The 144,179-nt window shown below is 47.4% G+C and overlaps 1 protein-coding gene and 1 long non-coding RNA gene across 2 annotated transcripts; one reads left to right on the top strand and one right to left on the bottom strand.

Moving 5' to 3' along the window:
• Positions 1-70,815: 70,815 nt before the first annotated feature.
• On the bottom strand, positions 70,816-130,940 carry LHX5 (LIM homeobox 5). The gene is made up of 5 exons (XM_069619228.1): positions 129,976-130,940; positions 125,175-125,401; positions 115,576-115,853; positions 97,438-97,603; positions 70,816-73,128 (listed from the first exon to the last, which is right to left on the bottom strand). Exons 1-5 carry the CDS (start codon positions 130,146-130,148, stop codon positions 72,758-72,760), a joined length of 1,215 nt encoding a protein of 404 aa, XP_069475329.1. The 5' UTR covers positions 130,149-130,940; the 3' UTR covers positions 70,816-72,757.
• Positions 130,941-131,095: 155 nt separating this feature from the next.
• On the top strand, positions 131,096-140,789 carry LOC138492208 (uncharacterized). The gene is made up of 2 exons (XR_011276166.1): positions 131,096-131,180; positions 140,113-140,789. It is a non-coding gene; the product is annotated as an uncharacterized lncRNA (long non-coding RNA).
• The last annotated feature ends 3,390 nt before the right edge of the window (positions 140,790-144,179 follow it).

The raw sequence follows: 144,179 nt of genomic DNA, 5'->3' as shown, positions 1-144,179 counted from the left end.
TGAAAGCAGATTTGATGGCCAGTAACTCTTTATCGGTAATTGCGTAGTTGATTTCAGGAGGAGAAAATGTTCTGGACCAAAAGGCCACTGGGTGTAGTTGGTTAGTTTTTGGGTCTCTTTGCGACAGGACAGCTCCCATGGCCGAACTGGATGCATCGGTTTCCACTATGTACGGGAGATCTGGGTGCGGGTGTTTCAGTACAGGTGCAGAGGTGAATTTGGTTTTCAGGTCCTGGAAGGCTTGTTCGGCTTCAAGAGTCCATTCGAAGCGTTTGTTTTTCTTTAGGAGAGCGGTGATGGGTTGGACTGTTTGGGAAAATTCCGGGATGAATCTTCGATAGAAATTGGCAAAGCCGAGCATGCTCTGAACTCCCTTCAACGAGCTAGGAGATGGCCATTTGAGGATGGCGTCCACTTTTCGCGAGTCCATTCGGACTCCTTGAGGTGTCAGGATGAATCCGAGAAACTCAACTTCTGTGGTATGAAAAACGCATTTTTCGAGTTTTGCAAATAGTCTGTGCTGGCGCAATTTCTCAAGAACTGCCCTAACATGTTTTCTGTGATCAGATTCTGAAGAAGAGTACGCCAGGATGTCGTCAATGTAAACAATGACACAGACATCGATAAGTTCCCGAAGAACATCATTCATAAAGTACTGAAAGGCGGCAGGTGCATTGCACAACCCGAAGGGCATCACTTGATACTCGAAGAGCCCAAATTTGGTGCGGAATGCAGTCTTCCATTCGTCGCCTTCTTTTATGCGCACCAGGTGATAAGCTCCTCAGAGATCTAACTTGGTGTACACACAAGCGTCTTTCACCTGGTCGATAAGCTCAGGGATCAAGGGCAGAGGATAACGATTCTTAATCATTATTTGATTTAGGGCGCGATAGTCTATACACGTTCTAAGGTCGCCTTCTTTTTTCGGCACGAAGAACAGAGCTGAAGAGACAGGAGACTTGGACGGGCGAATAAAACCATTGGCTAGGTACTGATCTAAATACTGACGCAAATGCAGGTTCTCAGGTTCCGTAAGAGCATAAATCCTACTACAAGGTAGTTGAGCATTGGGTACCAGATCGATTTGGCAATCATAAGACCGATGGGGAGGTAACGTGTTAGCCTGTTCTTTCTGAAAAACGTCTTGGAATTCTTGGTATTCTGACGGTAGCTGTACAGGGGTGGAAGTTGCTGAGGCTAGACCCATAGCTGGATTTCTTGAATAACAAGTTGGTTCACAATCAGGAAAACTTATCTTCTTTGCTCGCCAGTCAATTCTAGGATTATGTGTTTCTAACCAAGGAATTCAAGAATTACTTGAAATTGTGGGGCCTTGATCACATCAAACGCGATTGCTTCCCGATGTCCATCCTGACCCACCAGAGTCACTTCAACAGTGGAATGCGTTACTGGCCCTGAGGCTATTTCGGTTCCATCTACTGTAGTAATGACAACTTGGGTTACTTTCGGGCGGAGAGGAAGCTTGATCCTGGAAGCCAATTTACGGTCTATGTAATTTCCAATAGCTCCACTGTCGTTGTATGCTTTTATAGCATGCAACCTCTGAGGCTGTTTTGGGTTCACGAGCACCATTGGCATGACAAAATGCGAGGTCAAAGAGTTAGTTTTCAAGCTCGGCAAGCGGACCCCTACGCTTGTCGGGCTAGGCCGTTTCCCGAATCAGGTGTCAATAATTCGTTATCAGTAGCACCTTCTTAAGTGGTTTAACTGGACAATTTCGAAGAAAGTGACCGGAAGTCCCGCAATACAGACAAAGTTGCATTTGCCGCCTTCTCTCTCGTTCTTTCTGCGTTAATGGTCCTTTAACGCCACCGATTTGCATAGGTTCAGATACGTCGGTACTCTTGGAGTTAGCGTGGGTTTTGATCGGTACTCGGTTTTCATACTTGAACCGATCTGCTTTTCTATTTTGAAGTCTGTGATCAAGTTGAACCACCAAGTCTATGTAGTCTGCGCAGACCTGGGGTGGGTTTACTATCTTAGCTAGAACATCCTTTAGCTCTCCGCGCAGGCCTCGATGAAACAATGTGATCCTTTTGTTTTCTGGCCATCCAGTTTCCACAACCAGTCTGTTAAAAGTGGCAATGTAGGACAGAAGATCCTGATTACCTTGTCGTAAGGATAGCAGTTCGTTATCAAGGGCCTGTCCTTGAGAGTGTCGAGCGAACAATCTTTCCATGCTGGCCTGGAAGCCCTGAAAATCCTGAAGAATGGGATCATCCTGATTTACCAATGGAATAGACCAATCGGCAGCACTGCCACTGAGGTAAAATAGTATAAAGGCTACCTTGGTCTGATCGTTAGGGAAGGCTCCGGGTCTGCACAGAAAGTGTAAATGACATTGGTTTAAGACGGCATATTTCTTGGGATCCCCCACAAAACGTTCAGGCGGGGCCAAAGGCATGTGTCCAGGTAGATTAATTTGTACCGGGTTACTCAAACCCATTGATGTGGAAATGTCTCCGGAATTAGGTAAAGGAGTGTGCCCTGCCTGGGCCTGTAATAACCTTTTGGCTAGGTCATCTCTTCTTTCCTTGGATAAGATCAGTTCTCTTTTGAGAGCGTTAGTCTCCTGGCGGGCTGAGTGCACCTCCGCCCGTAATTCCCCCAAAAGCTGGGCCAGCTGGTCAGTCTCGGAAGTCTCCATAGCGCCCGGGTGGGAAATTGTGGGTTGGCTTCGCGTTCTGTAACGCTCACCTGATTCCCACGGAGGCGCAGGTCTGGCTTCGAGTGCTTATGCTTCTTCAATGGTGAAGCGCAGGACTCTGAAGATGGACAGGAAGGGCCCCTCTACTCTGGCTTCTCCGGCTCGCAGGAATATTCCCCTGTGCGTGAAAAGGGAGTATTACCTACTGACTGAGTTATGCTCAAGCCTCCCACTCTCTTCCAACCCTCCACGATACCCTTCCACGATTCCCCGTGAAGTCTGAGCTCTCCATCCTGCTTCTGATGCAGGGGCGCGTTGAAACCCAGTTACTTCACTGGATTGAGGATTATGGGAGTTCAGGTAAGCTTGACTATTCAGGTAAGGCTCTGTAAAAGTTCTGTTGCAAGTTCAAAAGTCCAAGCTTAATAATAATGTTCATTATCTTTTTCCCCTTAGGGGCCGGGGTTCGGAATGCCAGAGATATGGCGCCGACCCGAAGTGATACGTGCAGTTCCAGTAAATGACAGGTAAGTTCTGGATGAGCGCTCGGGTAATGTCTTTGCATTCGCTCATTCAATGTCTTTGTCTTTTTTCCCCATAGGGGTCGGGGTCCGGATGCCTGGAAGCGGCAAGACCCGAAATAAAATGGGAATGACCCAACAGGTAAGACTTAGAAGGAAACTGAGCTTTTCCTATTCCGTTCCTTCTCTCACCTTGTTCTTGTCTTTCTCTCTAGGTTCTGGGAAGTGGCTGTGGATCCGGATGATCGCTGCTGAAGATGGTGGCGTCCAGGAAAGGTAAGTGAAATGCAACGCTGCAGCGATCGTAGCGAAATGCTTTTAAAATGATGTCTTCCTTTTCAGGATCGTCGGTGTGATGCCTCTGTGGTGCTGATTTAGCAGGTAAGGTCTTTTGTCCCCCTTTGCAGGTGACCCAGGATACTGACAGGCGTGGCTGAGGTCCAGATGCAGGAGCTGACACGGTGAGCGTCCAGCTGCGAGGAGCAGAACAACGCGAAGCGTGAGTTGCTGATTGGGTGTGGTTTAAATAGCTTTGGAAGAAGTTCCAAGTGTGTATCCTTCCTCCAATCAGGTATGTATCCTTCCCCGACCACACCCGGGTGGAAAGTAATCCCACAGGTAAAGTAGTTCCATTCAGGCCTCAAGAGGGCCTGGATGTGGCAGCATGGTCTACATCAGGTAAGTGCACATTAAAACACTTGAACACATGTCTAGCTTTATGAGCCTGGCGCCTAAGGCGCCAGTACAGGGGTCCAACATGAGCCTGGCGCCTAAGGCGCCAGGACTGCGTCCAAAGGGCCCCAGCTTGGGCCCGCTGGCACTCCCCGGGGGGAAATGATGCCTGCCTCTGGGGTTGCTGGGTCGGACCTGGCTCCTTGGAGGTAGGCATCATGACAGAGAAGCACTAAGAAACTCAATGCGGATACCTCGCCCATACCTTAATATCCCTGAACTAGCCCCTCCCTTCTCCAATGATCCTAATACTCTAGCAGACATTTACAAGGATACTCTCACCAAAGCCATTAATGCAATAGCACCACTTGAATGCAAAAAAGAAAAAAAAAATCCTTACACTCCAATTCCTGGTTCACTCAAGAACTACAGGCCCTGCGCGCCTGCAAAAGAGATGCACAGAAAAACTGGCAAACAAACCTAAGTGACAGTGCCAAAAACATCTTTAACTTAATCTCCTGCCAATACAAAGCAGCCATCACCAAAGCCAAGGCCAACGCATTTAATGCATGCATTTCTAATGCCAAATCGCACCCAAAGGTGTAAAGCATTACCTCTTCATCTTGGGCCTAAGCAAACCTATCCTACGCCTGTTCCAACTAACTCCACGAAACCCGTCTTCACCTTCAATGACATCACTGAATTAGACGTAATGAACCTCCTCAAAAACCTCAAACCCTCTATGTGTAAAGGGGAAATATGTCCTCCCAGGCTCATCAAGGACTGCGCAGACAGTCTTGCACCGCTCCTGACGGCCTTCATTAATGCTTCCTTCGGAACAGGCACTATCCCTGACAGCCTCAAGGAGGCCTGGGTCCGACCCCTTCTAAAAAAGCATACTCTGGACCCTCTACAACCAAATAACTACTGACCCATAACCACTGTGCCCTTCCTCCTTAAGATATTGGACAAAGCCGCCCATAGCCAGATCCAACACTTCCTTGAAACCCACTCTATCCTCGGGACTAGGCAATCTGGTTTCCGAAAAGGCACAGCACGAAACAACCCTGGTTGACTTAAAGAATCAGATTACCGAAATCATGGACAGAGGCAAGCCAGCCCTATTGTTATTCTTAGACCTCTCAGCCGCTTTCGATCTGGTGGACCACAAGACCCTCACATCACACCTTGCACACTCAGCTAACTTCTCTAAAGAAGCAGCTCTTTGGGTCACCTCCTTCCTTGAAGTCAGAGCAATGAAGGTATTCTCTAACATAGCTAAAGCTACCCCCACCACCATCCACTGCGGAGTCCCACATGGCTCTTGCACAGCACCCACACTATACAACTTGTTCACAAAGCCTCTCTTCGACAAGCTCGATGCTCTTGGTATCGCATACACGAACTACGCTGACAATACTCAGGGACTCTTACCTTTCTCTGGGTCATACCTTAAAGACACTGAGGCACTTCACACAATATACACCACCATCCAGTCCTGTATGGCGGTCAACGGCCTTTGCCTCAATGGGGATAAGACCGAAATAATTATACTAGGTCAGAAAAATACTCTAGCCAAACTTGATAAATTGTACTCCAACTTCACCATTGATAATACTCTCATCCCGGTGTCAACATTTGTTAAGACCGTAGGGATCTACATAAACTCCACACTCTCCATGACTAGACAGATCAGCGCTATCACATCCTCATTCGCACACACCACCAAGCTCATAAACGCCATGAAACCTTACCTATCCAAATCTAATTGTCTATCAATAGCCAGAGCAACTATTGGTGCTAAACTAGACTATTGCAATGCCCTACTAGCAGGTACATCCAAAAAAAATCTAAACAGATTACAAGTCACGCAAAACAATGCTCTTTGTGCAGCTTTAAGCATCCCGAAAAGGGAGCATATTTCCCAGGCCAGACAATCAGCTCAATGGCTCACGGTCAAAGAGCGAATCACTTTCAAAATCCTCACCCTCATGCATAAATGCCTCTCCCTCTCTGCACCATCATACCTATCAGAGACACTTACCAAAACCTCCTCTACACGACCCACCAGGACACAATACACCAACTTCCTCCACATCCCACGAATCAATGGGGCCAAAGCTGGCGGGCTAGGCTTCCCGTACATTGCCGCCAAATCCTGGAACGCACTACCCACAGATATAAGAGCAGAAAATGTGCTCCTTGCCTTCCGAAGAAAACTCAAAATCTCACTCTCTGTACTTTAAATTGCAACTGTTCATTTTTAACTGCAACTATAAATTGTAATAACAGCCACCATACTGTAAATTGCAAATGTTCACTTTTATGTAACTAAAAATTGTCTGTAACAAGCACCACGATGCCCCCGGGCTCTTGCGCGCTCTACAAATCTGAATAAATAAATAAATAATAAATAAAGCCCAGAAAGAGTGTCCCACTCTGGCGGGCCTGCAGAAGCAGGCAGAGGAGCTCGCTAAGGGCGAAGCCACTGGACTGTTCAATGTGTACTGGGAGGTTGGACTCCTGTACAGTGAGCCACCACGCTCTGAGTGTGAGGCTACCAGAAGGTTGGTTTTACCCCAATGCCACTGAAATTTCCTTCTGGATTTGGCTCAGCACATTCCTTTAGCGGTTCACTTGGGAGTGACTAAGACATCTGACCGGTTTTCTGCAAACTTTTACTGGCTGCAGTTTGATGTAAAAGTTAAGGAATTGGTCCAGTCCTGTCAAACTTGTCAGGCTTCTGGCAAGTCAGGTGGTGCCACAAAGGCCCCAATAATTCCACTACCCATGGTTGGGCAGCTTTTCGAGAGAATAGGCATGGACATTATGGGTTCTTTGGATCCGCAAACCAGCCCAGGGAACACATGTTATGCTATGTTAACACATTTATATCGCGCCCAAGCCCGAGATCATCCAGGCGCCCTTGACAGAACCGTGAGCAGCAGCTTCTATTGTTACTCAAACAGGGCAGTCTTCCGCTGTTTTCTGAAGATCAAATGGTTTTCTTCTTTCCGCAATAGTTCTGGTAACGCATTCCAGCCCCGAGCTGCTTGCACATGAAAGGCATGACCATTTCCTCATGCTCTCTTAGATACATCTTGGTGGTGGTAGACTATGCCACAAGGTACCCTGAGGCTGTCCCTCTGAGGAGAATCAAAGCCCCTGTGGTTGTGAAGGCTCTGATTGGGATATTCTCCCGTGTTGGATTCCCCAAGGAAGTTGATTCTGACAGGGGATCACACTTCACATCCGTGCAAATGAAGGCTATGTGGAAAGAGTGTGGAGTCACCTACCAGTTCTCTACATCCTTCCATCCACAAACAAATGTGCTTGTTGAGCGGTTCAATAAGACCCTGAAAGGCATGATAGGTGGCTTGGAAGAGCATGTGAGGAGTAAATTGGATATTCTCCTGCCATGCTTTCTGGTTGCCTACAGGGAGGTGCCAGAGAACGGAGTAGGGTTTAGCCCCTTCGAGCTTCTGTTTGGACACCCTGTATGAGGTACCCTCAGTCTAGTGAAAGAGGGATGCGAGGGTCACCACTCATCCCATCTGCGAGATGTGGTGGACTATGTACCTGGCCTTCGGTCTAGAATGGCAAAGTACATGGAACAGTCGACGAAAAATCTAAAGGCCAGTCAGGAGCTGAGGAAGCACTGGAACAACCAGAAGGCCACAGTGACAGTCTATTCTCCAGGCCAGTGGGTATGGATTATGGAGCCTGCCAAACCCAGTGCCCTGCAAGACAAGTGGACTGGGCCTTACCGTGCGCTGGAAAAAGTCAGTGAGGTGAATTATCTCAGTGATGTGAAAGGACTTTAACTGATGAGCAGGGTCTTTCACTTCAACCTGCTAAAACACGATTATAGCCCGGATGACTTGGTCATGGCATTAGTGACTCACAGAGAGACTGAGGAGGAGACCGATCCCCTCCCATACCTTCGGCACACTGAAGCCACAGATGGGTCAGTTACTGTGTCAACCTTGGAACAGACCTGTCAGATCAGCCACTGACAGACTGTTGCTGATTACTGGGAAAGTTTGCCGATCTGTTTTCAATGAATCCATGTCACGCAGATTGGTGCACCCATGATGTGGACAATGGAGACAGTAAGCTGGTGAAGAGTAGGATTCACTGGATGTCAGGGACACAATCGGGGAGGAAGTTTCCAAGATTTTGTCCCTAGGAGTAATGGAGCCATCCCACAGCCCCTGGGTTATCCCAGTGGCACGGGTCCCTAAAAAGACCAGCAGTGGAAAGGCTGAAGGCTGCTTTGTGTGGACTACATGGGGCTAAATTATGTCACAAAGACAGACGCTCAACCCATTCCTCGAGCAGATGAGCTCATTGACAAGCTTGGCGCTGCCAATTACATGAATATCTTTGACCCCACGGCTTGACAGATGGAGCGAGAGAGAGGTGAGCATTCTCAAACCCAGAAGGACATTATCAGTTCATTGTGATGCCCTTCAGATTGAAGAATGCCCCTGCCACTTTTCCGCGGATGGTTAACCAGGTTTTGTCTGGGCTGGGAAACGTCAGTGTCACCTATTTAGACGACATTGCTGTGTTCAGCCACACCTGGGAGGATCACTTATCACCCCTGAAACAAGTGATTCTGGGGATGCAGACTGCAGGTCTGACTATCAAGGTCACAAAGTGCCAGATAGCACAGGACACAGTGACCTACCTAGGCCACCTGGTCAGTGGAGGTAAGAAACCACACCTCGAAGCAAAGGTACAGGTTGTGAAGAATTGGGACATCCCCCCACACAGAAACAGGCTCAAGCCTTTCTAGGTCTCGCTGGGTACTACCGCTCATTCATCAAAGGGTATGAGACCATTGCCATGCTCCTAAATGATAAAACCTCCAAGAAAATAGTGAACAAGGTAACTTGGACCCCCACCTGTCAAATCTCCTTTCAGGATTTAAAGGCTGGATTGTACAGGGCCCAAGTTCTGAAAGTGCCAGACTATAGTAAGGAGTTCATTATCCAGACAGAGGCCTATGATTTTGGGTTTGGAGCAGTGTTAACGCAGCTGAACTCTCAAGGGGTAGAGCATCCTGTCGCCTACATCAGCAGGCACTTGATAAAAAGGGAAAGGAACTGGGGCGTCTATATCCTCTCTCTACATTTTTTCCTTCTTGTGAGCTTTCCCAGCCTTGCCTTATTCCATATCTTTGCTCCATGCAAAGGGCTTTCCGTCGCCTGGAGCGTCGCTGGCATATATCTCGATCTGTGTCTGATGGTGTGTCTTTTTCCTCATATCATACTTTATATGATGAGGCACTTCTTTCTGCTAAACGTGTCTATTACACTGATCTCTTGCACTCTCAATCATCCCATACCTGCTGTCTCTTCCAATCCCTCTCTTGTCTATTTTCTCCCTCTCTGCCTGATCACTTCCTTCTCTCCACACTTACTGCATCTGACTTTGCTAACTTCTTCACTTCTAAAGTGAATTCTCTCCATTCTGCTATTCCCCTTATGTCCATGTCTTCTTCTTGTTCTGTTTCTCCTTCCCCTTCTACTGCGCTTCTCTCTTCTTTCTCACAGATTTCTAATTCTGACACATCTTTACTCATCTATCGGGTGCATCCTACTGCTTCTCCTAAAGACCCGGTTCCTTCTGCTCTTATTTCTAAAATCTATCCTTCTCTCAATTCTTATATTACTAGTCTTCTTAATATCTCTCTTACTACTACTACTTTCCCTCTTTTATTCAAACATGCGATTATTTTTCCTGTCCTGAAATAAACTTCTTTGGATCCTGCCATTCCTTCTAATTTCCATCCTATGCCCTTTCTTCCTTGTCTTTCTAAGTAATTGGAATGTCTTGTTTACTCCCAGGTTTTGTGGGGTGCATTCAAAGGTCCCTTTCACATGAAAAGCAGGATTTGTCAATACTGACACAAAAATGGCTTTGCATGTGTGATTGCAAATGAAAACTGAAGGGCCATGTGTAAAAGGCCTACCTGTCATTACCAAAGGAAAAGCAGCATTTTAATTTGCGAAGCAAGAAGAAAAAATGAAAAGAAGGATTTTTCAATACTGACACAAAAATGGCTAGGCATGGGGATTTGCAGTTTAAATGTGAAAATTCTACCACTGCTAACAGGAAAAATGTCTGGGAAAAAGACATGGTGCGTGTTGACAAAAGTAATTAATATATTATGTTTTGCATACAAAATACCAGTGACATTTGAAAAGCCACTTTGGTTTCCATGGGAAACGTTCTGTAGGCCAGAGGCAAACCCTTCTGCTGGCTGTTGCACATATGTCACAAGGAACTTCAAATCTGGAAGGCTGCCATCCTAGTGTTTACAACTACAATAAAATGTGGTTTGCTCTGGAAATGTGGGAAGCTTAGTGCTCTTTTGACTGGCCGCCTCTGAGGGACCATTTAGACTGGTTGATGCGTGACCACAATGTAGACAGTAGGTGTGAAGAGGGGAGATGTGAAGACAATTCAATTGAGGGGGCCTGAAACTCCAACTTCAAACAGGTATCCCACTTCAAAGAGACTGATAAAGAAGAAAAACCTCTGACTACAGGCAAGCCCAGTGAGACCATATGGCCTGAAGGCAGGAGCATTGCCATTTGTGCCACATGAAGATTTGCTATTAATTTTAAAGGACTATTATCATTTAGGCCTTTTCCTCATCAACCATAAGTCATATTGACTTAATTTATGTACATTTTTTTAGGTCATTTTTGCAAGCAATTTTGGAGATACAAAATTCATGCACCTACTAGTTAGGGAACTGTAATGGCCAGTTAAACTAGGTTCCTGGCTGATCTGAAAATGTCCTGAATGTAAGAGTTGGCGAACTGGTGAAGAGTAAAATTAGGAATATGGGGAGGAAATTACATGTTTATAACCGTTATGCTTTTTATGGCGAAGCGGCAGAAAATTGCCACATGGCCGTGCAAAATGGTTCGGACCTGGCGGTCGTCTTATTTAATTCCCCATGATTAACTGGACTCTGATAAACCACACTCTGGACTGTTTGTCAACCAGAAGATTGATGCGCGTTATAGGCTCCATTCTTCGGAAGAGGTGGCTTTAGCATCGTGTCCGCCCCCCTCCTCCATGGTAGTGGCTGCTGCCACTTTACAATCCAGACCTGCTGCATCGTCTTCCGCAACGTCTACACAGGTTCTGGCTAAAGAGGAGAAGCTTCTTGACTCTTTGGGAAGGAGGATTTTTGCTAATTCAGCTCTGCAGTTACGTCAAGCGAACGCAGAACTGGTGTTAGCGGGGCCGAATATGAAAATGTGGAAAGGTCTGTCAGAATTTGAGGAATTTATTCCCGCTGAAAAGCTACAGGATTTCAGAGTGGGTTTGTCAGATGCTAGGGTCCTGGCGCAGGACATGCTGGAGGCCGCGGCGCATCATGTCGACACCTCGGCCCGGGGCCTCATGCTTGGCGTGGACACCTCTCGTCAGGCTTGGCTGCACACCACCAAGTTCTCTAAAGAGGTGCAGGATAAGGTTTTGGACCTGCTCTTTGATGGCAAGGAGCTTTTTCATTCCACAATGGACATTGAACTGACCAAAACTAAGGATAGCACTCAGACTGCCAAGTCTTTGTCGGTCCTGGTGAAGCCGCCTTTCAGGGCACAGAGAACGTCCTCACAGCCTCGGTCTTCCTCTGGTTTCATGGGTATTCTGGACCGAAAGTACCGCAGGGTTGATACCCCATTGGGAAATTCCTGCCGAAGGCAGCAACGAAGACGGTTTTTCTCCCGTTCCTCAGCCTCCTCTTCAGGTTCAGGTGGCGCTGCCACCGAAAAACCAGCTAAATGAAGTTTCTCTGCGCTCGCACGAGACCCCGGTGAGAGGACGCATTGCATCTCATTGGGAGGCATGGCAGACCATCACCGAGGACTGGTGGGTCTTGTCAGTCGCTCGGGCGGGCTTCCGCTTCCCCCTTCCCCCTACCCCACCCATCAATCCTACCTTCCAGCAGTCGGGGTCACCCTCCTTCAGAGCCAAGATTCAGAAGTTGCTGGATCCCAGGGCCGTGGAACCTGTTCCCCTAGGGGAGCGAGGGGAGGGCTTCTATTCCCAGCTGTTTACAGTGCCCAAACCCAACCAGACTGGCCTGTGCATCATACTAGACCTTTCCCAGTTCAATCTCTCTGTACCCCAAGAGAAATTCAAGATGATCACGCCCTGTCAGATAAAGTCCTCTTTGCAGAAGGGCGATCGGCTCAACGTGGTGGACCAGCAGGATGCATATATGGATATTCTGATCTGGAATCCCAATCGGAGATACCTACGGTTTTCCGTGGGGGAGGAGCACTTCCAGTTCCGAGTGCTCCCTTTTGGCCTCAGCTCGGCACTGCATGTCTTTACGAAGATGATGTCGGTTATCGCAACTTATCTTCAGCTTCAGGGTATCCACGTGTATCCGTATTTGGACGATTGGCTGCTGCACAGTCCTTGTCCTTTGAAAGCCTCAAGCAACCTTCAGTCTCTCCTCCAGCTCCTGTTCCACCTTGGGCTGTCGGTGAACTGGCGGAAATCATCCATGGCGGTCTCTCATGATCTGATTTTCCTGGGTTTTCGTTGGAACATGATCGACTGCAAAGTATATCTGACTGGGGACAGAATGGCAGATCTGGTGGCCACGTGTCAGGTCTTTGCGCCGTCGGGGAGCATGTCGTCCTGGTGGTTCCAGAGACTTCTGGGCCTCATGGCCTCGTATGTATTGACCCTTCCTCTTGCTCGGCTCAAGATGAACTGGACGCAGATGGCTCTTTGGAGTTCTTGGCGTCAAGCTGTGGATCCGGACTCTAAGATGATATCGATTCCAGCTTTCATGAGAGCGGAACTTTTGTGTTGGTCGTCTCTTGGCAATCTATCGGTGGGTGCGGCTTTTCAGGACCCCGCTCCGCTGGTGACAATCACGATGGACTCTTCCCTTCTGGGGTGGGGTGCGACATTGGACCTTCTTCAAGTTCCTGATCTCTGATGGCCCCAAGACAAGCTCCTTCATATAAATCACCTGGAGCTCCTGCCGATCTTCCTGGCGCTCAAGGCGTTCAGGCCGATCATTGTCAACCAAGTGGTCCGTGTCCGCACGGACAATGTGGTGCCCATGTTTTACATCAACAAGCAGGGGGCACCAAGTCCCCTCCTCTTGTGGATCTTGCCATTCAGATTTGGGAATGGGTGGTATAGCATGGCATCTGGCTGGTGGCAGTACACATCCTTCTAGGAACCCAACACGGCCAAAACCTCGGTTATACTCAAACCCAGCACTGACATCTGTGCTCTTTATTTTTAACTAGGCACTATTTTTTACCAATGCGAAAGGGCCAGGTACAACATCCCTCAAGTGGATTCACCCTCCGGTCAATTTAGAGGTAACAATTCCCGCTTCTCTTCACACAATGAGAAAGCAGTTTGCTGTGACAAAGCTTTAACATCAGTTTCTTACAAATTTAGATCCGTACAAGTGCCTATTCTACTGAGATGGCATTTCCGGATTAATTATCACTGAAAGCAACCCTATGTGGTTACACCACATAAGCATCCAGCTTTTTGAACACAGGTGAGATTAGCCTTCCCCATGAAAATTCTAATGTAAGCACATGAATGCAACCACTTGTGCTAAGCACATATTTTTATGTTCTAGGTGTTCCTTGTTGATAGACCTCTATTGATTCTTGCGCTAATCAAGAGATTTGGCTCGCGCCGAAATCTCGTGAAGCTAACTGCAATTGTTCTGCTCTTAATTCATATATAGGTGAGTTCCGCCACCTTAAATATCTAAACATGTCTTCACAGACATGGGTTGACTATAACAGGTTTAGCAACCCATCATTTGGAAGGTTCAAACAACAGGCCTCCTTATTCATTGATAATTTAATACCGCATGCCTTTGGTTTTTTTCCTTGGCCGCAATCAGTGATGTTAGAAATTATGTGTACTGTCAGTGGGGACTTTTCCTCGATTACACTGTTAGTGTTTTAACTTCATAATCTTACTCAACCACTTGAACAAATTTTGTTTTAATTAGTTTATTTTTGACCTGATTCTCACCAATATGTTTATGTCTGTTTTATTCTGTAGTGGGTTTCGTGTTTAAAAAAGTACGGTGATTAAGACGTACTCAGCACTATCAAAATCTGTCACACTGTTCTTCACCTCTTGTCCTGAAGACGGCTACAGTTGCATCAACAGACAACGTTCTTGTGCTTTGCCTGATTTTTTCTGATGCCATTAGCCGAAACATATGTCGACTCTCACAAAATCATACCTAAGACATCTGATAGGTTTTTCTTTCATGTGATAGAGCTGGCTTAATTATATGATACTCTACCTTTAAGTGTTGGATGTTGTACATTGAGTGCTCACACAACATCTTTTGTTCTTCACGTACTAACCCCACCCAACCTCTTGTGCTTTTTAAAAATAAATTCTAGCCTTGAGAATGAAAAAACTAATTTTGATGCAGTCATATTATATAATGTGTTTCCTTCCTAAAGAAACATTTTTTAGATTGATTTTAGCTTGACAAATCAAAACTAATTTTGTTATGATCTAGTGGTTGCTCTTTAATATATATTTTGACAAATGTTTTTTTGGTGAAATTTTTCATAAGCCTAAATAAGTGTTCTTGGGGTGTTTTTCCCCAACGATAGGCACATCATTCACCTGACTGGGGTTCCAAGAACATAGGGTCAACACCTCCCCCTGTTGTTTCTCTTTTTAGTACACATCTCGGGCCAGCTGAATGTTACTGAAGATGCCCTCAGCCGACGAACGATGGTCAGCTACGAGCGGGAGTTGGAAGTGGAGGTCCTCTTACGAATCTTCCAGTGTTGGGGCGCTCCAGTAGTTGACCTTTTTGCAACGTCGGCCAATAGGAAACTTCCTCTGGTTGCCTCTGGAAACGGACTGGGAGCCTCCTCTCTGGGGGATGCTCTCGAGATTCCCTGACACAATATGAGGGCCTAGCTTTTCCACCTCTGCCTCTGATTCGTCAGACAATTTGCAAACTGAGGAACATGGTGAACTGTTCTCTTCTGCTCATAGCTCCGTGGTGGCTGGCCAGGTTCTGGTTTTCAGAGCTTCAACATCTGACGCTGTGTGCACCAATCAGGCTTTCGTTGCTTCCCGACCTGCTTGACCAGAGAGATCCACAGCTGTGGCACCCCTCCCCACAATTGTTCAGGTTGGCGGCATGGTTGGTGCCTGAGTTCAGATCTTTAGAACATCTCAACCTGTCTGCTGATAACATGCACATTATTCAGGCAGCCAGGAAGTCCTCAACGAGATCTCACTACAGGAGCAAATGGCTTCGGTTCTGCCACTGGTGCTTAGCCAAACAATTGGACCCCAGGGTGGCTACGATCAACACAGTGCTGTCCTTTGTCTCTCACCTAGCAAAGTCAGGCATTCATGTCCTCTCATGCAGGACTTATCTTTCGGCTTTTGCCGCCTGCTAGTCCACGTATCAGTCCTCTTTTTCACTATCAAATCCAATGGATAAAAGGCACTTTGCGGGCCTAATGCGTCTTTACCCTCCTGTTCGCAAACCTCATCCGACGTGGGATCTGAACGTGGTCCTTATGGTATTGTGCCATAAGCCCTTTGAACCAATGGCTACGGTAGATCTTAAGCACCTTTCGTGGAAAGTGTCCTTCTTGGTCGCCGTGACTTCGGCAAGAGTGAGGTCCGGGCTTTGTCGGTGGAGCATCCCTTCTTGGTTTTCCACAAGGATAAGGTTGCATGAGGACGAATCCTTCTTTCTTGCCAAAAGTGGTCTCTGATTTTCATCTAAATCAGTCAATCTCATTGCCCGTCTTCTTCCCAAACACGGCTTCAGAAGCCGAAAGGGTTTTGCATTGCCTGGATGTTAGAAGAGCTCTTAAGTTCTATCTGGACAGAACATCTAAATTTAGGAGTTCATCTGAACTATTTGTGACTTTTGGTAATCTGCAGGGTAAACAGGCTTCCAAAGCGACTATCTCCAGATGCGTTGCTGCCTGTATTATGGAGTCTTACACTGTCCAGGGCCTCCAACCTCGTAAAGGGATTTACGCACACCTGGTATTGGGCAAGGCAGCTGCTATTGCCTTTCAAAAGTATGTCCGCTGGGAGACCATCGCGAAAGCGGCTACATGGGCCTCTCCATTGGCTTTTTGTAAACACTACTGTTTGGACCTGAGCTCCGGATCTGATGCTCAGTTTGGCTAGGCCGTGCTAAAAAACCTTTTTCAGTAGGGGGTTTTCCATCCACCCGTAGTTCCTGTGAGGAGTGGTTGAGAATCTCCCATAAGTATGGAAGAAAGGGGACGGGACGTAGGAGTATAATAAGGTTACTCACCGTAAAGACCACCTTACTCCTAGTCCATAGTCCCCTTTCCTCCATACGCCCGCCCGCCATCCCCTCTAATAAGGTTCCTCTATTATTGCTGAAAGGTTTCTGACATGGTGATAGAAAAGGACTGATGGGCGATGCGCTGGGCGGAGCTAAGGAGGGTGTGGTTACGGCCGCATGCGGTACCCCGCCTAAAAAGAGAGGAATGACACATTTTTTAAAAATTGGATGCTTTTTACAAAGTGCTCCGGTCCCGTCCCACAGGAAGCTTTTGAATAGACCTCTGATGTCTTCCTTGGTTTGTTCTTGCCTCCTGAACAGGAGTTCTGTTCTTTCACACGATTTGTATCCAATGTCAGTTTGCTCCAGTCTGATAAGATCTTGGCTTCTTGGCTCATTCAACTTCGCCTTCTGAGATTCATTTTGTAATTCAAGCTGCTTTTTAACTGCAACATTTCTTAAAACGAGGCCTTCGTGCTAATGTCCAGCACTGCTCTAATACATAGTGGAAACATCCATCCTTTACTTCATCATTCTCATATATGTATATATTCATGCTTGCCGCAATCTTATTTACTATAAAGCTAGCCTCAAGATTACTTCATCTGCTTGTGTTCTTTTGCATCTGTACACGTGTAAAATAGCTTGATGTCTTCATCCATTTCTGTGGCATAAGCTTATTCACCTCACTTATCCTTGATACTTTCTTGATGCCTTATAGAATATCTTCATTCTCTTGTGTCTGCATCTTCTATATACATCAGCTCAGCTCTATGTGACGTTTTTACTGGTGATAATGACATCACCACTCATTCTGGTCATTTATTTGCTCTGCTTCTTCAGGAATCGCATTTAAACGACTATCATATTCCCTTGTGTGCAGGTATGGTTTACTCAATGGGAATCTTGCCTCTAGGATTCCTTTAGGCCTTTGTCATGTTAACTGTTCAGTACATGTCACATACTCTGGTTTCCAACATACAGGTAATATGGGCAGGACGGTTGAGGCGGGGGTACTTGGCTCCTCCTCTACACTGCCCCCTCTGGGCGATTAATTGACCACTCTCTCATCATCCTTCACATTAAGGCATCCTATTCTGATAAAGAGCTTTTTAGGGACCCATATATTTATGACTCCCTTCAAGCATCCTGCTATTTTAGCATGTTTGTCTTTGTTCCATGTCATAAGACTGCATTGTCCACTTGGATTGCAATAGATCCATCTTCCCACATACATTTTATGGTTCCCTGAATACAGGAACCTCGTTCCCTCAGGTGCATTAATACTGGTCTTCACAAAATCACTGATTTCTTCATCTGTCAAGTCTTTGGTTTTCAAACCAGATTCAACATCGAACATGGTCTTCATCCCTATGGCTTTCTTTGCTGTTTTCTTGCATTGTGAGATTATCAACTTGATTACACAGAATCCAAGCAATATCATTACTATCAGGGCTCCAAGAAACTTGAAAATGTCTGCCATCCATTGTGGGATCCACGAAATAGTAATCCGAACCAGATGTCATCAATAATGTCTTCCACTTCGTCTATCATCTTGCCATGTAGCTTCGTCAGAATGCCTATGACTTCTGTCAAGGTTCCATTCTCGTCGTCATGAGAAGGTATAAATATGCAACATGATTCTCCAATTTTTGCAGAAACACCTCCATCCGTAGCTGTGATCATATCCAAGACATATCTGTTCTGGAGAGTCATCAGTCTTATGGCTCTCATTTCTTCTCTGATTGCATTGAATCCCTTTATAGCCATGTTGATCGTTTGTAGCAATTCCCATCTGGCAATTTGAAGCCATTTGGTATTTTCTCCAACCTGGATACTCGGCATAAAGATTAAGGTGAACACTGAAGCTGTCTGGCTGAACAATCTGTCTTCATATGGAATGGCATCAAAGGCGTCTATTGACTTTGCTGAGAACTAGTTCTCTCTCTTCATCAACTTCACAGATCTCTTCTTCCTCAGGTGAGCATCTGCTTTTAGGAAACTGTCAAAATTTAAATCACTCTTTGGAATCACCAAAGCTGGAACATGAACACTCACTAATCCCCAATTTTCTAGCAGCCTTATTTATGCTCTGGATCCGCAGGCTCAGTAGTGCTCCATTATCACTGCTGTCCCAATCTTCATTCCTGGTACATCAAAGATTCGACCACAATTCTGATTTTCTCCCATTTTTCTTGTGCCATTATTTCTGAAGCAAAATGTTGCACCCTCCAACAGAACAATCTACAAGGGTCCTCCTCCATCATTGACCCAAGTCAGTAATTTGGCAAGTCTCGGCATAAGGGCTTGCATCCATTTTGAACTATGTCCACTGTCTCTTTGTAGAATCCGATTATTACACAGGCTCTGCAAATTACCACTACATTTTTCCATCCGTCTGGACATAACACTGATCCTCTGTTCTTCCATCTTCGAACGTCTTCTACAGGTTTTCCTGGATTTTCAAGCCTTCTTTTTACTTCCCATCTAATTCCAGTTCCTTTTCTTCCCAGGCTTTTCATATCTGATCATGTGATTCTTCGTATGAGCTCTGTCTCTTGTCTTTGTGTCTTGCACATAATCATCTTCATCTGGATCTGTCCATTCAGTTTCCTATTTGAGATATGCATCTCTGCCCATGAACTGGCCTCTTGTGCGGCAAAGTGCTACGCACGACAGGCAATGTGCTGCCTTAACATCTATTTCAATGGCTATGAAAATCTTGGACTTCCCCATACTGTAAGGCAGGAGTGCACACCCAAAGCATCCCTCCTTTGAGGTTCTTATTCCCACTTCCTTCATATGTTGATACCATATGTTGTTTCCCAAATGTGCTGTGCTGTCCAGGTAATCATTTAATTCACGGTCTTCTTCCTTAACACCTCTATTGGATCTCATTCTTCTTCTGTGTCTCTCCATGCTTATCTCATTTAGTGTGTCAGTATAACTCCCTTGCTCTGGATCAATCATAGGGACATCTATCAGTGGACTGGGCATATGTACCTGTGTCATCTGTGTGGTTTAATTCTTGGACAATTTCTTCTTGTGTGTCTCATGTTCAGTTTTCTTCTGGTGTCTAAAAATACTTTTACTACAGCAACATCATGTACTGCTTCTGAAAGCTGCTGACTCGGCTCGGCAGCTCCTTGATCAGCTATCTGTTTTATCCAGATTTTTTCTCCAAAGGTTTCATACAGATTGTTTCATAAGCTACTTTAATTGTTTAAATCTACTTGATAACATATACCAGTTGCCAGTCTACGCCTCGAATCTGCTTTAGACCAGAAGACATGATGAATTTCTTTCAGCATGAAACAAGTGTTCTTTTCAGTTTTCTTTTTCAAAAACCTCAGATCTGTCCCTTGAAGGAAGGTTTCATTCTGACCTAAGAGTTCGCTCGGAATACGCGTTCACTTGAACGATTATGTTTCTCACGATTTCATTCAATGCTGCACTATTTCTGGGATCCCTTAGAAAGGTGCGCACATCTGTGTGTCTATGAACAAGCTGTGGTCATTCTTCAATCAGGTAATAGAAGACCAAACTGACCAGTTTGTATGCGCTATCAGCTGATAGGGGCATTTGTACTTTCCCCACAGAAAGCTGGAGCACTTGCCCAATGATCGCTGTGAGCAGTCTCCTTACAATCAGGCCATTCTTATGATTTTGCAAGAAAATGTCAATGGTAGTAGTTCTCCCCACGAGTGCAGGATGTGTGCAGAATATAAAGAGAAAAACTTCAAATATGATCCGTGAAACATTGTCATTGGGTACCACCATGGACGCCTCCAAACAGGAACCCAGTAAGAAATGAATCAGGGTCTTGTACCCTCTTCCAATTGTCAAAAATGAACTCGGAATTTGGCATATTTCTCTTCTTATCAAGGCTTAAGCATGCCTCAGTCCAAAGATTAACAAGCTCATGTGGCTTAAGAACAAACCAATCTTCCCTAAACCCTGAAATGACTGCACAATGTGTCCAAATATCTCCCCTTAACTCTTAAATGACTGTAAAGTGTGTCCGGAACAAGCCACAGTACAATGACATCTTTTCTTTTACTCGACAGTCTCTGTGTCCTTCTTCCTCGTCATAGACCTTGTCTGCACGTGCAGAGGTTCTTCCCGGATGCTTGCTTCTGAAGGGTGCAGGAGTGAAGGGGTGTCTTCAATAAAAACCTTTACGTCACCTAGAAAAGTCCAAGCATGCTTGCCTTACACCTTGACTGCAGTGTAAGTGATTTCAATCCGGCGCACACTCAAGTCACACCCAGCGTGTACTGCACAACTGAAACCATTATTTATATTTATCTATAAGTTCAATATTCTGAACGATATACCACGATATACCACTCATATCACACCCTTCTCCTGGAACCCCCTCGGTCACACTGAACCAGGAATCAGGCTAGTTTGCAAAGGTAAATATTTATTTATGTATTTAGAATTTAATCACAATGGGCCTCATTACGACCCAGGCGGTAAGTTACCGCCTGGGTCGTACCTTTACCACCATGGCGTAAACTACGTTTACGCCATGGTGGTTGGCGGACTTACCGCCCCATTCCGAGGTTGGCGGGGCGGTAAGTCCCCAATCCCCATTTACCCTTCCCCATTCCCATTTTTGCCCCATAGGGCATAATGGGAGTGGGGAAGGCGTTAATTACGCCAACGTAAATTACGGTGGCGTAATTAACAACATCGTCCCTTAGCGCAACGGATTTTAACACCTGATAAATGCAGGTGTTAAATCCGCCATGGCGCTAAGGGACCTCGGAATCAGGCGTTAAGGGTCGGTGCTGTTTACGCCGCCGTAAACCCCTTACCGCCTGGGTCCTAATGAGGCCCAATATATTTTAATAGGTAAACAACAATCACCAATGTGGTGACAGAACACTGAATAATATCTTTAATACACTAGGAATCAAATAATGAGCACAAAAGCAAATGCAGCACAGAAAAGAATACTTTTGGTTTGGTTTGAAACGGCTGCCACTATGGTTAGGGGTTCCCCTGCAACACCCCTCAACCCCCCAATAGGCAATTAAAGATATGTGAGGAGAGAGCAGGTATTCAGGAATAGCACCAATCAAACAGAGTATCACTCCCACCTTCCCCCTTCAAACACAAGAGAAAAATGGAATTGACTTTTCAGCTGTCATAATGGCTTTGGAATTGTCTTTAGAATTGACTGGGCAAAAACACCAAATATGGTCAAAATACTTAAATTATTATACATTCCTATGGGAGCCACTTTGAACAGTTGCACACAATCACAAACAATGATTTAGTCAAAAGAAAACGTTTGAAATCTCAAAGTCCAAGTTGGAAGCAGTTTAGAGCTGATTCACACGTGTAAAAATCCTTCAGAATTTCAATTTGCGGCAAACTATTCCTAACGCGATATTCGCTATAAAGGGTGAATCGCACTGAACCAGGAATCAGGCCAGTTTGCAAAGGTAAATATTTATTTATGTATTTAGAATTTAATCACAATATATTTTAATAGGTAAACAACAATCACCAATGGGGTGACAGAACACTGAATAATATCTTTAATACACCAGGAATCAAATAATGAGCACAAAAGCAAATGCAGCACAGAAAAGAATACTTTTGGTTTGGTTGGAAACGGCTGGCACTATGGTTAGGGGTTCCCCCTGCAACACCCTCAACCCCCCAATAGGCAGTTAAAGAGATGTGAGGAGAGAGCGGGTATTCAGGAATAGCACCAATCAAACAGAGTATCACTCCCACCTTCCCCCTTCAAACACAAGAGAAAAATGGAATTGACTTTTCAGCTGTCATAATGGCTTTGAAATTGTCTTTAGAATTGACTGGACAAAAAAAACAAATATGGTCAAAATACTTAAATTATTATAAATTCCTATGGGAGCTCCTTTGAACAGTTGCACACAATCACAAACAATGATTTAGTCAAAAGAAAACGTTTAATATATCAATGTCCAAGTTGGAAGCAGTTTAGAGCTGATTCACACGTGTAAAAACCCTTCAGAATTTCAATTTGCGGCAAACTATTCCTAACGCGATATTCGCTATAAAGGGTGAATCGCACTGAACCAGGAATCAGGCCAGTTTGCAAAGGTAAATATTTATTTATGTATTTAGAATTTAATCACAATATATTTTAATAGGTAAATAACAATTACCAATGGGGTGACAGAACACTGAATAATATCTTTAATACACCAGGAATCAAATAATGAGCACAAAAGCAAATGCAGCACAGAAAAGAATACTTTTGGTTTGGTTGGAAACGGCTGGCACTATGGTTAGGGGTTCCCCCTGCAACACCCTCAACCCCCCAATAGGCAGTTAAAGAGATGTGAGGAGAGAGCGGGTATTCAGGAATAGCACCAATCAAACAGAGTATCACTCCCACCTTCCCCCTTCAAACACAAGAGAAAAATGGAATTGACTTTTCAGCTGTCATAATGGCTTTGAAATTGTCTTTAGAATTGACTGGACAAAAAAAACAAATATGGTCAAAATACTTAAATTATTATAAATTCCTATGGGAGCTCCTTTGAACAGTTGCACACAATCACAAACAATGATTTAGTCAAAAGAAAACGTTTGATATATCAAAGTCCAAGTTGGAAGCAGTTTAGAGCTAATTCACACGTGTAAAAACCTTTCAGAATTTCAATTTGCGGCAAACTTTTCCTAACGCAATATTCGCTATAACTGGTGAATCGCTTTGGGTTCTATGGATAGCTAAGGATGTTAGGTACAAGTAGGAGTTGAAATTTCGCTTCTATCATAAAAACGGAGGGAGTTACAGAGGTTTTCGTAAAAGACGTTTTGTACATAGGCACAAGAATGGAAAACAGAAATTCGGGTTAGTAATGACAGGTAGGGTTTCTGATGCTATATTAACGACTACAAAAAGGAGAATGCCACACAGGAAGGTCATTCGCGGCCGCTCATAACAGTTCATGTGTGGTACTCTAGTTTCCGTTTGGTTTGGGAATTACTTTTCTTAAACAATCAATAAGAAGTTAGGATTTAGGAACAGAGATGAGAAAAGAGTTAGCGCAAAAATAGTTCTAGCAATACTATCGTTCTGAATTAAAAATGGGATGGGTTTGAGATTGGGATCATACAATGCAGATATATTAGGGTCACTTTTCTTCCTATTAATAGTCACAAAAGAAGTTATTAATTTGGGCCGTCAGTTCTGGTCATGGATTGGATCTGTCAAGGAGGAACTGCACATCAAGAACGGTACTGGATCAGCTATGCCGGTCACCGGATTTGCACAGAATCTGCCCTCCTTGTTTGTGGATATTTCAATCAGCTAGATAGGGAGTTCCTCAGGCAAGCCTTGTGGTAGCAAACAGAAAATTTCAGGATACTAGTTAAAAAGGCCTTCTCACACCACAGCGATTCATGGGTTGCAAGAATAAGTTTGAGGATTAGGCCTTGCAGAAAGTCAATAGTTCTCTACTGCTTGCAAGAGTCTTGGCATCTGGATCTGGAAGGATGTTAAAGCTGGATGTAGAATGAGGGATCAGAGTGCTTCGCCGGAATCAAGAAAGTGAGTGAATCAGTGAGTCCCTATGTGTTGTCAGCTGTCTCTATTTATCCTTTAAAATGACATCACAAAATGGGTGTATGGGCTGGCTTAACTAAGCTTGCCCCGGTGAGCTGGGATTGGATCAATATCTCATCTCCGCCTTGCCACTGAGTGATTGGATAAAGGCCAGATGATGTCACATTTTATGGTTGGCTGTACAGTTCTTAGAACCCTCCCTTTACCTACTAGTACTAAAATTGTATTTCATCCTAGATACATATTTCTACATTGGTCACTTTTACACAAATCACACACAAAGATGCCATATTTTATGTAGTATCTGCTCATCAAAATCCTGCAGCTGTGGTATCTTGTTTCACCTTTCTACAGAATTTTGTCCTTTTCGCCATGAACATATTTTCCAAATTTTCTGCAAATTAACACAAATGTGCGCATTCAACTTGGGGATGTGTGTGTACATTTTTACAATTCTAATATTAATACATTTCACATAAAACCACATATATTGCCATTCCTATCCAGAACATGTTACACGTTTATGCCGCCTCTTAAAACGTGCAGCCAAAAATTAGACTAACAGATACGTCCTTGGTATATTTTTCACCACTTTGAATCACAAGTTATGAGTCTTTAAAAATTGTTCTATGTTCATGCTTAACAGCAAATGGTCTGCCAATTTGTGTCTCCCTGCAGTCCAGGACAGACACTTTCTTTGGGAGTCCCTTCCAGGAGCAGTTTGCAGCCCCTTTCACACCTCAATTTCCTGAGCTGAAGCTCTGCCATTGTTCCTTCTCTGTCTGTAGACAAAGGTCTGGGCTAACCCGCAATTAGAATCTCCCAGTGAGTTTCTGCTGAGAGGATTTTCCCTCACCCTGGGAGAAACCTGCTTTTCCAGTTCTTGCAGTTCAGCCAGGCTAATTTATTCTTAATTAAAATCCAGCAAAACAAACTTATTGTATCAAATCACATAAATACATTACTTTCTTAGCTTTCAATCTGTGGGATCAAAAACACAACTAAGATCTGTATTCCTTTTAGCCACAATCCTTTTTATGTTTTCTAATCCAGCAGACTTTGAGTTTAATACTTTGAAGTTTCATCAGGGGCTCCTCTGGCAGCTGTCATCCACAGGTAGGCCAAGGTACTGCACACAGATTTTGACATGGGCTGTCAGCTTACAAACAATCTGATTTTTCTGAAGAAATGTTTTGCTCTTCACATTTAGGACTTTGTATGTTCGCAATGCTTCATAAGATTACATGGTTATAGCGCCAAGCAAGATTTTGGATGTTGAGAAGTGTTGTGTTATAGGCATTTTGGAGTTTTTAGCACCCATGCAAATGTCATTTGTAGGCAATTTTTTGAGTTTCAATTGCAAAGTGCTGCTTCTCCCTCTGCACTCTGTTTGCTGGTCATGGAGCCCACTGGCACATTCTCTGCAGTGTGTGCTCTGTCATGCACCATGGGTGGCAGGTTATGCATCCATTCTTTTGTGTGTTCAACATGCGGTTTTTGGTGCATACAAGGGTTTCGCCGCCATTGTTGCAGTTTCTTTCACCATAACTAGCAGGGTGATGCCGCATAGCATATCGAAGTGGGTCAATACATCCCACAGCAGACGGCGTGACGTCTTCCAGGATGAAAGGGCCGTTAAAGCGGGGTTCGTGCCACTTTCTCGTGAAGTTGCAGATTTGGTTTTGACCTCCCATCAAGGGGAAGTCGGGAGATTGGGATGTTCTTTTCTGTCTATGTGGAGAAATTCAGTTGCTTCTCCCGTCAGTGATTTAGGCGACACGCTCTCCTCGCCGGTTCTGGTTGGGAGTATGGAGCGGCACTCCGGGCTCCTTGGGTCTTTCCTCCCAGTCCCCGAGTGGTCCTCCTTTGTTATTCTTGGGATGATTCTTAGTCCAATGCTAGAAAATAGAATATAGCATGGTTATGCAAATTGTCCCACCACTGTGTCCACACATTTTCGGGGGATGTCAGCAGTGGGAAAGACGCTTGCGTTCTTTAACAGTTGGCAATATTCCCCATCTAGTCTTACTAATGGTATTAACAGGTGGATTCTGTAGGTGAGGCCTGGGATGGTCACCTCTCCTCCATTTCTGTAATTCCATTTCCTACGGTAGTACTAATGCTGACTGGAAGGCTTCCTTTAGGTTTGCCAGGACCCTGAGATTTACTCTCCAGTTGGGACCGGGCTTGGCAATAACTAGGGTCCAAATGAATCTCAAGTTGGTTGAGGAGGTCACGGCTCATATAAAAGGCGGAAGGAACACCTTGCCCCAACCCAACAAGTATGTATTATGCTTTTGTCATCCCTAGAAATTTTGATCATACAACTGCTAATCAGAGGATGTTTGGAGCGGGGCGTTTCCAGGTCCCGTACCCATTGCTGCACCGACTCTACGGCGGGAAGGGTCTGGTCTTTTGGGAGTTTTTTGAATAATGCTTTGCTGATGAAGCTTTCTTTGCTATTAAAGTCAACTCGGGCGAGGATAGACTCCTTCCCGTCATTTAACTGAATCGGGATGAAGAGCTGTTCACCCTTTTTCAGAATGCCAGTTATGTTTTGTGCTGGTTTGATATGAATTTTGGCTATAGACTTTGAATTTTCGGATTGTACATTAGTAGAAAATGTCAATGTATCTCCCTCCATGGTGGAATGCCACTTGAGAATGGAAGGGAGGCTGATTTGTAGAAATTGAGAGGAGGTCTCATCACCGTTTGGTGGTCCCCCAGCTACGGCTGTGACGTTGGGTGTGTCATTGTTTTGAAAGTTGAACCTAATTTGGTCTGGTTTTTGTTCATTCATGTGGCATGTGCAATTAAGACTAACATGGTTGACGCTTTTAATTTAATGGGCCTGTGAGTCTGGGTCCAGAGGACCTTGTTTACACAATCTATGTGGGGAGACAGCCTGGGAAGTATATCATTACCTAATAGACAGGGGGTTCCCTCTGGCACCACAACTAGGACCAGGTGTTTCATTTTGTGTCGGCCAATTTTAATTTCCAGCTCTGCAGACCCTTCAACAGGAATTTCCTTCCCGTCAATGTTCTGGAGCTGTCCAGGGAGAGAGGTGAGAGGGATTTGGTATCTCTCCCCCCTTCCTGAATTTAGCTGCTCAAAGATCCTCTTTGACAGCAAAGTTGCTTGGGATCCAGTGTCCATCAGTGCTGGAATTGCACAATGCCCTTGCACTTGGATGGAGGCGTAGAATCTACCTCCATTCTCCTCCAAGGGGCAAAGGTAATGGGTGCTCTTAGTAAGCTTGATGGTTAATTTGCTCATTTCTGACTCTGACGCCGGGATAGTTGGGTCAATGGATGGTGTTGGAGTTGAAGACTCTAGCACAGAATTTTGACACCGCTATTTGGGGAGTCTCTGGCTCCCCTTATTCTGTTTCTGGGCTGCCCCCCCCTTTCTGGAGGCAGTCAACAGAAGTGGTTGGTGAGGTTTGGGATTCCTCTTGTGCTTGTCAAGACTACTGAGGGATTGGGGTATCAATCCCCTCTCTCAAACCACAGAAGCCGAAATGATCGACCCTCCCACTGTGGTTGGCACAGGCACCTGAATTGTATCTACACAGGTAACCACGTGGCAGCCAATGGGGGAAAGACTGAGTTAGGGAAAGGGGATGGAAAGACAAAGGAAAGGAAAGGAAGAAAACATACATATATCTACCTACACAACGTTACCACATGAGCAACATAACAGTTGCCCTGCTCTCCTATACACAAGGCTACGCCTTATTTTCCTGACCTCCTGTAGACCTAAATGCCCTAGTATGCTGTATTAGTTCACATAAAGAACACATGCCACATGTAGATTAATTTCTGGCACATTACATATACAAAACATTAGCATTGGACTGTAACATGACTTGCAAGCGTGATGGCACAAAACAAAAAGGATATTCCCTTAGATGAGAAAACAAACCCACATGGCCTCCTGGGCAAGCATAAGCAACACATAACAAAACATAAAGTTGGTATAAGCCAACTTTCCTTGACTGATTGTGCACCTTCTTTTCATAATGAAAATATGGCCCAGGTCAATAACTCAGAAGACTCCAACACAGGAAGGGAAAAAATGAAGGCAAGAGAGTCTGTGTGCTTCCATGTCTCCCATGCACTTAATATCAAACATTGTAAAACATAAAATAATGCCACTTATCTCAGTGTCCGGAGGCCTCAGGGGACACTCCGGACTTGTGAAAATGATGCAGGAGATCAACCAGTCTGACGGTCTCACCGCCTTGGTCCGGGGAATCAGGAGCTGCGACGCACGCCAGCCAAATGCAACGAGGCGCCCAGCAACATCACCCTGCTAAAGCAGCTGCCCAGCGGCTCGGGAAAATCCTGCAAACACACGGGTTTAGTAGAATGAGCTCCGCTGCAATACTCCCGTCAGCATCCCATCGGCTCCCACCTAATGCTGCAAATGCCGCCACCGCCCATGCCATCCATACATTAATTATCTGCATCAGGTGCCGGGCGGTTGGCAGTTAAGAAGGCTCTTGATGGTGCACCTGATTAGATGCGCAAACACTTCCTCAAACTACATGATGACCCACTGCCTGCTCGGAAGTGTAGTTCACGCCCTGATTCTCCCTTTCCGTGTGCCTAAACCTAGAATCCTGACAGTACCTCCTCTCCTAGGGCTCCTCCCAGGACCTGCTTTCACAGGATGTTGTACATGGAACTGTCTTACCAAGCGAGAGGCATGCACTGCGCTAGCCGGTTCCCAAGAACAGTCTTCCAATCCATATCCGGCCCACTGGATTAAATACCACAATTCTTGATGCCTTCGCCTTGAGTCCAGAATCTTCTTCACCTCGTATATCGTTTGACCTTCCTTGGTGATGGCGGGGGGTCTCTGCACCCATGTCCCAGGAGCTGCAGGTTTAAGCAAATACACATGGAATACTGGGTGTATCTTTAACGTGTGAGGCAATCTTAATTTCACTGCCATCTCTGATACACATTGCACAATCTCATATGGTCCAATAAATTTTGGAGCAAACTTACGAGGTCCAACTAACAACAGATTTCGCACGGATAACCATACCTTGTCTCCCACCTTGTACTGTGGAGCCACCTGCCTTTTCTGATCAGCATATTTTTTATACTGCCTTTTAGCCTGCTCCAAATTGGCTCGAGCCTTCTGTCGGAGATTAAGAAGCAACTGTTTTCTCTCTTGCAAGACAGGCATATCCTCCAATTCGGGCAAATGCTCTGGGAGCATATTTTGCACCTCTCCGTATAAACATTCATTTGGTGCCATTCCCAGTGATGCATGTTCGGTATTGTTATATGTGAATTCTGCTAACCATAATGCTTGCACCCATGACTCCATACCCTCACTTAAATAACAGCGCAAATACTGTTCCAAAGTCTGGTTAACTCTCTCGGTTTGACCGTCTGTCTGAGGGTGATACCCGGTAGAGAGAGCACAGTCGATTCCCAATAACCGACAAAAGGCTCGCCAAAACTTAGAGGCAAATTGAGGGCCCCTATCAGATACAATACTTTGAGGCAGTCCATGTAACCGCACAACATGTTGCAAAAATAATTCTGCCAATTTCCCTGCTCCCGGAATACCTTTACAAGGCACAAAATGAGCCTGTTTAGATAAGTAGTCTACCACAACCCAAATAGTATCATATTGTTCATCCGGGGGTAGGTCTGTGATAAAATCCATCGAGATATGAGTCCACACCTTCTCTGGAGTGGGAAATGGTTTCAGCAACCCTGCTTTCTTAGTGTGGTCGCTTTTGTTACGTACACTTATTTCACAGTTCTGCACATAATTATTGACCTCTTGCCTCAAATTTGGCCACCAAACATATCTTTCCAACATCTTCTGTGTCTTTTGACTTCCCGAATGACCTGCTAGTGGTGAATTATGACACCAATGCATTGCTTTATTTTGTAACTCAATGGTTGGCAAGTATAACCTTCATGCATAATATGGAAGCTGACCTCTGACAGTTTCCAAAGGATCTTTCGACCCTCAGTCCCAATTCTTATGTTTTCTCATTTCCTGTTTTACTTGTTTCAACAAGGTGGTTACCACAGCTCCCACCACCTTTTCTGCTGGAATTATTGTCTTGACCTCAGTCACAATGTTCTCCCAATTCTCCTGCCTGGACAAAGCATCTGCCTTTCCATTTCTTTTTCCTGGTCGAAATGTTACCAGGAAATCAAACTCATGAAATACTGTGACCAACGTAACTGCCTGGGACTTAATGCTGTCTTAAAGTACTACACATTTTTATAATCAGTAACCACCATTACTTGATGTCTGGCTCCCAATAAATAATGCCTCCATTCCAAAAAGGCTGCCCGAATGGCCAACAGCTCTTTGTCTGTAATTGAATAATTCTGCTCACAACTGGTGAGTTTGCGAGAGAAAAAAGCTACTGGATGCCACACTCCTTCTTCATCCGGTTGCGACAATACAGCCCCTACTGTCATATTGAACGCATCCTTTGAAACCTTTTCTGCGGATCTGGGTGTCTCAGTACTGGGGCAGAGGTAAAAGCTATCTTCAATTCTTGAAAAGCTCTATCCGCCTCTTGATCCCAACAAAACTTGGTTGATTTTCTCAATAATCTAGTTATGGGAGTCACAGTTTGTGAAAAATTGTCAATAAATCTCCTGTAGAAATTAGTGAATCCCAAAAAAGACTGTATATCTTTAACACATTGAGGTGTCAGCCAATCAGTAACTGCTTGTACCTTTTTCTTATCCATTATTATTCCTGTCGGAGTCAGAATAAATCCTAAAAACTCCACTTGAGTGGTATGAAAGGCACATTTTTTAAATTTTACATACAGTTGATACTCTTGTAATTTTTTCTAAACCGCTCTCACATGGTCAATATGCTGATCCATTGAAGCCGAGCAAATCAAAATATCATCAATATATACAATAACAAAAATGTCCAAAAATTCACTTAACACCTCCTGCATGAAATACTGAAAGGCTGCAGGAGCATTACATAAACCAAACAGCATAACTAAATACTCAAAAAGGCCAAATTTTGTTCTGTATGCCGTCTTCCACTCATCTCCTTTTTTCACACGAATCAAATGATAGGCCCCTCTCAAATCAAGTTTGGTATAAACCTTTGCGTTCTTCACCTGATCCAACAAACCTGAGATTAATGGCAATGGATACCTGTTCTTTATTTTCACCTTGTTTAGAGCACAGTAATCAATGCAAGTTCTGATTGTCCATTCTTTCTTTGGGACAAAAAATAACGGAGAGGAAACTGGAGAAGTGGAATGTCTAATAAAACCTTTCCTCAACATATCATCTAAATACTCTCTCAGATGTTTATTCTCTGTCTCGGTCAACGCATAGACTCTACTACAAGGCAATTTAGCCCCTAGTTCCAACTCAATAACACAATCATATGGCCGATGAGGAAGCAGCCTTTCTGCCCCTCCTTTATCAAAAACACTAACAAAATCTTGATACTGGTCTGAAACACTCAGTCCTATGGCTCCAACTATTTGACATACCGGAATTTGATCCACTAGAAGCAAAGCGGGACCCAATTCTTCTTCCATGTGACCCTTACACTCAGAGCCTTCAAAACATACCTCACGTGTCGCCCAATCAATCCTAGGGTTGTGCTGAATTAGCCAGGGCACACCCAAAAAAAGTCAGAATTGCGGGGCCGCTATCAAATCTAACACAATTTCTTCCATATGCCCTGACTCACATCTCATCCTTATAGGCTGAGTTTGCTGACAAATAGGTCCAGAAATTAAGGGAGACCCATCTACCGACTGCACCCATTCCATCTGAGCTTCCTCTCTCAAAGGTAACTCCAATTTTTTAGCCAAACTGATATCAATGAAATTTCATGTAGCTCCAGAGTCCACCATAGCTGAAACCATTTGCTTAGAACAAGCAAAAAATAATGTCACCAAGATATACAAGTGGGAATTACCCTTTCTTGCAGTATTTGCCACCCAAGCGGGGGAACCTACTTTCCACTGGGCCTGAGTTCCCCCTAAGGCCGACCCACACCTTTTCCCGCCTCACCTTTGTTCCTGTCTCCACCTGCTACCTTCTTCGGGGTGTTTGGACAGGTTCGAATGTAATGTCCGGGTTGCCCACAGTACAAACATAAATTGTTAGCTTTTCTTTGCTCCTTCTCGGCTGTCGTCAATGGACCTCTCGTCCCCCCGATTTGCATCAGCTCTCCCTCTCCACTCTTACTTCCCTTTACCTTATCCAGTCTCACAAAAGGCACCACCCCCGGTCTTTTCCTGTCCCCTTTACGTTCATTCATCCGATGGTCCAACCTTAATGCTAAATCAATCATGGCTGTGCAAGTGCTGGGTTATGGTTCTACCTGAGCCATTGCATCCTTCAACTCCTCTCTTGATAAAACAGCACATTCTGTTTATTTTCTGGCCAATCTGTTTCAATAACTAATCTATTGAAGTGTGTCACATAGGAAACCAAATCCCGGGTACCTTGTTTTAAGGCCAATAGTTCCTTATCGTGGGCTAAAGACACCTCTCTGTGGTCAAATAATCTGCCAAATTCCGCTAAAAAATGATCTCAATGGTACAAAAGTGGATCATCCTTCTGCACCAAAGGCATAGCCCAAGCTGCAGCATCTCCTGTCAAACATGAAATGACAAATGCGGTCCTTGTCTGAATAGTGTTAAACGCTGTAGGTTTACATAGAAAATGCAATCTACATTGTGTCAAAAACATCATGAACTTCCTAGGGTCACCTGAAAACCTTTCAGGTGCAGCCAAAGGAACACTACTAGACGGTTGGACAATCACTGTGGGTGCTGGAACCTTCGGGATTCCAGTAGAAGTTTCGGCTTCCTCCAAGGCTGTCTTTTGAGCTACCAGCCCCTGCACCTGAGTTTTTAACATACCCGATTCCTGTCTAACCTGTACTAACTCCAATTGAATCTCCTGTAACACTTTTACCACATCTGCTAACGAGGGAGGGTTTTCCATTTTGGCCTGGGTGGTTCAATATCCCCAATAAGGGCATAATATCTCTTGACAGAGATAATTCTGTCAAGACTACTGAGGGATTGGGGTATCAATCCCCTCTCCCGAACCACAGAAGCCGAAATGATCGAGCCTCCCACCGTGGTTGGCACAGGCACCTGAATTGTATTTACACAGGTAACCAGGTGGCAGCCAATGGGGGGAAGACGGAGTTAGGGAAAGGGGATGGAAAGACAAAGGAAAGGAAAGGAAGAAAACATACATATATCCACCTACACAATGTTACCACATGAGCAACATAACAGTTGACCTGCTCTGCTATACACAAGGCTACGCCTTATTTTCCTGACCTCCTGTAGACCTAAATGCCCTAGTATGCTTTATTAGTTCACATAAAGAACACATGCCACATGTAGATTAATTTCTGGCACATAACATATACAAAACATTAGCATTGGACTGTAAAATGAAATGCAAGCGTGATGGCACAAAACAAAGAGGTTATTCCCTTAAATGAGAAAACAAACACACATGGCCTCCTGGGCAAGCGTAAGCAACACATAACAAAACATAAAGTGGGTGTTAGCCAACTCTCCTTGACTGATTGTGCACCTTCTGTTCATAATGAAAATATGGCCCAGTTCAATAACTCAGAACACTCCCATACAGGAAGGGAAAAAATGAAGGCAAGAGAGTCTGTGTGTTTCCATGTCTCCCATGCACTTAATATCAAACATTGTAAAACATAAAATAATGCTACTTATCTCAGTGTCCGGAGGCCTCAGGGGACACTCCGAACTTGTGAAAATGATGCAGGAGATCAACCAGTCTGACGGTCTCACCGCCGTGGTCCGGGGAATCAGGAGCTGCGACGCACGCCAGCCGAATGCAACAAGGCGTCCGGCAACATCACCCTGCTAAAGCAGCTGCCCACGCTCACTGTCGGCGGCTCGGGAAAATCCTGCAAACACGCGGGTTTAGTAGAATGAGCTCCGCCGCAATACTCCCGTCAGCAGTCCTCCGGCTCCCTCCTAACGCTGCAAACGCTGCCGCCGCCCGTGCCTTCCATACATTAATTATCTGCATCAGGTGCTGGGCGGTTGGCAGTTAAGAAGGCTCTTGAGGGTGCACCTGATTAGACGCGCGAACACTTCCTCGAACTACATGATGACTCAATGCCTACTGGGAAGTAAAGTTCATGCCCTGATTCTCCCTTTCCGTGTGCCTAAACCTAGAATCCTGACAGTGCTGGTTCTGGGTTGCTTCCCCCTTCTAGGAGGCAGTCCCCAGAATGGAGTTGGATGGTTAGGGAATCTGAGCACACAGTTTCACACTCAGTGATTTGAGGAGTCTCGGGCTCCTCCCTTTCTGATTCGGGGCTGTCCTCCCTTTTTGGAGACAGTCCTCCGAATGGCTTTGGGCAGCTAGGGAATCTTCTTTCTCTGGTTCTGAGTCGCCCCCCCCCCCTTTTTGGAGGCATTCCCCAGAATAAGTTTGGGCATGATCCTGTGTGGGAGCTTGGGGATCTGTAAAAAAAACAGGGCATTTGGATATAGGGGGAGTTTTGGGCTCCACTGGTTCTGATTCTGGGCTGCCCCCTGCCCCCTTTTTGGAGGCAGTCACCAGAATTGGTTTGGTCAACCGCCCCCTTTTTGGAGGCAGTCACCAAAATTGGTTTGGTCAAGGTGATTTTCTTGCTGGTCATTCTGGGGTTCAATGATGGGCGGTTTTAAATCGGTCCCCACATCTACCCAGTCTTGACCAGGATCTCTTGGGACCCATCCCTGAAGGAGAAGATCCTTTTCCCAGAATACTTTGAGAACCCATCTCCTTCAAATTGGAAGATTCGAACCTCCTCCACAAAATGGGCCTTTTTAGGCTCTTTATTTCTCCTACCCACCCTCTGTTCCTTAGGGAGCAGATTTTTGGGGGCAGGAGATTCTGGTTCTGGTTCCTGGGTTTGTTTTCAGGGGCTTTTCACAAGTGGGGAAGGAAGCTTCCTCTAAGGCTTTACACCCTCCTTCCCCCTGTGCCTCCTCCATGGGAACTGGTGGGTTGTCGGGGTTCTCTCCCCGTCATTGCTCTGGAGCACTAGACCCTTGATTTGAGGAGTTCTGAGTCGCCGTGCTCATCTGAGGGTTCTGTTGAGCCCTCAGCATGCCACCCAGATCCTGCACCAAGTGCTGGACTTGGCGCTCCAGTTGGGACACCCGCTCTGGCTGGTACGGGGTCCTCTGGTCTACCCTTGGTTGATCACAGGAAGGGTAACTGTCCCTTCTCCCATAATACCCTTGGTTGGGATAGTTTTGGTACCCCTCCACCCTTGGCCTCCCCTCTCCCGGATTGGTCTGTCTGGGCTCAGGGAAGTGGGGAAAGAAAGAAGGGTTGTTTTGGGGGTTGGTGTTTGGCAGGTACTGGGGAAGGAAATTCAACCTGGCATTTGGGGAATTACTGCCCTCCTGGGGAAAGTGAGGAGGGAGGTTTCCTGGGTTGGTGGCTGTCTGGTTGGATCCCCCCCTTGGGCTGGGGGAGTCCACACATAGCCCAGTATGGGTCTGTTGCCCTTGTAACGGGGCTGATGCAGTCAGGGGAGTTAGGGGGCCCATTTGTGGGGTCACCTCCCTTACTCCCTGTTTTTGATTGGCCCAAGGGCCTTCTGGGTCTTTGATTGGCAGGGTTTTGCACAGGAATGTTTTTAGGCCCCCCATCTCCAGATCTAAAATGGGCGCAACCTTCACCTCCGCCACCTTAGCAGCAGCAGGGGTGTTGGTTGGTTTTGGGCTTTAATTGGCACATTTATTTTCTACTGGCTTCTGCACTTCATAGATGCGAGTTGCTTGTTCAATGACCCAGTCTAGTGATCTTTTCTCATGAAAGTCCCTCACCAGCTGGGTCATAATGTATTTAGGGAGGGCATGAAAGAAGGTATAGATAAATTCCCTACTGTCTTTGCGCACCCTCCTGGTGATCTGCGCAAAGGCACGTTTCAGCTCTTGGACAAATTCTTGTGGGGCCTGGTCTTCCCCAGATTGCAGATTGTAGGCCGCCTTGCGGGCATCTTGAAGGTTTCTGTGTATTGAGAAATGCTTTAAGATGGCCGCCCTATAGGTGGACCATCTTGAATGGTTCTCATCCTCCAGCCCCACAAAGAAGCTGGAGTATTCAGGTGAAAATGTGCACTTGACATACTGAATACAGCTTTGGCTGTCCTTCAGGTGGAAAGTCTCCATAATTTGCTCAAACAATTCGAGGTGCTCCCAAACTGAATATTTGGCATTTTTATGGTAGGGCGTTATGACGCTCCTAATAGCCTTGATTTGCTTCAGGGGATCTTTCAGTAGTGCTCTCTTGATTTTGTTGGCCTTTTTAGTTTTGTTTACCCTTGTCCACTCATCCTCTGACTCGGGGCACTGCTACCAGAGGTGGCTGTCTTATCCTCTAGGCTTTCCTGATTCTGCGGGCTTGGGAATGGCTGGCAGAATGTGGGGGCCTAGTCTCTTGAAACCTGTGGTGCTCAGAAGAGTCTTCTGACTCTCCCTTTCTCCCAGGATTAGCTGAGTACCCCACCCCCCACTGTCCCAGCTGGGAAGAGGTTTTTAAAATGCTCTTTGTGGGCCTAGTCTCATGGAATACCCCACCAAATTTGACTGACTGATCTCTTGGTAGGTGATATTTTTGAGGTTCCAGTTCTCTGATTCACCCCTCACTGGAGTCTCCCTGATCAGAGAGGCTGGCCCTAATATTTGGGAACCTGTACATAGATGCCTGCCCATCCATTTCTGGGAGGCGCTTATCTGTCAGTCCCATATCTCCCATTGTATTGAAGTCTACCATCCCTGTGGCCCTTGGTCCATATGAGCCAGTGGACATGAGGGTGGCAGAGTCCATGGAACTGAAGGGATTGAAGTCCCTGATGCCAGGGGTCCTGAGATTATGCTCAAGGGTTTCTCTTTCCCATGTTACCCCATCTCTTTCAGCCCATACTCCCTGATAACATGCCAAAATCTGACCCTTTTGTTCCTCTATTAAGGCCTTACAGGTCTCTATGATTTGTTCTTGCATGGCTATCTGTTTGTGGAGCCTGTCATTCTTTTCACAGAGAGCCTCATTGTCTCTCCCTGCTTCCTGCCTGCATTGGGAACATTGGCCCAATTTTTGCTGCAGGAGCCTCACCTCCTGAGTTTGGTCCTTATTAGTCTGATTGTTCTTTGCCAACGCATCCTCCACTCACCTGGTGTGCTCTAACAGCTTTTCATAATCAGTTTTGATTTCCCCAAACTCTTGAAGGGAAGGACCAGCTTACTTTCCTCCAACTTTGTTTTTAAATGGCTGACTTCCTGGCCTAGGGCGTCCCACTCCTGACTTAGAGTGGCCCTCTGCTCAGCCAGGTCGTCCCTCTGTTTTTTGAATGCACCAGCTTTCTGGCGCGCCTCATCAAACTCTGCTTGGGATTCTAGGTCTTTAATAATTAATGTATTATTTTCCCTTTTAATTGGTCTATCTGGTCTTGTAAAACGACCATCTGTTCTGCACAGACACTGTTAAAAGTTCATTGTTGCGCCAGCTTTTGTTGACTCTGTTTTAAAGAGTCCAACCTATCCAGACACTCTTTTTGCAGTGTCTGTACCTGGGCATATTGCTCTGCATTCTTTTGCAGTAAGAGAGCCGATCTTCTTGGAGTTTGGTGGCATACTGCCTAGCCTCTGTTTCAGATTCTTAGATATCCTGGAGTCTTTGCTCTGCAGAGTCCAGATTGCTCTGGATTTTCTGCAGTGCTTCCCCTTGCCTCTTTGTGAAATCTACATGGTCTGCGTACTTTTCCTGTACGACTCCTATGTGGAGGTACAGGTAGGCCACTATTTTGGCGATTTTGCACTGCTCCTCTTTTATTTTAGGGGTCATATACAATTCGCTAAATGATTGATGTAATGGACCCTTGTCCTGCCAGATATCCAGGTTGATTTCAGTGATTTGCTGTTTTATTCCCTGCAGCCATACCTGTCCGTCCTGTTCTGGCCATTCACCCCTGACACACAATTTGTGCAGTAGGTGTTCCCTAGCAATATTGATTTCCACTGGGGTCGCCATTCCGGAAATATTAATTTCCTTCTGACTTTCTCAGGGTTCTTTTACTTTTGCAAACAGGCCCAATTCCTTTGAGTATTTCTTTTGAGGGGTACTTGTACAGTGTAGCACAGAATGGTAACCCAACAAGGTGTATGTACCCTGTCGGCTAGCACGCTGTGTTAGACTGTCACGAGTGGTATGTCAAATTCAGGATCCCGGCACCGAGCCCCCAAGCTGTAAGTGATTTAATCTGGCACACACCCAAGTCACGCCCAGCGTGTAGTGTGCAATTGAAACCCTTATTTATTTTTATCTATAAGTTCAATATTCTGAATGATATATCACTAGTATCGCACCCTTCTCCTGGAACCTCCCCAGTCACACTGAACCAGGAATCAGGCTAGTTTGCAAAGGTAAACATTTATTTATGTATTTAGAATTTAATCACAATATATTTTAATAGGCAAACAACAGTCACCAAAGGGGTGACAGAACACTGAATAATATATTTAATACACTAGGAATCAAATAATGAGCACAAAAGCAAATGCAGCACAGAAAAGAATACTTTTGGTTTGGTTTGAAACGGATGGCACTATCGTTAGGTGTTCCCCCTGCAGCACCCCTCAACCCCTCAATAGGCAATTAAAGAGATGTGAGGAGAGAGCAGGTATTCAGGAATAGCACCAATCAAACAGAGTAACACTCCCACCTTCCCCCTTCAAACACAAGAGAAAAATGGAATTGACTTTTCAGCTGTCATAATGGCTTTGAAATTGTCTTTAGAATTGACTGGGCAAAAACACCAAATATGGTCAAAATTCTTAAATTATTATTCATTCCTATGGGAGTCGCTTTGAACAGTTGCACACAATCACAAACAATGATTTAGTCAAAAGAAAACGTTTGAAATCTCAAAGTCCAAGTTGGAAGCAGTTTAGAGCTAATTCACACGTGTAAAAAAATTTCAGAATTTCAATTTGCAGCAAACTTTTCCTTACGCGATATTCGCTATAATGGGTAAATCACAATGTTTTGGGCTCTATCGATAGCTAAGGATGTTAGGTACAAGTAGGAGTTGGAATGTCGCTTCTATCATGAAAACTGACGGAGTTATAGAGGTTTTAGTAAAAGACGTTTTGTACGTTTTGGGCCTCCCTTGGCCCCCTCCCTGCTCCTACCTGCAAGGCAAAAAACCTTGGGGTCATCTTCGACTCCACACTCTCCTTCTCTCCTCATATTTCTGACGTCGCCAAGAGGTCACACTACCAGCTGCACCTCCTCAGAGGTTATTCTTCCCTTCCTCTCCTTCCCCCAGAAGCTCACTGTCTCCCGAGCCCTGGTTCTCTCGAAGCTGGATTACTGTAACAGCCTCTATCTTAATCTGCCTGCCTCCACTCTCCGCCCTCTGCAACTCATCCAGAACAGAACTGCGAGACTTGTCCTTGGCCTCAAGCCCAGGGATCGTATCTCTCCAGGACTGAAATCTCTACACTGGCTCCCAGTGGCTGCAAGGATTAAGTTCAAAACCCTCTGCATTGTCCACAAGGCCTTCTGGGGACTGGGTCCTAAATACCTTCAACTCTCTCTTCCCAAATATCTTCCTTCCCGAGCCCTTCGCTCATCCGCCTCCAACTCCCTCAGGGTCAGCCGCTTCTCGAAGCAACGAGCTGGGGGTAGATCTCTCTCCGCGGCAGGGGCCTCCCTCTGGAACAGTCTTCCTGCCTCCCTGAAACTCGAGGAGAACCATCTCCGGTTCCGGAAGCACCTCAAAACCTTCCTCTTTGCTTCTGCTTTCTCTCTCCCTCTCCCCTGCTGAACAGCTAATATTCTTCACTGAAACTGCACTGATCCTGCAACTGGACCTCTCTAAACGGCCTCGGCCCTGGGCCCAGCCACTCTCCACTTGCACTGATGCCCTGGAACCCCTCTGCACTGCGGGACTGTCTCTGTATCCCTACAGCCCCCCTCTTCCCCAGCACTTGTTCTGCACTTACCTTGCACTTGCCACCAGCTGGCCCTATTTAATTATTACTTTACGCCACTTACCTTGTACTGCACTTCCCCCCTCCCCTTCCCCTTGCACTTTTCCCCCTCCCCCAACCCTGCACTTGCGCGATCTGAATGACACCTGGCCTAGTAGGATCGTTGTCTGTCTCCCCTTGTTCCTCCCCTCCCTGCCTCGTCGCGCCTTGAAACACCTGTGTATAGGCGCGTTACAAATACCATATCATATCATATCATATCATACAATAGGTGCGAGAATGGAAAACAGAAATTTGGGTTAGAAATAACAGGTAGGGTTTCTGATGCTATATTAAAGACTACAAAAAGAAGAATGCCACACAGTAAGTTCATTCACGGCCATTCATAACAGTTCATGTGTGATACTCTAGTTTCCGTTTGGTTTGGGAATTACTTTTCTTAAACAATCAATAAGAAGTTAGGATTTAAGAACAGAGATGAGAAAAGAGTCAGCGCAAAGATAGTTCTAGCAATACTAGGGTTCTGAATTAAAAATGCGGTGGGTTTGAGATTGGGATCATACAATGCAGATATATTAGGCTCACTTTTCTTCCTATTAATAGTCACAAAAGAAGTTATTAATTTGGGCCGTCAGTTCTGGTCATGGATTGGATCTGTCAAGGAAGAACTGCACATCAGGCACGGTACTGGATCAGCTATGCCGGTCACCGGATTTGCACAGAATCTGCCCTCCTTGTTTGTGGATATTTCAATCAGCTGGATAGAGAGTTCCTCAGGCAAGCCTTGTGGTAGCAAACAGAGAATTTCAGGATACTAGTTAAAAAGGCCTTCTCACACCACAGCGATTCATGGGTTGCAAGAATAAGTTTGAGGATTAGGCCTTGCAGAAAGTGAGTAGTTCTCTACTGCTTGCAAGAGTCTTGGCATCTGGATCTGGAAGGATGTTAAAGCTGGATGTAGAATGCGGGATCAGAGTGCGCTTCGCCGGAATCAAGAAAATGAGTGAATCAGTGAGTCCCTATGTGTTGTCAGCTGTCTCTATTTATCCTTTAAAATGACATCACAAAATGGGTGTAAGGGCCGGCTTAACTAAGCTTGCCCCTGTGAGCTGGGATTGGATCAACAGCTCATCTCTGCCTTGCAACTGAGTAATAGGATAATGGCCGGATGATGTCACATTTTATGGTTGGCTTTACATTTCTTAGAAACCTCCCTTTAGCTACTATTACCAAAATCGGATTTCATCCTAAATACATATTTCGACATTGGTCACTTTTACACAAATCACACACAAAGGTGCCATATTTTATGTAGTATCTGCTCATCAAAATCCTGCAGCTGTGGGATCTTGTTTCACCTTTCTACAGAATTTTGTCCTTTTCACCATGAACACATTTCCCAAATGTTCTGCAAATTACCACAAATATGCGCGTTCAACATGGGGATGTGAGTGTACATTTTCACAATTCTAATATTAATACATTTCACATTAAACCACATATATTGCCATACCTGTCCAGAACATGTTACACGGTTCTGCCGCCTCTTAAAAAGTGCAGCCAAAAATTAGACTAACAGATATGCCCTTGGTATATTTTTTACCATTTTGAATCACAGGTTTTGAGTCTTTAAAAATTGTTATTTGTTCATGTTTAACAGCAAATGGTCTGCCCATTTGTGTCTCCCTGCAGTACAGGACAGCCCCTTTCTTTGGGAGTCCCTTCCAGGAGCAGTTTACAGCCCCTTTCACACCTCCGTTTCCTGAGCTGAAGCTCTGCCATTGTTCCTTCTCTTTCTGTAGACAAAAGTCTGGGCTAACCCGCAATTAGTTCTCCCAGTGAGTTTCTGCTGAGAGGATTTTCCCTCCCCCTGGGAGAAACCTGCTTTTCCAGTTCTTGCAGCTCAGCCAGGCTAATTTATTCTTAATTAAAATCCAGCAAAACCAAATTTATTGCATCAAATCACATAAATACATTACTTTCTTAGCTTTCAATCTGTGGGATCAAAAACACAACTAAGATCTGTATTCCTTTTAGCCACAATCCTTTTTATGTTTGCTAATCCAGCAGACTTTGAGTTTAATACTTTGAAGTTTCATCAGGGGCTCCTCTGGCAGCTGTCATCCACAGGTAGCCCAAAGTACTGCACACAGATTTTGACATGGGCTGTCAGCTTACAGACAATCCAGTTTTTCTGAAGAAATGTTTTGCTCTTCACATTTAGGACTTTGTATGTTCGCAATGCTTCATAAGATTACATGAATATTAGCGCCAAGCAAGATTTTGGATGTTGAGAAGTGTTGTTTTATAGTCATTGTGGAGTTTTTAGCACCAAATCAAATGTCATTTGTAGGCACATTTTTGAGTTTCAATTGCTAAGTGCTGCTTCTCCCTCTGCACTCTGTTTGCTGGTCATGGAGCCCACTGGCACATTCTCTGCAGTGTGTGCTCTATCCCACCACACATGCATCATGGGTGGCAGGTTATGCATCCATTCTTTTGTGTGTTCAACACGCGGTTTTGTAGTTTTTTGGCGCACACAAGGGTTTTGCCGCCATTGTTGCAGTTTCTTTCACCATAACGAGCAGATTGATGCCGCATAGCATATCGGAGTGGGTCAATACATCCCACAGCAGACGGTGTGACGTCTTCCAGGGTGAAAGGGCCGTTAAAGCAGGGTTTGTGCCACTTTCTAGTGAAGTTGCAGATTAGGACCACATCTCCGGGGAATCGTGTAGGAACACAAGGTTCTTGAATTCTACTTGTTGAAGATCTCCTTCTGTGTTCTGTGCTGCCCCACACCCTTTCCACCGTAGCTGACCTGAAATGACAGAGATACTTGAAGTCATACAAGTAAGATATTCATGTAGCTCCATTCCTAGTAATTCTGATGTAGGGAGTTCTCATTCACCTCGCTGTCACTATCTCATGGGGGATGAGATGGTAGTCCAAGCCTGGTTGGTTCCTCAATGCATATAATGCCAGTGGTAGGAAATGCAACCACCCTTTCTTCAAGGTAAGCTTCAACTTGGCTATTCTTTCTTTAAGCAAGCCGTTGAGCCGTTCACAGATCCCATTCCCTTGTGGATGATAAACTGATGAAAACTTGTGCTTTATACCAAGCAACAAGCATATCTGTTCAAATGTCTGCTTCACAAAAGGGGGACCATTGTCTGATCTCATTACTTCACATACTCCCCATCTGGGAAATACTTCTCGCACTAAGTATTTGGCTGCACAAGTGGAGTCTGGGTGTGTACCCGGACCAGCTTCAATCCACCTTGAAAAGGGACAGACTACTACAATCATGTATCTATATCCATTACATACTTACAACATGTCGACATAGTCGGTATGCAAAATGCTGAAAGGGGCAATTAGGTTTGGAATATCTCCCCTGTTTGCAGCCTATGCCCAGCAGTAGATTTTTGGCACAGAATGCATTTTACTACATAGAACGCAACATGCTCTAACACATTTGGTACAAACCACTCCTCAGCAATAGTTGAAGCGAGGTTCTCCCTAGTTGTGGTCGCAGGGTAGTGTAGCTGTTCCAGTGGCACCCTTAATAAGGCTACAGGCATCACCGTTTTGACAATGTTTTGATTGTCAATCTGCATATTTTGAAACTCACCCTGATTATTCTGAAAGTTTCCCTGATTATTTTGCCAATTCTCTTGATAATTTTGAAAGCCCATTCCTCGAAATCCTCCCCTTCCTCGTGGAGCTAATCCATTATTGCCTTGATCGAACTGCCTTTGATTATTAATCTGCGGTGTGTTCGCTGTCTGCTTTAAATTTGTTCCGTCTACTCTAGTCAACATTGCCCCTTCAATGGCATATTTGGACAGTTTTTTCTGTACTAATTTTGCCTCTTCAGCTTTCCTTACAACATCTTTTTTGCGATTATTTTTCTGCAAGAGTCTGCAATAATGTGTGATGGTCAGGTGAATCCCCGACCACAGTTTTGCTTCCATAGCCACTAACATCTTGAGCTGCTTCTGTATTGGATCTGGCAACCCTTGGCATAATATGTGGTAAAACACTGGAATAGATTTTCACCAAGCCTTGTGTGTCTCCAAGGCCCATTGTTCTTGAACATTTCGATTGTACACAAGCTGATCATCCCCTTCTTGCATCTTTTTAGTCCTTATAGATCCCATAGGAGCATGTCTGGATATAGTACTCTAAGCACTTTCCAGACTGCCGCTCTGCAGTTATTGAATGGTGCTCCATCATGAGCAGTGTTAACTGTAGTGATACCAGTATATCCGTGCCCTTTACTAAACGTCATCAGCTCTTTCTCCAAGAATGGCGATTAGGAGACCCTTAATGTACCCTGTAGCCAATGTATTTCCGCCTGTCATCTTTTCTAATTCATGTATCCATTTTTCAGCGCCAGAAGTTAAACTCAGAAGTTTACACCTTAAATTAAACTGTTCATCTGGGCTTTCATTTCATGATGTACTTTGTCTATGAATTCCCCAATGCTCCTAGAGTCAAACTGGTCCTCTAGATTTACTCTAGACGGGCCTGGTAATGACTCTGGGAATAATTCCTCTATGTCCTCCCATGCTACTTCTGGATTAGGATTCCTCACTTTCTTCTCCAAGCGATCAAGATTGCGTGCTCTCTGCCTTCTTTTATGTTCATTATCATTGTCAAATTCTGTTTCTTTCCTTGCTTCCTCTCTGACCCTGTCTTCTTCTTTTTTCTGTGCATCTCTTCTCTCATTTGCCCTGCGTATCTCCTAATCCTTTCGTCTCTGTATTCTTTTCCCTAAACCTTTTTCCCCCTTCTTCCATTCTTTTTCTTTTTAGCCTTTCCTGCTTTTCACTTGACCTCTGTCTGTTATCACATTTTCTTTGCTCCTCTGCCCTCTCTTGTTTCTTTAATGACACATCTTGGTATAGCTGCTCTCGTCTTTGTCTATCCTTTCTTTTTGCTCCTTTGTCTTTCAATCGTTCCTCTCTTTCTTTTTCCTTTTTATCTTGCTCATCTTGATCTTCCCTTTGTTTTACATCCTCAATTCCTTTACCATCGAGTTTGAGCAAAATCTGACCATCCATCCATTCACTCTGTAGAAGTACTAACTCATCAGTTTTATCTCTTTCTCCTTTCCATCTCTTTATTTCTTTTCCTATATCTAGAGATGTGCTTGCTCAATCGCTTCTCTCTTTATCACGTCTCTCCTTGTCCCTCGGGACCTTAGAGATTACATCTCTCTCAGTATTTTTCTCTGGACCCTCGTCACTGCTTTGCGTAGGCGATTCATATGCCGGGTGGGTTGTGTCATGGCCACTTGTCATGGGGCCAGTCCTTCCTCATCCCCGGGGTCCCATTGGACTCGGTCCTGGTGCCTATGGCGCCAGGCTCATCTTAAAGTGTGCTCTGCACACTCTAGGCCCAGAGCATGTACAGCTGGGTCATGGATCAGAACTGGAAGGCATGTGCCACAGGCCCAAAGAAGGGCAAGGTGGGGTTGGTAGGCGGAGCCAATGGGAGGGGCCTGAACCAGCCTGTATAAGGCCAGCCCATACACGTGCCCTTCGCTTCGCGTTATTCTGCTTCCAAGCAGCGTAATGCTCCCGCTGTACACACCGGTGCCTCTGTGGATGTTCTCAGCCTCATCCTGAAGATTCTTCCGAGAACACTTCTTACCTGCAGTCTTACGCCCATCTCTGTGAGCGTCTCCACTCCAGCTACTCCATCGCTACAGAACGCTCTTACCTGCGGTCCTCCGCCCATCTCTGCGAGCGGCTTCCCTCCAGCTACTTCATCGCTGCAGACGTGCCTTACCTGCTGTCGGCCGCTCCATCTCCGGACACGCATCCTGCCTTTTACCAGCTGCTACATCACTGAGAGTGCACGTCTTACCTGTTGCCAGCCGCTACACCGCTGGGTGCTCCAGTCACTACACCGTGGATAGCGCCTCTTACCTGCAACTCTTTGCAGCCTGTGCCGGACCCTTCTTCTTGCCTCCATTCCATCACGATCGGAGTTGAAGACTTCCTCCTGCAATCTTCATTGAGGAACCGGACACCATTCTTCGTCTTTGGCCGACATCTTTGAGGATAAAAGAACAAACAGGTTAGAACTCATATGCATTTGCATGGCCGCATAATACAAGAGACTAAAGATCCCTTATAAACACTATCTTACCTGTCACTGTAGGAACTCTGTCAGCCTCTACGGTCTCCGGATTCTCTCCGACACAGATTCTTTTCCAGCTCCTATGGAAATGGAATGAGACATTGCAAGAATTACTTTTAAAATGGAATACAAACACTTTAATCAAACGAACTATAATCAAACCAAATACTTACCTTATACGTGGATTAGTCGCAGCTGCTCTGGATCAACACCCCCACGGACCAGTGAAGTAACTTGGTCCATTCTATGCGCCCCTGCTAAGGAAAGCAGGATGGATAGCTGTTCATCATAAAATTACAGGTGAGCGTCTAGGGGAAAGTGCTTGCCCACCGTATTCTGGCACGAGAGGGCTGGGGGAAGTCACGATATCCCCACTCCATACTCATTGCATCTCCTTTTCACGCAGGAGCAACACCCAGCTCCAGAGCTGCAGGTCCAACCATTCTCAGAAGGGAAGGGTGATTTCGAGGAGCCAGTTCGAGGGAGGGCTCCAACCACGCCCCAACGCCCCCGCGGAAACCAGGCATAACAGGTTGCTATACCCTGCTGATGCTTTAAGCTCCCTCAACGGGTATAACCCATTGTATTTCTTATCCTCGTCTTCTATTTCAGCCGGGACGGGGGAGCAGAGGGCTCCTCACCCCCCTCTTTGCATATATTGAGTATCCAATCTACAGGAGGTGGCTCATCTCACTCCTCTTGATACATTTTCCAAAGCTCTAAGCTAGGTAGTCGCCTGTCTAGCTTTTTTCCCGTATATGCTGCATGCAAATATGTTGTCATATGCTGCAGAACTGCCTTTGATAGTGACCCTCCTAGTGGCCACGGCTTGAACATTTTATCTGCGGTTCCTTTTACCCATTCCGCGCTATACTGTCCAAGCATAGGTGCATGTTTCACCAACTGCTTGCAGATGTGCACAATCCTCAATTCTTAACCCGTCACTTTTTAACTTTCAACACTCGCTTTTATTTTATCACAGAAAAAGATAAGTTTCAGAAAAATAATACAATATTAGCTTGCACCACTTGTTGCAGGCTCCAAACCCTTTAAATAACATTTTTACTTTAATCTTGCTAAAAAACACCAACAACTTCAATTTTAAAACAATCAATCCATGTTTTTTCTGCTTATGACGTCATCATTTTCATAATCACATAAAACAAACCTGTCTTGCCCTCTAAAATACCCCATATAGAGTTTAAATCAACCTCTTTAGATTCCTCTTTAATCAAATCTGTCTTCTACATCATCTACTATGGAACTCTAGGTTCAGATTTCTTCTGATACGTTCTTTAAAACGCAGGTGCGGGTGTACTCTATTATCGTGGCCCCTCCTCACGATACCTCTATTGCTTGGCCTCACACAAGTCAATATTTATACACTATATATATAACACTCTTATTTTCATGTTATGTTTTCTCCCAACTTCCCTCCATTACTCGCTTTTCCCTTATCTTACTTGTTTTCTTCACTCATCACCCATGCGTTTTGCCAGCTCTCTCCGTTTTTACTCACCATTCGCATGTTTGTCTTCCGACTCACGGGATCGTACACCTCTTTTACTGCCTCTTCATCTTTCTGTTCGATCAGCTTCCTGTAGACCATCCTCTCCGCTAACCCAGCCCTTTAAAATGAGTAGCAATTACACTGGAGATGGATGGGGGTGCAGATTTTTATTCATGCATCAATAATCAAAATGACTCAGTTAGTTGGCAAAAAGATAACTTTTAATATCAATTATCTAAAACAGGGAGTACAACGAACATCAACAAACTCACTCGATCCTCTTACTCAATGTATTCTAATAAAAACTGAGACGATATACTCGAAACTCGTCATCAGTGATCTTAACCTACGTTTTACTAACGTCATCCTACTTGACAAACTACAAAAACATATGAGTAACGGTGGTTGGCTCTCAATGAACATCTAAGTATATGTTCCATACTAGTCTAAAAAAAGTGAGAATACATGATTGGTTACTTAACATCAGGTGGGGCAACTAAGCCCTCCCCTAAAAATGACCACTATGAACGTCACTAAATGTACGACGTCTATTGGTTACACAAACTAGAGGACCCTTAATTACGCGGTCCACTACAATTGGTTAGCATTCTAACCTCCTTCAGTACTTTTCCACCTAAGTCTAGCAGCACGCAGGCTGGCCATCCAGGTGCTGGTGAGTTTCCCTTAACCATTGCTTCCCACCAATTAGTATTCTAATCCATCATCACCTCAGTGGTCTGCTATCAATTAGGCTTTGAAGACTGGCCTGGAGTTTGTACTGTGCAGTAGAGAATTCAGGGAGTGAAGGCACGCTCTGCCCTCATGCGTAGGTGTAACCATTTCGTTCATCTAACTTCATCCTTCCACGTGACTGGAGACCATGGAAACAAGCTTCTTGGGGGTAATTCATAGAAATAAGCGCACAAGTGGCGCATGAGGCTGGCGCACAGTGTTGGCGTGCGGCAGTCTGCGCCAGCCGCGTGCACCAAAACCCATTTCAGAGCACAGCGTATTCATGGATTTCAACATCCATAACCAGCCGTGGCGCAGAGTGGCGCAGTGACCCTGCAGCAGCGCCAGTTACGCCCCCAGCCCCGCCACGTGTGCCATGAACAGCGCACAAATCCAGTACATGGTGCAAAGGCCAGTGGACTAGCATACATCCCCCAACCACGAAAATGCGTGTAAAACTCCCTGTGCGCGCCCCAGAATACACGTACCGCACTCGCGCCAGCGAAAACGCATGTAAAACTCCCCACGCACCCCTCTGAATACACGTACCCTGTTCGCGCCAGCGAAAACACGTGTAAAACTCACCGCGCACCCCATTAATACACATACTCCGCTCACACAAGGCCTATCGTGTGTAAAACTCCCCACGCACATCCCAGAATACACGTACCCCGCGCGTGCCAGGTAAATTGCGTAGAAAAAGCACCCCCCTGTGGCATGGGCTGCCTGTGGGCCATGCCGAGGGTGGATGGGGTGCCTGTGTGTATTTGGGGGGTGTGCAGGAATTTTCACATGCGATAGGCCCTGTTACACGCGTTTCCGCTGGCGCGAGCAGGGTACGTGTATTCTGGGGCGTGCGCGGGGAGTTTTACACGTGATAGGCCCTGTGTGAGCGGGGTACGTGTATTTCGGGGTGCATGGGAAGTATCACACGCGATGGGGCCTGTGCGAGTGGGGTACGTGTGTTTGGGGGGTGCGCAGGAATTTTTCCACGTGATAGGCCCTGTGTGAGCGGGTACGTGTATTTGGGGGGTGTGCGGTACGTTTTACATGCGATAGGCCCTGTGTGAACGGGGTTCGTGTATTTCGGGGGTGCGTGGGAAGTATTACACGCGATAGGGCCTGTGCGAGCAGGGTATGTGTATTTGGGGGTGTGCAGGAATTTCCACACGCGATAGGCCCTGTGTGAGCGGGGTACGTGTATTTCGGGGGTGCACGGGAAGTATCACATGCGATAGGGCCTGTGCGAGCGGGGTACGTGTATTTGGGGGGTGCGTGGGAATTTTCACACACGATTGGCCTTATGTGAGTGGGGTACGTGTATTCAGAGAGATGCGCGGGGAGTTCTACACTCGTTTTAGCTTGCGCGAGTGGGGTACGTGTATTTGGGGGGTGCGCTGGAAGTTCCACACGCGTTTTGGCAGTGAGGGTCCTCCCTGGTGTGTCCCTGACACCCTCCCTATGCCCTGCAGGCAACTCACACTACAGGAAAGCACCCTACACCCATGGGCATGTCCCGCAGGGAGGCCATCACCCCTGGCCATGCCCCGCATGTCACCATGCACCTGGGAGCCTTGATACATGTCCCCCACCCCCAGTGACGGGTACCTGCCAGCAGACCCGGACTCATGTCCCCCACCCCCACGCCCAGTGACGGGTACCTGCCAGCAGGCCCCGACTCATGTCCCCCCAGGGCCCGACTCACGTCCCCCCACCCCAGTGACAGGTACCTGTACCTGCCAGCAGGCCCGGACTCATGTCTCCCCGCCCCCAGTGACGGGTACCTGCCAGCAGGCCCCCACTCATGTCCCCCCACCCCCAGTGACGGGTACCTGCCAGCAGCCCCTGACTCATGTCCCCCCTCCCGCACCCCCAGTGACGGGTACCTGCCAGCAGGCCCCGATACGTGGCTCACCAAACACCATGTTCACTCAAAACAGACCCATGGGCCTAATGCCTACACAAATCCTCCCTGCCCCCCAGTCCAAGCACACAAGCATCCACTGCCCCCATCACAAATTACACATGCAAGCCTCAAAAGAACCACCATGGGCATGCATAAATGTACAACAGAGCTACAAAGTGGCAACACATGACAGAGGCAATGCTCATTGAGCAATGCCCAAAACCAATGAGAGTACACAACACCAATAATGAAGAAGTTGGATGTGCATTAAAATACATAATTAAAAAACACAAAGAAAAATCAAACTAGTAAATGAAGAAAAGACAAAATCAAAAAATGATGATGTATCCAATGTAAACCAAAAAAACACAAGAGTAGAAAAAGGGAAGTGGTCCATTTTAAAAGTTCAAATCAAGTACCTGAATTTTTTTTAAAAAATACATTGATCCATGGTGATGACAGAATAACCAAAGTATGTACAAGTCTTGAATTATATACACTGAAAGTTTGAAGGGTCCATGATGTCCAAACAAAAGGAAACCCTATAGAAATAAATATGTACATAAAGTGGATCAAAGTCCATGAACTCCAAAATAAATAAAAAAAACAAAGGAAACCTAACACTAATGAACTATATACAATGGCAGCGGGCAAGTCCTATGGCTCACTAGTTGATTTCCTGGCCGAGGGCATCATCGAACTCCTGTTCAACGTCCTGGAGGCGGGCCTGTTCCCTGGCCCCGAGGTCTCGCAGGGATAACGCCATGTCCACCTCCAACTCCCTGCGAATTCCCTCGAGGCACTCAGCCCGCCTCAGCGCACTGCGCATGGAGTTCTCTGCCATGACCATAGTGAGCCGTGCCTCCTCCGCCCGCCGCCACTCTGCATCTATCCGCTGGCCCAACCGCTGTCACACGGAAGACACTCCCATTCCAGGGTCCTCCTGCCCTCCGGCCGATGCCTGCCCCTCTGATGTTGATGGCCCCGAGCCATGATGCCTCCCATGTTTAGCCTGCCGCTGCCTTCGACGCAACTGCCTATGCCAGCACAACGTGTGGACCTCCGACTCCCGACTGTGGCAGGGATGGGATCTCCACCGAGCTGGCTGCGTTGGTCAGGGGGCCCAGTGGCATCTGGGCCGGAAGACGGCATGGAGAACGACTGGCGCATAGTCTCCACAGAGGAGGAGAGGGCCACCAGAGTGGCCGATACATGTACGAAACCCCCGACAATGGACCCTCCCAACTGGGCCACGTTGGCATGCAGCTCTTCGTGATGACGTGCGTGCTCCCCCCAGGAAGCACGCACTTCATCACGAATGTCACGCGTGCGCAATGCGACACCAATCAGGACGGTCTCCATACGGTCACGGGTCCCCTCGTCCGCAGGTAGAGGAGGGTCAGATGATGTGGACCTCTCCCCTACCTGCAGACGGGCCTGGGATGGGGCATCCCTGCTGGTGCATGGTGGTGCAGTCACAGTGTCAGGGACAGTGACATGCACAGGCCCCTCCACAGCGACCTGTGATGCCTCCTGCCCCTGCCCCTGGATTGCACCACTTGCACCAGTTTCACCACCCCCACCAGGCCCCATGTGCGGCTCAGTAGCGGCCTCCTCCTCCTCTGTGCCAACCACCAACCTGGATGGCTCCACAGCGTCTTCCGCCGTTGCAAGCCCCTATGGGGACTCACCCACCCCTTCCACTGCAGCCATAGTGGCAGATGCGGCACCAGTACCCTCGCTCCTGGATGATGGTAATTCCTGGGAGGGTGACTGGGCCTTGAATCGCTGGCCGGTGGAGGAAACCCCACCGCTTTGCTCCACAGCACCATCTCCGCCCTCTTCTTCAATTGCCGCTGTGTAGAGAGAGACTTAGAACACAAGCATCAGGGTACTGTACTATAGTCCCCTAGACAGAAAGCAATAGCAGATGAGTGGCACTGTCAAACGTCACTTCCATCATGTCCCTCCACAACACATGGGTCAGTGCAGGCAACACACATGCAGAAACAGGCATGGCTCATGCAAAGAACATTTGCATGCATGTCCAAGGAACTCTTGAAACATACAATGGTCGTTTGAAACTCACATACATCATGGGTCATGCCTATCACATGCACACACATCACGGTATTTTCATCCATCTGGCCTCGTACACCCCAGACACAGTGGATACAAGGATGACAAGACTGCAACAGTGAATCAGAACATTGTCACAGACATGTGTCATGCATCCATGGCGTTTACAAGTCACACACACGCAACTCAGACACACAGACATGTACACCATACATGTCCATGACAACAGCACCCATCTCTCACACTCCATCCATGTCCAAAAACAGAGACAGGCATGCATTAATGTGTGCATTCTGCATGCTGCTCCACATGTCGCATTGTAACACATGCACCATCCATGTGGTTCACGCATGACTGGTCTCACATGCAGCACCATGATGTCCCTGCACACACACATCCATACATGGCCTATGTCACACATACAGGCATGTAGCTGACTGCCAGCACACTGCAACATGCCCTGTTTCACACAGCAATGCATGGCCACTTCCCGCTCGACTCCAGACGGGCCTGCATCCTGAGGATCTGGTGGTGAAGCACTGGGCGAATGCGCTCCTGGACCCTCATCTGCTGGTTGGTAAGCTGGCCCCAGCGCCCCACTGCATCCTCTGCGTCTAAGAGGCGCTGGGCCTTCTTGAGGGTCCTGGACTTGTAGTCCTCCCAGCGCTTTTGGACGTGTTTGAAGTCGCGGGGTGCCACCCCCTCCGCGTTGATGGCACCCACTATGTTCGTCCAGATCCTCCTCCGTCCTTCCTTGTCGGCACGTGATGTGTGAAGAGGGCATCATACTGCCCCAGGACTCGCTCCACCAGGATGCCAACTTCATTGGAAGTGAAGCTGGCAGCCCTCTGCCTCTCTGGCTGGGGGTTGCCACTGGTGCCGTAAGGTGTTGTGTCAGACATGGCAATCCCCGAGGAATGTGTGGGTGGGCAACTGGGTCCTGGGGCTTGGCTGTGGAGTGATGGAATACCAGTCAGGAGTCCTCTGTTCCAGCAGGGGTGGTCACAGCAACTGGACCCCTGGAGATAGCAGATGTGCAGGCACCAAATGGAAAGGCAGGGTGGCAGCAGGTAGGCAGACAGCAGCAGATGGCTCGTGGGAGGCTGCTCAGGGCTCTGGGCAGGAGCGTGGTCTTCCGTGTATTTTTGCGTGGCCAGCTTGATACGGAGTGATTTGGCACGTGAAAAAACTGCACGTCAGCGTGTAATTCGAGGAAAGGCCCTTAGCGCGTAAGCACATCTGTGACGTTACGCACGCAGGCTTTTCCCTCAGCATGGGTTGAAGGTGAGCGGGGCCAGCAGTTCGCTGTACGTGCCTTTCGTGGAGACCGACGTGTGTGTTGCTACTTCGTGTTGTTTCGCGTGCCATCACAACTTCACACAGATGAAGGACATATCTTTTCTTTTGGCAGGGGTATGGGGTACGCATGTTATTCATTATCATGCTAGTCTGACGGTGAGTCGCGCATGCTATTTTTCCCACTGCCGGTGTCCCTGTGTAACGCGTACCCGTTTTCGAGGTCTTAGTAGCCTGTGTGTCCCACGCGTACGTGTTTTTCGTGTCCCTGGGTACTGTGGGAGGTTAATTCCACACACTTGGGCTACCGGGGGTTGCGTGCACGGTTTTACTGCAGTTTTTGGGTGCCTGAGCGTTGCGTGACCCGTCACTTTATCACCGGGGTCACATACAGCCTTACAGGTGCAGGGGTGCTGTTAACATCTTGTATCCCACCCCCTTCACCCCAATTGCCCAGGACAATTGTCGTGTACACCTCCCATTGGCACTACTCCATCTGTGCCGGCACTACTCCATCTGTGCCATGGCTGGGAGTCCAGGAAAGGTGAGGGGCGCCTCAGCTGGGTGTACTCCACGTGGCAGGCGTGGTCAGGGACGTGGCCGGGGTGACCAGGGAGTAGGGGGACTCCAGGGTGTACAGGGTGGCTGCAGAGGGGGAAGAGGCAGGGATGCACCAGCTCGGCACAATGTGTGCCACGTGTTGGTGCAGTCATGCCACCACCCCCTGTGGCTCCGGGAGATGCAGTACTTGCATCTGGCACTGGCGCCCATGCGACCCGGCAGTCCGTTTCATCAACTGCCACGGGCCCAAGGGTAGTGGTAGCTGCAGGTGCAGCTGTGGACACCACCACCCAGGCTCAGGGTCTGCTAGCGCAGGCTGCGTTGGCACTTGAAGAGTCCATGGAAGATTTCCAGGTGGTCAGGAGGCACACCGTAGGTGCACGCAGGGCTGCCCTGACTGAGGCACGTGTCCCTGGGGCAGTAATGTCATCTGCTGGCCCGACCAGCAGGGTGTTGGCAAGTGCATGGGCAGATGCAGCCAACACCACCCGGTTGTGAGTCTACCAACCAGGACAGTCCTGGTCAATGACCCTGGCACAGCGGATGTTGCTGCGCAGGGTCCATTCCAGGGCACCCAGCAGCCACTGACACAAGTCAGGGCTTCACTCCATGTTCCACCTGCCACTCCCATGGCTCATTCCACCAGCGCCACTGCCCATACTGATCAGGGCGGCATTTGCCAGCCAGGGTCCGGACCAGCGTCCAAGAGGAGGAAGCTTGCACCTGCAGTACAGGCTGCGACCCCAGGCACAGCTACGGCCTCCGGCACGTCTAGGAAGAAGCCTTTCTGCAAGCAGGAACTGGACTTCCTCGTGGACTACGTGCGGGAACACAACCGTAGCATGCTAGTGGGGCCGAATTGTCAAACTACGGCTGCCCATCGTGATACCCACTGGAAGCAAGTTGCGGATGATGTGAGTGCATTCGGCCATGAGGTGCGCACAGCGCAAGAGTGCAAAAAGCGTTGGAATGACCTCAAACGCAGCACTAAGGCGAAGCGTGCCTCTAATTACAACATGACTCTGGTGACTGGCAGTGGGCCACCACCTGAGGAGGAAGACCTCACTCCGCACGAGTCAATCGTTGCAGAGTTCATACCAACAGGAATGGTCGAAATAGTGGGAGAGATGAAGGACTTTGATGCCCCGTCCAGTGAGTGTTGTCGCCTGTTCGTCGAGGTCATGTGTGTTTTGCTTGTGTGATGTGTTGTGCTTGACTGCCACTGCATGTCATGTGTACTTGGTTCTCATGTGCAAGTCATGCAATGCTTCACTGATGTGTGCCTGCTGTGCAGGATGGTGGACATGTAGAGCAGACAGGGACTGTCCTCATCACCACATTTGCACCCTACTCAAATGCTAGTCACCCGGATGCCACTCCGGTCCATGTTCCAGCTCACTGGCCCTTCTGCATGTAGCCTGGTGTGTGTTTCCTCTCAACACTGGGACTATGTCATTGCATGACTGACGTGCATGTGTCCTCTGCCTGCATGCGGGTACTCCAATTAGGCATGCTCCCTTGCCCCTCCACCCCCCTGCACCCCAATTTCACCATTGCACTGGTGTGCATCATTTTGCCATACTGCAATGGCCTGTTCAAGCCTCCTGTGTAGATGCAAACTTCCACCAGCCAACCTGCCAGACAAATGCAGTGGGGTACATCCTCTGTCCTTCATGCAGGGTGTCTCCCTTGGACTGTGCATATGGCTGATGCTCCGCAGGGACCTGAGCGCCCATTCATGCTCCATGTGCATTCCATGCATGCCCCTATGTGTCCTTGACTGGATGATCATTGTAGTACGTGTCCAGGGTGACCTATATTTCATTTCATCAGCCATCCCATTCCCACTCTGGCTCAGTCCTGCATCACACACATGTTTAGGGTGTCACAGTCTGTGTGGGGCACAGGCCTCACCCTGTTTCAGGCCCACTGACTCTGTCCAACTGTTGCAGTGGCTTCTGCACACATGGGTGTACTACTGAGGGTTCATCATGTGTCCTGCTTACTGTCCCATCATCATCTGCTGTGTTGTCAGTTGACTCAGATGATGCAATTGAGGCTTGTCAACACTGTCTGCCAATACACAGGTCTCTGGTCACCCTTTTGCTACCATGCAAGGCATCCCTGCATTTTCACTTAGGGGGAGGGGGGTTTGCTTGTAGCCATGCAACCCATTGCATGCACATTGCACGTGATGCCTGAACTTGCCCTTGCACTGCCTTCACGTTCATTGATACACATCATGATGTACTTCTTCATGTAGATAGTGGGTAACGTACACATGTACTGCACTGCATCAACCCACTTCTGAGCTGCGTTACACCGTTCTACATGCCTACTCACTGATGCAATGTCAAAGTGACCTTGCATGCATGGCAGGTTCTCATTTGTGTGTGACATGTCTGCTTCATGTGTTGGCTGTATGTGTGATGTCTATGTGTGTTATGTGCTTCTGACATGTGTGCTAATGTTACTTTTCAGATGATGACGCAATGGAGCCAGAGGATGGTGTTGTCATGCCAGGCACAGGGTTGTTATCACAACAGCAACACGGCACAAGTGGGGGTCGTGGGGTGGTAGACCACGAGAACCCACATGTGTTACAGACAATCTTGTCTATGGCTGGCAATGAGTCCAGCCCAGATGACCACTCTGACGTCCATGTCGAGTTGGATGTGCATCAGGTCCATTTGTCAGGGGTGAGTGATTCTGATGTGGATGCTCCTCTGTCTGCGACACCTGCACCGAGGGGCCAGACGGTGGTGGGACCCCTGCCTGTGGTGGATCAGGACGCAGGGTCACCCTTCACACAAGTCACTGATGTTCCTGGGACAGCACGTCGACGGGGGAATGTAGTCCTGCAGCAGTGGGCGGTGCCAACCCGACAAGGACGGCCAGCCCTTGGGCCCCGCAGGTGTCAAGCCCAGCAACGTGTTGGCCGCGTGCCACTGAGGTATACTGAGTGGGAGCAAGACATGACTGCCAATTCAGAACGCCAGGGGGCAGCAATTGAAAACATTGCTGTGAGCATGGCGCGTTTGGCCCAATCCGTGCTCCCCCAGCAGCGGGCGCCACAGTCCACGGCCCGCTCGCTCAGGCTGGGCATGGCGGCCTCAGACAGGGCACGCCAGGCTGAAATGTTGTCTTTGCGTCAGGCAATTGCTGCTCACGCAGAGGCACACATGGAGGCCCTGGGGGTTGTGTATGAGTCCCTCAGATCCACTCTGGGTGTCCTCTTGATGCCCCAGAGGGAGCGGTCAGAGGAGAGGTTTGCGCAGCTCAAGTGTACCATCTCGGCTGAGCTACGTGCTTGCCAGGAGGTGCATCAGTTGTCCAGCCAGGCCACGCAGGAAGAACTCTGAGTTACACGTGTTACCTTGCAAGAGGAAGCACGTGTATCAGGAGAGGTTCTGCATGCTGACCTACGTGTAATCGCCGCACAGAACCAGGCTCACCCGTCTGGCAGACTTGCTGCCGACAAGGGGCAAGCTGCGCCTAGGCGTGGCCGGGCTCCTGTGCCACGTCAACCTTTTCAGGAAGAGGCTGACTTGGACGACGAGATATCTCCCACACAGGTCGGGCTGTGCAGGCGTTGAGCCCATGGAGGTTTTTTTTTTTGTCTCAACATCATTGCATGTGGGTGTTGAGGTGCACCCTGTACCTCCCCTCTCCTGGGTCCCCCCCCCCCCCCGGGTCGTATGTGGCCATTTTTTTTTTTTTAGTTTAGTTAGATAATATTGAGTTTGATAGTTAGTTTAATTAGGTAATATAGGTTTTTCATAGTTAGTTCAATTAGTTAATATAGTTTAAAATTGCTTGTCTATTGTGCATTCATGTGACAGTGTGGTGCTTTGTGGCTTTTGAAAGCATCCACTGTCTGTTCCAGCTGGGCCCTTCAAGCTTGTCTCGTGTATGTGTATGCAGCTTGGGGTCCTGACTCACATAGGCCACTCCTGCTTCCCATATCCATGGGCTCGCAAGGATGGTTCGGTGTTACAGTCATTTTCACAAGGGCTTTGGACTGTCATACCTGTGGCCTGTCTGCTGCTGTACTACTTGTGTTAACACCCCTAGTGGAGAGTGTGGGTTTTTTATCCACGGCATGTCTCTATTAGATTTGGGTGGGTTCATGATTGATGTGTCCATTAATTGATATACATTGTGATGTATGTTTCTTTTCTTTGCTGTACATGTGCTTGATGCACTTCATAATGTAAACAGTGGCTGGGAACCCTTTCCCTGTCAAAGTCACACTGATGGTAGGAGGAATTCTGATGTAGGTCTCTGACATGGCCCAGTCACAACCAGCGTGAAGAGACACACACAGGGAACTTTCCAGCGTTAATTATGTTTTCTGCCCTTTCTGCAGGAGAATGAGCCTCCAGACCACCTTTGCCAGAAGACATGTGGCATAGTTGTACAGACAACTGGCCACGTTCGGTGGGGCACACATGCGCATGTGTGCACAAGCAGTGGCACAGGGCTTGTGATCAGACGTCCAACAGAAGCAGACGTGTTTCCAGGAGCTCCAAGCAAGGTGAGCAGCACAAGGGGGCCACACCGCAGCCAACCTTCGACCAGGCCACTTGCACATGCATGCTAAGTAGCGCCAATGATGGGGAGCTTGGACAGATATTGTTATTGAAGCGCACAGTCCAGCAAAGATGCGTTGGGGGACGAATGGCAAGTTGCTTTCAAAGTTGTCAGGGGCACATGCAGGGGCTGTCACACATATCGTCCGGTCCCCCCTGCTCCATAGAAGCAGAGTTATTAGTGCAGTAGCATTCCTAGCCAGAAACTGATGCAGCGCACAGGGACACCTAGCAAGGCACAGACTCGTGTGCAATGCATATCATTAGCATGTGCAAATTGACACGTGCACTACCTATAGAAATCTGCAGATGGAAGAACACAACTTCTACTGAAGTCACACCTCGCTATACGCGTCTAGCTGCTCACCCAGGGACCATTGTATGATGTGTGATTCTTAACGCATTGGTCTTCCATTTCCCGTGCCCCCACGTGCGCCTGCCTTACTGCATTGACAGTATATGAACCATCACGGGGCCAAGCTAACGTATGGGCACAAAGCAGCAGACAGGAGTGTTTGTTTGTGGAGGAATCACTTACTTTGAGGCATGAATTGTGTTGTGTGTTGTAAAGACACATAGATTAGTAACTCACACTCTCTTTGCAGCATTGAACTGCTCCTGTTACCGGACCTGAGAGTGCGCAGGCAGGAGGCCAGCACTCACCCCAGAGATAAGTCTCTCTTTGGCTTGCATTTGACTCATTTGCTACAATGTGCAAGATGAACATGTTTTGTCTGATTGAGTATGTGTTATTGTCAATTGTTGTTTTTTGTATTTTGCCTACTTTCCCTTGACAATCGTACTCCCCTCTCCTGCCCCTCTTTCCAGTTATCCTGTATACCAATGCCTGTCCGAACAACATATCCCTGACCCTCCTTCCCCGCTGGGGTCTCAGAGGCCTGTGTAAATTTGACCTTGCAGGCGCCCAAACCACGGAGGGGGTGGTTGGTTCGTGCCACTCCTGCGCCTGAACACCAGAGCTGTGACACTACCCATCAGTTGTTGCATCATCATTGTTTATTATGTACCGAACATGGTACCCATCCTGTTGGAGCATTGTTGAACTGTGCTACCTTGGTTGTTCTATCATTGTGCTTGGACATGTGCTTGGATATTTTCTTCTACTTCAAGTCATCTACTGGAGACTCTTCCAAGATTTTTTGGTGTCTACAGGCTTTTTCCCTGGTTTGTGGGTTCGGCTCCTTGGAGTTCTCTGTGATTTGGTATTTTTACCAGTCAAGGTGGCCTCTGAGGGGGCTGGACCCTATTTACATGCAAGGTGGAACATGGAAACCAAGGGGTAGGGTGATCCTGTAGCCAGGTAGACTTGAAGTAAGAAGGCTACATACCCCAGACACAGTTGTGCACAAGGTCATGGTGATGTGTAAATGAGGGAGGGCCTTTTGTTGTTGGACAGTTGGCTTGGGCTACAGTGTCTTGGGCACTCTGACATTGTAATTGTGGGGTACTATGCACATGATGTGTTCTGCTGGTCAATGCATGTTCCTGTGTTGTCTTTACTTTTCAGGTGTCAGGGGATTGGTGTGGTTTGACATGCTGGGGTGTACACGTGGGCAATGTTCACATGTGATGTGTACAGGACACTGAGGGTCACTTGATTTCACATACATGTATTGAGTGCATGTCCCTACTGACACACACAGTTGCACAATGATCCACCACATGTTCAACCACCCTTCCATGGCCACAGGTGCAAACAGATTGCCTTCTCGGGCCCGCTGTGTCCCTGCAGTGCATGATCTATGACCATTTGGGGATCCTGTACATGCGTCAATTGGTTATGTATTTAATTAGTCATTTTCATGTGATGCTCAAGGTGTATCTGTAACACAATGGCTGCTCACTGTGCTGTGTGCTGAGCAGTGGGTTGCAGGAGACACACACAGCACACGGGTTCGGGAGTAGGGATTTTGCCTTTCCCAATGTGCATGTGAACAGGCATTCAGTGTAATCTTCATACTACAACTGGTGGAAAGCATTTGTGTATGACTTGGTATGTGTGGGAGGTTGTTGGTCAGTCATTTCATCTGATTCCATGTCAGGCGTCATTGTCTCGAGCCACTTTCCATTTATCACATGTCACTTTGTATCTTTTTATTCATGTGTTGGGCTTTTGCTATTGCTTGCCATGTCATGGTGTGGCAGACAAGGGTGATGTGGCTTTGGAGGCTTTGGGTGACATACCAGGGATTGTCATGGCCTGTTTTGCAAGGGGGAGGATGATACACACCTTGCATGTGTTCCTTTTGGTCACACAGGATTGGTTAGGTTTAAGTAGCTAGGGATGCACACAATGTAGCACTTCCGTGGCAACATTCTCAGGGTGGTAAGGTTGTGACAGTTGACTGTCTCTTTGTCATCATCGATTGTCACCTGGTATGTGCCAGGCCTGTGTGCACTCCTCAGGGGTGGAAGTTTAGGTGAAAAATGTGGCCACAAGCTGGGTCCTGGCTGCCTCGCCACATGTCCTATCCCCTCCCATGGGCAGCACCTGTGCCTGTGGTTGGGGAGGTGGGGGCACCACCATGTCCACCGGTACACCCTGCCGTGTTGCAACATTGTTTTTGGACACATGCTGCCACAGTGATCCTGCACACTACTGGGGGTACATATAGTAGCTGCCCGCCAGTGCGGTCAAGGGAGCGGAAGCGTGACTTGAGCACTCTGAATGTGCACTCCAGTATGCCCCTGGTTGCAATATGGGCAGCGTTGTATCTTACCTGGGGTGGTGGGGTTCCGGATTGGCGTCATCATGTGGTTGCTCAGAGGGTAGGCACTGTCCCCTGGGGAGGTGATAATGGTTGTGATTATTAGGGTTTGTGTATTTGTCTGTGTGTGACATGCATGCATGTGCACAGGCATTGGTACTCAGCTAGGAGCCATGTGTCGCCATGCTACCCAGCTTCCAGGGCCGGACTCAGGGCGGACATTCTGTATATGAAACTGTCATGGGTGGAGCCAGGGTAGTTTGCATAGACAGAGGTGATGATTCCCTTTGCATTGCATACGACCTGCATGTTGATGGAATGCCAGTGCTTGCGGTTTCGATAGATGTGCTCAGTGGCCCTAGGTGGACGTAGGGCCACATGGGTGCAATCTATGACACCGAGCACTTTGGGGAAGTGTGCCACCCTGTAAAAGTCCTGGACCATGGCCTGCCTTTCTGCGAGTGTTCTGGGCATGTATATGTACCTGCGGACTGAGGGGCGCACAGTCATGATTGCTAACACCTGGTGTAGGCAGCATGTCTGCATGGCCTGTGAGATGATTCGAGGTGGAAACCTATACCTGCCAATAACCTGGTCGTCAGGCATCCCAAAAAGGCTAGTCCGGGGGGAAAAAATGCAGGCTCTGGCTATTCTCCTCCTCCTGCAGTGTCCCACGATCAGTGCTGCGACAAGTGGGGCATTCATCGTAGCTGTTTATACGTGTTTGTTGTTTGCGCGCACTTTTATACTGTGCGTGGGGATGCTTCCGCCTGCCTTCGTGTGGCAGACATGTTGACGCCTGTGCACGTCTTTTAGCGTGCGCGGGTTTCCCGTATTCGATTCCATTAATACGTGTTGTTCGCGTGCGTGTGGGCGTTCCGTATATTTCCCTCCCATACTTCCCCAGTTACGCCTTTTTTTTCACGCGTTGTTCCCCATTCCGTGTGTTACGCCCCGTGTCACACCCCCTTTTTGGTGTGTGCGCCGACGTGCTGCGCTTTCCTTGTGCGTGTCGCGCACGCCGTTCCGGATGTTGCAATGACATGTGCGCCCCTATGCGCCACGCATGGATTTGGCGCACATCCAGGGCAAAACACGCGCAGGCCCTTCCTTGAATCGCATGCGTGCGCGTGCGCTTGCTTTTTCACGCTTGCGCCAGCTTGCGCAAAGATTTTCGGTGCACATTTGTTCCATGAATCGGCCCCTTAGTGTCTTTAAAATGGTATTTTTTAATAGACCTCTGACGTCTTCCTTGTTTAGTTCATGTCTCCTGAACAGGAGTTCTGTTCTTTCACACAATTTGTATCCAATGTCAGTTTGCTCCAGTCTTATAAGATCTTAGCTTCTTGGCTCATTTAACTTCACCTTCTGAGATTCATTTTGTAATTCAAGCTGCTTTTTAACTGTGACTATGCTTAAAACGAGGCCTTCTTGCTAATGTCCAGCACTGCTATAATACGTAGTGGAAACATCCATCCTTTACTTGATCATTCGCATATATGTATACGTTGGTACTTGCTTCAATCTTATTTACTATAAAGCTAACTTCAAGATAATTTCATCTGCTTGCGTTTCGTTTGCATCTGTACAAGTGTAAAATAGCTTGCTGTCTTCATCCATTTCTGTGGCATAAGCTTCTTCACCTCGCTCCCGCGATGTCACTTATCCTTGATACTTTCTTGGTGCCTTATAGAATATCTTCATTCTCTTCTGTCTGCATCTTCTATATACGTCAGCTCAGCTCTGTGTGACGTTTTTACTGGTGATAATGATGTCACGACTCATTCTGGCCATGTATTTGCTCTGCTTCTTTTGGAATCTCATTTAAACGACTATCATATTTCCTATTGTGCAGGTGTAGTTTCCTCAATGGGAATCTTGCCTCTAGGATTCCTTTTGGCCTTTGTCATTTTAACTGTTCAGTATATGTCACATACTCTGGTTTCCAACATACAGGTAATATGAGCAGGACGGTTGAGGTGGGGGCACTTGGCTCCTCCTCTACACCAGCATCAATGCACCTGAAGGAACACATTTCCTGTACCACACGAGAACCACACGAAGTATGTGGGGAAATTGATCTACTGCAGTCCGAATGGACAATGCATGCCTATGTACTGGAGTACTGATGAGCATGTGAAATCAGCAGGATGTCTGAAAGGAGTCATAAAGATATGGGTCCCATAGAAGCACTTATTCAGACGAGGATGTCTAGATGTGAACATTGATAAGAGAGTGGTTGATGAATCGCCCAGAGGGGGGAGTGTAGAGAAGGAGTCAAGTACCCCCACCAAAAGCTCTGCCCCCAGGTTGCCTATATGCTGGGTGCCAGAATGTGAGACACGTGTAGTGCCAGTGAAGATGCCTGTACCGCAGAAAGTCATGGAAACAAGGTATCCATTACGGAAACCATATATGCATTCGCGAAGATATGATGGCCTTTTTGATAAAATTCCAGAGGAAGTGTGAAAACGAGCAAGAAAGAAGACTGGTGACATCATGCAAAGTAAGACTGACACACCCAGGAAAGATGCAGGAGCTAAATAACAAACATTCTATGAGATCTGAAGAGGTGGTGTTAAAGATGAGCAACATTTCGGGCTCGAGATGGAGATGCTCATGCTACAGAAACGCAGAAAAAAATGCAAAGTCATTTTACATTTGTACAGATGCAGTAGCGCAACCAGACAAAGTAATATTAAGGCTGGCTACGTAGTGAATAGATTGCAGCGATGCACCAACGTATATCCATAGGAATGTATGGAATATGGAAGTTCCACAATACACTTTAGCAGAGCTGAACCCCATGAAAAGACATGATTTCAGTGTGGCGTAGTTGGAAGACAGCTAATGGCGAAGGAAGAATTCAAGAAAGGCTTGGCTGGCCCAGCACCAAGAAATCAAGCCACAGTGAGCCTGGGTGCTCGCCCAGTAGTTATATCAATGTGAGAAAGAAACAAACTTCTGTTTGAGGTGAAATGGAAAAACACTGAAGGTATCTATAGTTCATCATCTAATAGAAATAAATATAGCAAACAGCTCGGAAACATGGTCTCCAGTCACATGAGCAGATCAAAATAGACATTGGGTCGAGCTACTCCGAAACCAGGAGACAAACTATGCCTATACTCCCTTTTATTCTCAGCACAGAGAACTTCGGCAAGGCCAAGATCAAAGCCTTAATTGACTAGCAGGCTGCAAGAGTGATGATGGATGACAGACTAATTGAGTGGGAAGCTATGGTCAAGACCAGCCCACAAGCACCTGGGGTACCAGCCTGCGTGCTGCTGGCATGTGGAATATTCCAGAAGGGTACAAGGGTGCCAACCAATTATAGAGGGCCACGTAACAGAGACCCTTATAGTTTGTATAACCAATGAGACGTCATGTATTCGATGACGCTCATAGTGACTTGTACTAGAGGAGGGCTTAGTTGCCCAACTGATGTTAGAGACCCAATCGCTTTCCCTGTCAAGTATGGAACGTATACTTAGATGTTCCCTCTATACCTATCACTTTCCCAAGTACATTTTTGTAGTTTGCCACATAGGATGACGTCATTGATGAGTTTTTATTATAAAAGGTGTGTTTTTTATAAATTGTGTTAAGAGAAATCGAGCGTACGTCCGTTGATGTCCATTGTAACTCCCTGTTTTAGACAATTGCAAATAAAATAGGACTGTGTTCTGCCAACTTCCTGAGTCGGTTTTGATTACTGATTTTTGAGTATGATCTGCATTCCCATCTATCTCTAAGAATTGCTACCTCATCTTAAAGGGCCCTAGGTACACGGGTTCAACGGTGTTCCACAAGGGTCTGTTCTTGGCCCCTTTTTTTTCTCACTGTATACTTCTCTTTTAGCCAAGATTATCTCTTCTTTTGGGTTGTCTCATCACTATTATGCCGATAACACCCAACTATTTGTATCCTTTTCTTCCTTCACACCTGATATACACACTAATCTCTTGGCCTGTCTTTCCGTGATCAAAACTTGGATGTCGGACCACTTTCTTGTCTTTAATCCGTCTAAAACTGAAGTCCTCCTTTTTTCCGCTAATACTATACCTCTCCCGGTCTCCCCTACCTTTGTCCTCTTTTCCCCCTAGCATATGCTGTTCTCTCTGACTGCCCGCAACCTTGGCTTTCATTTTGATACTAACCTTTCCTTTGCTTATCATATCTCGATAACATTAGTTACAAATGCCATATCATCATGTCATTCTTGTCATTTTCATCTTTTTAACATTCGAAAAGTTAGACCTCTTCTCACCTTCAGTGCCACAAACATTCTGATCTCTTCCTTAATTTTCTCTTGATAATTCTATTCTGCACTTCTCTTTGGTCTTCCTGTCTCTCGGCTAGCTCTTCTTAAATCCATCTTCAATTCCCCTATTCGTTTTCTGTATTCCCTACCTATTCAAGACCCTATTTCTCCTTCTCTGGCCTATCTTCAATGTATACCTTTCCACTCTAGACTTAAATTCAATGTTCTCTGCGTAGTATTTAAATCTCTTTATGGACTTGCCCCTATCTACCTTGCCTCTCTTGTTTCCTTCTACATCCCATCTTGCACTCTTCGTTCCCAAACCCACTTTCTTTTAGCTGTGCCTCGTTCCCATATGCTTTCTCTTCCTTCCGTTCTTTTCTCTACTGGCTCCTCTTTACTCGGATGCTCTCCCTCTTTCTCTGCAGTCTATTGATTCTTACTCAATCTTCCATGCTGCCCTAAAAATGTTCATACTTCAACCATAATTGTATTTTGAGTCCTGTTGTAAGTTGTATTGTTTTATTGTATCCACTTGCTCATTTTATTGTAAAATTGGTTCTGTACAGCCCCTTGTCGTAAGGCGCTAAATTAATAACTAATAAGTACGAAATGCTAAATACAAAAAAGAGGCCTACGCATTTGTGTGGCCAGTGAAGAAGCTGAAACCCTACATATTTGGATCATGCTTTACTATCCAGACAGACCACTGACTTCTTCAATGGTTAATGGCCATGCAAGGGGAGAACCCTAAGCTTCTGCGTTGGCCCATATCCCTACAGGGATTAGATATGTACATCCAGCACAAGCCAGGCTCCCAGCATGGAAATGCAGATTGCCTCAGGCGGTACTTTTGCATTGATGACAAACCTGACCCTCAGTAGGGTTGTGATTCACATGTGGAAGGCATGTGAGGAATTCGACCATCCGCATGGTGGGTGCGCACTCGCCTTGCTTTTTTGAAATTTTAAATGAAATTGAATGATGGCAGATTAACCTTTGGAAAATGTGTAGGGCAATCTGCACACATTTTCCTATGCTCACTGCACAACATAACATAGACCCATGTACTCTGTATTGACACAGCCTACAGGCACAGTTGGGATATGACAGCCAAAAGTACACCATGTCATCTCAGAAGGGGAAGGGCAAAACCTTCCTCCTGCCATGGCAAGCCTAAATAACTAACAAACACTCCATGGATCCACCCTGTCCTTTTTTTTAGCTCTGTAGATGGTGGCAGTGATTAAACATAAGTAACATACTAATAGAGTGTACTTCAAACAGGCCCACATCAGGCCTGGCTGCAGAGGCTAACAAAGGGGACGGGAAACACCAACAACTGTTCAGATGCACTTTGTCAACCAGTATCGCTTTGACAGTGAAATGTCATGCCTGGGACTGCATGTATTACAGTGGTCATCCCCTCAGGGGTACCCCATTCAGAAGGTGCGATTGTGTGCATTGATTGTGCCAGGAAGTCTGGTCGCGCAGCAGCTTCAAGGGAGACTTGCCGCTTTAATCAGGAACCACAGAGAGTTCCTTTAACCAGAGAGACTCTTTTATCCACAAGAGACACAGAAATGGGTGGGACTTAGTATTACATGAACTCAGCATTGGACTCTGGTTGAACGTACAGTCTTCCTTACATCTTTCACCAGGGAAGGAAGCCCAGGACCTCCAAGAGGGAAGCAAGATCCCTCCCTGAAACATCTCCCAGGGAACAGAGGGAGATACTGAATTCAGAGAACTCTGGAGCAGCTCCATAACTGGTACCCAGCCAGCACACAGCGTGCCCAGCTAGGCTCTGCAGCAATCTTCCTAGGTGGGAAATGCCAGAGAGTCTCTGAACCAAACCAAGGACAAGGCAGCTGCCTGCAACACTCTCCTCCGCTTTGGGCAATCTGCCTTAAAGGACGACACAAAGCCAGCAAAGAAGCTAGGAGGAGTGCATTGACAAGCATCTACCAACATCTGCCTTAAAGGACATTTTTGAGCCAGTCATGCCCCTCGAGCTGGAATCGACTGCACCACTGACTGTTGTCATCCGCAGTCACTAGGGCCGTCTGAGATGCCTCGGCCAGTGCTTGAGAACAGCCGACCAGCACTGAGACCAGGATTCCTGACCCTGAGCCACTGTGTTGGCCAGCCTGCATCCGTCCATCCAGCCCTGTTTGCCGATCTATCTGCCGCCTGATACCTGCAGCTGTCTCCCGTCTTTATCTCTGTTACAGAAGCTGCAAAGTGCTATGAAACCGACTCGATCCTTTTCGAGCACCAAGAACTTCTACAGCACAAGATATATTGTGGTATTGAGGTTCTGTTCCCCTGGTCATTCTCCAAAGGCGCCTAGTGACATTTTAAGACCCATTGCTCCCTTTGCTTTGAAACCAAGTGTCCTTGAACTATTGTGATGAATTGTATTTTCGCTGTGTTGCAATTAGCCAACAATCCACGTCCTTGAGGAGATAAGCCTGCTGTTCTGTCCACATTACCAAAATTGTACAATGAGGTTTATAATTGACTTTTGTTTCCAATCTGTTTGGATCCCTCCTAGTGTAATAGAGGTGTGGGGCTGATTGATGCTTTAGAAACCAATATTCATCCCTGGATCACTGGTGCCCCACAAGTTGATTCATCATAGGTATCATCAGTGATGTCATCTTCTGACACAGGTAGTATAGCTCAGTGGCAAGGCGCTTGTCTTGGAAGCAAGACAACACACAGCAACACAGGTTTGAATCCTGGGTCCATGCTTAGAAACCTAGTTGGTATTAAGTGCGTTATAAAAAACAATTATACATTATAAATTATTGTGGTCATATGCTGCGCAACAGGGGGCATATAGATAAGTTAGACTTGCTCGAAATGCGATTGCTGCATAGGCATACATATACATATGCATATGTGGGGGTCGCCTCATTATAGTTAATGTGTATGACATGCGCCATAGGAAATCCAGAAATTCTATTGCTAATAACTTTTGACTTGCATGATGGATTTGGCTGTCATTTTCCAAAGAAGAAAGTTTGTCACAGTCCCCACCAGACTGGATATTAGAGGAAGAATTTGTTAAAAAATTAAAAAAGTTATTAAGAAAGCAAAAAAATGCTGTTCATGGCCTATCCCATTCCGATAGAGAAAAAGTGGAAAAGTTATCAAAAATCGAACGCAAAAAAAGCTGTAGGGAATTGGATCGAATAAGAAAGAACTTGGGTATGAAGCGTTGACTTAATTTTGGGGATAGTTTTGGGGTTATTCCGTCCAGTAGTTTTTAAATTATTTCTCCCAAAAATATAACTACATCTTCCATGGTGCTTTGCAACAGAGAGCTTTTACTGCAGTGATAACTGCGGAATGCAAAAACGAAAAGTTCAAAACAAGCTATTTGTAGGAGGAAAAGGGAGAAAATCACATCAGGCTAGAGGTGGGAAGAGGACATCATATGAAGTTGGGGAGTTGGGGGTGGTCTGAGCAGACAGTTACAGTTCTAACATTTTTGCATCAGGAGAATACCGTGGGAATGTCGCGTGAATACCGCAGAAATAACTTGAAATGCTATTGGGATCTAAAATGCGTGACACAAAGCAAAAAGAGGAAGGGAGTATTGGGAGAGGGGCAGGGAGGTCAAAATCAACTAAGGTGGGTGGTGGGTGGTGGGGCATAGGGAAAAGGAAGGATGCACACAGGGAGCACCTCTGAGGACTTTTTAATTTTCTACTTTTATCGCAGTAAATAACACAAGATTACTACAAGATTATTTTGGTAATTATCAGAGGTTTATCAGGGGAATGGAAACTGAGGGGGAAAAATAAATAGGGGACATCTGTTGTGATCACATGTACTAGGCAAGGGGAGTGGGTCTTTGTGCCAGTGGGCCCCAAAGAAACCTATTGGTGCAACATGTGTAGCGGCCATGACAAAGGCCATGAGGAATGGGCTTGAAAGAAACCTACTGTATTAGAATATACAGTGGCATTTCCGAAGGACGTGCCACTGGCCAGGCTGAAGGCCCAGTCTAGTGGGCCCTAAAGAAACCTATTGGTGGAACATGTACAATGGCCATGGCCAGTGGCCCTTGAATAAACTGTGGTATAGCAAAACCCTTGACATTAATTGAAAAAATGTCTAAGGGACAATTAAGGTGATCAGATTTAATGCAACAAAACCACTGACATTCACTAGATGTGGGAAGTGATGATCATCTTAACTCGGTGTTCCCTCTGTTGTAAAGCCCATGAACATGTACATAATACATGGGATCGACAATGACAAACATTATTAGAGGCCAATAAGATAGCTCAATGAGTTGAGTGCTCGCTGCTAAGATCTGTCTGTGATCTGTAGGTCACAGGTTTGAATTCCTGCAAAGCCAACTCAGCATTTCATCCTTCCAAAGTCGATAACTGAGTACCAACTCTGGTTGGGTGATATTGTATGCGTATGTGCATGTGTTCTCTGTTCAGCACATACGTATAAGTGCTACATAAATATCACATCATTAGATCCTAGTGGTCATCCAAGGGGGGCGCCGAATTAAGATGATCATCACATCTGCTGAATTTCAAGGGCTTTGTTGCATTAAATATGATCACCTTAACTGTCCCTTAACTAAAGTTTTTTTTCAATCAATATTATGTATGCAAGGTATGTAGTTGTCTTGACAGCCTTACAACATGTCTGTCTTGGGTTGATTGAGCTCTGTATAAAGTAGCACTGCCCTCTAAGACAAAGAGAATTTCTTGGAGAAAAAGGTTTGCATTTGGGCATACCCACAATGCCTTGCTGATGTGGCTCAGAACTTGAGGTGAACTTCCATTGATGAAGAGAGAGATGGAGAGAAGGGAAAGGGAGGTTGGGGGGGGGAGTTTACTTCACCTAACCTATTTGTTTTTAGCTCTTTAGACAGTATTTAACATTTTGTAATAATGGATGGTCTCTCTCACACAGCCACACACTTCTAAACAGTTGATGTTTACATGATGGTGCCAACACTGGGAAGTGCGCTACTTCAAATTAGCCCATTTCCTATAAAAGCCTAAAATGTCGCAACAACAATAACATTGAGATGCCAGCAGTCTAGATCGATAGAAATAGAGACGGATCTTAAAATAAAATTGCCAGAGTTGCACCACTCACCGAGTGCTTCATAAAATACAAATGAATTAATAAATCGGTAAACACAAAAACATACTTTATTTGTTTCTTCTTTGTACAAAATAGTAGACTTGAAGCCATCAACTTCCAAAAAATATGATACATAAGTGTTGCGGTTATTTTCCACCAGCCGCAGAAGAGAGTGGAATTCACCACGTTTGCTTTGCAAAGTCATATTGTTTCCCTATTTACCGGTTATCTCAATTCAGTGTCTGCAAAATGAGGTGTTGAGTTATTTTCACCAAGTCTGTTGTTCCAAGCCCTGCAGTCGTGGTTAGGGAGAGGTAGGCCTTTCGGGAACGTACCACTAGAGGGCGCGCTAATTCCAGTGGACAGTATTTGCGCTGCTTCTTTAAATAACGGAGATAGCATCTTCATTCAGAAACCAGAAGAAAACGAAAATAAATTAGAAGGAAAAAAAAAGACAAGGTCGAGATAATTGTGCAAATTTGAATGTGTAACAAGCAACTTATTTCCAAAAAGAAAAATTACTTTTGACGTTGCTCTAGTCTTGAGGAGGGCGGTCTGTGAGACAGGTTCTGCGTTGGTCCAAAGAGAAGTCGTACACCCACTCAGGGTTGCTGTGTGCAGAATGACCGTGCGAAGGGCCACGTGGCTGCTGTAGGCCCACGCAGCGATGGGTGCTGTGTGCAGATGGATACGTGGACAATGCATGTAGCATGACTTGTTGGTGCCTTGTGCAGCAGGCCCCGGGGACAGACACTGCGTAGCTCGTGGATGCTGTGTGCCGTTTGCCTCGGAGATATTGTGAGCTGTGAGTCATGGGTGGTGCGTGCGGGATGCCCTGAGTGCAGTGTGGCTCGTGGCTGCAGTGTGCAGAATATTCTGGGCATATTGTGTGCAGAGTGACTCGCATATTGTGTGCACAGTGACTCGTGGGTGCTGTGTGCAGAATTCCCTGGGGAAACTGTGTGCAGAGGGACTCACGGGTGATGTAGAGTAGAATGCCCTGGGCATGTCGTGTGCAGAGTGACTTGTGGGTGCTTTGTGCAGAATTCCCTGGGGAAACGGTGTGCAGAGTGGCTCCTGAATGATGTAGAGTAGAATACCCCAGGCATTTTGTTTGCAGTGACTCGTGGGTGCTGTGTGCCGAATTCCCCGGGGAAATTGTGTGTAGAGTGACTCCTGGATGATGTAGAGTAGAATGCCCTGGGCGTGTTGTGTGCAGAGTCACTTGTGGGTACTGTGTACAGAATCCCCTGGGGAAACTGTGCAGAGTGACTCGTGGATGATGTGGAGTAGAACGCCCCGGGCATATTGTGTACGGAGTGACTTGTGGGTACAGTGTGCAGAATTCCCTGGGGAAACTGTGCAAAGTGACCCACGGTTGCCCTGTTCAGAATGCCCTTGGTGCAGAGTGGTTGGTGAATTGTGTGTGCGGCATTTTCTGGGGATAATGTGTACAGGGTGGCTCTTGGGTTCTGTGTGAAGCATATCCTGTGGATACTCTACACAGAATGTCTCGGGGAAGCTGTGTGTAGAATTTCCCAGGGATACTGCGTGCAGAGTGGCCCAAAGATGCTCTGTGCGAAATAGCCTGTAAATATTAGATGCAGTGACGGGTGGGTGGGTGCTGTCTGCAGAATGCCTCGTGGATGTTGCGGGCAGAGTGACTCGTGGAGTGAGCGTGTGCAGAATTCCCCGGGGATGCTGTGTGCAGAGTGAACACTGGATGCTGTGTGTAGAAAGGCGGCGATGCAGCAGGCGGTGTCCATCCCTGTGTGCTTCTGATGCTGATTCTGTGCACACACACACACACTTTTCTGAGAAGCCTGTCTCGCCCGACAAATCTAGAGAGCCTGAAAGGTGAGCTTGCGCCCCCTCTCGGTGGCTGTAAGATGCTTTGGGTGCCAGTTCCTGGTACGAAGGTAGGCGGAGATGAAGGTAGGCTGCTGTGGTCCATAATGGCCCGGTCCATATGCCATCCCCCAGCTCCGCGGTTTACCAGACCGCTGCCTCATTCATCTCCTGGTTAGGGTGTGAGAGGGGTCCACTGTAGCCACTGTTGCTGGACATGGAGAACGGAGGGCTGGGGCCCCCACCAAAGACCTCCCCCGGAATGGGGTGCAGGGAGCTGGTCATACCTGGCTCTGGGCTGGGCGTGTCCGGGTGGGAGATCATGTCCGTGTACCTTTGGTTTTCCGAAGGATGGTGTCCGGAGTGCGGAGGCTCGAGGGGGCCCAGAGGCGTGGAGCCGGGTCCTGAGTTCTGAAGGTAGCTGGAGTCTGCCGGAGACTGGGCCTGAGAGGAGGGTGGGCCGTGCGGGAAGAAGTCGTAGCTGCCGGGAGGGCCGTAGTAATCGCCTTGGTAATCTGTGAGGAGAGGCAGGGTGAAGACAGAGGGGTGGCGGCGGGTGGGAAGAGGAAACGAAGTGGGGGTTGGAGGTGACAGGAAAGAATGGGGAGAGTGAGGACAAGGGGAGGGGGTGAAGAGAAAACAAGAAGAGAGACAGAAAGGGAAAGGGGAGAGGAAAATAATTGCAAGAGAGCAAATGGGGAGCGTGAGGCAAGGGTAGGATACAGAGAAAACGAGGAGAAGGACGGAGAAAGGGATGTGAAAAGAAAAGAATTGCAAGAGAGCAAATGGGGAGAGTGGGGAGAAGGGTGGGAGGGGATTCCGAGAAAAAAGAGGGGGTGAAAAGAGACAGGAAGTTAAAGGTCGAGAGGAAAGTGGTTGTAATGGAGATTAGGGAGTCAAAGAGGAACGAGAGGAGACAGAGAAAATAGGGAACAGGTCGGAGAAAGGGGGGAGATGGACAAAGAATATAAATAATACAAGAGAAAGGAGGGTAAAGGGTGCGTGAAGAGGGGGAAGGGAGACCCACGCGAGGAAAACAGAAGGCATGAAGAAGAAGAAGATGCCAGAGGTGAGGACGGGAAGGGATGAGATGAGGGAATAAGAAAAGCAGCGAGGGGAGGGACGAAGATGGGAAACGAGGGGGTGGCAGAGGGGTGGAGAGGGGGGTTAACGGTTGAAAGCGAGGGAATGGAGGAAAATGGAGGAAAAGACAACGAGGGACAAGTGCGCGAGCACACAGAGTCGAGGGAAGGGGAGCGAAGGGCAGAGAAATAAAGTGGGAGAGGAAAAAATGAGAGAAAATTCAGAGTTAATGCGCAAGGCAGGAATGAGCTGCGAAACATGAACACATCGAGTGTTCATTAGTTCCAAGACGGATAAGTGTGAACGCATTTCACATTCATTCTCACAGCTCCCCAGCTCTCCTCGGAGCCCTGCAGAAGGGGGCCTGCATCGTGACTAAGTGGGGGGGGGGGGCTCTCCCAGGGCTCGGGGGTGCCAAGGGCCTCGGGCTCGTGTCTGCCTTCATTTATTTCAAAATAAATGCATTTTAGATGCCAGGTAGCTGGCGCATAAAACCATTTAAATCCACTGCGTTCAACCCGGCCTCAGAGCATTCTGCGAACGCCGGGGCGTCCCCGGCTCCACAAAGCGCCCCTTTCCCCTCAATCCGAGGGCATTGTTTGTCTTAAATTATCCTTAATTGCTCCACAATGGCTTAATTATAGAGTCGGCTAACGAAGTGCGCGCCGCAAATATCAGCCGAGGGCCGCCCTGAAGATCAGCCCGGCTCAGTGGCGGAGCTGGAGGCAGAACGCGAACACGGACGGGCCCCAGCGTGTGCACACATCCCCCTGCGTGTACCCAGCACAGTATCCGTGCACCTATCCACAAATGCGCACCCGGATCGCCGGGAAAACCTTACTGCAGAATCGGCAAACACACGACGACGCGTGTCTTACGCTGCTCCACCACACATGCACGCGGGTACATTGGAATATACCTCATCCATGTACACAGATAGCCACTGCAATGTGTAGGAATACTGTTTTTGCATAGAGGTGCACACATATTAACGAATGCATAGAGACCTCTGCATACACCCTGTCATGTAACCCGCACATATGAACCTATAAGTACGCGCATAGGTGTGGACACATATCTGTGTCTAACTGCTGCACAGTGAAGAAGAATGACGTGCGTACGCCTTACTATAGCAGCAATACAAGTGTGCACATATATCTTCCAATGCACACAGTTATTTTAATATATACCCTGCCTGTCATATTATCCCCACACTGACGCATATACAAGTGTATATACGATGTATTATTTGTGGGCAGATATGCACACAAATAAACAACCACACACACACACCACGTTGCAACATCCGCACACGTGCACATAGGCACATCTCATATTATTGTATGTGACCACAAATCTGAAAATGCACACTGGCATATTGACATATACACTAATACAATATCTGCACATTTCTACACAAATATTTGCACATGCAGAAATACTCATATATCCCACTTCACTGTAACTGCACAAAAACATAAAAATATGTACAAATGCACAAAAACATAAGGGCATCAAGCCATATCGGCACACGATCTCCCTCATAGCTCCGCATACTTGCACGTGTGCACATCTTGTTGCAATATCCCCATAACGCGCACACGCGTCTCCACGAATACACAGACCTGTGCATTTCTTTTATCACACTCGCCACACGTGCAAATACATCTCCACATACCTATAAATACCCGCATCCCTCATTGCAAGAATACGCATAAGTGTGCATATGCATCCTCAAGAGCATACGGGGATATTTGTAAATACCACGAACCATCTACAGCCTCAGAGTGTTGTTAATCAATTCACACATATGTCACCCCCACTCCAAATACAAACAGATGTGTACGTGCTGTTTGGAATCACGCGTTCTACCCAATTGTTTTATCTCACCTTAAAGTATAGCGCTCCGAAATAAGTCATCCTTCTAAAACATGTCATGTCATATCAATTCACTGCTTACATGCTTAGACCCACGACCCACCGGCGAGAGACACATATTCTATCTGTCCATGTATCCATCTATCGATTTATCCATCCATCGGAGGGGCAAGTGTGCAAGTCAAGCATTAGTTCGTACACTCTGTGGGCGCATGGAACCTTGCCAAGCACACACCCTCAAAGGAGGCTAATACTCACACGCGGGGCTAGGGTCGGCTTGCTTTATCAGTCATAAAAATAGTAACGGGGCACGCCGTCTCAGACACGCAGCGTCCCATTTATTTATTTATTTAGCATGTGTTGCGAATGCACCCACATGCACTCACAGGGCCTTTGAAAAAGCACACAATACCCCCCCCCCCCCACACACACACAGTCACGCACACAAGCACCATTCTCTACTCAAGCATGCACTCTGCCACATTCACACACACCCCGCAAACTTGACCGCACTTCTGTTCTTTTTACATAAACTAACTAACGTGACAACACGTGCACTTTAAAAAAAAAATACAACATACACACCCGTCTTATATAATTCATGCTGCCACCGCGGATAGGCATCGGATTCTATTAAAGCCGGTGTGGTTTATTGCTTTGAAAAAAAGGAAGCTGTGTTGATTTATGGTTTGTATAAAAACAAATCAGACGAGACATTAATTGCACTGTTTTTGAGGCAGGAAAGCGAATGCGATTAAAAGAGTCTGTCTGACTACCGAGAGAGGCATGTCTTTGGAGATGTGACGCTATACACACACGCAGAGTACGCATCTTGTGCACGGGGACCGTCGCCATTTCACCGAGAGCGCTGAAGTTCGGCTCGGCCCGTGGCTATGTCGATACGCAGTATTTCTCGTGGACAGTTATTTCCCGGTAACATACCTGGGCAGGTTACGGTGACATAACAGTATCGTGCAGACTCAGCGTTAATGTTGACAATACTTATTCATTCGCAGAGTAGAAGGGCATTAAAGCATTGCAGGGGCCGAGCCGCAGCGTTCCTACACCCCCCAGACTTCCCGAATCTGTCCAGATCGCCGATATATCCGGACGTCTGGTTCCATTATAACCTGCCGGAAAACAATGTTGCTGGCCTTCGATGTGGGGGGCAACCAAGCAAATCCGACTTGCCGCGTTGCCCCCCCCCCGCCCCCTGCATCGCCCCACACGGCGGGGGCGTGTATATGTGTGTGTGGGGGGGCGTGTCTGTGTGTGTGTTTGGGGCGGGGGGCAATAGATCCTCGACAAAGAGTAGCTGCGCGCAATTTTGCTATTTTCTATGCATTGTGTTTTGTTTTTTAATGTCGGCATTCTGGGGGCAGGGGAATAAACAAACAGAAGCACAGAGAAACAAACAGAGGGATCTCGCCGGGCGGGGATATGGTGGGGTAGGAGGGGGCACATGAAAGCCGGGAGCGCTCGCTCTGTGACAGTGACCTTCCGTATGCTCGCGGAGTTTGGCGGTAATTGGAACAAATGCCGCATGAATGAGGTACAAAAGAGGGCAGCTGTAGCTTTGTTCAGCTCCGCAGATTGGGGAGGGATGGAGGTGGGGGGGGGGGGGGGTGTAGGGGAGGGGAGTCTTGTCCCGGGCACCTTGCACAATGCCAGGCTTTCCTCGAATTCTGCAGGGAGCAGGGCTGGCTTTGGAGAGGCGCGTGCGCGCGTGTGTGTGTGTGTGGGAGACTGATGCACACGCGAGGGTGCGCTTTGTGTTTAAGCGTGTACATTTAATGTACGTGTACATCTGACTTACGTGTGCGCGAGTAACGGTACATAGATGCGTGTGTGAGCATATTCGTGAGGGAGCGAGTGTGGGCGAGTGTGCGTGCGAACATGTCCATGATTGGTTGCCGGCGCCTGAAAATGTGCGTGAATTTGCAAGTATGCCTGTGTAAGAGCGCACGTGTGTGCACGCGAATAGATGCAGAATTCTGCGAGCGCATCGCCTACTCGTGGGTTTGTGTTTAGGTGGTAGACAGCACAGGCTAGTTTGCATCTGAGTGTGTAGGCTTGAGTATGCATAGTTAAATATGTTTGATGGTGTTTGCGTTTGTTAGAGCGTGTGTATGCGTTTTTGAGGGGTGGTGGGGGGCGAGCGTGTGTCACGGTGGGAGTGTAAGCTTCAGTGTGATTAGCGTGCATGTATGCGTATAATTTGGCGCCTCTGATGACGATTGGTGCCTGTACATGGGTTTGGTTATATGGTGTGTGTGAACCTGTGTGCTGAAGCAGAGAATATACGCGCGGTTTTCTGTACGTCACTGTGTCCATGCGTGAGCTGGGGTTAAGACCTTCTACGACACTTGAAAGAGCGTCGAGTAAATGGGCTGCGGTGGAGCGGCACCACCAACCCTCCCCCAATCAGATCTCCGGAAAAGCTGCCAGAAATCATAGCAGGACACCCGCCCCCTCCCACACACTTTCCTTGTGTCGCCTTGTGGGATTCCTGCCCCTTCCCGGCTCGGCAGGTCCAAAGGACGCGTTTCTTATCGACCCGCACAGGGGATTTCATACGCATACATTATCGGCAGCCCGTTGGGCCTATAGGGGGTGGAGGGGGGGGGTGGTCGGATCTATGAAGACCGCGAAAAGCTGTATCCCGGAGAACCGCGACAGGACCTGGGGACCAACTCCGAAGTTCACGGAGGGAGCAGATTAGGGCATGGTACCTCGTGACGTCACTGCACTTTCAAAACACCACAAAGGCTGCCTCTTTAACAAGCGATTCTCACGTCAATGTTCGGTTTGAGGGACACAGTTGCCTTTTCATGCATAGCGCTCAGAATAAGTCCATCTCAGTGTATACTCATGGCACCATATGTGTAAATGGAAAATGAATAATCAAAACACGAGACATTTGCTGGAACTCGTGTCAGTAAGTATATATAACTCACAGACGCCCAAGAAAAAAACAACCCTAGTATGGATGGTTCAGTTAGCAGACGTGCAGCTCAAACAAAAATGGTAGGGCAAAGCAAGCACTGTTCTGCCAAGTCTGGCACACCTGGGAGTCTTTCTATTAATTTAATAGCAGAGCCAACACACACATTGTGCAAATAATGACAACCCGGCTCTCTTGCAGCCTTGTACACACTTTCTTTCCCCTGGCTCTCTCACACCCTCCACTCAAGAACATGTGCAGCAACAATGTCACAAAAATATAATTTCTTGCAATAAAATGTGCTTTTTGTAATGCTGCAAAATGTCTTGCCTGCTAACTTTGCAAAAATAGAAAGATCAAAGGCAACCAGACAGGAGACCAGGACCCCTCTTCATCTTTTATGTTATGTAAGGAACACTTACAATATATGATAGTGTTTTGCCAGGAAATGCACATTTTGTGAAAAACTAGACCATTTGTATGGGTGCACAAGACATGACTGAATAAAAAGCAGACCCGGCTAGGGGTTCTCCCCTCAGAACACCCCACTAGGGGCGCTTCCCCAGAACACCCGGCTAGGGGAGCTCCTCCAAAAACCCGGCTAGGGGCGCTCCCCCAGAACACCCATTTATTTCGTGTAAAATGAGTCTCACGATCCCTTTTCTGGAGGTTTGCCACACAAGAATCAAGGCCCCAGGGAAGGGGCCCCACTGTAACCTCAATGATTGCCAGCCAGCGATCCAACACTCTAAACACTGTGCCACTTTAAGGACGAGTTTGTCAGGAAAAGACCCCCATCCCTCCAAAACCGACAGCAACAGGAGTGACCCCTCAAAAGAAATCTATAGTATTTTCTTAACTCAAACAGTGCTTTTGTGAAAGGGAAACAGATACACAGGCAGATCCACTCGGACACAAACCGAGTGTCAGAAGTAGACGGCAAAGGCCCCGTGAATCCATCCACCCGACATCCACAAAGCAACAGGCCCTGAACTTGTCAATACTTTTAAGGTTGCAGATTACCCAGAGTCACCCTTGGCCAATGGCATGGCTGGTTTGGCCATAGTCTGGTGCAACTCATTGGTGTCCTTCGTTCGGTAGCAAGGCGATGTTCTAGAACGTTGACTGAGACAACATTTGCAGTTTGTGTTGAGGCATGGTGACACTATAACCTCTTCACGCAGGGCCTTTACCTGGGAGAGTGCTGGGCCAGCTGGGACACATCACATATCCTCTGGTGGGGCTGAGCTTCAAGAGGTAAGGAGTGGATCTGCAGCTACGCACCGTGGGCTGGTCGGCATTTCCCAGCAGCACCTTTACAGTTACACGGTGGACCTGCCTCTGCGCTCGGTGGGATGGCTGGCATTGGTCAGCAGCATCTTTAAAGGTACGGTGTGGACCTGCATCTGCACTTAGGCATTGTGGGAAGTCCAGCATAGTCCAGCTGCACCTTTATAGGTGAGGAGAGAACCTGAACATGCATCTGTGGCCTGGAGGATAGCTCAGGGGCAACACACTTGTGAAAGCAAGACAACGCATAGCAGCACAGGTTCAAATCCCGGTCTCGTGTTATAATAGAGCACATATAATTATAACCATTTGCTGGTTGTCGCCCTGCACCATAATTTGCCTGGTTATTCTCCAGCGTTTGCCAGTTTCCCACCCTATGGTCAGAGTCCAGAACAGGGGAATGGAATGGAGGGAGTGAAAGTGTAGCAAGGCTATTGGTGGTTGTCAGGGTTCATATCAGTCCATGTGTACATTCCTGATGGTGTCATTCTAATTTTGCAGAGGAACATGGTAGATGCCTGTCTCATGGTTCTCACTGGGGAGCTGGGATTCCAGTAGAAACAGTAAAAGGCTACTGACACTGGGCCTGGATGCTCAGGTACAACAGAAACAGGTGATCCCGGGGAAGACCAAGCGCATCTCCCCGTTCAGGCTGTCGGCTCTCTCAGACCATGGAGAGGGGGGCGGAGCCCACTGCATTTTTTAGCTGGATGTGGTTTTCGCCATTTAAGGAGGGGGTACTGGACCACGAAGTGCCACCGCGAGTTTATGTTACGAGTTGTGCAGTGGTTTCAGTGATCTCTGTTTGAAATAAGTAATTTGTTATGGTTCATTAACCACGCGGACAAAATGTTTTGCACATTAAGATGTGTTTCATGTGTTAAGTTGCTCACAATACTCAGTTCCTCTCAGGTTTATAATTGCACTCCTGACTGAAGCCACTCTGGCTCCTGCGCCAGCTAGCGCGCGCTGTCTGCTGAGATCTGGGCACATGTCTCCTTCATTAGTGAGAAGCAGAGTGTGGTTGAGCTGTCTCAAACAATTAGCAGGGCTGTCTAAGTCCTCTCTCGGACCACCTGCCCCAGAACACCCCGGGCTTCTCTCTCCACTTCCAGACGTACACTGAAGAGCTGAAAACGTACCCAAAAGGCAGTGATCCTCCATGCATTTCTGAACTTAGAACACCTGGAGACTGCCCCTGGGTGGTAGGGGTGCGCGGTATAAATCAAAATAACCATACTTACAGGGCAGCGGCTTGGTACTGGCCATTCAGAGTAAGGCTCTTTCAGGCTGAATAACCCATATACTGGGAATGGGATGGGCGTCAGTAAGAGAAAAGGGATTTATCTTTGTAGAGCAAAGCTGCATTTGCCTGCACTTTACCAGTGGAGCTCTGCTGGCAGGCCTGCAAACGTGCATGGAGTAGACTCCATGGATTAGGTGTGCAGAAGAACACCATGGATACCCAGAAGGATTTACCATGTCAATTCCAGATTTTAGCTAGGTCTAAACTGAGGTTCTCATCAGTAGTAGGAAGAAGAGGTGTGCACAATCTTCAGGCATCCCTCCAGCGACATGTTGTGAGGTCCTTGGTTCTTCTCTTGCTTGAGCATCCTGAGGGACCCAGGGTCGTGCGTTCCGCTCTAGCTTGAGTGTCCTGAAGGCAGCCACCTTTTGTCATGGCATTGCTCATCCAGGACAAGATAACTCCGGCAAGAAAATAGAATCCTCTAAGCTGAGGTACTAGATCCTGATTCCCTTCCCATCAGAAGTATTATAACTAGGTGCATACAGGCTACAGGCATCACTTCTGCAAGATGTGGTGAGATCCAAGGACCTGGGTTCCCCTCTTGCTTGAGTGTACGGAGGAATCCAGGGTTCTGGGCTCCTCTTTTGCTTGAGCATCCTTAGGGAAGCCATGTTCTTCATCACATTGTTCCTCCTTGACAGGGATAACCCCAGCAGTAAGAACAAATCCTTTAAGCCGAGGTTTTAGATCCTGCACCTCTTCCCATCAGTAGTAGGAAGACCAGGTGTGCGTCCTTGGGGATCCAGGGCCCTGGGTTCCTCTATTGCTTGAGGGTCCCGAGGGTAGCCCCTTCAGCATCAAATTACTCCCCATGGACAGAGATAACTCCAGCAAGAAGAAATCATTGTCTAACCTGAGGTTCTAGATCCTGCACCTCTTTCCATCAGTAGTAGGAAGACCAGGTGTGCACAGGCCTCATGCATCCATCCTGCAGCATGTGGAGAGATCCAGGGTCCTGGAATCCTGTCTTGGTTGAGCATTCAGAGGGATGCCACCATGATCATCAAATTACTCCTTCTGGACAGGGGTAACTCCAGCAAGAAGGAAGTATCCACTGAGGCATCCTTGGGGTTCCTTTCCAGGGATTCGGAGCAGTAGCTTTTGCTTGAGCTGATGGACAGATTCCAACAACCTGAAGCTTTCTTCTTGGCCTTTGGCCAATTGAAGTTGGTCCAAGAAGCACCCATTGCTAATTGGGGAACAGAGTCCTTGGTTCAAATAACTTGCTCCGATTGTGCCAGGGCTTTGATTGCCATCTAGCCTGTCCGTTTAAGGCCATGCAGTCGCCAAGCTAATCTACACTGGGCACGCCAAATTCAACTGTGCTTTTTACAACTCTTCAAAAAGAAACCTTGAATTACATTTTTTCTCTGAACCCTGAACATTTGGTTATCCACAGAATGGTTCAGTTTCAGAAACTCTTGATATCTGGGAATTGGAAAACCACTCCCTGCCACACAACAAGAGAGCCCTGTAAGTAACAGCACCAAGGCGACTCTCATTATTATCTATTTGATCTTTGGCTTGCACGCTTCAAATCCCATTGCATTGTGTATCTTTTCCCACCATTGCAGATACATATTTTAAGGATTTTTTTTAAATTCGAAACTATTCGAACGGTCGATCAGTCGTATATATTTACATTACACCCTCCAAACTCTCCTCAGCGAGGCCTTCACACCCTGCTCTCCACCACCAACGTCAGCCGTGTGAGTTTGATTGCTTAATCTGTTAAACCAACTTAATCTGAAAATGAGACTGGACAAAATACAGTGAGTCATAGCCCCATGGCAAGTAGGCAGCACTTTTAGGCCATACAGGCGCGGTACCGGTGGAGAACATCGCCAGACCTGTGACCGGATCCACTGCCGAAGCAGCTTAGGCCGCCATATCATGCCTTCGATTCTGGTGTGGGACAATATTGTGAGGTAAGGGCAGTGCGGCAGTGCTAAGGGTGCATATGATATCTGCCTGCCCTCTATTTGAACTTTTGACGACCTTGATAACTAAGATGTAATTGTTCCTACCACACCACCCTGCTGCAAAATGTGTTGTGTTCATTGTTATTCTGCAGCTTTGTTGATGAATGTTCTCCTATGTGTGATGTGCAATTTTTTTTATATTGCTCGTGCACTCAACAAAAGAAACCAATTTCAGGTGCCGTTATTTCTTTAAATCCTCCTCAACCCCCTCTCCCCCCCCCCGACCCCGTTTTCGAATGTTAGAATGGCCGCTGATGTCTTTGGAAAACTGGCTTAGTGTTTCTGGTCTACTGGAAACAACCCTTTGCGCCCAGGGGTTTAGGGTGGGGCTGCATCTTGATTAGATGTTACCGTAGGTGTCTGAATGTCCTGGGCCATCCCACTTTAGTGTGGTGTGGCATCTCAACCCCTATGGAGGTGTACTCTTGAAATGTTTTGGAAGGGACACACTCACCTACGGAGGCGGAACCGTCTGCCAATCTTTGGAGGTTGAGAGATCATTCCCTCTTGTTGAGACAGTGTGCAGGGGTTCAGGGGAGCCATCCGGGTTTCTGTGGTGGGGAGCCCACAAGAAACTAATGTGAGGACAGAGGCACACCTAGTGCCCTTTTTGCCAAATGCAAATGGGATGGGCATCATATTATCCCTTAAAATGTGTAATAAAGTCTGGGAGTAAACAGAATACCCCAAACAATTCCATTCTGCTGTTGTCATCTCTTATGGTATGGTAATGTTTATTTGTAAAGCACCTATACACAAGACAAGCGTTTCAAAGCGCTCAAGGAGGGAGGGAACAAGGGGAAAAACAACAGTCATTCAGAGCTCTTCAATTTCTGAATGATACAAGTCTGCACAGGCAGAGTAAGTGCATACAGTACAGTTAACAGTGTAGATAACAGCAACTAGGTCTGACAACGATTCTGCAGTTTTTCCAAGTGCATTTAGGTGCCACCATGCAAGGAGGGGACACAAGGAAGATAGACACACGATCATCAAAGGCACAGTACGTTCAGATCATGCAAGTGCACAGAAGTTACAGGAGAGGTAGAAGGGAGAACAAGTTCAGGGGGGAGTCCAAGTGCTGCCAGTCAGTGAGAAACTGGGGTAAGTGCTGAGAGGTGCCACTCTCATGGGTCATTGACCAAGTGCAGTAGTAATGAGGCAGATGCAGGCCCAGAGGCAAGTGTGGGGACCTGTGGGACTCTGAGGTATACCCGGCGGCCAGTTAGCAAGCTGTGTGGAAAAGGAGGGAGGAGAAGGATAGAGCAGAGAGAGAGAGAGAGAGAGAGAGAGAGAGAGGTTAACGGGGTAGAGAGAGAGAGAGAAGGAAGAGGAGAAAAGGAATGTCTTAAGGAGTTTCTGGAACTTAAGGAGATCAGCCTCAAGACAGATGGCAGCAGGGAGGCCCCTGCTGAGGATAAAGATCTCCCTCCAGATCTCTGCTTGGAGAACCGGCTCACTCGCAGAAGGTTGAGGTAGATTAGCGGAGGGTTTGGGAAGGACAGTATTTAGGTAGGCATCATTGCAGATAGATAGGTCCCAGGCCCCAGAAAGCCTTGTGGACAATGAGAGTATCATGAAGTTGATCCTTTCAGCCACGGGGAGCCAGTGGAGGGATTTCAGCGCCGCAGAGATACAGTCTCTGGGCTTGAGGCCAAGGATAAGTCTCGTAGTTCTGTTCTGGATGATTTGGAAAGGGCGCAAAGCAGAGGCACGGAGGTTGAGAAAGAGGCTGTTGCAGTATTCCAGCCCATAGAGAACCAGGACTGTGGATACAGTGAGCTGCGGCAAGGTGAGAAAGGGAAGAGTATCCCTGAGGCGGTGCAGCTGGTAGTTGGACTTTTTGGAAATGTCCGAAATGTGAGTGGAGAAGCAGAGAGGGGAGTCAAAGATAACCCTAAGGTTGTTTGCCTCGCAGGTGGGTGCAGGCGCAGGGCCAAGGGAGGCCATCCAGATTGAGAGTGGGAAAGTGGGAGCAGGAGTTGCGATGCATACAATCTCAGTCTTACTGGCATTGCGGACAGACAGATATGAGCGTGGCAGAGGAGGTGGTTGAAGGTAGCCTGAATGAGAGTTGTGCGTCATCTGTATAACACTGGAAGTTAGAGGAGAAAGTGGCAATCACACATGCCAGGGCAGCCATGTAGATTTTAAAGAACCAGGGTGATCGGTTAGAACCCTGGGAGATGCCACATGTTGAAAGAGTGATAGTAGAGAGGAAGGACCTATGTTCCACCTGGGATGGGCGGTCAGAAAGGAAGGAGGTTAACCATGTCAGAGCCTGACCTGTGATTCCCAGGATGTCACAGAGACGTGCGATCAGGATGTTGTGGTTTACTGTGTCAAAGGCAGAGGAGAGGTCAAGAAGAATGAGGACAGAGGGGTTGTTAGTGTCAAGATTTGAGAGCAGGTCTTCACGGGTCTTCAGAAGAGCAGTGTCCATGCCTCTGGATGCTCTAAAACCAGACTGATGGTCGTGAAGGCAACCAGCAGATTCAGTGTGGAGGGTGAGTTGGGAGATAGCCAGCTTCTGCAGGAGTTTGCCCATGAAAGGGGTGATAGAGATGGAGTGGTAGTTTGCCAGAATGGAGGGGTCGGCCGAGGGTTTCTTAAGCAGAGGGTGCACAAAGAGGTGCTTAATAGAAGTTGGGAAAACTCCAGTGGCAAAAGAGAGATTGCAGAGATCAGCCAATGCTGGAGCAAGAGAGTCAATGTTGTCCTTAATGGTTTTGGAGGGGCAGGGGTCCACCTGTTTGGATGAGGCCTTCATAGACTGGACTTGTCTGGCGACCTCATCAGGTGTGATGGGAGTGAGAAAAGAGAGGAGAAGTGGTGGAGGACTCAAGGGAGGCTAAATAGGTGTTGGTATAAGATGTGGTGTGGGAGTGAGAGAGGAGAGGATGTCTTGCGTTTTTGTGGGGAAGTGTACAGCCAGGGTCGAGCAAAGGTCCTGGGTGGGTATGACGGAAAAGGAGGCTGCTGCAGGATTGGCCAGTTCCTTACAGACTTTGAAAAGATTAGCCATGTTGTTTGATGCAGCGGAGATGCAGGCTTGAATAAAGGCTCTTTTCTTGGTTTGGATGCAGAGTCGATATTGCCTTTGAAGGAGGCGGCAGGCCAGTTTGTCAGAGGGTCCTCCTGACGAATTCCATTTCTGCTCAGCTGCCCTATACTTGCGTTTAAGGGCAGCCAGATCAGAGTCGTACCAAGAGTTGCGCTTTTTGGAAGGCTTCAGTTGGACCATCATGACAGCGGGAAGAGTATCAAGGGTGTCATAGATAGAGAGATTGAAGTTAGCGAGGGCTGTGTCAAGGTTGGAGTCAGCCGTAGGAGTAGGAGGCGGAGAGTAGGTGGAGGCAAAGGCAGCTGCTTTCACTCTTTTCATGGCTCTGGTGACTTTGAAACCGAGTGGCTGCGCTGGGCGTGCCAATGGAAGAGGCGGGAGAGCTTCAAGTGTGAAGAGAGAAGAGTGTGGTCCATCCAAGAGAGAGAGGTAGTGAGAGGGATAGAGAAAGGAATGTCGGTAGAGATGAGAGCACCCAAAGTGTGGCCCGCTGTGTGTGTGTGTAGCCAGAAGGTAAGTTAGAGAGGAAGAGAGATTTGCATAGGTTGCGGAAAGGTCCTGAGGAGTCATGAGAGTCCAGATGTATGTTGGGGCCACCCAGCAGGAGGAGTTGAGAGGAGGAGGAGGGTAGAGAGGGGGCCAGGTGAGCCCATTCTGAGAGGAAGAGAGAATACTCCGGGTGGCCGATGGAAGGTGGCCATAAGGAGAGAAGATTTAGGTGCGAGTGAGAGCCTGCAGACTAGGCACTCGAAGGAGGAGTAGGCCTGAGTGGGGATGATGGATACAGGTATCCATTCTGGGAAGATCAACGCCACTCCCCCTCCTAACCCCTTGGGTCTGGGCAAAGAGAGGATCTTGTATCCATAAGGGAGGAGTGTGTCAAAGCTTGTGACAGAGCTGTCCTTGAACCATGTCTCTGTGATGGTGAGCACATCTAGATCCATGCGTTCAAGGATATTGCAGAGGTCAGACAAGTGTTGGACAGCAGAGTGCGAATTAAGCGTGGCAATATGGAGCAGCTTGCCATCTTGGAAGTTCTTCTGTGGGGGGCGGAGGGAACAGTGGTACCCCCCCCCCCCTCCGAGGGTGGCAAGAGAGCCAGAAGGATAGTGGAGGGTGGCAGAGGAGCCATGGCTGACAAGGGAGCCAAGCTAGTGATGAAAGGTGAGGGATCCTGTGCAGAGGAGGAGGAGGAGGAGGGCATAGCAGGCAAAAGAGTCTGTGCAGAGGTGGAGGAAGGCACAGCAGGCAAGGGAGCCTGACCAGAGGATGAGGAAGACACAGCAGGCAAGGGAGCCTGAGCAGAGGATGAGGAAGACACAGCAGGCAAGGGAGCCTGAGCAGAGGATGAGGAAGGCACAGCAGGCAAGGGAGCCTGAGCAGAGGAGGAGGGGGAAGGCACAGCAGGAAAATGAGTCTGAGCAGAGGATGAGGAAGGCACAGCATGCAAGGGAGCCTGATCAGAGGAGGAGGAAGGCACACCAGGCAAGTGACACTGAGCAGAGGAGGAGGAGGAAGGCACAGCAGGCAAGGGAGCCTGTGCAGGAGGAGGAAGGCACATCAGGCAAAGGAGCATGTGCTTTAGAATATTTTTCCTTTATACAATGGAAAATGTGGACCCTTAATATATCCACGTGTCAATCAAAGAACTAAACCTCCCAGAAAGAACAAACCAACTAAAAACCTCGCCCCTAAAAGGATTGTAGCAATTCTCAATTATATATCACCAATTAAATCACTCACAGCATCTTTCAACTCATTGAAGAAGGAAACATAACGTTCCAGAGATCACTGAAACATGGGTCATGGACCACTAGGCCATCAGAGTTACCACACTCCTTTCTGAAGAATTCAAAATCTGTGTCAATAATAAGGTAATGAAATAGGGGTGAGTATGACTGATCTACCTAGAGGAGATCCAAGTCACTCACTGATCAGTAGAGCTGGGCTCTGGCCTGACCCCCCTAGTGGGCCAGTGCCTGCTCAAAGCAGGGGCTGGCCGCAAGCCCCACCGAGTGCTCGAGCACTCCTTCAATTTTAAAAACAAGAAAAAGAAGGGTTCGTGTTTGCCTGTATTTCGGCCGCCTGACTACCAGCATCATGAGGGTCTAGTGAAGGCGCGATATAGAGCCGAGTCAAGGCACTGGGAAACAAGTGAATCACAACAGTAGAAAAAGAGGCCCTTCATGCTTCATGTTGAAACATGTCTGCTCAGCATTCTTTGCTCAGCATTCTTCCTTGCACTGTTAGGCATTTGTAGAGCAAGGTCATCTTTGACCTTGTCATGTTCTTGATATTCTGTTCTGCATTTTCTGCCTTGCTTTAGCTGTCCTACACGTTTATGTTTTGCTTCATGTGCTTAGCAAGCCTATTCAGGCAAGACATTTTTACAAATCAAGTCCATGCAGTGGCACAACACCATTGAGCTGACCGGGCTTCGGCACTCACCCCCTGAAATTTTGGGCTATGTTGACTCGACCGTGCTGACCTACAGAGCCGTGGCCGGCCAGAACTGGACACAGATGCTAAACGGCGCTTGGGCTTCGCTGTTAACAAAGGCCCTGCAATTACTAACGTAAGGCATTTAATTGTTAGCACCCGCTTTCACATGCATAATTTTTAAGGCAATTGAAATCTTGATGTGGGTTTAATACTTGTAGGCCAGGGGAGTGATTGGAAGGGTAGAGAAGAGACAGGTGACCACTCATTCTCACAGCAGTCCTTAAGTGGGTGCATTCAGACTTAAAGAATAGGGTTAACTACGTTTAACATTGTAGCTACACTAGAATAGTCTCAATAGAATGTGTATAGAAGTTAGATGCACCCCACACAATAAATTGGCCCTTCCCCCACCGTCTCTGAAGTTAGCACCTCTCCCAACATGTGGTGGGGTACCCCCCCTGAAATGTAGACTCCCACGCTACAATAATGTGTGTTCAGCTTTCAGGACACAGCTTGAATTCCTTAGCCCTTCATCATTCCAAGGTTAGTAAATTTGAGTACCATTTAATTAGGCAATAAGAGTACTTATTACCACACTCCTTAGAAGCTGTGGCATTGGACAGGCAGTGCTCTGCAGGAGTATATTTCTTTGTCTAGTTACCACGTTGACCGAGCTGGGTGAGCAGGGGCCGGCCACAAGCCCCACCGGGTGCTCGCCCACGTCTTCAATGAAAAAAAAAAATACGTGCTCGCCTCTGCCCCTATTCCCGCCGCCTGAGTGCCAGCATCATGAGGGTTTATTGAAGGCGCGATATAGAGCAGTCACGGCACTGGCCCGGGCACACCGGCGCTGTATGATGTTGCCGTCAACTCAAGTTATTCCATCTCATGGCCATCCCCGTCCCTTGCAATCTTGTTGTTTTCAATTGTGACATGGAGGCGGCGTGCAAAGTGCAGCAGGGCATCACAATCGGGTACCGGTTTTCGGGCACTGATCTTGCTTACATTCATTTGACATTGAAGTTGAAAATATTTGATAAGTGACACTCAGAAAATCGACCTTCATCTTTCTTATACTTTACATTGTACCATAGCTAGTAAGATAGCTCAGCAGGTTGAGCACTCACTGCTGGAATCTGTGTGTGATATGCAGGTTGCAGGTTCCCATCCTGGCCAGACCAACTCAGCCTTTCATCCTTTCCAGGCAGATTAATCGGTACCACCTTCGGTACACATTTATCAACATGCAAATATGTTGTGTGTACAGCGCTTTGAAGAAAGTGCTATAGAAATACATTCGTTTCATTTGGAATGGTCCAGTCACCAATGGTTTTGTGATTGAAAGAAGCTGTCAGGCCTTCGGTAGATAGCCTGGGAATGGGAGTTGTGTGGAAACGTTATTCTGTGCGTGATTGTTTTTCTTGCTGGATTATAATTTAGGTTCACTTAATAGCTGTATGATTACACTCCTAGAGTTTTCTGTCTGTTCCCTGGGTGGGCTTTATTGTGAATGACTGGTCTCTGGCCCTGTTCCCCGTAGCCTCCTCGCTCCAATAACCAGCTGTTGCTAAAATGCTGTATTCTATGTATTTTATGTTTACACTCTATGTTTACACTCAAGACCACTTCTTCTCCCATACCTTTTGTTGTGTGGAGACAGTGAGCATGGGCCACTCTTGAATATCAGTTTACAAACACATCAATCGTTCTCTGTTGCAGGACTTTGCATTTTTTTTCTGTTTGTACAAATCCCAGGGAGCCCATAGTGTGCTTTTTTAAATACACTTTTCCTGACATAGAGTTTGCAGCAAAATAGATTTACAAGAGTGACACTGAAAATGTGCACTTTAAAGCTCACCCTTTTCATATGTAACTGTCTCTTGCCATGCCATTGCTCTGTGGTATTATTGATGGTTTGTCACCTTCTTTTTTTACCCCGACACAGCCTGCCTTCCCTCGTTTTGTGTGGCCATTTTCTAGGCTCAGCTGGTGGTGGGCTCCTAGAGCCAGGCCTGACCCCCAGGCTTGGCCCTGGCTCCTCCTTCCCCATGAAATCTCTTGCTCCCCCTCCTCTATGGATCAGTGTCGACATCACACGTTCCTTTGAAAAGTTTCCATGCAAATGTCACATAAGGGAAACATACCAAGTGGTGCCAAGCAGTCTCTTATTTCTATATATTCTTTTATAGATTGCCTTAAACTTAATTGTAGAAACCACGCTAATTAATGCAATTTCTTGCATCACGTTGTAGGTGAAGAAAAGCACAGAATGACCAAAGAAATGCTGTCTCTGTAAACAAATCCCGAAGCCAAGTATGATCTTTCGCAAACCAGAACTTATGTGCTGAAGCCACTACCCCTGTAGAAGTGCCCAAAGACGTTACATGACGTGAAGTGGGACGAACCAGTTCCATTCTCAAGCAACTGAGCTACTTAACCACTAGGTGGTAATGTCTGCCATAGATTAGAGGCACTGTTATTAAAAAGATACGTCCTGTGGTAGTATGACACTTAAACCCAAGGCGTCAGAGCAATTTTTTTGTAATTGTTTAGCATAAAGTGCCAGAGTACTCTTTCTTTACTAGTCTTAATCCTTATCTGTACAAGTGTTTGTTATTGCACTAGTCACTACAAAAGGGGAGCACATGTCACTTTTTTGCAGTCATAATTACCTATGTGAATAAAGTATATTTTGTATATATTATCTTTCTGGTTCATTGCCTCTATCTATGGTATCAAAAGTACCCAATATCTATAGGGTATGCATGGATGGAGAGGTGTTGGCTTATGTCTATCTCAATCTGGAACTAACACCTTCATTTCTGAGCTCCACCTACAAGTTGCTCTGTTGTTAGGGTCTATTTTGTGTTATTGTGTCTTTGTTCCATGGACGATCTTCCCAACGTATTAAATCCCATCTTTTCTTCTCTGTCAACAAAAACATAAGGGCAACCACCATAGATATTCGATGTAGGCAACTGCCTCCTGGAAGCAACCATAGGGTTCCAGTCCAGATGTTTGGAACTTCAAGCAAGTAGCCACACATTCCAGTAATATAATGGTTTTCTTGACATTATTCTCTGTTTGAATTGCTGAGATTTGACAAAGGATGTCTGTTTTGGATTTTATATCCTGGCTCAGGGAACCCACCCACAGAGATGGGCATGCACTGTCTATGATCTGCTCAATTAATAACTTCCTCAAAGCTTCATGGCACACACCCCTTCCTTGGACAGACCCCCAAATAATACAGATCGAAAGGGATAACTCCACTAGTACCAAGAAAAACAACAAAAATGTGCTCTTGGATCAATGTTAGACCCATGAAAGAGTGATGAAAGATAAACTTAAAGAATCTTTAAAGCACCTTGAAATAAAGTTCATTGGCAATAAATTCCCTGACACTCTTTTGCTAACTAGCAATAGAGATAAAGGGAACTTTGGCTGTCTTGGCAGATGCAAAGCCAAACATGTATCAAATTGCCCATGCCTTGCTATGACTGTTAATGCTTTGTTATACCTTTAATGCCTTGTCGTTCCCTTTTCATGCTTGCTATGCCATGTTATGATTTGCTACATGTGGATTCAAGGTTGTGTGTGCTCCTCACCAACCTGCCCATCGATGTCAGCACGGACCCTTGCTTCAGTAACATGCTCAAATTCCATGTTCCAAAACATAGTATGCAGACCAACAAAGCAATCACACATGGAAATTGAACACCCTTCCAAACTACAAACATCTTAAGAGTACATCTTCACAACCAACTTAATATACCACAGCCCAGACCAATGAGTCCTAGAAAAAAAAGGCACACAAGACTCCCCTCCAGACATGAATACCTCTATGTTATGCACTCGACACAGGACACCCAGAAACAGAGCGGCACCCAGAGAACAGGCTACACGCATGCATTCATGGAACAGCAGAGCTATCTTGCATGTATCCTCTCTTCCCACTCACCTAAACCACACCCTTGTGGTGCCTGGAAACCAGGTAAGTGGCAGGAGTGCGTAGTAAAAGCCCAGTAACATAAGATACAAAAGGCCAACAAATGGCTTTGTTATGAAATAGCAGAAATAAACAAGACAATGTAGAAACCTAGAACAGAAATGGTGCAAATTACCAACTTCAGATGGCAAAATAACTTCTTTTATACGGAATAGAGGCTATTGACTAGATAATAACGAAAAGAAAAAAATCCTTTTCTGAAAAGCACACCACTTCTGCATAATGCAAATTGGCTCAGGTGATCAAAATTCACAGTGAAATGTCCAACTCCCTAAAATACAATCTAACCCTACACGATTGGCCAAGAAAATAGCTCCGGCCTTCCAAGAAAAAATGAAAAAGATTCTTAGTCAACATTACAGGATCAAGATCAAACAACTCCCCAATGAAAAGAATGTTCACACAAAATGCGCTACTGTTACAATGGTAAAAAAAAAAGATCTGCACTAGCTTACCCTTGCTCAGAAACCAAAATAAGACTCCGTAGTCACCATGGAAAGACCTTTCATGGACTTCTGCTATTCCACCTTGGAGCAGGGCAAATACCAGCTGTCTTGAAGCCGGCTAGCATCACGTGGATTGGGGCTGAGATGATAGCCCAGGAGCAACACGTTTGTCTTGGAAGCAAGACATCACATAGCAACACAGGTTTGAATCCCAGTCTCGAGCATAGCAACTGATCTCCGGTATTAAGCGTGTTATAAAATAACAATAATATATTGTATACCTCTTCCAAAAAATTATTACTGAATCGTAACCTTGACCACCACTGACCCATGTCCAACATGCCTTTCAGAGCCAAAAACATAGAAAATAGACAACTTTCCAACTAATAAACTATATAGAAGACCATAACCTATTCCTACGTTTTAAGTTAGACATCCATGCTAAGAAGGAAAGCACAGAAACAAGTCTTCTCCTATTTATGAAATAGAAAATAATGAAATACTTGGACAGTAGTTGTCCAGTCGTGATAACCCTGCTTGATTTAGCAGCAGCCAGGTACAATGCAGTAGACCACCAATGCCTGAGACACAGGCTTTACCATCAACTGGCTATAGAAGGTAACACACATACATGGCTAACTGACAACTTTACTGACCGCTCAACACATGTAAAACAACAGAGATTTCAAGTAAACCACGTGAAGACGGTATTTGCTGGATCGACCCTTTGAACGGACTCCCAGGTCAGAATCCTAATTTCTTTAATGAGACCTTTCCCTAGAGCATTGCAGATGTACCCTCTCCGAGCCCCTGTTTTTAAAGCAGCCCCAACCCTCAGTATGGGCACAGCCCCTTTCCCAGCAAAAAAGCAAACGCCCTGTGAGTCATTATTGATCAAACCCAGAGGTTTCTAAGCGCGGACCCGGGGATCGAACCTTTGGTGCTCAGTGTCGTTTTGCTTCCAAGGCGAGCATGTTGCCCCTGGGCTATCCTCCCAAGACTATCCTCCACGTGATTTCACCAACCCAAGACTTGTAGTGCTAAACTGGCTGCCAGTGAAGTAAAGAATATTTTTAAGACCCCATGGAGAATTCAACACAGTTTAGGAAATGGGGGGCCTGGCTACCTAGCTAAAAATCTCCATGCATTAAAAAGTACAACCCAAAAGGAACGCTGTCATCATTGTTGGGTTAGAAGCTGGTCACAGTGAAATGCAAGATGATCTGCCCTCGAGAAAGACCCCTGGGCAGGTGCAGGAGAAAAAATATGGACCAGACTAGCATGCTCCGTGCTCCCTCAGACAGAAATCTAACTATCAGATGCAGGGGCGGCATACAGCGCAGCGGACAAAACAAACCCCCCTTTAGGGCTCAAATCCTCTTGACTATGCAGTAACCTGTTACAGGCTCTCGATATCACCTCGCCTGTGACTTTAGAGAACAAGTGCATTTATACAATGCAGATGCCATCACACATGCTGTACTAACAAAGTCATGTCATAAAAGAAGGGTGACTTGATTGTTCCAGCTGTACTCCACCTCTACTGCCACCCTTTCTCTTTGCCCCCTATAGTCCTTTCCTGCCCAATGAGTTAGGTGAAGACTGCACATAATATTCATAAAGAAAACAACTTAGTGATAAGTACTTCATGCCTCACTCCAAAAAACCCCACCCAAAATAATCCACACTACCAACCACTATCCTAAGAGTACTGCATCATGCATCACTGCATAAAACATCACCCACAATCCACACCACTAACTACTTCCCTTAGAGCACTGCAACTTTCTGCACTACACAAAACACCATTCAAAATCAACAACACCAACCATTACTCAAAGAGCACTGCACCATGCCTCACTCCATAAAAGCTCACCAAAAATCCACTCCACTAACCACTATACTAAGAGCACTGCACCTCGCCTCGCTGCACAAAACACCACCCAAAATCCACACCACTCACCACTACCCTTAGAGCACTGCAACTTTCCGCACTCCACAAAACACAACCCAAAATCCACAACCAAAACCACTACTGTAAAAGTAATGCATCATGCCCCACTCCACAAAACACTTCCCAAAATCAATAACACTAACCACTACCCAAAGAGCACTGCACCATGCCTCACTCGACAAAACCCACCCAAAATCCACACCACAACTACCCTTAGAGAACTGCAACTTGCCACTCTACAGAAAACACCACCCACTATCCCCAACACAAACCACTACCCTAAGAGCACCGAACCATACAGCACTCCACAAAACACCACCCTAGATCCAAACCACTACCCTAACAGCATTGTACCTTGCCACACTCCACAAAACACCACACAACATCCGCACAACTAACCACTACCCTTAGAGCACTGCAACTTGCTGCACTCCACAAAACACCACCCTAAATCCACACCGCTAAACAATAGCCTAAGAATACTCCACCTTGCTACACTCCACAAAACACCACTCGAATTCCACACTTCTAACCACTACTCTAATATCTACGTTTAAATCCATGGCTGATAACCTTTTCACATATGGTGTAATTTAAAAAGCATTTTCAAGGTTAAGGAAGGGAGTAGAAACAAGCAGATAAAGATGCTCGCAACCGGCAGCAGAACATCCTGGCTTCTGGCGCTGTGCATGGACTTCCTTCCTGGGCCCCGTTGACCTGCCTGGACATTATATTAAGAGGAGGTGATAGGGTTGGTGGTACCACTGACCACGCCTTCGCAAATAAGGAGGGGGCCAGCACAGTGACGCCAATGGAATTTTGGAAGGTGCCTCATGAGAAACAGAGTTGCTTCCAAGAGACAAGAAAGAGCGCTGCGAGCGGGAGGTGGAAGGCGGAGAGAAGGGCAAGTAGGTAACTAAGCAAGCATAGAGGGAGCGTTCACAGAATCTGCACTTTCCTGCCCCTCGCCCCTCCCCCGCAGGAAAGGTGGAAGCAGGGCATACGTGCTACCAAATTCCTAGGTACGCTTCTGAACCCCGGGCTAAAATAAATCTGACCAAGTGTCCGCCACCAGTTTCAGGTGGGACGCCAAAGTTAATAAAAGTACACATTTGTAGCCATGAGCCTGCCCTATGTGCATCATTGCATGCGTTTTCTATCTACAATCCGAATATATAGCATCCATTTAAGTTCCTGGATGGGTATTCCTGCAAGGAAGCTGCACTGTGCCCAGACTATGGGTTTGGACTGTGCACTACTATGGGTTTGGGCCCCACTACTTGCATCAGAACAGGCTTCGGATCCATTTTAAATAAATGAAACACATCGGATCAGACCCAACGGGGTGCCGACCTACTCAGACTGGATTATTGGATCCATCCCTGCAATTGAACCATACGACGGTATCTACCACTTGCATTTCCAAAAGCCTTGCAAGTGGAGGACAGGCAGAATTTAAGTACAGTTCCTTTGAGAGATCTTTTAGACCAGGACATTAACCACTGAAATGTGGTGTTATTGGCACTGACACCAAATCAAATAGAGGAAGTGCGCGGAGGAAGACCTTTGTAAGGGTCCAAACATGTGTTGGCTGCCCATTAAAGTTATTACACTTTTGAAATGTTGGCGCATATATTATGTTAATGGGACTTGAATCACTATTTATTGAGTTTTGGTGAGATGTGGCGCACATGGCCACACTGTTGAATTTACTTACTGTCCTGTGATCCTGGGCTATGGTCGCATTATCCTGCTGACCAATGCTTGCCGACTTATGACATTAAAATGTGGTGTTCACAAATAAGATAGCTCAAACTATATATCTTGGTAGATAGCTCAACTTGGTATTAGCCCTCCTCGAATAAAATGTATTTATTTATTTATTTGTGGGGGTTCTTATCAAATTTATATTTACACTTGTGGGGTTCTTATCCAATTTATATTACGAAATGTGTGGAGTTTTATAGGAAATGTAGATACATTTTTGTAAGGGTCAATTACATTTATTGGGGTTTAATGAAATGTAGTTCAGGGGCGTTGAAAAGAGCTAGGGCCACCTATCACTTTAACGCTCGATGAGAAGATTCCCACCCCACTATTATTTATTAGCAGAATGTAGGGTGGGAGTGGTCATATAGAACAAAAATTGAATTTCTGCAGAAGGGCAGGAGAACTCTTTACTTTTCTAAGCATTCAATCCACACAATCCATAAGAAAATGCCAATAAATCTTACACTCTAAATAGGAAACACCCACACTTTTTTTACTGTTTTGCATAGGATGTAAGATCCCCTGTGATGCCAATTTACGACAAAACGTGTGTACCATTCTAGTCGACTTTAAACAGGATTAGGAATATCGCTATACTGCCCACCCTCCCGAGAAGAGATCTCACACAGTCACGCAGCGAATATGGCGCTTACCTCCATAGTAACTGTAGGGCGTGGAGCCCAGCATCTCAGACTCATCCAGCCGGCCACCGAGGGGGCGCATTCTCCTTGGACTTCTGAAGAAAGCATGCCGCCGGGCTCCCAAGGCGCTCAATTGCTTCATACGCCGCTCCTTGGACCGTCTGTTCTGGAACCAAACCTGGGATCCACAAGAAAGAACCCAGATGTTACGAAGAGGATGGCGCAGTGCTTAATTTTTCCCTGCCCTCCTCAAATGTCCACATTGCATCTTCTCATTGGCCAACATGTGAGAATAGTAATGATGAAATTGAGTACAGTTTGTCTTGACTCATGAAAGAAAATACTTTCTAGATTGCATGAATGAGAAAGGTACCAGACTTGACCAATCGCCCCAGTATCACCTTGGTCGCAACAGTAGCTCCCCCAGTTGAGACACACTTCCTGCACCCAACGGCTGCACATCCCTGCAATCCCTGTTACATGCATGAATAGCCCCTGTGTTGCTTAGCTATTGATATAATGTCCCAGCCAGAGAATGCTGTACATGGATCCGGGTCTCCTGTGCCTCTGAGTCTCAGAAATGCCCCAGTAAGGATTGCTCAGGGTCTTGCTGGCCCCAGAATTGGAAACATACTCCCCCAATTTCCCAAAATTAGGATCAGGAGGACATCATGGGTTCCTGCTAAATTTATTGTGATCCATCTGTGAACCTTTGCTGGGCACTTTCTGGAGACGTACTCTTCTGTGTACGGCAGTTTTCACCCTTGACAGAGTGGTCTATGGGGGCCACATTCAAGTTACATAAAAGTGCCCTGTTATTTCAGTACATTCCATCTCTCCCAATCCCAGAGTGGCCGGTGTTGCTGCGTCTATCAGCTGTTTCCACTAAGAAACTGCCAATAGGCAATGTAGTTTTGGATATTGAGTCAGCCTATAGGACAAAACTAGTGGCATGGAAATTAAGAGAGGAGAGACATGGTGGGCCCGATTCACAGAAGCGTTTCATAAAAAATGAAAACACTCTGTGAATCAGGCCCTATGCGTGAGAAAGGACACATGGCCTGCTTTTTCTCCCCACCAATTGAATGCCCATGACAGTGCTAGCCCCAGTGGCCTTTCCCACCCACTACCTAATCCTTTTCTGTCCAATCCACTGCCCCCTGGAATGTCTATAAACTACCTGTATGTTTTAATGGGATGCCAATGTTCTTTTTAGGCAGTCTTCTAAAAGGTAATTACTCAATTGCAGCTTTAATCCAGATAGTGCATTCAGCCACTTGATTTATAAGCAATATGTGTATCCTAGCACTTGTTGCTTGCTCTGAATTCCTGTCAAAACAGGTTTTGCTAAAGCCAAATGTTGTGGCTCTTGTATAGGCATTACAAAGACATTTGAGGGGCACTATCATGAATATTTCCATGAGCTAACACCACTCGCCAGCTATGCTATTTTATGTCCAGGCAGAACCATTACGGCAGTGCCTGGAAAATGTGTATTCCACTCCTACCAAATAGGCCAAACTGTTGGCTTTGCCAATGCTTGTCTCTTAAGTGTAATGTGATCACTGAGAAATACTGCATACAGTCACAGAGGTGCAAACTCCATTAGCAGGATGCATTAACGTAGAGCTTTGAATACTTGTCTAGAAATTCTGGTCGAATGCCTTAGGCCTTGCGCTCCATGTCGCAGCCCTGAACCCCCCCAACCTCCAGGTTCTACCCGAATAGCGGTGCACTTCTACGGATCTATCTGACAGGGCTCCGTGTTGCGCGGCTGCCAACGTCTAGACAAGTGTCAACTCTACAGACATGAAACATAGCAAAATTGCGCAGATGCGAACATTGTGCTTGCTGGATTCTGACAGCCCGCAAAAACCCACGCGCTACCCCCGGTATGTGATATTCTGCGATAAGTGACAGTCGCTGCCACAGCTTCACCAGAACCACCCCATAGACGGGCCCCCACCGTCCTGAGCGAGCTGATTAAAAGAAGCATGAGAGTCAACTGAATGACTATCATCTACCCGTTCTTGTAAAATTTTCCAAGACTTCTCCAATTTATCTGTATGTACTTGCCCACCGATGCGCTTACTATCATGGGTATGCAGAATACAATTAAAATCTCCTACTAAGATTAGGGGGTGGGGGTGGTTTTGCTCCTGTTGTAAATAATTGGAGAGTGTTAACTAGCTGTTTGCGGTCCTGTTTGACCGCATCAGCATGCACAATCTTTGAATGATATCCTTCCACAGGAAGGACACATCTAATGCACATACTGTATAATCTCTTTATGTCCGACAATGACTAGAAATAGACCACAAATGGCATAGTATGCACTTTACAAGGCCCGGGTGCAATAAGTTACAGTTCTCCTGACTATTTCGCCCACATGCCTTTCAGAACAGTCTTTGAACTTAATCAAGTCGTGCCTTTGGGTGTGGGCAGAGGAGCCTCCAGCCCCTACAAAGTAACTTGCCATTTGGAATGGTTCTCGCCTCCGCATTCCAGCGGCGATCCCTCCTTCCTGAACCCCCTAGGGATACATCCAGTTCTGAACCTGGTGTTCCGGAAGGCGTCAGGCCCTCCAAGGAGGCGGAAGAGCGGAGCCTACAAGGATTAAATTTCTAATCCCATCGAGCCGAGCAGAGTTTCTTTCACGGCTAAAAGTAGGCTTTCCCCCCTGAGGCCGCTCAAGAGTGATGGATTTTGAAACCTCTGGCGGGGGGCCGGAGGGGTCATAATAGAGCCCCAGAAAGAGGAAGGCAAGCAATATCAACAGGGAGGAGGGTATCTGGAAGGGATGAAGCGCACCTTGGCATACATCTGGAGAGTTCTGCAGGAAGGTGCTCCAGGCCGCCCCAGCCTTTTCCGCTCCTCCGAAGAGGCCCATCAGCAGTGGCAGCACTTATGCATTAATTCTTGCTTGCTCTGCCAGGAAGTGCATCGGATTAGACAGTGGGGGCTATGGGGGATGAGCTGGTCGGCGGCGGCCTCATAATTAAACCTGTTAATGTCCCTGAAGGAGAGAGCTCATTCTCATGCATAGACGGCCGCCTCTCCATTAGTTAACCATCGCCCGGTACACCGACTGCATATCTCAATCAGCAGCCTCGCGCACCGGCCGCAGGACTCATTCCATACGTAAGGACTGCTCGGGGCAGCTTTCCAGAGCTGGGATTGACTGATGGCGGTGAGCGGCCTCCCGGGAAGGGCATGCACATGGCCTGTAGATGTTACTACTCTGGGTTGCTGTGTCACGTAAATGACAGCATGAAGTCATCGAACCTGGTGCAATGGCGTCATACAGTCTGCACATGTGTGAAGGTCCTATTGAAAAGCCGCTGCATGCAGTCATGAATTTTGGTTTGCGTGTGTGGAGGGTACTCGCGTTCTTTATAAGAATTTGTTTTCGTATAACAATGGTAGTTGTTTTTATATAGCACTTCATGCCAGACTCCTTCTGCTTCTAAACACCGTAATTACAGATTATTACCCAATTTAATGGTGCTAATTGTATCAGCCTGCCTGCTACAAAGGTTAAACTCGTGAAGTTCAGGCTGGCCAAGTGTGAGGCGAGCGCTGAAGTCGTGAACTATCTACCTGGGGTTCTTTGTGATTAAAGCATTTGTAAAAAATGCCTTTGTCAGTGTGATCAGCCCAATGTTTCAGTTTTTGTCAAGGTTGTTTTTTTAATTCACGTTCCCTTTGATTCAGCATTATTCAAACGGTGTGGCACACCTCGTGGGTGGCTGGGGGTGTGGCTTTATTTCCGGGGTTGTGGCAGGGGAGGGTTAGGGCGCGCATCCACAGTATGAAAGCGCATGTGGAAAAAATGGAGCCTGCCCCTGATTCAGGCACAATGAGCGGGACCAGCTCAATCCAATATGTCTCCCACCGGACATGCTCAGTGCGATGAGGGCTGCCTGCCGGAAGAAGGGTTGGAGGGCGCTTTCATTTTTGAAGCACCAGGACCGGGAAATAAATCATGTTTTCTTCTGTTAGCAAAGCACACACATTCCAGGCTGCCTTTCTTCCCTCCTGGTGCCACGCTGTCTGCAGGAGCACCTCCCACATAATGTAAGTGATTTTATTCACGCCCACTCTCCACTCCCTGCTCCCCCAGCTCCCAATCCCACTGTTGGGGGAACTGACCCCACTTGAGACCCCTTACCACAGGTGTTATGGGACTGGAGCGAGGCAAGTAAGCCCCCAACAGTAGGATTGTGGGAAAGGAGTTGAGCGGGGGATGAAGAGGCCAGTAGCAAAAGGCCAGACTCCTAACACCAGTGCTCTCCCTCGAGCAAAAGTGCTAGGGGGTGCAGAAACTTTTTTTAGTAGCGGTCTCTTCATACCCCGTTTCTCTGCCTTCACCCCTCCTGATCTCAACATTGGGGGCATCCACCCCCCCACTCTAGATCCCACGGCTCCCTAACTCAGGCAAAAAAATCATCTTTTTGGGGCAGACCTCCCCCGTGCTGAAGCACCATTACTCAATTAAAAAATAATAATGTTGGTGACAGGTGGCTCCTTTGAAAGCCTCTGTTCCCCATTTTTAAAAACATATATTTGCGGTGATCAGGCGGCACCCGCCCCGTTTTTTTAAAAATTGACTTGGGGTGCAGGCAGCCCCACCTGAAAGCCTTTGCCCCCACTTGCTTTATACTAATATGATTTTTTTCTGAGAAAATAAAAAGCCCAACCATCGATTTTTTGGTTGACTTGCATTGTTTCCATGTCTGGATTGTCCTGCTGTCCTAAATTGTATCCCCAACAACACATCTATAAAATATTATGGCGCCGTGCACTCAGCAGCCGCCCTCCACATCTAAAACATGTGAAATACATACAAATTAAGAATATTGATCTCACATGGGGAGCTGGCCAGTTATTTGTGTTGGGGCCGGGGGTGGTGGCATAAAAAGTTTGAGGACTACTGCTTTAATTGCAAAATTCAAATCTTCACACGTCTGCTTTGTCACAACAACACCCTTTCCCCCCTTAGTTGAGTAGAACTTGCAAAGTGCAAGCACGTCCTAGAGATCATGGGATCCCCTTACAGTAGCTCGTTTTAGCTGTATGGGGCTTGCCAGTGTCATTTCTAAACAGCATTCAGAAAGTTAATGGCTTCATTGCAGCTTCAGGGTTTTTAAAATGCCTTCAACTACTTGATTTATAAGCAATTCATCTGTTATTTTCGCAGAAGTCCTGTCATAAACAAGCATTGGCAAATTCAACAATGTTGGCCTGTGTGTCAGTATTAGGCATTGGCCAGGCCCTGACATCATATACCCAGGTGTGTACATCATTTTACATCTGTTGGCATGTTATGGCCTCACAGTACAATTATGGCAAATGCCTATCCCATGCCTACACAAAAACAAAACTGCCGGCTTTGCCAAAGCTTCTTTCATTTATAAAAGAAGGGAAGTGGATGGGGCGGCCAAGAAAATTGGTTAAAGATGTGCAGTAAAAAACATGGTGAATAAATGAACCATTTTATTAAATCCAAAGAGCGGTTGTTGCATGGGGTAAGTCGGTAAATTGCAAATGTGCCTACTCAGACTTGAAAATAGCCAATGAGAAACACCCTAGTCTTCAGGACTTTTTTTCAATGCAAAGGGACCTCAGGCGATAGAGCCCATTGGCCGTGCACAAACATGCCCTATTTTCCAGCCTTCATCGAATGGTTGCACCCCTCATGTGACCCAGCAGCAGCCCTCTCTGTCTATCCTGATGCCCTCAAACCCACATCATTAATTTAATGGTTTGGCCCAAGATGTAATTTACCAACAGCCAATCACTGCATGGGCTCAGACACACCCCAGCAGGAGCCAATCACTGAACTGGATAACCGAATTTGTGAGTACTGAACTGATATGTCTTTGTGGCATTGCCATCGCTTAAACATTCCAATCTCAGCAGATGGCCTACACAATATAACATTTCCAAATTAAAATTGGGAAAGGGAAATGTTGAAACCATCTGTTTTATTACGGTTTTGCCAATTCACTTAGGGAGGCCACTATATCCAGCCATTGGGAGACCTAGGTTTCAGGATATTATTGAGGGTCACGTGTCCCCCTAGTGCTGAATGCTTCCGAGGGTTGTGTGCTGAAGTTTCCTTTACTGAGCATTGGGCGATACGAGATGCAGTGGGAAGAAGGTGGCCACCTTAGGGTCTAGGGCTCTTCCTGACACTGTATTTACGCACCAGGGAAAGCTTGAGTGTCACTCTGCCCACACAGTGGCATGGAACTGTGCCACCCGTGTTTTAGTGGGGCAGATCAGCTCCTAGGCCCATTTAATGCAAGGCATCTCTCAGGGGAGTGGATCATCATCAGGGAAAGAGACTTTTCAGAATCCCTTCTCATCCAATAACTAGCTTCGCTCTGATTATAATAGTCATCTGTAAGGGTGGGTTTATTTCAGACCCAGCGCCCATTCAACCATTGGCCTCTCGGGTAAATTAATCAGCTTTTTGGAGAGAGAATAGTGTACGCCAAACTCGGTGCACATTCAATCCATGGCGGAGGTTGGAACTACGATTTGGGAGAGGTTAGTTCAGCCTTTATTCCCATCCAAACACTAAGGTAGCTTTGATTTAGGAATCATCTTTAGGGAAGAGTATTGCACAGACTATTTTCTCATTGAGCTGGCCTCTCTTTAATATAGGATTCAAACATAGCTGAGAGTTGAATCACATTGCTCATTCCATCATTGGCCTCCTTCTAGTGGCGCTGTCACCTTTATGAAACGAGGTGAGTTCAGGTGACTAGCGCATTTTATCATTGGTCTCGCTCTCTCTCTGGTCGAGGAACCGTGTCTTGTGCAGCTCTTGGCCTCTCTGTAGGGCGGTTACTAGCTCCAGTGCCCTGTCCATCCAGAGGGATCACCTACACGAGTCAAAACAGTGCTCAGCCTCCCGGTTAGTTCATTCTTTGACTCCTATCTCTAGTGAGAAGGGGCATCATCACCACTGATCCATTGCCATGTACAGATTCCATTGCCATGCATGGATTCCATTGCCATGTACAGATTCCATCGCCATGCACGGATTCCATTGTCATGTACGGATTTCATTGACATGTACGGATTCCATTGCCATGCATGGATTCCATTGCCATGTACAGATTCCATTGCCCTGCATGGATTCCATTGCCATGTACAGATTCCATTGCCATGCACGGATTCCATTTTCATGTACGGATTTCATTGACATGTACCGATTCCATTGCCATGTATTCGGGGCGAGCATCACCCAAATACTACTCGAGGGACGATCATGAAATGATAGCCACATGGACACCTTCGTCAACACAATGGTACGGCGCAGAGAGGAGGCATGACACTTATAGGGAAGGAGGGATGATTTTCCAAATGTATAGTGGATGCTTAGAGAGAATATGAGAATGTGGAAATCATTTTCTGTTCAGCTTTCATTAGCAATTTTGTAAAAAGCTCAAGGCCATGAGCTGAATGCTAATATGTTGAAGACAGGAAACTCCAACCATGAGACATTTATTTGGAATCCCCAACAGACTGAGCATGGCTCTGCCTCGCCATTTTTAAGGCCTTATGACTCTGTCTACCACACGCCAGGGGTGGCAACCGAACACAGCCCTAGTGGAGAATGTGACTGGGGCTTAGAGAACATGTGATATGTCTTGAAGTGGTCTAATAGTCACCAGGATGCCGCTTGGAATGAATCAGGGGGTACCCTGCCTTCTCTTCTACCTCAATACTTCATTGCAAAGCTGCCCACTGTCATTCATGAAGGCGCATTCCTTGTAGACAAAGAGGGCTAAGATGGCTGCTCTGTCAGAGGAGAAGATTGATCATTATAGTGTAAGCCGGGCCTCCTAACTAAGAACATTGTCAGCCACTCTAACAGGTCCATCTCCTGTGCTACGTTCCCAGCCACTTTAACAGGTCCATCTCCTGTGCTACGTTCCCAGCCACTCTAACAGGTCCATCTCACGTGCTACGCTCCCAGCCACTCTAACAGGTCCATTTCCCGTGCTACGTTCCCAGCCACTCTAACAGGTCCATCTCCTGTGCTACGTTCCCAGCCACTCTAACAGGTCCATCTCCCGTGCGACGTGCCCAGCCACTCTAACAGGTCCATCTCCCGTGCTACGCTCCCAGCCACTCTAACAGGTCCATTTCCCATGCTACGCTCCCAGCCACTCTAACAGGTCCATTTCCCGTGCTACGTTCCCAGCCACTCTAACAGGTCCATCTCCCCTGCTACGTCCCCAGAATTGTTTTTTTTTAATGTCCCCATTTATGTTCTCAACTAAGAGCTTCAGACCCCACAATTTGAGTGACCCAAGCCCACAGACCTTTAGAACGTAACAAAAGCCCCATTACGAGTAGTCAGATTATTGTAATAAGGGCCCTGTCATGTTGTGGCATGTCGAGAGTGACAGAGTGGCCTCCAGTCTGCATCACCATTATAATAATAAAAGTAATTTGTCATTTATATAGCACTTTTATCCAAAGTGCTTTACATAGGACATGTGTACATACATTATTTTTTTAAATTACCCAATCGAAATTGGTACTATTGCAGTATAAACCCAAAACACGTCTACGCGAATATGCCTTTGCAGAAGGCAGACTGTACCCCATATTGCTCGTTCACATTGTAACCTCAGTCATGTCTGCCCTAACAGCACATCTGAGACGTGGTGCATTGAGAAGTTAAAGCCAGCAGGGCGGCACATCTCTAGCTGTCAATGAAATTCGAAGCACTGGAAATACCTATGGAACAGCGACTGATGAATAACATTGTTTGAAAACTCTTCATTATGCTAAATTGGAAGCCAAGAAACAAAGTCCAACTTTTTTTCAATCACTGGTGTAGGAGGCATATCAGTGCTCGCTGGGGATAAGCCGACCATGAATGATGGCCCAGTGCGAACTCCAAAACGCCACTCTCCACTGTCATGCTCAAGAGAGTACTCAAGTCATCGCTAAAGACATGCTACAGCATTTGCCTTTGTGTGAACTTTGGCTGATGGGGAGTCTGAGGTCAGCTGCCACTAAACCACAAAGATAATGTGGCCCTTCCGTGTTTATCCAGCTCCTTTGGAAACTGCTACTGACCCCTCTGCTGTTCAAGGGGGTGATCACCAGATCACAGCACATACATGGTAAGACTTTAAGTTAGATGGGAAGCAGCAACCCAAATCATGGGATTTCTGCAGACTCCCTATCTCCACTGCGAGGGGATCCCTTGGGACTGATGGTTTGATTCCAGGGCTTGTGGAAGTCAGCCTTCTGATGCTCTTTCCGGGTTCAGTGAAAGACTCGTCAGACGGGTCCAGAGTCCCTGGGAAGCTGAGCCTGGCATTATCATGCCCTGTTCTCCAACAGCAGAGGACTCAGAAGGACCACTAATGTAGCCAGCAGAAATGTTCCAATTCAACCGAAAATGTGTAAGTAGAATGAGCCATTTGAGGCATGTCACTCAGGCTACAGCACCACCACCTCCAGTTCAGAGCCACATGCAAATCATCCCAAATGCAAGCCTTTAGCTCCAGTAAATTGGCTTTGTCTTGCAGGTCATTGCTATTTTATACATGGCTTCATCAATGCAACACAGACAATTCTCAGGCTCCAGACAACTGCATACCAGTGCAACCCGTATTAGGGATCATCAGTACAGTACACAGTCTGACAGCCTTTCGGTTGGAGCATTGGGACATATGCAGTAAACACCAGCAAAGTTATACTGGGTTTTACAGTGCATGAACGAAAAACCTTCACCTGAAATGTGGAAAAAAGGATAAGCCATTTAAGCCAGGTTACCCGTGCCACCGTGCCACACTGTAGCATCAACGGAAGTTCCCTTCATGTTCAGAGCCACATGAGCAAAGCATTGTGGGTATGCAAATCATCCAAAAAGTGTTTAGCTGCAGAAATATGTCCTTTTCTTACAGGGCAGCACTCTTTCATACATAGCTTCATCAACCCAAGACCGTCCTCAAGGCTGCACAAAAACGCGTGGAGGTTTCACCTTTATTTGCGACCATCAGTGAAATGCAGTTTGGACGACCTGTACTTGGTGAACTGGCCATGTGTAGAAAACAACAGCAAAGTTGTGGTGGGTTTAGAAGGGCTTGGACATATTTTTTTTCACTGTGAGCCATGACTTTAAAGGATGACAAACAGAACACGGTGGGGGCAGGGCAATGGAAACTCCATGTGGGGGCAGGGAAGGTTTGCCTCCAACCTCACTATCTGACAGTTCTTTATGTTTTTAGCTGTATTGCATGGTTGTTGTGCACTTTACATTCTCAAGCGCCTGTGGCAAAATTAAGTCTTGAGCTCAGCTTGTGCTACTTATAGTTGAGCCAGGGGGGTTTCGTGGAGGCTTTTGGCCTGTGTCTAATTTCAAACTGATAGATGGGAGGCTGCAGTGGCCAGCTAGAGTGCATGAAGCATCTAGCCATGGTCTCTCATATATATTCGCCCAGTTCATTGCGCAAACGAGGAAGACAAGGTAAAATGGAGACCAAAAATGAAGAGTGAACAAGCAATATTTCAAGTCACGTCACAATCGGAAGACAACAAAGGGGCCAGATGTAGTCCAAATTTGAGCAGGAGAACAATACATATTTGTGAGATCTGGGGGTCTATGTGGGATAAAAGCTACATCCATCCGTATTTGATTGACATACCCTCCACTGTACGGGTACAGAAATGGACTGGTCTTTTGGAAATTAGATCTCCCAAAACCCTGGTGCCTGTGATCTGCACATTGAAATGGGGAAGCTAGTCACATGTCATGACCACTCTGGATGTCCCACAACAAGGAGGATCCAGAGTGCAATACATAGGTGAATTGTCACTCCCAGGTGAGATGCTTCACAAGGGTCCAGAAGGAGACACACAATTGAGCTGTCACTCCCAGACGTCCCTCCAAGATGTATGCCCATAGGTTACAGAGAAAGCTTCACAATCCATCATAGTCATGCCAAGTTCAAGATGCGCTTTGACGTATAGTGCTCAATAAAAACAAAATAGATGCCGGATACTCATACATTTAACTAAAGAGATACCAAGAAACTAAGACCCAAAATGCACTGCTTCCTTCCTTCCCTCACACATCACACCACAAAGATAATGGAAATTGCAAGTTTCTGCTGCAAATGTGACTACAAAGTTGCAGGTAACCCAAGACGCAAACATGCCTATTCCTTGCACGCATCTAACCAAAGATATTGGCAATCCAAGGCTTAAATACCCCTGTTCTCCCATAAATCTAACCAAAGACATTGGCAATCCAAGAATCTAATACATCTGTTCTCCCACACATCTAACCAAAGACATTGGCAATCCAAGGCTAAAATACTCCTGTTCTCCCACACATCTAACCAAAGGCATTGGCAATCTAAGAATCTGATAACCTGTTCATCTAATACACCTGTTCATCCCACACATCTGACCACAAAGTTGCAGCTAACACCAGATGCAAACACACCTGTTGCTCTGTCATATTGTGCCACACATATATGTACAATCTGAGTCTCTAATGCAACTGCTCCTCCCACACATCTCAGCACAAAGATATTGACAATCCAAGACTCAATACAGCTGTTCCTCCCATGGCTCTAACTACAGAAATATTGGGAAACCAAGAATCAAAATTCACGGGTTCCTCCTACACATCTGACCACAAAGATATTGTCAATCCAAAACTCAAATACCCATGCTCCTAATACACACCTAACCACAAATATTTGGCATTCCAAGACTCAAATACATCTGTTCATCCCACACATCTAACCACAGAGATATTGGTAATCCAAGACTAAAATACACCTGTTCCACCCACCTATCGATACAAGAATGGGATAGTGGCGCACACCAATATTAAGACATAGGATTTCTCAATGCAAATGATTAATTATCTTTAAATAATATTTTGAGGTACAGGGGAGGAACTGATGCCATGGCACAGGACCGTCACAAATGTTGGAACAAAGAGAAGGGGGTCCGAAGATAGAACCCACCCACCTATCTAACCACAAGTGTAATGGCAATCCAAGACCCAAATACACCTGCTCCACCCATCTAACTAACCACACATGTACTGGTAATCCAAGACCCAAATACACCTGTTCCACCCAACTATCTGACACAAATGTACTGGTAATCCAAGACCCAAATGCACCTGCTCCACTCACCTATCTAACCACAAATGTACTGGTAATCCAAGACCCAAATACACCTGTTCCCCCTAACTATCTAACACAAATGTACTGGTAATCCAAGACCCAAATACACCTGCTCCACCCACCTATCTAACGACAATTGTACTGGTAATCCAGGACCCAAATACACCTGTTCCACCCAACTATCTAACACAAATGCACTTGTAATCCAAGACCCATACACGCCTATTCAACCCACCTATCTAGCCACAAATGTACTGGTAATTGAAGACCCAAATACACCTGTTCCACCCAACTATCTAACACAAATGTACTTGTAATCCAAGACCTAGATACGCCTATTCAACCCACCTATCTAGCCACAAATGTACTGGTAATTCAAGACCCAAATACACCTGTTCCACCAAACTATCTAAGACAAATGTACTGGTAATCCAAGACTCAGATATGCATATTCAACCCACCTATCTAACCACAAATGTACTGGTAATCCAAGACCCACATACACCTGTTCCACCCAACTATCTAACAATAATGTACTGGTAATCCAAGACCCAGATACACCTGTTCCACCCAACTATCTAACACAAATGTACTTGTAATCCAAGACCCAGATACGCCCACTCAACCCACCTATCTAGCCACAAATGTACTGGTAATTCAAGACCCAAATACACCTGTTCCACCCAACTATCTAAGACAAATGTACTGGTAATCCAAGACCCAGATATGCATATTCAACCCACCTATATAGCCACAAATGTACTGGTAATCCAAGACCCAAATACACCTGTTCCACCCAACTATCTAAGACAAATGTACTGGTAATCCAAGACCCAGATATGCATATTCAACCCACCTATCTAACCACAAATGTACTTGTAATCCAAACCCAAATTCACCTGTTTTTCCATCATATGTCACTACAATGATAGGGTGCACTAGCGCGCTGACCTATCTCCCTCCCAACACATCAACTCTGTATCCTTAACTTGTCACTTACACTTATGCATCCTAAAGCAAATCTTTCCCTATCTCTCCTATCTCACAGTGTTTTTGCAATACGTGCCATCATCATCTCCCCCGTAGCCTATGCCAACTCCCTCTGTGTCCCAGCACACCAGCTCAAGAACCTCCAATGAATCAAAAACTCAGCAGCCAGACTCTTCCTTGACCTCTCACCCAGTGAACATATCACCTCCACCCTCAGAGTACTATTAGCTCCCTATCAGCCAAGAGGCGACTTTCAAAGCCATGTACATCACACACTGAGCCCTCCATACTACAGGACCAGAGTTCCTACAGGAAAAGATCATCCACTACCAGCCCTCCAGAAACCTCAGATCGGGCTCGGCTTTCCTCCTCGCTATTCCCCCTTAGCACTCCACTAGAGTTGGCGGCTCAGTCTTCTCTATCCTAGCTCCCATCATCTGGAACAATTTTCCTCTTCACATCCGCTGCACAGAGGACTACCTTTCTTTCAAAAAAGTTCTCAAAACCTGTCTGTTTCCCACAATATCCTGAAACCCGTCCCTAACTTTCCAATACCCAATGCGAGCACACAAACAGTCACCACTAGGCGGCACTGGCCGTTATTGTGGTGGCCCCAACCTCATACCACCAGGCAGCGCCTACAGTTATCCCAGTGGCCCTGACCTCCCACACTATCAAACACCAACCATGATCTTGGTTTTCCATCACCACTAGCCAGACACAGGCCATCATCGCGACGCCCCGCATGGGAACAGCCAAAAACCACTAAAAACACAAGACACAGCATCTGTCTACATACCACGATATACACTCCTAAGCATTATGAACATATTAACTAACCGCCTGCCATTGTATCCCTTCCGGGGAAATGTAACACCTCCCACACGCCCCTCTCTCAAGGGGATTACCGTGGCCAGGTAATCCAATCTATCTGCCTCCCAAGCCTTGGTCCATACCAACTAAGTCTCGTGACAGTCTCTTCCGCCTGAACTGCATCAATAAGACAGCCGGCTCCTGCACTCTCCCAGTTTCACACCATGAAATCTCACAAGATTGATTAGTCACTGCACCTGCTATGGATAAGGAAAACAAGCACATCATAATCAAAGATGCTGTGCTAGAACTACAGCCTGCGGCTCTTGGATAGATTGTGGTGTCTGGCAATGTGGTGTCTGGCAAAGCATTGCCTTTGGAGGAAGTGTGTGCCATGGCCATATCTCACACCTGAAGGGCAGGTGAGCGATTTCTCATGTATTGCACCTGAAAAAACTCAGAGAGTTGCCCTGAATCGCACTCGGGGGACTTGAGGGGTGGCCTATCACAAATTTGGGCTAGCTGGACACATAAGAAGTCTCTTGCACTCATGGTTTCTCCTGACCTCTCGGGTTGCTTTTTACCAGAGCCCAGCTTGCCCGCCTAAACCGTTGTCAAATGCGCACACGTATTCTAATCCAACACAGCGATTTCCCACATTTTGGACTTCGGTCCCTGAGTGCGTTCCCACCACTAGTGCATTGAGTACATAATAATGGCAAAGGCGCTATATAAATGTCAGCTACAACACAATAATATGGGGAATCCAACACTGAAACATGCTGATGCTCCTACACACTATCACAGGATATTTGAAATCCATAAACAAAGCAGGTTTATTACACCTGCACAATAAACGACACCAGGAATCCATGCGCAAAACACACGTCTTCACTGTGCTGATGTTGCCACCAAGTCCTAGGGAATCCAAGACATGCACCTACTTATTCCGCCTATGCATTTCCAAAAATATTCTGGAATACATGCCGAAACATGAATGTCAAAGCAGCACATGCCATCAAAATGATACTCGAGGCGACACCCCAAAACACTTCTTTCTCCTTTACAAGTCACTATAAAGATACTGGTATTGCAAGTCCCTAACATGCCTGTTCCTCAAATAAAAGTTGAAATAAACATACTGGGACTGAAAAACTCAAACATGCATGTTCCTCCAGGAAATGCTGTCACGAAAATGATTCTGAACCGAAGACCCAAACATGCCTCTTCCTAACACAGAGGCTATCACAAAGATATTGGGTATTCACGACCCAAACATGCCTGCTCTTCACACTGATGTTATCACATAGATATTGGGCATTCCAGACACAAACATCCCTGCTCTTCACACTAATGGTATCACAATGATATTGTACAAAAAAAGTAGCAGGCGACCCTCTCTGGAAAGAACACGGCATGATGACATGATAACCGTTTCAGTGGTTATTAACCACGTTGAGAGTTCGCAGCCATCTGCTTTTTGCTCACTGTACCTTTCACAGATGGGAAATATCCATTTGCATATCAGTCTTTGTCCCGCCCACATGGGCAGTATCACGCAGAGATTGGGCGTTTAAGACTCAAACATGTCAATTCCTCAAACAGATGTTATCACACAGATACTGGGCATTCAAGACCCAAACATGCCTGTTCCTCAAACTGATGGTATCAAAAAGATATTGGGCATTCAAGAGACAAACATACCTGTTCCTCACACTATGGTATCACAAAGATGTTGAGCTTTCAAGACACCAACATGCCTGTTCCTCAAACTGATGTTATCACAATGATATTGGGCATTCATGACACAAACATGCCTGTTCCTCAAACTGGTGGTATCCGCAAAGATATTGGGCATTCAAGACACACACATTGCTTTTCCTCCTGTTAATGTTATTTTAAAAAACCTGTGAACCAAACCCATAAAAACGCCTGTTTCCCATGCATGCAATCACAAAGAAATTGGGCAACCAAGGCAAAAACACTCCTGTTCTGCACAGGTTACCACAACAACATGAGGAATTCAGGACAGAACAGCTTTATCTCAATGTTGTAGTTTACTAGAAGAAAGAGTATCATAGAGATGGCAACATCAGAATGATATCGACCACCCATACCATCAGCTTCCCTGCCACTACCTGATTACATAATTTCCCACCAAGACCCTAAACACAGAAGTTACATTTCTCATCAACCTCTGCAAATCAGGAGAAGCCTGTCTATCCTTGTAGGTCAGTGCTGGGAACATCCCCCCTCCCCCAGCCACCAAAGCAATCCAATCAATGGATCTATTGAAACCCAGACTCAAACTCCACCTAATAGCCAGTGAAAGTGAATCCATGACCCCCTGGGTAATCTCCTTCCCACCACCCTCTTCCCACAGCTGCCTTCCCTACCCGCAGAAGCAACAACAGTACATATGTGAATGATATCCGTCTTGATACTGGCCCATTTCCCAGACATACACCATATTAGATATATGCCTCCTTGTTACCCAATGCTCCCTTTCTGTGAACCATGAGTGTACCCCTTCACTGCCCTATTGACCTCATCACTAAAACCACTGATACTTTGTAAAGCCTCCTTGCAAAGGGACTGCCTCGGCTATCTGTAGTTTAGCCTATTTACAGCACTTCAGGGAGAGGTGCACGGCCAAGCGACCAAATCAACACGTAATACAATTGTGTTACACTTTCGCAAGGTAATGGCCACATCTAAAGAGGCCAGGGTGGAAATATGGAACTCCCAATGTATTCATAGGAAGACTTCAGCTAAAGGAATATTGTAGTGTGAATTGCTGTGCTACAAAGTAGACAGGCTCCATAAGTGGCACCTGCTGCCTCCGTTAATGTGTTATCGTACAGTGTGGATAAGTACTCATAGAGGCATTGAGTTGGCAATTCCAATGCAGCTCCGTTGGGTCCCTTCAGAATTGCCCCATCAACTAAAAATGGGCAGAACTCAGACCACCACAGGCTCCCGCCTCTCTCCAAACACAAGGCACTAAGTCACAGGGGACATGGCCATGTCCCACAAATGGCCGAAGCTACACCAACGCTCCTTCCATTTAGCCTCCTGGTGTCAAGCCTGACTACCATAACCCAGGAAATACCTCAAAGATTGCAGCTTATACTTGTGATTGCAGGCAGGACCTCCAGCACGTGGGACTCTGGGAAGGCAGAATTAGAATGCATGAAACATGGTGAACTCCCATGCATAATCAGCAGTATAGTCAGTAGCTGGTTAAAACCCTCGAGCACTCCTAGCCTCCTCTACCATTGGTTTGCCACTGCCTTTGTGCAGAGAGAGCCATGGCTCCCAAATGTGACTCGGCCGGTGGCACCACTATCCGCAGGGTTATTGGTATGCCATTATTTGTACAGAGCCTGTTGGCGCGCAACTCATAGGCACTGCCTCTCCAAAAATTCCAATAAAGAACATGTTTGTTGCCCCTCATACTGCACCTCACATGACCCCCGGCAGACCATGCTCCTTTAAGTGGCCAGTGGCATCAGACCGAACAAGTCTCTGATGCATTGAGAAGACAGAGCCCAGCACTCATGGGAATAAGGTCAATGACCGAAAAACCATTCCCAGATTTGAACCACAATGATAACTTCTAGCTCAAAGCAGCGGGTACCCCGGTGATCTGGATCCATCCATCAAGCCTTACTACTCCCTCCACATGCTGAAGGACGCGGTCCCATAAGTGTTAAGTGTGACTACATCCGGCACTTCAGCACTAGAAGGCCCCAGTCCTTGCTATACACTGGCTGGCGTGATCAATTTACCTTACTAAGTGCCTCTTTTCCCCCACAGATGCCAAGAAGGACCATGCTTTAGGCTCTGGCCCCTGCATCTTATACAATCCCCTGGCAGGCCATGCCCACTCATGCTGCTCTCACCGAGTTCTGGGGCACCGTGGGAAACTCACATCTTCTCCCAAGAGCTGAGACACCCTTTGAAAGCTGGACTACATAAGAAAAATGCTGTCCAGATTTACAACATAAAGTAAACTTCTGGTTTTGCAAAAGAAAAGAATTTGGAGAAGAAGTGGCAATGCACATAACCTTTGGAAAACACGTTTGCTTTAAGTATGCCCATGAGTGCCTCACTGGCACGCACAGGCAAGCGTCTGAAGGTTAAAGACAGGTCACTGTACCTGAATAACCCTCATGTTGAGTCCAGTCTCCTGTGCAAGCTGTTCCCGGATGTGCCGTGTGGGCTTTGGGGTAGCAGCAAAGGCAGCTTTGAGGGTCTCCAGCTGCTTAGCTTTTATCGTGGTCCGGGGACCCCTGCGCTTGGTGCCCGAGTTCTGCTCTTCGTTCTCGTTGTTGGTGGTCTCCTTGTCCGAAGAGGTGGAGTTGTCTGTTTCCTTGGTGTCATCTTGGATGGGGTCCTGAAGGTCTGGGGACAGGCTTCGGTCTGTGCAGGAGGACACTGTGAAAGAAGGAGTCAGCAGTGGTTATTGTGAGGGCCCTGGGGTAAAAGCAGTTCCCTGTAACCAGGGTCAAGAGTGTGATATGAACATTCTGGGAACAGTCTCTTAGTTGCAGCAACCCAGAAAGGCCTAGACAATGGCAGCGAGAACTCTGAAGCAGATGCGACCCAGCCACCATGGATGGGCCGCAGATGTGACCCAGACACCATGGATGGGCCGCTTTACCCAGCTTTCGGGTTAAGTGATGCTCAGCCTGGGATAGGGATGCTGGGATGGGGTATCAAGCAACAGATGTAAAGAGGCAGGCCCCGTGCATAGAACCCCTGCACCAGGGAATGCAGGGGCAAACCACATCACACTGAGGCTGGGTCCCATCACTAAACTCAATGGCCCTCATTACAACACCGGCGGTAACCAATGGCGCTATTATCACCATGGTTGCTGCCGGTATTGTAACGATTCCGCCAATGGTAAATGGGGAAATACCGCCCCATTCCAAGGTTGGCGCAGCAGTAATTCCCCATTTACCATTGGCCCTTCCCCATTCCCATTTTTGGCCCACACGGCTCAATGGGACTGGGGAAGGCGGTAATTACTGTACCGCAAATTGCAGTACCGTAATTACCTCGGAAGTCCCTTTGTGGGTCCCTACTTTAACGGCTGGTCCAGACCATTCGTTAAGGTTGGGAGCCGCAAAGGGACCTCTTAATCAGGAGTTAAGGGTTTAACGGCGCCGACACCTTTTACGGCGCCGTTTAACCCTTAACGCCAGGGTCGTAATGACCCCCAATGCGTAGAATGCATGTGATCATGGGCAGCTTCCTGGTGCATATATTGTTGTACCGTTGGTTTCTCAGAAAGGCGAAGGAATACTTCCTTGGGTTAGTAGCATATCTGAATAAAATGCATGTAGCCAATATGCATTCTATGCACCACGTGTGTGTACCCCACCACCATGATGTCTGCACAATGAACTCTTCAAGCCATACCCATCCCACTTACCCCAACCACCACCCCATGACCGACAACCGCTGGCCAACGATAAGCATGCACCGCAGGGAAGCACCCATCCAAACATTCTCAAGATATACAACACCATCCTAAACCCTGCAGCAGAAATGACAATATGTAAGAGAGTATTTTATTTTATTTCTTGTATATTTATAAGGCGCCTATACACAATGGGCCTGATTCATGAAATGATGTGCGTGGAAAATCAGGGACTTGCGCAGGACTTTTCCAGGTCATGTGTGGAGTTTGACAGGATCTGTGAGTCGCTGCGAGCAATAGAGCGCCTTGTGTGAGAGGCCACGCAGAGTGTGGGAGTGGCTTGCGCAGAGGGCTGGGAAGGGGGTGGAACACAGAAAATGGGGAAGAACATGCAAAAATGTGGGTGTTACAAGGGACGGCACACAAGCAGTCCCTCGCATGCCCATAATTGCACCTAACGACACATATTCACGGAACCACCCGCGCAGCCTTTCAGCAGAGTAATGGCAATGCAAATCCCTCTATCTCTACGCCTCCCAAAGGCAGACGTAAGTACACTTGAGCATAGGATTTGCAGCGCGGAGGTGGGTTTGCATGTTGGATTTAAGGGTGCGTGTACGCAACCGGGTTCTGATCTAATTTAGGGGTGCGCTTATGCATTGTAGCGGGGTGCAGGAATGGTTTACGGGGTTCGCAAGAATATCTTCCAAGTTTAGACCGTGTTACGATTTTCCATATGCATGTTGTCGGTGCGCCGGCAACAGTTACGGGGAACCCTGCGCAGGGTCCCCAAGATGCAGGCCTGGTTGCGTGGGACCCCACGCACTGTTTGAAGGGTGCGTGTATTCGTTCCCCGCGTTAGTGCGCAATGGAAGCTGTTCTGGCTGTCTATGATTTGCGTGTGGGTGTGTCGCTGGCATTCCGGACGCAAATTGCGAATTCGGTTACTTTGTGCAGAGACTTCCATGAATACATGGGCCGTGCATTTTTTATTCTGCACACAGCCTCGCAATGTGACCTTGCACTTGCAGGATTTCTGTGCACATTTCCATGAATAGGGCCCAATGTGTTTACAGGCGCCACCAGACAGAAAAAAAGGCGCACAAGGGAAGGGGGGCAGTGGAAGGCAGGCCCAATGATAGGCCAGTGCTCTGGGGAAACGAGGGGCAAGTGCTACGAGAAGACCATGGAGGGTAAGTGCTAATGGGAGCCCGTAGGACAAGTGCCCGGGAATGACGAGGATCATCCACTGGTTCTTGGGGGGGCAGTGGGCCGAACTCAAGAAGGTGCCAACCTGCAGGTTGGTCAGGGAGGGGGCCTGGAGGAGCAGTGCTCGGTTTGGGCGGGTGCTGAAGTAGACTGAATGAGGGGGGCCTGGTGCCCTATCCGACTCGTATGGGACCAGAGCCCCAGTCGCAGCAGACAGAGGAGGATTTAGCAAAGGAAGGCGAGAGGGAAGGAGGAAGAGAAGAGCAGGGTCTTGAGGCGAAGACCAGGCCAGAGTAGATCACAAATGATCATATGTAATAAATGAGAGCAGAAATAATCATGTGTAGTAGAGTAGACCAGAAATGGACATATGTAATAAATGAGAGCTGAAATAATCATGTGTAGTAGATTAACCAGAAATGATCGCGTGTAGCAGAGTAGACCAGAAATGATCGTGTGTAATACATGAAAGCAGAAATGATCGTGTGTAACAGACTAGAGGAGAAATGATCCCTGCAACAGATTTGGATAACAACTATGGGGGGAACCTTCAGAAACACACACCCTTCCACAACCACATACTGAGGCACTGACTCCTAAACTGAAACCGGGTTGCTCTAATCTGCCCACAGCAACACGAGCACAGGCTCCTCGCCACTGGCCACTTGACACTACCCTGTCCCAGCCAGATGGATAGCTCGCTGAGCGCTGGCCAGGAGCACGGGGTCGGGCTGCACTTCACAGATTAGCTCAGACCTTCAACGTTCTGAGGTCGAAAATGGAATTCAATTACATTGGGTAACAACAACATCGGCTATTGCAGTGCTTAGACCCGGGGGAAATCAGACATGAAGCACTATATAGGAAACAAAAAAGAATTACTGTGATCCCTCTTCTTGTAGGATCTGGGTTCAAGTGGAAAGATGGCATACATTGCGATTTACAAGACCCGATTCCATGATCTGGGCATAGAGGCAGCAGCAGGAGTGGACCTGTGTGGCGCTGCGCTGCATTCTACCTACAATGCCCGATTGTGTTTCGCACCCTTTCGGGGGGAGCCTGTGCTGGGGGACGGGAGTCGGGGAGAAAGCGACAAGAGGGCCTTGGGTCTGCGGCGACAATGGGCACTCGACAACCGAGCCGTGGATCACGGAGAAGGAGACGGCCGGGAGGTGACGGGGAGACGGGGAAAGTGACAGCAAGAAAGGAAGGTTACAGGGGGAGAGGGAGCGCGCGGAAAGGCTAGAATGGAGCGCACATAATGCAAGGGATCGTTCCGTGGAAGGGAGACTAGGAACGCTTTTCCCAGGCGCAGATAGTGGAATCTTATTCAAGAAGCCAGGTTACAATAGTGTGTGTGTGGGTTACAGTTGTAGGGGTGTGTGTGTGCGTGCGGCATGGGGCTTTGCGAGTGGGGAGGCGAGGGGCGAAAGATGGAGAGGGGGCAGGGATTGTGGAGCAAGTGAGGATAGAATCAGTGTACAAGGGGGTACGGCTGACATTGGGTGCGAATGGAAATCGGTTGAAGACCAGAAGCTTGGGCAAGCGCTGAGAAGAGGGGGCGAGAGGAGTGGTAAGATTGGAGGAGGGGGAGAGGGCAAGTGTGTGGGGGTAGGTGGAGGTGGGGGGGCAATACAAACACAGGCAGGAGCAGATAATTAATGAAAGCCACCGAAGGCGTTATATGGGGGAAGAGGCCCAGATGGGCGGCCCAAGGGAGCGCTTCTAACAGGCTACATCTTTCCCCGACTTACGGGACGGGGGGCCCCCTTTCCCCGAGTAGCTCTCCTGCTCTCTATCGCCCTCGACCCCCTCACATTTTCACCAGGAGCACGCTTCCTCCCCGCCTTGATGCACGCCACCCACTGTCCCTCGCCTCTCCTCGTTTCTAGTCTCCCGCGCCCCGTTCATTTGCCCCTTCTCCCCGATGGGTCGCATCCCCTCCTGCCACTGCTCCCCTCCCCTGCCACCCATCCCATAGGGCCCCCGCTCTCTCCTCGTCTTCCTAACACGGACCTTTCTCCTTCTGCCTCGCGATCCTATGTCTACCCCCACGCCCCTCCTGAAACACTGCGGACCTTAACGCTGACCTTACTCCAGGGCACCCCAACAACCGCGCACAATATAAGCAGCGCCAATAGCAGACACGAGGGTGCACCCCTTCCAAAGCAGCCCTGTTTTGGGGTGCAGGGCCGTCTGGGAGACATGCGCCGGGCATAACGGTGGGTTCAACGTTGCATCTCTGACTTGTGTTTACATTTAGAAACACATCTGTACACCTAACTCCAGGGGAGGAACACAGACACCCCGTAATCAGAACAATCGCCGTAGGTGTAAAACACGGTAAACGAAGGAACACGGCAAGTCATTGAGAGAAAACACGCCTATAACATGGAACCCGCGAGGAAAGCGCCCTACACTCTGACGTTTGGGCCGCGGACAGTTCGGGTTCGTTCTGTGGGATAAACGTTCGTTTTAACACAGAGCAAACGCATTAGTTAATAGCGGAATATGTTGGCATGGGGAAGGGGTGGGCGGCTATAAGGGGAGTGTAGCATGTTTTCGGTGAGTGGGGGTCGTAGCCACATCGACAAAAAGACAGTCAGGGGGGCGGGCTGAGGTAAACGGATGGAGGTTGGCGGATAGGTGTATGGGTGAGTGCATGAACTGAGTCGGATTGTGGGGGTTTGCGGTAGAAGCAGCACGAACTTCCAAACAAAGAAACCCATCTCTGTGATGTTCCAAGCTCCCGGTCATTGTGAACACCCGGGCATTGGCGCATGAGCCCATTGACACCCCCACACCCGAACCCTTTCTTCGGGACCCCGAACACTCGCAAACATGCGGCCCGGGGTCAGATATATTTGGGTGGGGGACGCCCCATTCTATTCGCGCATTCGAAATTCGCCAATAATAACCGTTAGACCATGGCGGGGATGCGGGGCAGCGAATCCGTTCCCAGAGACGAGGTTTGGGCGCTGCGCCAGATTGCGACCTGCCGAAGCGGACGCCCCAAAACCGCGGGAAACGTGTGGGGGCCAGTCTGGCCAGCCATCTCGCAACCAACCCCTGCCTGGCACTGTTTGGGGTGCTTTTAGTGTGTGTGTGTGTGTGTGTGGGGGGAGGTGGGGGTGGGGTGGGGGGGTGATTCCACTGCAGCCGCAGGACGAAACGGGAGTCCACGGCGGGCGAGGTGTCGGGCTGTATCCAGGAATGCGCACCAGGGAAAAAAGAGGCGCTCATCGGGTCGGGGTGCGCGTGCCCTGCTGTGAAAACCAGCTCTTAAAACTGACCTGCAGATAGTCCATAGTGGAATTTAGAACGGGTTAAACCTACTTTAGTCTACATTTTTCGAAACAAAAGCGCCCGAATTGTTATGACAGGTTATTTACAACGCGCTTATTACCCTGAATTTTCTAATCGCGGATTTAGGAATCGAACCTGTGTAGTTCCGTGTCGTTTTGCTTTCTCGGCAAGCACGTTGCCGCTGAGCTATCCTCCCAGGACGTTCGGGAGGTATCCCCCTCCTCTTGCATTTATCCTCGATGTATGTAAATAAAAGCACCGTGGCCTTGCAGAAGCCACGATTTGCGCAGGATCACAGGAAGTGGCAAAATGGGATTAGAAAACACATACTAGTTCAATTGGCCGGCGGCCGAATCCTTGCGCTGTTCAGCAGTCAGCGATGAGCCCCTTACATCGCATCTCCATGAGAGAACTGCGCGCACCCAATGCGGGCGCGCCTCCTGTCTTCAGAAGAGAGATCAGATGGCGTTTGCGGATACTCACCACGGCCGGCAGGGGGCGCGCGGAGAGGAAGCCACGGTAATCTCCCCATCCTGACTGCCGAGAGCTCTGCCAAGCAGTTTGAGCTCCAAATATTGGCAGCTTCTAGGATTCACTCGAGACCCCCTCTAGATCTTCTGCTGTGACAGCCCCAGAGAAGCCCTCTGCAGGCGTAATGCTTGGAGTGAGGGAAGGACACGCTGCTCCCAGGAGAGCACGGGGGGTGGAACCCATAGGAGGCGCTGTCAGCCAGCCTCACCCACAGGCATGGATTCCAAGACCCGGCAAGGACAGGGCACATCTTCACCACCACACTGTGTCCTCACTGCCCTCACCCCCCATCCTCTCCACTTGCCTTTTTGGCTTAAGGCACTGCCCAATTTAACAGAGCAGTGTCCAGAGGATATTATTATGCGTAACACTGTGCCACAACTCTTGAAGGGGGCAGGTGTCTATTATTCGGTTTGCTCCATTACTTATAACAGGTGGACATATTACCAATACAAGTTTTTTTTTTAAAGGGCCCAGTTCACAAGTTGCTAGGAGTAAGTCTGACTTGCACCTGGAGAGTGCTATCTGATTCAGGAACCTATTCTGCTCAACCCTGACTTGCCATTGACTTACTGCACAGTAAGTCAGGAGTACATCAGGTGTACGTCTGAGTTCCTCAGAGAAATGTCTTTTGTGTATCAGACAGCCGCCTCCAGGTGTAAATCACACTTACTCCTGTTAACTGCTTTGTGAATGGTGCTCAGTCACTTCTATGGGACATTACTGCGTCTTGTTAGCTGCCCCATTGCTTTGGAGTAGTCTAGAGGGCATTTCCTGGTTTTACACTGTGACCCCATTATTTTGGAATAGGGTCCAGAGGATATTGCACAGCTGTATGAGCTGCTCTAACTCACTGGCGTAGGGTCGACAGGGCAGTACTTGGATTTACCACTATCACACTGCTGTGCATCAGGATTTAAGCTGCAGTCTGAAACCTGAGGCTCCCCAGATGTGTAGGACCACAATTCCCATTTGCCCTACCCAGCATAGCCAATGGTGAGGAGTCACTGGAGTCATAGTCATAAACATATGGAGAACCACAAGTTGTAGACCCCTGGATTAGAGGATATTACTCAGTCTTGAAACATGCACCTGCTCCTAAGGGTGGGGTCTAGAGGATATTACTCTTTCAGTCTTACAAGCTGCCCCATCTCTTTCGAGTGCGGTGTTGAGGACATTGTTTGGTTTTCCACCATGTCCCAACTCTTTGCAACAGGATCCAGAGGGAATTACTCTGTATTTGGAGCTGCCCTACCTCAGTGCACTAGGGCAGGGGTCTGCAACCTTGGGCTCTCCTAATGTTTTGGACTACAACTTCCATCAACCCTATCCACAATATTCAATGGTGCAGAAGCATGGGATTTGTAGTCCAAAACATCTGGAGAGCCACATGTTGCAGACCCCTGGACTAGGGTTTAGATGACAATACTGGGTTTTACACCATACAATGCATTTGGAATCAGATCCAGTGGATATTACTCAGGCTTACGAGCTGCCTCGTCACTTTGGCGTATGGCCTGGACGGCAATAAGGGGCTCATTTTGTAAGTCCATATAATTTGGCAGTAGGGGCATGTTACATGTAGACATACACGTAGGTGGGTTCCTGCTGCCAAATTTTGCCAGGCACCTCTTCTAACTCCTTGGATTGGGGTCCAAATACATCTCAGCACTAGAAAGCATCCTTCTCTATGTGGTACATGCCACTTCCCCTCGTTTCTTTGCAATGAAGCCTACATATCTTTCAATCAAACATAGCCTCTGCCTATATGGGTAGGAGATTACGACTCTGTCTCATTGGTGTAGGACCTACACAGATCTCAATGCTAAATCCCCCTAATCTCCTGGGGGGAGGTTTTCAGACTTCACTACACTGCACCCTCTCTTTCTTGGAGGAGAACTGGCTGTGTATTAGGCAGCCATGATCGGAGATCACACTGCTGACCCCCAAACTACCCGACCCAAGTTCAGACTGCTTTATGCTCTCCTCCTACCAGTGAGCTCTCCTACCCCGAGTTCAGTCCGGTGTATATCTTGAGCACTCCTGCACAAGTATAGCTTGCTAAAAACCTTGAGCTCTCCTACCCAAGATCAGCCAGCTACCAACTTTTGCTCTCCTATCCAAGCTCAGACTGCTCTCATCTCATGCCCGTGTTCATTCAGTTTTCATTTTTGAGCCCTGGTTCCTGAATTCAGGTGACTCCCACCCTTCAGCTCAGACTGCTCCCTCCATTGACCTCTCTTACTCAGGTGAAGGGTCTTCCCACCTTTGAGCCCCGGTTTCTCCCTCTGTCCTCCCGCCCAGGTTCAGGACTTTCCTAACTGGCTTCAAGCTGCTCCCTCCCTTGATCCCTCTTACACAAGTGAAGGATCTTCCCACCCTTGAGCTCTCCTTGAGTCCATATTTCTCCCTCTGGCTTCCCGCCCAGGTTCAGGACTTTCCTAACTGGCTCCAAGCTGCTCCCTCCCTTGATCCCTCTTACTCAAGTGAAGGATCTTCCCACCCTTGAGCTCTCCTTGAGTCCATATTTCTCCCTCTGTCTTCCTGCCCAGGTTCAGGACTTTCCTAGCTGGCTTCAGGCTGCTCCCTCCCTTGATTTCTATCGTACCAAGGTGCAGGATCTTCCCACCCTTGGGCTCGCCCACTTGAGTCCTGGGTTCTCCCCCCATCCTCCTGTCCAGGTTCAGGACCTTCCTCGCTGGCTTCAGGCTGCTCCCTCCCTTGAACTCTTTTACGCAGGTGCAGGATCTTGCTACCCTTGAGCTCACCTCCCGGAGTTCCAGATTCTCCCTCTGTCCTCCCGACCAGGTACAGGACTTTCCTAGCTGGCTTCAGGCTGCTCCCTCTCTTGATCCCTCTTACTCAGGTGAAGGACCGTCCCACCCTTGAGCTCTCCTCGAGTCCCATTTGCTTCCTCTGCCCAGGTTCAGGTCTTTCCTAGCTGGCTTCAGGCTGCTCCCTCCCTTGCGCGGTACTACTCAAGCTCAGCACCATACTACCTCTGAGTGCTTCTACTGGAGTTCAAGGTACTCCCCGCTTGAGGTCCCCTGCCCAGGTTTCGCTGCTTAAACCATTGAGTGCTTCTACCCAAGTTCAGGATTATGTTCTACCATTGACCTTTCAGACGGTTTCATTTTTACCTCATGTGACCAGAGATCTATCCCACTAGAGTTCAGACTGTACCCTCAAATGAGCTCCTGTTGCCAGGCTCCGGATCGTCTCACCCATGAGCTTCCCTACCAGACTTCACGCGTGCCCTGCCACACCCCTTCGAGCGCTCCTACCTGAGTTCAGGCTGCCCTCCTTCAGGCCGATTGAAGAGCTGGTGTAGTCCTCCTTGCACACAAACTTGTTCTCGTCGATGATGTAGAGCTCCTCGCCGGTGGAGAGCTGCTTGTTGCACACCATGCAGGTAAAGCAGTTCAGGTGGAACACTTTGCTCCGTGCCTTGCGCACCAGGTCGCTGGGGGAGATGCCCTGGGAGCAGCCTGCACATTTGGTCCCAAACCTCCTGGATGGAAAGAAAATAGAAACAGCCCTCAGAAATTGCTTGTTGACCTGGGAAAGCGAAATGAAATTGAATAGAGTCTGCACAGGTGGGAGGGTAAGTTGACGGGTTTGGGGGATAGGCAACGCCTGCCAGTGATTAGCATGGTGTTTGGGGGCAATGCATTGCCTGCTGGGAGAAACGTCCTGGGAAACCATATATTGACAGCTAGGTGTCAGGGTGGGGGTACATCCTGTGTTGTCATGAGTGGATACGGTGGTGTGAGAAATGCATTGCATGCTAGGGTTCGCTACTGGATGTCTTTCAATGTCTGTCATAGTACAGTAGGGGGCGCCGTCTCTGTACGCTGTGTAATGTCTGTCAATGTTCAGCATGGGGCCAGGCCTCGTGGCGTCTTGCAATGCCTGCCAGGCCAAGGCATGGGGCGAGGTGATCAGGGCGCAAGAGGGTCGAAGACGACAGGGAAAGATCCGCTTGGGGCAGTTCTGGGTGTGGGGCAGGCACGTAGCGTCTGCCAGGGAGGGTGCAGAAGGTCCGGTCCAATGAGATGGGTGTGTGGGTGGCTGGAGGCATGTGGGTGGGTTCATGCAGTGACATGAAAGGTGAGGGCATTTCGGAGCCGGTTGGGGGCTAGCATGGGGGTCGGGTTGCACAGGTGGGAGGGTACATTGACGGGGTCGCATTTTAGAAATCGGACCATTGACATTAGAGAAGCAATCTTAGTGGCAAATTCATGCCCCCCTTCACAGGCTACTTTGGGTTTGCTCATTGGGCCCCCGGATCTCTGCACAGTCAGGCCTCGACAAAAGAAGGGGGGTTCCATTCATAACAGCCCTAGAAATAAGATCAGACATGACCCGCCCCCTTGCAGCACAATTATATATTTGTTTTTTGTTTTTTTAAAATGCTTGGTTCATTTACTTTTAATATTTAGGATATGTTTGGTCATTTACCCTTGCTCCCAAGGAATTTTTTTTTGTACCCAGGAGGAAATCAGATGTTTAAGACGGTAATGGTGTGTCCACATGGGAAAATGCCGCGCATTCCAGAGAAATTCCCCCCAAATGTACCGTAAACCGCTGCTGAATTCCTAGGATAACCCCTCTGTATTTTCAGAACCAGAATCCCTGATGTATGATCTCACCCAGCCCCCGCCCCCCACCCACCAGAAAACGGGGGAGTTCATGGGCGTGTCTTTAGGCAGCCATCCTACATTCATGAGACATGCAGTGCCCTTCCCAAACCCGCCCAGTGCTCCATAGGGGAAACTCCCCCCTGCCCTTATTTATTTATTGTAGTTTTATAACGTGCCAATTGCAAAGGGTCGCTTTCTGCGTGTCGTTCCGTGACTCTCCCCGTGGTTGCAGGAAATTAACCCTTTCTTCTATGGAAATGTACCATGTGACCTTAGGGTGTAATGCGTGTCTCCTTGGGTAATTCATCCAGTGTCGCTAGGATATTCACCCATTGTCCTTGCACGTTGTCTTTAGCGTGTGCACCGTGAGTCTCATGTTATTCGCGCCCTTTCTGTAGGTTATTTATCCTGTGTCCTTATGTCTCAAATCACCGTGTCCTTAGGTTATTTACCCTGTTCGCATAGATTATTCACCCGTTGTCCATAACATATTCACCCTTTGTCCTTAGGTTATTTACCCTGTTCGCATAGGTTATTCACCCATTGTCCTTAACATATTCACCCTTTGCCCTTATGTGAAAATTCAACCAATGCCCTTATGTTAATGATCCTGTGTCATGTAGGATTTTTAACCGTGGGCCGCGAAGTTATTCGCCATGTTTTTCTTTAGGTGCTCACCCTGGGCTGGGCCCTATGTGAAAATGCAGCCTGTGTCCTTACACGATTCACCCTTGTGCCCGTCGGGATATCGAGCCCCTGCTCTCGGGTTCGGAATTCACCCTGGCTCCTTAGACTATCCCCACCCCCTCCTGAAGCCCTTTTCGTGTGGTAGAAGACTGGTCCGGAAACGGGCCTGGTTCCGCGGGCTGAGCGTGGGCGCGCTCGCTCGCGCTCATTCGGACATACCGCGGTATTCGGATGTAGCGGATAGTGACGGCACGGGGCGGGCGGATAAGGGGCAGAAAAGGCCGGAATGCAAACTCGCACCCGCTTCCAACGGTGTGTGGGAGAATCGGGGAGATATGCGCGAGGCCTGCGGGTTGCACTCGCCCTATGGACATGCTATACTGCAATTGGGTGCCCAGGGGGTAGCCTAACAGTGACACCTGCCCTTCAAAGGGCGGCTGAATAGAGCGTGGCTACAGGCAGGGACCCCTGCCATCGCCCGCACAGGATGGTTTGGGATCGTGGCGCTGTGTGTATGGGTGCAGGAAGAATAGAGTGAGTGCGCGTGTTCTGCGGTTGGCAAGCGCGGATTTGCCTATATTACACAGTCTGGAGAAAATTCCACCGGGTTTTATTAAAACGCGACTATGGTGCGGCACTGATGGACATTCGGCGCAGAAGCATTTTTTTCGGTTAAAATATAATTTCCCCCTTCGTGGTAAAATGTGCTCGATAGTTTTATTTTTGTAATTGTATTTACTTGATTAAATTGATTTCCGACTTTTACAGGGCCGTTATTTACCCGGGACATGTGCTCGATATTTCATTCTACTGAACTACTGGGCGTTTTATAAAATGGTTTCAATTGCTCATGGTAGCTCTTTAGCCCACCTCTGTCTGTCTGTGGGGTGGGGGTGTTGGCAGTGAATTAGAATGGGGGATCCTAATCCCCCCCCCCCCCCCATCGACCCCACACACAATCGCTCTGCAACAAAATATTAAAGGTGTACCCTCTCCCGCCCGGGATAAAAAAAAGACCTGTCCAAAGGGATCGACCCTCGAGTGACTTTGATGGAGTGCACGCATTAGGGCTCGTGAGTCATTTTAGGTCTTATCTTGGGCCATAATTGGCTCATCTGCACCTTATCAAAAATCATTAAGAGCGACTAAAGAGCCGGGCCGCAGTAGGGCTGCCGCGGCCGGGCCGTTAGCGGCCCTTTACATGTGCACGGAGCTACCTGGTCCTCGCGGCCTTTCAGCGCTGGCCCCCCGGGAAGGAAGTCTTTCTCTCGGCGCAGCGCATCGCCTCTGCATACAGCCGGGCGCCCAGGCCAAGCAGACACGGCACCTTAAAGCCGTTGCATATGCACAGGTCACGAGGCCTCGGGCCACTCCCTTTACATGTCAAGGAGAGGGGCGCTGGGCCTCGGACCCATCCCTCTGCAGCTATTGACTTCACCTGGGGGGTTGCATACACTTTAACATTTCATCCCAACCCCTCAAGCTTTTTTACAGCAACTCGTTTGTGGAATGTGTTTAATGGACTATTTTTATATAGCCCGAAGCGGTACAGTGAATATTTATATGTGGCGCCCTCTCAGCTGTGGCTCGTGAGGAAAGAAGGTACATTTACGGTCAGATGAACCAGCGGGGGGGGGGGGGGGGCTCGCTTTGACATGCAATACAGAGCCTTTCGACGCAGGATCGAATCACGGCAGGGCCCAACTCAGCCTTTCATCATTCCGAGGTGGATAAATGAGCAATGCACACCGTGGGTAATAATATGCAGCGCTCAGATACCCGAGGGGTTGTAGCGCTATATTAAAGCAAAAAATAAAAAAATGACTACCAGGTGAGATACCTTGAAGCCGCCCCGTGAATTAATAATCGCAGGTCTTCCCATTGGCACACAATGTGCCCGGCTCTATTTTTTCCGGGCACCCGTGCCTCGATCCCACTACACATATACATTTCTTCGGTTTTTTAAATATTGCGGCCCAGAACCTGCAGATATTTTTAGTTGGCAAAGCCTACAGAGGGGGCACGTTTATGCATTTGCTTTAAAACCCCGCGTTGGATGGCAGGAGCACTGGGAAAGAAATATGTTGGCGTTTATCGACCCCTTTCCTACTTGGGTTCATGACGCCCGGCAGTGCCATCCTCCCAGCTCCGGAACAATGTCAGGGTAGGGTGACAATGTCTGTCTGTGCCAGGGCTACTTCAAACACCTCCTATTCGCAGGAGCGTCATTCGTTTTAGCCTAGCCGAATATATCCGGGTGGATATGTCTTTTGAACTCAGGTGAAGGCTGATTAACACAGCTCGTAACCGGTAACAATTAAACAAATCTTTCTGGGTAATGCGCGCCACTGTTAGTTAACCGACCTTGCATTTATATAGCGCTTCCTCCTATGTGTTATGGTGTCGATGCGCTTTCCTGGGGTGAAATAAACTCACAATTATTGTCGTTGAGGGTTTGTGTGAGAATCGCTAATATTTTCAGCGGATAACTTCTCAATTTGGTTTTCATTTCATTATTTACAACCAAATACCCCATAATATGTCAAAACAAATTTAGCTAAAGCATAGAACGAGTCTGTATAACGAAAGAAAAGGCGAAACTGTGTTTTGTGCAGCGCAGCCCATGCACTGCACTACCTAGTACCTCGTCGCAGTGTAAAGTTATAGTATTGCAGCGCTGCTCATTGCACGATATGACGTGCCTTAGGCCAGTCCAGGTCGGGGACTGCACTGGGCCTGTGGCGGGTGCACTCACCTGAAGAAGTCGTTCTTGCAGTAGAGCTTGCCCTCCCGGGAGAAGCACTTGTCGGTCAGGTTGCACTTACAGTCGCAGCACAGCACGCACTTGATGTGCCAAGCCCTGTCCAGTACGTTTAGCAGGAAGCGGTCCAGGATGGGCCGCTCGCAGCCTGCACAGTGCACCATCATGGCTCCGGCCGGTGGGTGGGGGGGGGGGAGGCCCCGTCTGTCTCGGGAGCGGAAACCACAGAGGCAAGCCCTCAACTCCTGCGCCCCCTTCCAGGGACCGTGAGGGGGGCAGCGTCAGAGCAGACCATGCAGGCTACCCTCTGCGCGCAGGCTCTTCCACTCACGGCAGGCGGCGTCCCCCGGTGCGTAGGCCAGCCTGCGTCCCGGACACCTGCTCGCCCCCCGAGCAGGGCATGGACTTCCCGACAGCCGAATGGTTCCCTTGGCCCTCCAAAGTTTTTGGTGTAGTTCTTGAAAAATATCGATCCAGGTGGCTTCGAAACCCCGCTTTAAGCTGATCTGCCTGGCGAGGACAGGCCTGGTGGACGCAACTGGTCTTCTGGCGGTGGGAACTGGCCTGGTTTCCCCAGCTGAGATTCTGGGGTGCTGTAAGCGGGAGAGAACTGGCTTGCTTCTCCTAGCGGGCTGCTGTGTTGCTCCAAGCGGGAGTACTGGCCTTGCACCCTTGGCTGGGCTGCTCTGGTGTTAGCAGAAGAGGTCCCCAGGATAGAAAAGGCCTGGAGCGCCTGACTTGGATGCTGTGTTGCCGGCAGGAGAGGACCCTTCTGGTGCCTCCTAGTTGGACTGCTGTGTACCAGCAGGAGATGCCCGACCAGGTGCCCACAAGATGGGCTGTGGTGTGTTTTTCGGCGCAAGGCAAGGCCCGGACCCCCACTCTCTGCTTCGTCTTCCCCGTTTCCTCCTCCCCCTGGTGAGCCCGGCGGGATGGCACTGCTCCTCCACTTTCGTCCTCCCCTATGAACAGCTTTGTCTGCCAAGCTGGCCCATTCGCGCATCCTTATTCAGATTCCGTGACGTTCCCCGGCACGCAGCGCTGCGCGGCCAATCGCAAGCCGGTGTCCATGGCAACCACGTTAATTTATAGCAAGTCTACATTGGCTGTAGCTTTGAGCTGGGCACAGAGGGGGAAAAACAAGGGACATTAGTGTGCACCCAAAGTGGTTGGGTTCACCTGGTGCTGATGGAAAGAAAGTGAGTAGACTATTTTCTCGTTGTTTTGCTTCTTTTTCCGGGAAATGCATACAAAATGGCTTCAGCTGCACCCTCTCTGGATTGGTGTCCTGTTTCGGGGTTTGTGGGTATCGTGCTCAGGGAGCAGGGCAGCTGCCGGGTTCTCAGCCTCTGTTCGCGACAGAGCAACGGGGTGACCTGGCCAGGCACCCCCTCATTATAGGAGGCCAGCATTGACTGCATTTACTAAGCAAAGTGGAGAATCACGGAAGGCACCCCTCTGCCCCAAACTTGGGAGAGGGAGGGTAATTGTTTTTTTTCTGGGTAGAAAGCGAGGATGGCTATTTCTTCTACTTTTGCTTTAAAGTGACACGGGTTCAGTTATGGACCCGGCAATTGTGCGCAATATCATCCTGCGCCCGAAGGACTGGTGGGGCTGGGGCACGTGCAGTCACATTCCAGGCTGTGTGATATACATATCTGATTTCGCCCCAGCCTTGCACGTTTTTCCCAGCTTGCCAGAAAGGCTGGCCTGGGTCTGCCTGGCACAGCACCCGCTCCTGTGGGTCCCCAGAGGCCGCGCGGGGGAGCGGGTCAGCTGCGGATTTCTCAGCCCTTATCCGTGTCAACAGACACGCATTAGTGGGACACAAAGCCCGCGATTTGCATCCGTAAGCACGAGGGGGGCTCGGTGCCCATTAAAGCCCGTATTACCCAGCAGGGGGCGGGTGGGGTCCAGCCTGAATGGAATGCAGATCGTTCCACCTGAAGGGGCCACCTGGTGAAGGGGCCTGCGGGACAAAGCCCCCCAAGACGGCCGCGTTCAATGCAGGGCTCCCGGTCCTGCGGGACTTTTGTTATACAGGCTGCGGGCTCGGGCCAATCCTCCAACCGGTTTACCCCCGGGGAGGCCGGGCTTCACTGGAAGGGGCGAGTTACAAGTCAGGTTTTATGCTCACAGAACTGTCAATGTGTATGTAACCATCTTCTCATCCAGGCCCCTGAACCCGATGTGTCTCTCTCCTTCCTTCCTTCCTTCCGTATGTAACCATCTTCTCATCCAGGCCCCTGAACCCGATGTGTCTCTCTCCTTCCTTCCTTCCTTCCTTCCTTCCTTCCTTCCTTCCTTCCTTCCTTCCTTCCTTCCTTCCTTCCTTCCTTCCTTCCTTCCTTCCTTCCTTCCTTCCTTCCTTCCTTCCTTCCTTCCTTCCTTCCTTCCTTCCTTCCTTCCTTCCTTCCTTCCTTCCTTCCTTCCTTCCTTCCTTCCTTCCTTCCTTCCTTCCTTCCTTCCTTCCTTCCTTCCTTCCTTCCTTCCTTCCTTCCTTCCTTCCTTCCTTCCTTCCTTCCTTCCTTCCTTCCTTCCTTCCTTCCCCCCTATATTTTTGCGGAGTATTTCTTTCTTTCCCTTTCTATCAATATATCTTTGTCGCGTATCCTTCCTTTCTTTCTTTCTTTCTTTCTTTCTTTCTTTCTTTCTTTCTTTCTTTCTTTCTCTCTTTCTTTCTTTCTTTCTTTCTCTCTTTCTTTCTTTCTTTCTTTCTTTCTTTCTTTCTTTCTTCCCTTCATTCTAGAATTGGCATGCTCCCTGTGAACAATCGTGCGCTTTCCCTCATGAGTTTAGAGAAGTAACAGAATGCCGTGTTTGGGGGTTGTTTGATGGGAACAGGCACACCTATGCCCGATTGCCATCAAGCGCTGCCCACACTCCTACTTTGCCCGGGCACCCGTGCTCCGGTCCCCTGTGCCGCTCCGGCGTTTACATGAAATCCAGCACAAACCACTCATTTGGGGCTTGTAAAATATGTTTTAAGAAGTAGATGAAAATAAACGTGACAAGGAAAATATTAAACGTAGCTTGACGGCTCCGGCGATTTTGAACTCAGCAAATGTAAACACAATCCGGTGGCAGCTAGCGCCCCGAAGCAAGACTTCGGACAGCGAACTCCAGGGGCAGGCGACATTTAAAGGCATCGGTTTAAAAGGCGACGCCAGCGGGTTGGACGGAGACCTTTTCCCGGAGACTTGAACGGTCGGAAATCGCAACTTTCGTTTCGCGGTGACGGGGGAATTGCACTAATGCACCGAAAAAGAACAGTTGCGTTACAGAAGAAAAGCGCCGCACGCTGCCACACAATATCCGGTACAGCGCTAGTCCAAAACCTGTTCAAAGTCATGACAATAATACAATAAATATGAAGGAAAGGGCCGGCAATATTTCCCTCTAGGCTAGCCGCACAATATCCGAACAAAGTCTCACCGAGAGGTCTAAAGAATTGCAGCTAATGTCTTCATTCTGCTTCGTATGAGACATGTGTGTTACATGGAGAGAAACATGGGAATATATACATGTGCTCATTAAAGCGAAAAACGCACACATGTTTATGTTCTGGGGTTTCTCGCTTGAATCATCCACTCCACCCAGTGCACTTGACACGTCCCTGCCCCCTCCCTAAATTAACCCCTCCAGTATCAGTGTGTATTTAAGACGCCGCTGCTTCTGGTGACTCCGGCTTCGGTCCTGTCACCCCGTTGCTATTTATTGAGGGCACAACTTTTGCAAAGCTTAGCGAGCTCCTCATTTTTCCTTTGGGTCGAGAATATCCGCGTGGTGAGCGGGGGAGGAGGGGACTTGGGGGGGGCATATCGGAAGAGCTTAGGGTTTGAGACCGGTGACCTGGCATATACTTTGGAACCATTCAGACACATCAATAAATGAGAAGGACGCCCCCACTCCCGACCGCACCCCCGCCCCCTGTTTGGCCAATATCACGGTGTCATTTCGCAATGACTGCCACGAGTCTCTGACCGAGAAGAGGAGACTAGGGGTGCGGGGGGGAGCTGAAAGGAACACGGGACTGGGAGGGCCGATGGTCCAGCGAGGGAGCGGGCAGAGCAAATGAGGGGGGGGGGGGGGGGGGAGGCAGGCAGGGTGACCTGACAAAGGGGCAGACGCGGGGTGCATCCCCGCAAGGGTTTACTGTTGGAAATATTGATTCGAACTGATCCCCAAATCACGGAGCATTTGGCGCCGAACGCACAGGGCTGTTTGATGAAAATACAAGGGTACTGTAAGGACACTGGGGGGCGGCGGTAAGGGGGTAGAGGGGACGCGAGTGAGTCATAGGGCAGATGAGGACATTGCCGATGGGTGACAGCAGGAACCCCGATGGGCAACCGGGTGATTGAGGGGTAAGTAAAGCCGCCATGGCAATATGGAGAAACGCATTAAGCTTACATGGGGGCGCAGGGGGCGGGGGTGAGAGGGGATTGTGGGGCGGTGGAACTGATTTCCCCAGTCCAATAGTATCTATTGTATATGCTAAACGCGCGCTGGGGATGATACATATTTTGTATATATTTCAATTGTGCAATAGGTTAGGATTTTTTTTTAAGGTAACTGCCATGGCTTGTGCTAATTTGCAATTCTTTTTTATTATAATGGAATGTTGTCCATATTGTTTGCATTTTAACAAACTGAAAAGGTTGGATGGACTGAGTGTCCCATCAGCTGTAAGCTAGCCCAGCGTCCTTGAGTGAAAGGTTGCCACTAAGTTTGGTTAAGGAGCGCGAACCCCAATGTGGAATTACTGGGAAATGCGACCGTTTCTTCCATGAAGGGAGGCTTGTGGACTCTCTGCAGCCATTGGAAAAGATTATGGATGCCATAGGGTTTGTTTCGTGTAATCAATTTCAAAGCGACTTTAAAAAAGTTGCAGCCTCTCTGATGAATGAAGTTCCGGGGCACCAGTGGTTCAGGGATGAATATCGGTTTCTAAACCATCAATCAGCCCCACCCCTCTAGTACACCAGAAGGGATCCAAACGGATTTGAAACATAAGTCAATTACAAACCTCCTTGTCGAATTTTGGTAACGTGGACAGAACAGCAGGTTTATCTCCGACAGGTCGTGGGTCGTTGTTTAGTTGCGACACAGCGAAAATACAATTTTTACCCAATGATAAAAGGGACTGTCCAGTCAATGTTGTATAAAAAGACTTACTTCCTTATTATCACAACAGACCGTTCTAGCACACTACAAAATAGAACCCACAATGTAAAGGAATTCAGAGGACAGACAGTTTCAGAGAATGAAAAGGGATGCACTCTGGATGCTGACAGGAGGTTAGTCGGTAAAGTAATTAATCACAATAGTCCAAGGATACTTGGTTTCAACACACAGGGAGCAATGAGCCATAAAATGTCACTAAGGGCCTTTGGAGACGGGCCAGGGGGACAGAACCACAATGTAACTTGTGCTTGAAGAAGTTCTTGGTGCTCGACAGTGTAGAGTCGCTTTCAGCTTCTGCAACAGTGCTCAAGATGGGAAACAGCATCCCAGGGTCAGCAATCGTTGTCTCAGTGCTGGTCGGGGGTTCTGAAGCACTGGTCGAGGCGTCTTGGATGGCGTTAGTGACTGTGGTGTAACAACAGTCAGCAGGACAGTCGGTTGCAGCTTGAGGGGCTCGACTGGCTCAAAAATGTCCTTTAAGGTGAATGTCAGTAGATGCTTGTTGATGCACTCCTCCTAGCTTCTTCACTGGGCTTGTGTCGTCTTTTAAGACGGATGGCCCAGGCTGAGGAGAGTGTTGCCGGAAACTGCCTTGTACTTGGTTTGGTTCTGAGACTCTCTGGCACTTTCCACCTAGGAAGCTTGCTGCAGATCTTAGCAGGGCACACTGTGTACTGGCTGGGTACTGGTTCTGGAGCTACTGGAGGGTCCTCTGGATTCAGTATCTCCCTCTGTTCCCTAGCAGATGTTTAGGGGAGGGATCTTGCTTCCCTCTTGGAGGTCCTGGCCTTCCTTGACTGGAAGAAGATATAAGGCAGACTGTAGCTTTAGCCAGGGTCCGATACTGAGTTCTTCTTGCTACTCCTTGCAAAGTCTTCAGATGATCTGCCCAAAAGAGGGGCTTAGCCCTCTTTTAAAGCCAAATGGGCACCAGTTATTGGTGTAGGCTAAGACTACCTTAATGGACCGATCCTCGGTCCCCACCAACAATCTCCTGTATGCATGAGGTCATAACCAGAGTGCTTTGTAAAAGAAAAGGTAAAGGGGTGAAAACATGTAATACTAAGTCCTTCCCATCTTCCTGTCTGTTGTGGATCAAAGGGTCTCTCTACTTAATGGAGCTCTCTGTGGTTCCGGATTAAAGCAGCAGGTCTCCCTTAAAGCGGCGGCGTGACCAGGTTTTCATGCTTCTGCAAACCATATTCTTGTACCTTCTGAATGGAGTCGCCCTGCGGGGATGACTACTGAAGCAGCTGTCCCAGACATGACAGTTCACGCCTTTGATACTGAGAGGCGGGAGCTGACTTCAGGTTGACACAAATGCATATCAAAGGTTGTTGGGGTTTCCAGTCTCCTTTGTTAACCTCTGCAGCCAGGCCTTATGTGGGTCTGCTTGAAGGACACTCTTTTAGTATGCTAATTATGTTAATCACTGCCACCACTCTGCAGGGCCCAACAAAAAGACAGAGCAGATCCATGGAGCCTTAGATAGTTAATAAGCTGCCCAGGACATAAGGAAGGTTTACAGCAGTATTCTCATGACAGGGGCAAAGATGTCTTCTTCTTCTTACACAATTTATTTTAAATCTAAACCATTCCGGAACTGATTCTTTTTAAAATAAAAATATAGGAACAGTAAAATGTAATTTTAAAAAAGTAGAGGAGCAGCGCTGCCAACAGCTCCTGCCCACTTCCTCCCAGCCAGTGCGCTCCTGCGACACTGCTCATCCTGGGACTTTGAACACTTCCTCCCAGCCAGTGCGCTCCTGCGACACTGCTCATCCTGGGACTTTGAACACTTCCTCCCAGCCAGTGCGCTCCTGCGACACTGCTCATCCTGGGACTTTGAACACTTCCTCCCAGCCAGTGCGCTCCTGCTACACTGCTCATCCTGGGACTTTGAACACTTCCTCCCAGCCAGTGCGCTCCTGCGACACTGCTCATCCCGGGACTTTGAACACTTCCTCCCAGCCAGTGCGCTCCTGCTACACTGCTCATCCCGGGACTTTGAACACTTCCTCCCAGCCAGTGCGCTCCTGCGACACTGCTCATCCCGGGACTTTGAACACTTCCTCCCAGCCAGTGCGCTCCTGCGACACTGCTCATCCCGGGACTTTGAACACTTCCTCCCAGCCAGTGCGCTCCTGCGACACTGCTCATCCCGGGACTGCGTTCCCCTTTCTACCACTGGATGCACCACTCATTGAACCAGCTTGAGTTGATTCCACTGCTTCCTGTTCCGGCAGTACTAATCGCCCTGTCAAGCTGCCTGATCTAGCACCATCTCAGTGCTGGCCATCTTTTGCCATTGAGCGGGAGAATTGTTGGTGTTCACCAAGTCATTTTGCTATGCCGAGAAAACCCCACAGAGCCTGGCAGAGTCGGAGATGTGTAAAGGCATGGCTCAACAGACCGTCGTCTTGGCTATGCTGTTACTTTCAGGATCTGCCATAACAAGTATTGAGCAGCCATTTTGTGATATTTCGTTGTAACCAACTGCCCTTCCTTGTGGAAAGTGAGGCTTCATGGAAGAACTCTAGGGGCAACACATACATGTTGAATGTTTAACATTGAAATCAACATGTTGAAGCCTCTGGTGGCAGTCTGTGTTGGGCCAATGACACACGGGCAAGCTTTCCTCAAAGGGCAGCAATACATAACCCGTTGGATCCAACAACATCCAATGAAGAAACATTGCAAAATTAGCGTAAAAACAATATTAAGAATAAATAAACAGACTGAGAACTATGGTTAAACATCAGTGTGGAAATCTAACGCCACAAAACTCTCCAAGAGCTGATCAAAACAAGGGGCAGCAATAGAAAACAGTCATACACAATATTATATAAGTGAAACCCCATCACATCTGGGAATATTGGGTAGAATTCAGGATCGTTTCAATCCCTTTCACCAGAAATCTACAAAGTCAAGAAACAAGGGTACATCAACTGCACAAAGAAACCCCTGCAGACTTCCTTGAACTTGCCTGAGTTAGACTTTAGAAGGTAGAATACTTTTTAAGATGTCAGTAAATCCAGTAACTCACATAGCCATCTTTTTTTTTTTAAAGTGAATAAAACATATTTCCAAGATGATCTTTTGAAATCCACCGTCTTACCGGTAGTGACATATGCACCAATCATCACAGGGCATGTGCCTATAGCAGAATCACTGTTTACCATGATGTCCCTGTGCAATATCATTCCATACATTCTATATTGCTAGGAAGGAAAACAAGTTATGCACATAACACGTCTGTGTGTTATTTCAAGTAGAAAAGGACTTTGCAGTAGAAATATGAAACCTCATTATTTTCTGAGTTGCCCAATAAAACCAACATCTGTAAGTATCGATTTCAATTCTGGGCCTACCTTCTTTGCCATTGAATGGAAGGGGCACCTTTTCATGTTGTATTGATCAGGCCTCTATTCAGGTCACTCTCCCAACCCACTCCCTGTTCTTCTTCTAGGATTAAGTAATGATCTGTAATTGATGTTTATATAGTGGCACGCTGTAATGTTCTTCTGAGAGCAGACAGTGCAACTGATGGAACGGAAAAGCAAATACATTAGAATTACAAAAAAAAAAATCCCTCAACAGAACTTTCTCTGGAAACATTTTAAATTACACAAGTAAGGAATTTGAGGTTCAACCTTAAGATCGACTTTGCAAAATCTTTTACACATATAGTCCCAATATTCCTTATCTGCCTGTCATTTGTTATCGTTAACTCATGTGTGGGAACACTACCTCGCATGCTACATGCCCCAAGTGTATTCGGAGATACTGTTCATTTGAGAAGAATAAAATATCTATTGGTTGGTCCCCCATGGACTATAGTATCCCATAGACAGGTTTCAGTCGCTTCTTCAAGCATCGTTGGTGTGCTGAAAAAGAATACCCCAATGATGGATTCATATAGCAGTAATAGAAAACATTTTAATTGAAAACATACTTTAGATCCTGACATCGAGCTCAGAAACGAATCACCTAATAACTTTCAGTATACCATGATGTTCAATCTTTACATATTTAGATGCAATATTGACTGTATATTGGAAACAGCCTAGGACTGAAGAACAAATATTGTACTGCACAAAAAAGAAAACTATTTCCTGTGTGTGTCACAATCATTGACATGAAACCGTTACTCAATGTCTCTCAGTCTAGTGAGCGTTAATTTCCTTAATGTAGCAGTGTTATGGATATAGAAAAGTTATTCCATGTTTTGCATGTTAGTCTAGTTCCAAATCGAGTTGGAACCTAGTGCACAGTCAAATAGAATTGAAAAAAGGGAGTATTTACAACAGTTTGCTTAAAGGAAAAGCAGCAAATAATTGCTTAATTTAGTATATAATCATGCCTTCAGGAGCTAAAATCAACGAAGGACATAACAGAAATACTTTAAGTATATATCACTAAAGGTTCTATTGAGTCAATGCTATATCTTGGATTTTTTTAAGCTAGAAGCTATTGGATCAATAATGTGCAGAGAAAACATCTTAGTCCCCTCAATACAGCTCAACTCAATCACATGAATGCCTTTAAATATTGTGCGAAAAGGTATATATATTACAAACACTTATTCAGCATTCAGGTTTTATGTACACTGTTTTGCTAACCTATTAAGTTTTACAAGTTATAAAAAATGTCCTTCTTTGACAATTGTTTTTTGACAAAATGCTCTCTTGCCTTACTCTTGTTTAAACATAGGGGCATTGACTGGTTTAATTAATTTCTTTTCCCCACCATTCCTTTCTCCTCCGCGAATCCTTAACTTAACTCAAACTTTGAACCTAACCCTCACACCCTTCCTTCTGCACCCCCTTTCAATGCCAGTTCAAAGCCCCTACTTTGAACCATGTTCCTAAATTTAAAACTATACCCCAACCCTTCATCCCCTTTAAATTACTAATCATTTCATTTTCTTCCTATTTGATGCAGGTGAGATCGGGTCATTAATCAAAGAAACCTCAGCAGATCAGACATTCTTTTTGAATTTGCATTTTCAAGAAAATGATGGAGACATATGTAGGCAGTGTGAAGCCTCCCAACCAAAGCACGTCCCAACCCAGTGCCAGCGACGGTCCTTCGCATCTCAGACTTGAAGCAGAGGTGGCAGTGATGATCCTATGCAGATTGTGGGAGCTCTTAGATGGTAGTACCAATCAGGAGTTTGGGTGACCATCACTGTGTGATACAGGCTGGAGCACAGACAAAGCAGGACCATTTGAAGCCGATAGCCAGAAGTTCATCAGCGGAGAGAGCCCTGTCTGCGTTTTGACCAAACAGGAACTCAACGATGAAGTGCTGTGTGCCACACACCAAATTCTTAGAGATTTTTGGAAGTGCCCACACTGTATTAAAAGTGGGAGCACAAGGGCGGGATAACAAATGCTATGATTGTCTAACAAGAGAAACTTTACCCTCAAGGGGGACCTCATACTCACAGAGTACAGCTTGTTCCTTCTCACAGGTTGCTTATTACAGCGGGTGCTGGTTTCCTCTCATTGCTCAGAGACCCAGTTTGCACTGTAAAGTCCTGCAGGCTTTGATCCAACGCACCGAGTTCTCAAAAGATATTCTTGTTTCTTCCTAAATATTCACAGGCTTTAAAACCACATGTATCCTTGGGTCTTCACTAGACAAACATAGTTTGTGTACGTTGTTATTATCTCTTTGTATCTGTATGTAAGAGCTAGGACAGTTGGCTATATAGCACGGGTACAACTCACTTTTCTGAATCTGCGGCCACATCACTTAAAACAGGACATGGCCTGAATCTAGAGGGGGACCCTACACTTCTGACCCTGTACCGCCTCCAAATTCCTTACAGCTCTTGTGAGATTGTCCTGTTGTCATGGCTTTCCTGGGTTGCAGGGTCTTCTCCTGGTCATGGGGCAAAGTTAGAAGCCTGACTTCATTATATTACAAAGTAAGAAATTAAACCAAATAACATTTCTCCTGGTTACTCTCAAAGGTAAGCTTAAAAGGTAATAATTAGAGCCTTCTGTCTTTACTATCTATCAGAGTACACTGATGTTTACTTAGAGGAAAGATGTAAAATGTCAGCCTTTTAGGTCTGAAGTTTGACTTGTTCTGGTCACTTGCCATAACCAGTTCAGCACTGATTTTTGTACAGCAGTTGACTACAAGAATTGAGAACTGCCAGAAACATGGTTATAGTCATGTAGAATACAACACAATAAGGGGGCCCATGCAATACTTTATATCAAACAAAATAAAATGGTACAACTGATGAAAGTGGGGATTAGTCGAATCTACCTCCATTTTAATAGCTTTGATAAAAGTGGCTTAGCCAAGGTGTCATGTTTTCCACCCTCGATTAAACTCAAGCATTTTTATGCAGACTTCACCAGCACCTGAACCCCACATTATAAAAATAACGGTGAACGATCTTGGCACTTTAGCCTATAACTAATGAGGTCAAAGATTTCCTACCAAACCCATATCGACTTCGTATATCATCAGATTGCCAAGTGGAAATTCCGAACTCCGGTGTTGGAGATTGGGTCTCTTGAGATATGTTACAGTCAAAGTCTATTTCCAAATGCAAGTATGCATTAGTTGTTCAAATTTTTAAATTGTTATGCCACCATTCCTATTTTGTCTTTTGCAAAACACATTTTATCACTTTGGTCTTGGTGAAATTTGAGTTTATGAAATGTGTTTCCGAAGAGCTGGCTGAAGCATCAATTGACATCTATGGACCTTCAGGAGTTTGGTCCAACCATTTGGGTATTTTCTTTGCAATTCTTCTGAACTGACTGATGCATAGTTCTATGCTTGATGTGAAAGGGACACACCTTAATAAACACCAGTGGCCTGCCTTATATATAGAGATTGAGAAATAAAGCACCATTGCTTGAGACCATTCCAATTGGGGTCCAGCAACATATTTTCTGAGTTTCTATCCTTTAAGTTGCTTATGTTATATTATGTCATGTAATATGGCATTTGTATAGTGCCAATGCCATTGGTATGGCCTCAAAGTGATGTGGGGTGAACGCCTTTGGAAGATTGATGTCCGAGGCATGAAAATTGAAAGATGATTTTTAGAATGCATGTATGCTTTATAGCCAACATAAAGGTAGGGAGGGGGTGGCTAAGTCTCTGATTGCCACCCATGAGGATCTGGCTAGTAATGGGTGAATAGGCGAGTCAAGGAGACTGATTATGTGCGAGCCTGACCGAATTTTGTAGTGGGACTCAGCAACATTCTAAGGGAAGAGGTGATGTGCATTATGAAGTTGAGTAGGGAAAGGCTGCAGCTGTATGCAGGTGAGTGGCTGTACCCCGGGAGGGATACAGTTATGTTCCTTTGAGATGGAATGCTAGACGTACCAGAGAGTCCCTCTAGGCTTTGAAATGCAAGCCTACAGCACTGTCCCTGTGCGAAAACAGTCAGGGTAGTGGAACCAGACAGCAGGGATATTCAAAATGCAAGCCTTCAACACTGTCCCTGTAGGAAAAGATGCATGGTAGCGGCACAAAATGACCACGAGATTCAAACTGCAAGACTACAACAATGTCCCTGAGGGAGAAGATACAGGGTAGTGGCACAGCACGGAAGCGAGATTCGAAGTGCAAGCTTAAAACACTATCCCTGTAGCCAGACCAAAAATACAGGCCTCTGGCACTTTCCCTGTGGAAAAGGATGCAAAGTAGTGGCAAAAAGCAGTAGCTAGATTCATAATACAGGCCCACAGCACTAAACAGTAGCTAGGTTCAAAATATAGGCCTACAATAGTACTGAAGGCTACACAAATTTGTCGTCCCATACCCGATTGTTGAGTCAGATCAGGGTCGGGGCCTTGAATGGCTGGAGGCCTCAGGGTGAACTGGAGAAGCTAATTTTAGCAAGGGTCATGTGACCCGACGCGGGCTCCAATCAGGGAAGGTTGGGCAGAGAGGAGCGAGAGGGGCCGGGTGGCTCAGGATCGGGCAGCGAGGTTGCCACGTGGTCACACGGGGCCAGGGGGCTTGTGTAATGCCGGTAGGGGAGCACTACGCTACTCCTTGTAGAGGATTCTCCCCCGTGTGCGATGTGGATCTCACAGTGACAAAAGTGAGAGATGCTTTGTGAACTTGAGGACTTGGCTAAATTGTTCTAGCTATATATTGTAACAACCAAGTAGTCATGTTTGGAAGAACATCAACACAAATCCGGATGCTAAAATGGCCACTCTTTGTTTACATTTGTACTGAGCATGTGCACGAACTTCCTGGCATCCAAAGAGCCATGCTGAGCAGCACCGACAATCGTGCAAACCCTGTATTAAGACACAACACTTCTGGTGAACGCTTGTTCTAGGCATAAGTAAGTAGAAACACATACATAATCGTGTCTGGACTCGTTGCTTAGCTGGTCTTTTCTGTACCCTGTGGAACCCTGCCGGTATCTGCATTGTTATTGCTGATCGATTTCCAGAAACAGACTGTAGTTGGTGCTACCTCAATGACCTTATTTGACCTTTTTTCACTGTATTGAAAATATATGTTTTCTTTTTTCCCTGGCTTTGGGCCTTGTGGCAACAACAGAACATGTTTGATGTCCAGCACGATGCTTGGCCGAGTTCGGAATGGGTTCGTTTTTCATTGTCAATCGGGATGGATCTCACAACAAGTTCACCATGGGTTCTGGTATTGTAGCTGCAAAGCAAATCTTTTTGGATCATCAAAAATGTACAGTGGTGACCTGGTGAATCTTTTTTTTCAAAGGTTCAGTCTGGAACGATGAGAGCAATAGCCATTTGGATAATGTCATTGCCCTGCCGGGTTTGTTTATTTAATTGGTTTGAGTTTATGACAATATGAATAGATGAGAATGGGCTTGTGGAAGAACTTCGTTGAGGCATAACAAACTCATTACACTGAAATCATTAAAAAAAAAACATATTTTCCACTTGACATGCATAGTTATGAAATACTAGTTTGGGGGCAACTAAAAACATCCTTCTAGGAATTGGTATGGGTAATAGATGTTTACT

The sequence above is a fragment of the Ambystoma mexicanum genome, chromosome 10, assembly GCF_040938575.1.
Source record: "Ambystoma mexicanum isolate Mex_15411 chromosome 10, UKY_AmexF1_1, whole genome shotgun sequence".
Taxonomy (NCBI): Eukaryota; Metazoa; Chordata; class Amphibia; order Caudata; family Ambystomatidae; genus Ambystoma; species Ambystoma mexicanum.
Note: the sequence above shows the minus strand (reverse complement) of the source record. Positions and strands in the feature narration are given on the sequence as shown.

What these genes read in the sequence shown, in the direction of transcription:
- LHX5 (XM_069619228.1), bottom strand. Translation starts at nt 130,148, where the DNA reads ATGATGGTGCACTGTGCAGGCTGCGAGCGGCCCATCCTGGACCGCTTC. An exon ending in TGCAAGAACGACTTCTTCAG is followed by an intron (nt 125,402 to 129,975) that starts GTGAGTGCACCC and finishes CTTTCCATCCAG; the next exon opens with GAGGTTTGGGACCAAATGTG. An exon ending in GGAGGGCAGCCTGAACTCAG is followed by an intron (nt 115,854 to 125,174) that starts GTAGGAGCGCTC and finishes CTTCTTTCACAG; the next exon opens with TGTCCTCCTGCACAGACCGA.